Source organism: Ceratotherium simum, chromosome 21, assembly GCF_057802395.1.
Source record: "Ceratotherium simum simum isolate JZ-2026a chromosome 21, ASM5780239v1, whole genome shotgun sequence".
NCBI lineage: Eukaryota > Metazoa > Chordata > Mammalia > Perissodactyla > Rhinocerotidae > Ceratotherium > Ceratotherium simum.
In genome coordinates this window covers 13,121-152,382 of record NC_141920.1, presented here as the reverse complement: position 1 = coordinate 152,382, position 139,262 = coordinate 13,121, and the positions used below count along the sequence as shown (strand labels likewise).

At 54.7% G+C, this 139,262-nt stretch overlaps 2 protein-coding genes across 4 annotated transcripts; both read left to right on the top strand.

Moving 5' to 3' along the window:
- Nucleotides 1–19,769: 19,769 nt before the first annotated feature.
- On the top strand, nt 19,770–89,468 carry MYT1 (myelin transcription factor 1). The gene is made up of 23 exons (XM_014787257.2): nt 19,770–19,821; nt 41,979–42,079; nt 49,898–49,949; nt 50,989–51,019; nt 57,095–57,157; nt 57,831–58,072; nt 59,368–60,174; nt 62,229–62,363; nt 62,920–63,010; nt 64,058–64,171; nt 67,134–67,348; nt 68,724–68,848; nt 69,749–70,018; nt 72,770–72,924; nt 73,892–73,954; nt 74,070–74,138; nt 78,965–79,027; nt 79,373–79,456; nt 83,268–83,489; nt 84,941–85,032; nt 85,669–85,772; nt 88,096–88,239; nt 88,602–89,468. The coding sequence occupies exons 1-23, from the start codon at nt 19,797–19,799 to the stop codon at nt 88,740–88,742; spliced, it is 3,408 nt and encodes a 1,135-aa protein (XP_014642743.2). The 5' UTR covers nt 19,770–19,796; the 3' UTR covers nt 88,743–89,468.
- Nucleotides 89,469–106,797: 17,329 nt separating this feature from the next.
- On the top strand, nt 106,798–129,026 carry PCMTD2 (protein-L-isoaspartate (D-aspartate) O-methyltransferase domain containing 2). 3 transcript variants are annotated; one of them, XM_004430165.3, is made up of 6 exons: nt 106,798–106,910; nt 111,828–112,156; nt 115,817–115,919; nt 116,662–116,833; nt 122,328–122,451; nt 125,685–129,026. In XM_004430165.3, the coding sequence occupies exons 2-6, from the start codon at nt 111,850–111,852 to the stop codon at nt 126,062–126,064; spliced, it is 1,086 nt and encodes a 361-aa protein (XP_004430222.1). In that variant the 5' UTR covers nt 106,798–106,910; nt 111,828–111,849; the 3' UTR covers nt 126,065–129,026. The 3 variants fall into 3 exon arrangements, with proteins under 3 accessions (XP_004430222.1, XP_087301054.1, XP_087301055.1); XM_087444928.1 differs by lacking the exon at nt 106,798–106,910 and adding an exon at nt 107,383–107,641; XM_087444929.1 differs by lacking the exon at nt 106,798–106,910 and adding an exon at nt 107,657–109,787.
- The last annotated feature ends 10,236 nt before the right edge of the window (nt 129,027–139,262 follow it).

The following is a 139,262-nucleotide window of genomic DNA, read 5'->3' as shown; positions in this document are numbered from 1 at the left end:
GTCCAAGTACCCAGGGTCATCCGAATCCCCCAGGGTCACCGGAATCCCCTAGGGTCATCCGAGTCTCCCAGGGCCATCCGAAACCCCCAGGGTCATCCGTGTCCCCCAGGGTCGTCCGAATCTCCCAGGGTCATCGGCAGCACCCAGCAGCAAGAAGATAGGGTCATTGAAGATGTACCTGTCATGACAAAAAAGTGGACCTGGGTGTTCCTCGGCAGAAAAACACAGAGGTGTGGCTTACTCATTCCGTGTAATACCACACAGGCTAAAATCAGCCAGATCAACTCTGATTCACCTCAGAAATAATGTGGAGCGCTCATAGCAAGTTGCAAAGGGTTTTTTCTGTGTGATCACATTAATGTAATCTGCAAAGAATGTGATGTGCTGTTCTTGGATGTGTGTGTAGGTGGTACAACTATGAAAACATGCAGGGAGATGATGCAAACCAATTTCAGAGATGCTCCCTCAGGGAAGGATGGTGAAGGCCTGAGTGTTTACTACCGTCTGTTTGAACATTTTCATGCTTAAAAATTAAAAAAAACAAAAAAAGCTTATGAGGGATGGAGTGAAGAGGTATCATGCTGAAGGAAGTTCACCTCTGGTGTGGGGAGTGAGCAGGAGGTGGTGGGGTGGGCGGAGGGAGGACTTTGAGTGTTCCGGCAGGATTTTGTAGGGGAACAGCTGAAGAGAAGGGAAAGAGTCCAGGGCAGAGGCATCTGGGGAGAGCTGAGGAGGGGCCGGGGGCCAGGCAGGCTCAGTTTCTGGCCTCAAGGAGGCTGGTGCTGAGCAGGTGACAATGAGTCAGAATGGCACTTCTGGGAACCTGGAGCTCAGGTGAGGACACATGTCTGCAGCAGAATCTGGGCAGTGGAGGCCACGTGTGGCCCAGGGAGGGGTCAGTCCTCTCCATCCAGGCTTTGGGGGTCAAGTACTGGGTCAGGATAGGGTTGGGCATAGAGATATGGGATGGAGAGGGCTGGAGATCTGCAGAGTGAGCCCTTGGAAGCTGAGAGCATACTTAATTATGTGCCCTACAGAAGGCAGCTCATGACGTACACAGAGTATTAAAGGTTGGCTCCATCATGGAGAGCTATTTCCTGTGGCTCAACAAGTTTATAATAAACACAGCTAAACTTTTATTTGTGGCACAGCTGCTAATTGCGCCATGAACATGTTTTCGTCAAGTGATTGCTGTTTACCCCTTTGCCAATCAGCTCATTATCCAGCCACCTCTCTCTGTGCTCCCAATATTCCCACTTCCCCAATCCTGCTGTTTGTAATGACTCCCCACAGCCGGCCTCCAGGACCACCAGCTCTAAGGCTGTGCCCAGCCCCCTCCTGGTGGGGCTCCCCTCCTCTGCAGCTTGCTCAAGCCCTGCTCTGTCCTGCTGTCCCTGCTCTGAGTCAGGGCTCCCCCGACCGTTGAGGCCCCGCGTGACGGCCCTGCTGACCTGTCCTGACTGCCTTTCCTTCTCTGGCTCCCGAACCTCACAGCCCCCAGGACAAGCCTCACCTTGCCTCTCTCCCTGCCTTTCTCACAGCCCCCAGGGCAAGCCTCACCTTGCCTCTCTCCCTGCCTTTCTCACAGCCCCTCAGCTTGCCTGGAAGTCTCCCCACCCATCTCTCTGTGAGACCAAGAATTGCATAAAACTGAAATCTGCTTCCTTAAGCAGCCATGTTCCTAATGCTCAAGTCCTGCTCCTTGTTTGTGGGTGTTCAGCCCCATCTCCCCAGGAGGTGCCTCATAGAGTGCTGAGGGAGGTCTCAGATCTGCTCACACCTTCATTCAGTTCTTTATTCAACTTCCTGTGAACCACCTTCTGTATACTGGGTGTGGCGTGAACCCTTCTCCCAGGCTGGCCCCTCAGGAGCTCTCGTCCCCTCCTTCCCATGTCCCCTCTGCAGGCTGCCCCCAGAGTGAGCCCATGTGGAGCTGAAGCAAAGTGGAGCCTGAGCTGGTAGATCCTCTGGGTGAGACCCCTCACTCTGACTTCTCACCCGGCACTCAGACACTGTGGTACCTGCCCCTGGGCCTTGGTTTCTGAACTCTCCGAGAGTGACTGAGTCATCTTCTGGGTGGCATTTCTGGAGTCCTCTCCAGACCCCCTCAGTACAGAGAAATTGGCTGAGCACTTTCTGTGGGCAGAGCCTCCCAAAATATTCCTCTGAGGGCTTCCCCTCCATGCTGGACTCCATGCTCTAGCCGTGTTGTGAGGCCAAGCTTGGGAGGAAGACATATTTGCATTGGAGCCTCTCGGGAGGAAAGGGAGAGAGCATTCTCATCCCACTATCCCTTCATTTTTTAGAGCAAACATTGTTAGAGCCACTGTGATGGGTCGGGAGTGTCCAGACTGACGTTGGCTGGTAGGAAAGGATACCAGGCGTTCACTCAGGGAGAAAGAGAGAGACACAAGGGCCTGGAGATTCGTGGGTGGTGCACAGTGGGATACTGTGGGGAGACCCCAGGCTTTGGATCTGTGTTGTGCTTAAGCTGATCAGAATCATGATCCCTGGGCCAGACCCATGGCTTAGCGGTTAAGTGCGCGTGCTCCGCTGCTGGCGGCCCGGGTTTGGATCCCGGGCTCGCACCGACGCACCGCTTCTCTGGCCATGCTGAGGCCACGTCCCACATACAGCAACGAGAAGGATGTGCAGCTATGACATACAACTATCTATGGGGCTTTGGGGGAAAAAATAAATAAATAAAAATTAAAAAAAAAAAAAAAAGAATCATGATCCCTGTCCCTATAGGAGCCGGCGGGAATGGGGACAGCAGAGAGACCACAGAACCAGAAGCCAGAGTCAACAGGGCTGTGGTGGACCCCTGTTCCACAGTGACACCTTGTGGCTGTGACTGGAGCAGCTTCTCTCCACCTGGTTCAGGGACGGGACTGGCCCTCTTGGACTGAGTGAGCCCCCAGCTGTTCTGGACAACCAAGGATGCACGTTAGAGGAGTGGGCTTATCGTAGGCTTTGTGCTTATAGAAGATTTGGACGCTTGCACATTAGCTGGAGAAAGAAAAGCCCACGCCTCTGTTGGTATCCTGAGCTGGTAAAGGGTCATTCATGCCCACTCCCCTTCCCTAGCGTTTCCTGGTTCCCTCTTTTGGGGTCTAGGGGAGGATGTGGCCCAGGCCTGCATTCCAGCTCTCCTAGTTGTGTGGGGGAACACATCTGTCATAACTGCACTGAAGTGTGGCAGGTGCACAGAGGGCTGTGGGAGTCTGGGGGGCCCCAGGACCCCTGTGCTCAGCTCTGGGCCTGGTACTGTGGGGACTGATGCTTGTTGAGTGTATCAGTGGACCAGCAGGCTGGGCTGCCTGCAGCCCAGGGGCCTGGTGGGGCGCCTCAGACCCGCTTGTGGATTCTGCCCGTATAAGGGAGACTGGGGCCCTGTCCCACCCACAGTCAGCCCTGCCTGTGTCCTGTCCTGGGCCTGGATATGCCCTGGGTTTGAGTCTGGTCCCTTCTCCCTGTGTGCACCAGCCCCAACTCCAAGTCTGACAGGGTCCTCGTGTTAGGCCTGGGTTCAGGAGACAAAGAGCTGCCCTGGCTGAGCCTCTGAGCAGCTGAGGGGCTTCAGCCTGCGCTGGGGGATGGGCTGCTGACTTCTCAGACAGCACCCTCTCCTTCCTTCGTCCCCCCGGACTCTGTTTTCAATCAGTTCAATTAGTACAACTTTAAAGCAATTAGGGAGAACTAGTGCTAGGCTGTGCAGAGACGCACTCGCACCCCCACCTGCCCCGTCCCCTCTTGTCCCCCAGCCTGGCTGGTCCTGCTTCTCCTGGAGATCCACTCTGGACACACCTCTCCAGGGCCTGCGGAGGGGAGGGTTGGCAGCCCAGGGGAGAGACCCAGAGACACAGGGCCTGAGACAGGAATGGAGTGGGATGGGTGGGTGGGGGGGACAAGGAAATGATAATCCACATCTCTCGAGACCCTGAGCCTAGGCTTGCAGAGGAGACAAAGTGAGGAGCTGGTTAGGAGCTCAGCCCCTGAGCCAAGGTGCACATTCAGAGCCCTGACCCTAGCTGGCACCTCCTCTCTGCGCCTCCCCTCCCTCCCCCTCCCCTCCCTCTTCTCCCCCCTCCCTCCCCTCTCCCTGTTGTCCTGTCCCCCATTCCCCTTCCTCCTCTCTCCTTGCCCTCCTTCTCCCCTCCCCCTTCTCTCTCCTCTTCCCTCCCTCCCTGCCCCCCTGCCTCCCTCTCACGGATCTCCCTGACCCCCCTTGCCCGGAGGAGGAGGAGGATTAAATCCCTGCCCTCAGGGTGTTGAGGGCACTGGGTGAGTTTGTCTGTGACATTCCTGCTCATGACAGCTACTCCCACTTCTGTGGTCTCTGGGGAGAGGGAAAGAGTCTGCAGCAGTTTTCTGGGGTTGGAGAAATGTGCCAGCCTCTGCCCCACTCTGGGGCACCCTTTGCCCTCTGCTGTGGGATGGGGATCTGTGCCTTAGAAGGAAGCCTCTGCACTCTGCACACCAGGGTGAGTGGGTGCCCAGCCCTGGGGCCCTGCATGTGGCAAAGGCTTTCTGAGCCAGCTCTAGAGCCACTTGGAGGAGCTGACCCCTCTGTGCTGCAGACCCCCTCATTGGAGGCCTGGGCCCCTCCTCCAAGCCAGTGGATGGAGGCGGGAGCAAGGCAGGTGCAGGGCCCGACTGTGCAGACAGAGCCCTTTGTGTTGGGACCCACCCACCCCTCCCCAAGCCTTCCGGCCCTGCCCCTCCCCACTCCCCCAGCCTCTCAAAGAAGGCCTGTTCTAGGAGCCTCCTCTGGGAGGCCCCCCACCAGCGCAACCTCCCTCAGATGTGTGTGTGTTGGGGGCGTCAGCAGTCCTACCAATGTCCATCCTTTCTTCCTTCATCTACACTGATCTGAAACTCTGAGCAGGCCTTGAGCTAGGCGCCGCGTAGGACAGACCCATGCTGCCCCTCATCTTCTCCCTGAGGAGTGGGATGCTGGACACATGATGACACAATTACTTGTGCAATTCCATCTGTGATCAGGGCTGCCAGGAGGAGGGGACTAGGGGCCCAGAGAATTCCAAGGACACTCTGACCTAATCTGGAAGCTTCCCAGAGAGGGCTTAGCAGGAGGATCCAGGGAAGGAGCTGGGAGGACAAAGCCTGGGAGGTGGGAGGGAGCAAACCTGAATGTGGCTGAGCTCAGAGGAGGAAGGGGCAGGCTGAGGCCTGAAGGGGGTCCTGCGGGCAGGTGGAGGCCTGTGTCTTTATCCTGAAGCGATGGGGCTGACAGGGTGGTGCTGCTGTCAGGTGGGTGTAGGGAGGTGCTGGGCAAGCCCCACCTGTTCTCCAGCCAAGGAAGGGGCATGCCTGACTCCACAGGGATACTTCTCATGCCCTCGCATGTCATGGGGGCCAGGCCAGGCAGGCAGACACAGTTCCCTGCAGACAGCTGAAATGGTCTGAGATGGGCTCTGGAGGTGTTTGCATCTTGACAGAAGATGAAGGGGACCAGCCTGCCCCCACTCCCATAGGTGTTAAATTGACACCTATGTCCAGCCATCCCTGTCCTGCTCTGGCTGTTCATACTCACGCCCCCCGGCAGCCTTCACTGGAATCCATTGCGCTTGGCCTGAGCACATGCAGGTATCCATGCCTTGTGTTGCCACTGAGCAGGTGTGTGCGCCCGGGGAGTCCCCCAAGGAAGCGATGCTGAGGGGTACAAGGCAGTGAGCTCCAGACTTGGGGATCTCACAACCCAGTAAAATTCCCTTAGAAACCGTGGAACCACCCACACAGCTGCTGTGAACTGCGAACTCATGTCACCGTCTGTTCAAAACAGCAAGTGTGTTAGATGCCCCCCACCTGGAAGGGCATCATCTCAAATTCAAGGTAACGCTTCATGTTGGAGACATTTCACTTCATCAAAACCTCCCTTCTGACCTTGTGTGCAGGTACCTGGAGTTGAGGATGTTCGGTAGAGAGAGACTGCCTCCTGTCCCCTGCTCCCAGCTCCACAGAGGGCTTCTGCACACACACAGGACGAGAGCAGAGGAAGATGGAGGGACCTCAAGGTTGCTTAATGGCCGGGATGTTTCCTCCCTGGTGCTTGCTGTTCCCATTATGAGTTTTCACTTCCTAATGATGCAATTTCCAACATAATAAACCTGCATGCAGGATAACTGAAAAACTACCAAAGAGAGGCCGGAAGATGAAGGCTTTTTTTTTTTTTTTTTTAAAGATTTTATTTATTTTATTTTTCCCCCCAAAGCCCCAGTGGATAGTTGTATGTTGTAGCTGCACATCCTTCTAGTTGCTGTATGCGGGACTCGGCCTCAGGATGAACGGAGAAGTGGTGCCTCGATGCGCACCCGGGATCCGAACCCGGGCCACCAGCATCGCAGAGCGCGCACTTAACCACCAAGCCACAGGGCCGGCCCATGGAAGATGAAGGCTTTGAATCATCATCTGCAGAAGGCAAACAGCTGCAGGCAGCTTGTGGCTGAGCCTGTGGACACCCCGCAGGCTCAGGTTTGAGGGAGTCAGCCAGCAGGCACTGGCAGGAATTCACACAGGCCATGCTGGGGGCCGGGCAGCGAGCAGCCTGAGCAAAGCAGACCAGATGCCTGCAGTGGGAGAGACACGAATAGAGGCACGCACGTGCACACGAAGATGGGTGCAGTGAGGGGACCACACGCAGAGCAGAGGGCTCTAACCAACTGGCCAAGGGGTCCAGCAGGCCTCTAAAGGAGCTGAGGCCTTGAGATGCAGCCTGTTCCCTCGGCGGTGGGCAATTGGGGAGTGTCTCCACTGTGGCCAGTGTGTGCAAAGGCCTGTGGGAGCGGGAGGCCCAGGAAGCCATGGTCTAGGGGACACGCATGGCCCGCCTCAAGGAAGGCCTGAGGGGGGGAATGTAGGGCAATGTGATGGGCCTGGGTTGAGAGGGAAGTAGACCTCAATGGGGGTGGGTGGGGAGGGCTGGACCTTGGCCTGTATCCAGGTGCACACTCACTAGACGGCACCTGATGGAGGCTGGTCCACATGCGGCCCTCTTGTAGGTGTGGGGCCAGATCTGTAGCTCTTGTGCTTTCTCCAGCTCCACTCCCTTCATGGGGGCAGGAATGGTGTTGTGCACACATTTGTGATTGCACTCACAGACATGTATGCACACTCACGTGTGCGCACGTAGATGTGCATATGTGTAAACACATGGATGTGCAATTCACACATGCAGAGACATGCACATACAGACACACATACACAGATGTGGACACACAGACCCACACAACAGGCAGGCATGCACACACACAGGCACACAAATGTGCGTGTACACTTGTACAAGACGTGCACACACAGGCAACCACAGGTGCGCACACATAGTGCACGTGCAGACGTACACACAGAACACACACAAACAGCCCCTCTGCTTCTGCCACCTGCTGTCACTTCTCCCCATCTGTGGGTTCTCGCTGCGAGACAGCGGAGTGCAGGGACAGGAGTGTGCTCTCTTGAGGCAGAAGCCCTGGGTTCAGCTCTTGGCTCTCTTCTCTGGGCCTTAGCTTTCTGGTCTGTGGCCTGGGGAGACTGGAATTTTGCTCACAGGCTGCTGGAGGGACTCAGTGAACTGGCAAGGCAAGGGATTGCACTGGCTGCCGGGAGCTGCTGTCAAGGATGGTCATTATTCTTGCAAGACCAGGGGCCTGCCACCCTCTGTCTATGCTCTGGGACCCAGGATGGGGTGGATGGGCTCCTGGCCCTGAGAGGGGGAGGGGCTCTTTTTGTTACAGGGGTGTTGCAGGGGTTCATGGGCTGGCAGGTGACACTTCCCCCAGTGAGTGGCAAGACTGGGCTCAGCCTCATGTGGAGCATGGTCCCTAATGCTCCCTCTCGTGCTGTCCTCCCTGGAGCCAGGCCCGTGGTGGGCCAACCCCCCACAGACCCCACACAGTCCAGGAGACTTTTGGGAGACCCTCTGGTCAAAAGGCCAAGTGGCTGAGCAGGGTGGGGTCGGGATTATGGTTAGGGTCAGGAGGCTCCCAGGGCACTGAGAACTTTCGCCTCTGAACCTGCGTCGAGGACAAAATCTGCTAACCTGTGAGGTCTGGCTGGGGCTGGGGCCCCCCCCTACTCTTGGATGGGCTCTGGGAGCCTCCCCATAGCACTGTCCTCTCGCCCTGCAGGGTGGTGAGCCGGAGGCCACCCTGGGGTCAGCCCGGCAGTCAGTGCTGAAGGGTCCTGCTGCACGGATGAGCGAGGCACTGTCCACGCCCTGGCCTGGCCTGGCCTCCCGGCTCTGCACCCTGAGAGCTTGGAGTGGGCAGGACTTGCTGATCAGGGGGACCGAGGGGAGGACACCCCAAGCAGTGCCCCCGTTTCTGACCATAGGAACATGGCTTCGGCCTTTTCTGCCACGTTCTTGCCTGCTGAGATGTGGTGACCGAGCGTGGGGGTCTGCAGACCTCCGGGGCAGCTGGGGACAGGTTGTGAGGGGCCCGGGCCACATGGTCTGAGGCTACAGAGGTTCCTCTTTCTGGTTGAGGCTTCCTCGCCCCTTCTCTTAGCTCCATGAGGGGCACAGAGACCCAGAGGACTCACAGCAACTCTCCCGAAGCAGGCGGCCTCTGCCCCTCGCTCTGGTCTTCATGTTCACTCAGTCAGAAAGCAGGGGACCACGTTCTTGGTGTGGGGGTGCCAGGGAATGTGCAGACCCTTCCCTAGGGGGTGCAGTGTGGAGAATGGGCAGGCCCTGCTCTGTGGGGGAGGGGGTGTCATGGGGAACGGTCTGGCCGATACATGTGTCCAGGGTCACCAGGGCTCAGGTGAGTGTGAGGATGAGAGAGCAGCATCTGGGGTGGTTGGACGGGTGTCGGGAAGGCCTCTCAGAGGAGGAGAGGGCCCGGGCGGCTATGGGGAGGGAGAGAGCCTCAGCAGGGGACTGCGAGGCAAGGACTGCGGCTGGGGCACGCAGAGAGAGAGCCACAGAGCCACAGCCGGACATCAGCGCCTTGGCCACGGTAGGACTGAGGGGTAAGGGTCTCTGGGGGCAGCCACTGGAGGGCCTGGGAGCAGCCACTGGAGCAGGACGTGAGGCGGTCTGCTCTGGGAGAACTCAGGAGACAGTTGAGCCGTTCAACCATTGTTTGTTGCTTCATTCGACACGTATTTCACAAGTGCCTTAGGGGTGCCAGAGCCCTCTGGGACTCGGGTCCTCCTGTGGAGCTCGCCTTTCAGCGGGCCAGAGATGACCACACACACACACCCAGGTTATTCCACGGTGCAGGGTGGTAAGTGCTGGGGACTTCAGGCTCGGGGCATCTGAGTTGCTCGGGTTGCTCAGAACCGGCCTTGTGGGGAAGTCGGAGCTCAGGAACACAGGGGAAGAGGCTGGGGTAGCTGCTGGGGCGGGCGGGCACGGCAGGCCCTCTGGTCCCCCAGGTGACAAGGCCTGGGCTAAGGACGAGTCCAGAATTGGCTTTGGAGCCGAGACAAGAGGATGACACATGAGGTGCTGCGCCTGCCCGGCCCCTCTGTCCACAGGATGCTGATTGGCTGCCAGGAGCGTCCCACCCGTCGTCCTTCCGGGGGGAGTTGGAGACAGAGGTGGCAATTGCGACCTGAAAGCCCCAATTACAGATAAGTCTCCTCTGCCAGTTGGCCATTTGCCTTCTCCGTGGCCCTGGGAGAAATCAGCCTTCTGCAAACATCGGTGAGGAAGGCTCAGTAGCACAAAGGGACAGGACGGGAGCGGCAGGAGTTTGCAGGCGCCCTTGGTAACTTGGAGCCTCCTGCGGTGTTGGGAGGCTTCTTTGACCGAGAAGCTAGCAGCGGGCTATGTCCCATGCTTCTGGGTCCCCCTCAGAGTCAGCTGTGTGGGGTCCTTCTGTGCACTTTGATGTCCAGCTGAATCTCAGCCGCCTTGAATCTGACCCCAGGGCTTTGTGTGGTCTCAGGACTCTGCCAGCCCCACTTCTCACACACTGAGTGTGTGCAGTGTGGGCGCGAGTGTCTGTCCCAGGCTCTGGCGCTGCATGTGCTCTGTGTGACGCTGTGGGATGTCGGCAGGGTTTTTGAGCTCCCAACAAGTCCATCTTGGCTGATACAGGACGGGGCACTAGTGCCATGGCTCCGTTGTGGCCCAATTCCATGGACCCCAGAGAAGCCCTTTAACCTTTCTGAGCCCATAAGACAGATAGAAGCAGTCTTGCCTGAAACACAGTGACGACTCACTGTGCTGACTGTAAGCTAGTGCTACCACCATCTTGATCGTCATTATTGTTTTATGCAAACTCAGGCTGGTCCATGGCGATGTTCCCAAGGAAACTTCGAAGCTGTGTGAATGGATGGGCCAGCAGCTTCAAGTTCACACGGTGACTGATGTGCCAAGGTCCACTGCAAGCCCATAAGCGTCCTGTTCCTCAGCCACGGGGCTCCCATGCTCAGGGTGGGGGCTCACAGGCCCTCTTCCTATGATCCTACTTGTCCCTTCTCAGGTGGTGGTCTGTGGCCACCCTGAGCATGTGGATGTCACCCCAAGGTCACCAGTGCTCCCCTGAGCCATTCTCCTCCCCTGCTCTCCTCTCCAGCACCCTGCTCATGTCTGGTCCACTCAACCCTCCCCCTGGGCCCTCCACGGGATTTGCATACAGGTGCCCCTGCCTGGTGCAGCTGAAGGAGTGGGAGTGGGGCGAGCAGCCTGCGCTGGGAGGGCCAGCAGCACGGGAGCACAGGTGGTGGGACAATGGCCACTCGGAAAGTGGGTTTTGTTCCCCTGCTGCCTCCTCAGACCTGCTGCCTCGCTCCTGGACCAGTGGGAGGAGGTGGACTCTGGTCTTTGGGGCCTCTGGGGAGCCCTTGTTCGGCCATTAGCTCCCCCTGGAGTCTTGTCACCTTTAGTCACTGTCTGGGCCTCAGTTTCTTGTCTATAATTGGGGGAGTGGGAAGCATGGGGAACAGGCTGCAAGAGCTCATGTGAGGAGGAACTGAGGCCCTGTACCTGCTGGAGACGGGCTGCTGGGGTCCCTGCAGTGGCGGGAGGAGCCCTCGGCCCAGGCTGCACTTTCACAAAGGCCTCCCATGAAGACTTTCGGGGTTCCCTCCAGACGGGGCGGTGCTCAGCCAGGCAGGACGGTGAGGCTCGGCAGGTCCATCAACAGACCCCGATGTCGCTGTGTGGCTGGAGTGTTTTTATTAATCCAGCAATTGTATAGTGAGCAGTCCAACTGTAAAAAGCGTTGAATTTTAAAGTGTAAACGTTGGACACGCACCCAGATTTTTGCGATACTGCTCTGGTATTCTTTGCCGTCTGACAATGTGGGAGCCTTATGGATCAGAGGCATCCCACTCTCCTGATGTCCTCAAGTCCTGATTACCCACCTTGGTGAAGGTCGGGGAAGGTGCTGGGTCCTAGCACCCACCTCCCAGCCAGCTCTGGGCCCTCTTCTGGGAGCCTCTCCCACATCTCCTACCCCGACCTGTGTTCCCAGGGCCGGGGGTGGCCACGTTCTGTTGGCCTGCCCCTCTTTCCTTCCAGACTCAGGGGTGCCCGGCCTGTGGAGTTGAAGTTGATGTTGTCATCCAGGCCTCTGGCTGGGCACGGGGTTGCCTTGCCTGGATGTGTTCGGGGCTCTAGGTGTGTGTGTGTGGTGGGAGTCAGGTGGAGAGGGGCATGTAGGGTTCTGGGCTCCAGGGGCATTGTGGATTGTTATTCTGGTTGCCCCCAATGAGCCATGTCCCCTGTGTCCACACCCGGAGGTGGCCCCTCCCTCACGTGCTGATCTGCACCAGCAAATCTGATGCACCCATCCACCTACCCATCCCTCATCTGTGCATCCATCCATCCATCTATCCCTCCATCCGTGCACTCCTGGGTGGCAGGGTTAGGGCACGGAGAGGTCAGGGCTGTTGATGGGCTCATTGCAGCCTTACCAGCAGGTTCAGGGCTCTGGTGTGTATGTGCGTGTGTTTGTGAGTGTGGGGTAGGAGGACTACACAGGGGTTGAAAGGTTCCAAGCTGCTCTAACCTGTCAAGGCTGTGATATCTAGAGCTTGAATTGGGTTGGGGTCCAGGGGAAGGTGTGACCTTGGGGCCCTGGCAGAGCTGTTAGGCCTGGCCTGGTTCAGGCCCACTGGTGAGTTGGGCAGTCCTAGGCTGACCAGGCCCAAAGCCCTGGAGGCCCTGTGGTCAGTGTTCCCTGTAGTTGTCCTGGTGGACGTGTCTTTCAGGCACCTGCCCGAGGCCCCTCAGCCATCCCTGCTGCCCCCCGCCCTTCTGGCTTTGCTCATGTTCCCATCAGATGCCTCCTGCTCACTCCAGGGCTGGGACTAGGATGAGGCAGGTGGGGCTTCAACACCGCCCCCACGCTGGCCCCCCCATTCTCCCTTTGAAGTTAGAGTGGGACCCCTCCTCCCCCAGAGGCTTTCACTACCTGCACCCTGAGACCTTCCCCAGCCCTTCCTCCCTGAGGAAGGCACCACCGAGGCCTCTCTTTGTGGTGCAGAAGGCCCAGAAGGCTTTGGCTCAAGATGGTCCTGTGCTCCAGTCCCAGCTCTGTCCTGGGAGCTGTGGGCCCTTGGCCCTTCTGAGCCACGTCTGCAAGTCGGAAACAACACTGTTAGCCCTGCAGGGGGACTCCATGTGTGGAGGTGCATGACGCCTGGTGTAGATGGGATCTCTCCTGTTCATCTTCCCCAGGGACTGGAACCATGGGTCAAGTGACCAGTTGGGACAACCAGCCTGGCTTCCCTGGTGGGATTAGTGTGCTTGTGGGGATGACAGGAGAGCTGGCAGCAGGATCTGACCCCCGCTACCAGCTGTGTCAAGGCCTCCATCTGCCTTTTGCCACTTCTGGGCTCCGGGGCCCCAGCTGGGATGGGAGGGCCTTCACCCCAGGGCATGGTATGTGAGACTGGGGTCTGGCAAGGTCTCTCCCCTCACCCGTTACTTGCCCAGGGAGCTGTTCCCGTCACACCCAGAGTGTGCTTTGGCTCTGGGCTGGCTCTTGGTCTCCAATGCTGGGTGTGGCTGGAACCACCCAGGATCAGCATGTCCTGGGCTCCAGCCTGGGCATCTGGGAACTGAGTCTTGGGAGGGAGTGTTTCTCCTGACGTGGCCAGACTATTTGTTGTCCTCTGACCACGCCTGTGGCCAACCAGTGCCCACCAGCTCCACCAAGCTCTGTTCTTGCTGCTGTGGGGGCCAGATGTTCAGGCAAAGGTGTTTCCCTCCGGGGGCTCTGCTGGGGGGCTCCCCTCCGCATGAGCCTGTCTTGACATTTGTGGGCTGTGCTCTCGTGGCCGCTAATAAGCAGATGCCACCAGCCTGGCCTGCCATGGCAACCGCCTGAGGACTTACTCTCCGTCCAGGCTCCTGGGTGGCATTATCTCTGAGGCCATCTGTTCTGGGAGCAGAATTCTAAAGCCATTTAAATAGAACCTTGAGCAGGGCAAAGTACCGAGCCCTCTGTCCCCCATGCGTGTGTGCACACCCACATGCAAGCACACAAAACACACGCAAGCATGTGCACACACACACACACACACAAACAGGCACATGCACACGCACAAGCAGATGAGGTGTGACCCCTGCAGGGTGCAAGGCCGTGGAGAGCACAGAATCAGGGGAAGCTTCTACTGGTGCTCACGTCTCCCTGGGGGCAGCTGCTGTCCCCGTGCACATTCTGGGGGCCCTGGCAGCCTGTTGCTAGCCTTCAAAGCCCGTCAGTCTCCCTCTCTACTTTCCTCACTCTATCTGAGACCCTCTGGTCTCTGCCTCCATCTCTCCTTTGTCACCATACCGACTCCTTTCCTGCCTGTTTGTGTCCGTCTCCGTGTCCTGTTCCCTTGACCCCGGTCTCCGGCCCCTCTCATCACGGTCTCTCTTGTGCTGGTCTTTTCTCGGGCTCCCTCCTTGCTCTTACTGGTCAGCTGCTCTCCCTTCCTCTTGCCTGCTCTGTCCTGGCAGGGCCAGCCCTGAGGAGGCTTCCAGTCCCTGTCACCATCCAGGATGAGCCTAGAGCAGTCAGCAGGGTAGTGGCTCCCACACTCCTCCATCTGGACCTTTCCCCGCCCTGCTCCCCTTTTCCTCCATCATGTACCCCAAGAAGGTCCTGTCAGGGGTGGAGGGGAGGCTAACTGACACAGTTTAGAGCTTTGTGGACTCTACATACCCGAGAGGAGCAAACACTCACTCTCTGATCCCCTCACCCTCTGATCCTCTCACTCTCTGGGCCCCTCACTCTCTGATCCCCTCACCATCTGGGCCCCTCACCCTCTGATCCCCTCACCCTCTGGGCCCCTCATCATCTGATCCCCTCACTCTCTGATCCCCTCACCCTCTGATCCCCTCACTGTCTGGGCCCCTCACTCTCTGGGCCCCTCACCCTCTGATCCCCTCACCCTCTGGGCCCCTCACCCTCTGGGCCCCTCACCCTCTGATCCCCTCACTATCTGGGCCCCTCATCTTCTGGGCCCCTCACCCTCTGATCCTCTCACCTTCTGGGCCCCTCACCTTCTGGGCCCCTCACCCTCTGATCCTCTCACCTTCTGGGCCCCTCACTCTCTGATCCCCTCACCCTCTGGGCCTCTCACCATCTGGGCCCTTCACTCTCTGGGCCCCTCACCCTCTGATCCCCTCACCGTCTGGGCCCCTCACCCTCTGATACCCTCACTCTCTGGGCCCCTGACCTTCTGATCCCCTCACCCTCTGGGTCCCTGACCCTCTGATCCCCTCACCGTCTGGGCCCCTCACCTTCCAGGCCCCTCACCATCTGGGCCCCTCACCCTCTGGGCCCCTGACCCTCTGATCCCCTCACCCTCTGCGCCCTTGACCCTCTGATCCCCTCACTCTCTGGGTCCCTGGCCCTCTGATCCCCTTACCGTCTGGGCCCCTCACCCTCCGGGCCCCTCACCATCTGGGCCCCTCACTCTCTGGGCCCCTCACCCTCTGATCCCCTCGCTCTCTGGCCCCTCAATCTCTGACACCCTCATCTCTGATCCCCTCACTCTCTGATCCCCTCACTCTGTGGCCCCTCACTCTCTGATCCCCTCACTCTCTGATCCCCTCACTCTCTGGGTCCTCACTCTCTGATCCCCTCACTCTCTGATCCCCTCACTCTCTGATTCCCCCACTCTCTGGGCCCTCACTCTCTGATGCTCTCACTCTCTGATCCCCTAATTTCTGGACCTCTCACTCTCTGATCCCCTGCAGTCTCTGATCCCCTCACTCTCTGATCCCCTCACTCTCTGATCCCCCCACTCTCTGATCCCCTCACTCTCTGATCCCCTCACTCTCTGGGCCCTCACTCTCTGATCCCCTCACATCTGGGCCCTCACTCTGATGCCCTCACTCTCTGATGCCCTCACTCTCTGATCCCTTCATCTCTGATCCCCTCACTCTCTGATCCCCTCATCTCTGGGCCCCTCACTCTCTGATCTCCTCATCTCTGATCCCCTCACTCTCTGATGCCCTCACTCTCTGATCCCCTCATCTCTGATCTCCTCACCCTCTGGCCCCTCACTCTCTGATCCTCTCATCTCTGGGCCCCTCACTCTCTGATGCCCTCACTCTCTGGCCCCTCACTCTGTGGCCCCTCACTCTCTGATCCCCTCAATCTCTGATCCACTCACTCCCTGAGTCCCTCGCTCTCTGATCCACTCACTCCCTGAGTCCATCGCTCTCCTTGCCTTTCACCCTGGGGAGGCAGCACCCTGATACCAGCTGCATGGGCTGGGATTGCAATTGTCTCTGTGATATTTCCAGATTTTCGTGGTGACCCGGATGCAGGCATTACCCTTCCTGGTGCTGCCCCTTGACCTGAGTTATTCCTCGTCTGCTGAGAGCTGCCCAGAGAGCCCAGGAATGTTGGGCTCCCGCCTCCACCCAGAGCCTGAGGTCCGGGAGACATGGGTCCTTGGATTGTCTTCTGCTCTGCTTTTCCATCTGCTCAGAGCCGTGGCTGGTGGACACTCACCCTGTCCCATCCCCACAGGATGGCCACATCCCATGTGCTGTCCCTGTTCTGCCTCTGAGCAGCACGCGGAGGCTTGAGTTATCACTTCGGGGCCCCTCTGGCCTTTGGAGGATGAGGGAAGGGGCGGTGTCCCAGCCTCGGTGCTGTAGACCGTGCTCTGGGAGGACCTGGGGAGGCCCGGGTAGTGGCAGAGTGGGTGAGGGAGACCGAGGGGCGGCTCTGAGGGCCTTCTTGGGTGCAATCTGGGCGGGGCTCTAACTAAAGCCACCGGAAACTGTGCCAGCCTGAACTGCCATGGCCATGATGCTGCAGTGCCCCCAGGACAGGCCCAGCAGGGCAGACCCCGTGCTAGCTGTTTCTTGAGCGGTCAGGCTGAGAGCCGGCGCCTGTTTGAGTCTCAAGTGGGAACATAGCTGTGACACGTGGTGTCCTGAGGGGTGGGGTGCCCTGGCTCTGGTCAAGGGGAGGGAGGTCCCCTGGCCACATAGAGCCCCTGAGAGAGACTGGGCTGACCGCCGCCCTCGACAGCGAGAGCCACAGCCTACAGACAGGGAGCTCTCCCAGGTCGGCTGTGGCCAGAGGCAGATGCTCCTCAAACTCTAAGGGGCCAGCACGTCACCGGGGGGACTTGTTAGAATGGGCCTGGGCCTCTTGTGCTGCTCCTGCTGGTCCCTGAGCATACTGCAGCGGGAGTGGAGAGCCTTGCAGATCCCCTGCAGCCCCTTAGGCCTTCAGAGCACGTGGACTCTGAACTTGTCCAGGTGCTTTGTCCTGGACGGATCGTGAAGCCATTTGGTTTTGTTAAAGGAAACACACGAGCATTTCTAGATTCCCCCATTGTTACTTTAAATAATCAATCTTAATTCAAAGAAGACATTTTCCCCAAGGTTAGGGAGCCCCGATCAGGTAGAATGAGGTGGAACTGCTAACTGCAGGCCCCTGGGGTCTCTGGTGCTGGAGGGAGACTTTGGGCTTCCTGGGGGTCTCCGAGGTATGGAGGCCAGGGGGTGTGAGTGATGGCAACCGACAGCCACGACTCAGCACCAGCCACCCGTGTGGGCCCTGTCTGGGGGTACACAAGGAAGGTGCCCCAGTTGCCCTCATTTTGTAGATGAGGAAACTGAGTCACAGAAGAGTTGGATAGCTCACCCAAGGTCACTTATCCGTAAGCACATCAGTCACTGCAGACAAGGAGTGACAGACCCAAAGGGAGTCTCCCACCCTGCTCCAGCAGCGTCTGTGGCCACTTTCTCTCACTTTGCTTCTGCTCTGCCCTCATATTTGCCCGTTTTCCCCCTATCTATCCCTGTTTGCCCATCTTTCCCTGCCCCTCATTCTCCCCTGCCCCCCACCTGCCCCTGTTCCCTCATCTGCCCCTGTTCCCCCATCTGCCCTGTTGCCCATCAGCCCCTGTTCCCTCATCTACCCTGTTCCCTCAACTGCCCTGTTCCCCATCTGCCCCTGTTCCCTCATCTGCCCCCATTCCCACATCTGCCCCCATTCCCCATCTGCCCCGTTCCCCATCTGCCCCTGTTCCCTCATCTGACCCTGTTCCCTCATCTGACCCTGTTCCCCTCTGCCCCTGTTCCCTCATCTGCCCCCGTTCCCCATCTACCCCTGTTCCCTCATCTACCCTGTTCCCTCAACTGCCCTGTTCCCCATCTGCCCCTGTTCCCTCATCTGCCCACGTTCCCCCATCTGCCCCTGTTCCCCATCTGCCCCTGTTGCCCATCTGCCCTGTTGCCCATCTGCCCCTGTTCCCTCATCTGCCCCTGTTCCCCATCTGCCCCTGTTCCCCCGTCTGCCCCTGTTCTCCGTCTGCCCCGTTCCCCATCTGCCCCCGTTCCCTCATCTGCCCCGTTCCCCATCTGCCCCCGTTCCCCATCTGCCCCCGTTCCCCATCTGCCCCTGTTCCCTCATCTGCCCCTGTTCCCCCATCCGCCCCTGTTCCCCATCTGCCCCTGTCCCCACTCTCCCCACACCCTTACTAGCCTGTCAGCACACTCCCCCCTCCATCCTGCTATCCTCTGAGCAGATGACTCACCTTTTATTTCCAGCCTGATCTTGGCCCTGAGCCTCAGACTGGAACCCACGTCCTGAGGACACAGAGCTGTTCCCACAAGCCTGCTCTCCCCGAGTCTCCCCCTCTCTGTAAGTGCACTGTTCCCATCCAATGGCTCCGGCTGCAACCTGGAGTCCCACATGGCCCTCACTGTGCCCCAAACCCGCCACCAGACCCTCAGCAGCCCGGCCCTTCCTCCAGCCCGAGTTCCATTCTGGGCACACTTTTCTTTGGACCCCCCGCCTGTCCATTTCCCACCCCAGCTTCCCCCACTGGGGGCCTCACTGCAGACGTGGAGACATTCAACTGTTTGCTGGCAGTCATGGGGCTGTGAGGGGACTGGGGATGGCCCAGGCTCTGGCCAGATCTGCCTCCTCCTGGCTCCAGGACAGTGAAGCCTGACCCTCCACACCTGTCCCTCCGACTTGCACGGTGTCTGGGGTGCCTGGCACTCCCCGCTGGCCTGAGTGGATGCTCCTCATCACCCTCCAGCTACACTCAGAGGTCAGTCTGTGAGGACAGGAACTGGCAGTTCCTTTTCTTAACCCCACCACCCCAGGGGCCAGCTTTGAGGCCTTCTGCCCTAGAGGAATGTTCCAGAAGGGGCCTTCGGCCTCATCTGCCCCCTCCCACCTCCCAGGGGTCCATCTTTGGGCCCTTTCACAGCCTGAGAGAGCCCCGCCCAGCCTTGTCTCCCAGGCCCCCCGTTGAAGCAGTGAATATAGGATTCTGTTGTGGGCCTTAGCTGCTGCAGGCTGCACCCAGGCCTCTACCTGTTGGGCTCAGACACTTGCACACAGGCAGGTGAGCACCCAGAGCTGAGGAGGGGATGGAGACCTCCCCAGGAGGGCACACCTGAGTTGCCTCAGTGCTGAGTGGGAGCTTCTTCCAGCTTCACGGGAAGCCAGGTGGAGGCTAAGAGTGTCCAGCCAGGTCTTGCAATGGCTAAGCTCTGTTGCTCCAAAGGGCCCTGAAGGGCAGCCAAGGGTCATGGACATGGGGTGAGGCGGGAGGAATCATCCCAGAAAGACCTCCCTGACTCCCCACCGCACCCAAGTTTCTCCCCTGCCCCCTCGAGGCCCTCCCCTCCTAACCCTCCACCCCTGAGGGAGTTGGTTCCTGGTCCTCCCTTCACCTGCCCCCCACCAAGGCTTCCTGCCTGGGTGGTGGGGAGTCTATAGTTCAGGGGCCACAGGGCCTGCCCCTCCTCAGCCAATGATTGTGTTGGGCAGAGGCCAAGGCTCCGCAGACCTGATCCCACCCCACCCCATCCTCACTAGTCTCCCATCAGGTTTCTGGCCTGACTTGGTCTGGGGTGAAGCAGGGAGAGAAGAAAAGTGGGAGGGGGAAGGGGGAAGGGGGAGGAGAATGGGGGAGGGGCGGAGGAGGGAGAAAGTTGAGGAGGGGGATTGGGGGGAGGAGGAAGGTGAGGAGGGAAGGGAGGAAAGAGGAAGAGGAAGGGGAACGTGGGGGAGGGGGAAGGGGTGGGCAGGGGAGGGGAAGCCTCTCCGGGAAAGGCCCCTCCCCTCCCTCACTTATTAGTCCGTTAGTGTGGGGAGCTGTGTCTTTGCTCCCCCCACCTGCAGGCGGGGCTCATTGTCTGGGGCCTGGGGCCCATTGTGTAGGGAAGAGAGCCTCATTGGCAGGGCATCAGTTTGTGATCATCTGCTCCCTGGCCCCGATTGGCTGGATGAGAGGGGGACTCCCCAGGGCCTGGGGACACAGAAGTTTGTACAGCAACTTTTTCCAGCATGAAGTGACTGTGTGTCCAGGCTTCGGAGTGGAGGTGTGCCCGCCCAGCCAGGATGACACTCTGCGGGACCTTCCTGGGTGCGTACCTCCCCCCAGCCCTGCGCATCCCTCCCTGGGCCTGTTCACATGTTTTTGCCAAGATGCCAAAGGGATTAATTAGCTATGTGTCCCCATCAGCTCTCAATGCTCTTTTCTGGGCAGCCAGAAAGGAGGTGACAGACACATGCTCCCTCCTGAGCAAGGCCAGAGCCCTGGAAAGTGGCCCGATGCCTCCCCTTCTAGCTGATCATGTGGCTTGCAGAACCCTGGCAAGGTTGCCCTGTCTGTGGGCTTGCCTCCGAAGGTTGGAGGTGGGAGGGCAGCAGGCAGGAGTGTGTGTCCAGGTGCAGGGGCTACGAGGCTCTGGGGAAGGTGGGGTGGAGAGAAGGCATGAGTGCCCCTCACGTCTTTGTGTGTGTGACCGAGATGTCCACCTGGGACTTACTGTAGTAAAGGAGCTTTGGCTGGAGCACTGATGCTTATGTTCCTATCACATGCAAAGTTACTCCGTGTGTGTGTGTGTGTGTGTGTGTGTGTGAAACATTAACACAGTGTTAGAGCAAGAGCTAGTATGTGAGCTCCACAAAAATCTCCCAAATGTGTGTGTTTGTGGATATAAGTGTGTTCACACAGTGTCAAAGGTTTGGGTGTGTTTGACGTCTCAGCATGAAACAGTCTCACAATGTGGCCCAGAGTGTGTGTGTGCGTGTGTGCATGTGTGTGTATGAGAGAAGCTCGCAACTCAGCGAGTGTGAGACAGGCACACAAAGTCAGCCCAGGGTGTTGGTAAGAGTGGCTCTCGGTTTTGTTTGCTCCATCTGCCAGAGTCTGCCTGGGGCAGCACCCCCCTCGCCCTCAGCTGTTCGTATACAATATTAATGCTGACCATCTCGGCTCGCACACAACGGCCCTAATTGTCGTCTGCAGCTTTAAGGCGGGCGCCCATCTGCAGGGACCTTTCAGAGGAAACAAGGAAACCCTCGCCCCCAGCTGGTCACCAGAGAGGGCGGCGCCAATCACAGAGGCAGAAAGTGTAGACCAAAGTTACTTGAAAGAGTTTTTATGAAGCAAATGAACTGACACTGGGAATGTCTGTGTGCAGATTTGCACAAGTAATTGCACTTTATTTGAAATGATCTTACCAGCTAAGTGAGCATTAAGCCTGCTTCCCCCAGCTCCCACAAAGCACTTCCTCAGCAAGTGCTGCAGCCTCAAGTTTGGTTTTGCAAATCTCCCCTTTTCTCCCCGTGTGGAGTTCGAGGACCCTCCAGTTAGACAGAGATTGTTTTCCTGTGGATCTTCCTAAACTTAAAAGTCTCATGCGACTTCCCCACAGATTTTTATGAAATAAAGCTTAAAGGAACAACGTGCTTCATGCTTAATTATAGAAAAGAAAATATTTTATGATTTAAAAAACTCCTGACAGGTCCTCACTCCATGTGAGAAAGTTCTCTGTTATACCTTGCTGTTGTCACTTACAAGCAGGGGCGGGAGGCGTGTCTGGAACTAACTGCCTCTCCCAGCCTGGAGTTCAGTCACTGCTGCTGAATGCGGGTCCTGGCTCAGAGTGTGTGAGGAGAACAAAGCCCGGCTCTGGGGGAGGGGGAGCTGTCCAAAGTGCTGATCAACCCAGGCGCGTCCGCCGCCCCTCTGCTCAGGCTGAAGGAAGCCGCCAAACCTCAGCAACTTGCCGGCAAAGTCTTGTACTTGCTCCTGTCCTGTAACTCCTCCTTGGTTCTCTTGGTGGAGTCAGCTAAAGATTCTGAACCTTATTCATCAAAACTCATCTTCTGAAGCAGCTCAGTGGGAGCTCCCAGGGCTTCTCTCTAGGTTCTTGGAACAGATTTGAAGTTTCTGAGCACGTTCCGAATGCAAGCCCTGAGCAGCCTCAGGTGGAGTCCAGAGGCCCGTTCCTGACCACCAGAGCTGCCCACCTCAGGAAGCCGTGCTCATCCAGGGAGGAGGTGTGAGATACTGCAAGACTTAGGTTTGCTCAAACAGAATTTCGGTTACCTGAAAAACTAATTATGCTGCACCAGGTCTTTTTGTGGCACATTTTGACCTCTCCCTGTTGTTACGTCTGTTTGTTGTTGTTCCCTAAGTTTGACTGTTACACGTATGAATGAAATACCTCCATGAAACACTGAACGTTGCTGGGAAATACGGCTGATTCAGCACCGGCCCCCGCTTTGATCCCATCTTCATCAAGGAACAATGGCGAGCAGGACTGCCTGAGCCTGCAGACTGCCGATAAGAGTTTAATAGAATTTCTGAATGCCAAAGGTTTGGGATGTAAAATATCCCAGCACTCACAGTGTGTCCAGAGGAGGCAGAAAATGGCTTTTCAGGAGAGCTCTCAACTGAACATGTCCGTCTATGCTAACAGATATGAGCTATGGAAGAATAAAAACAATGTTAGGCAGGCAACGTAGGAGCCTCAAACTATTCTCATTTGGCTAATTAATATTTCATCCTCGGCTTGACCAGTGAAGGCTTACGTTTATTTTCTTTTGCTCAATCTAAAAGATTGCCCTGAGTACCTTCTGTGTTTTATTTGTTGAGAATAATGATGTGTGCTTGAGAACTGAGCAGACTTGCTTCAGGATGAAGCTGGTTGGTTTACGCGTAATGTGAAGCAGCACTGCATGTGAGAAATAATTGCTCATGGAAGAGTTTTAGATGATTTTTAAAGCATGCTGTCTTAGAGAAAGCTTAATGTTTTAGTTCTGTCTCATTCGTGCTTTTGGTGACCTCAGACCTTTAGCGCTAATTAAGTTGGGGTCTTTGTGTTCCTGCATAACCCACTAAGAAATGATACTGACTGTCTGTTGAAATCCCTGTGTTGAACTTCTGAGCCATGAATTTTACTGGCTCTCACGCTGGCCGGTGACAGTCCATTCTTTGCAGGTGTCTGAAATTCAGTTTGTGTCGTGTTTCACAGTACAGTTTCTAACAACCTGATTATGATAATGGACAATTATTTGCCTGATTTATCAGTAAGAAAAGGGAATTTGGATAGTAAGCAAGAATACCTTGACTCTCGGGTACTTTTACCGAGGAAATTTCTACATTTATCCCTGAATGTGGAAAAAAATCACAACCTGACAGATGAGAAAGCAGACAATTGGGTTGCTTAAAGAGTGGGTGGACACTTCTATTGTGTGTGATATGGATTTTTCTCCTCTTGATTTTCATTGGATAGCTCCTTGCAGGCAGTTTGAAAAAGACTCAAAAAGATAGAGCAGAGAACTTGAGTGGTGTGCTTCCCTCTGGCTGAGATAAACTTAGTGGTTTTAAGACGTAGTGTACTCGTGTCTCAGGGAGTACCTAAGCTCTCTTTGAGAGAGTTTTATTATTTTAAAACTTAAAACAAAAAGAAAACAAGTGATGAAAGAAAAGTATCTTTTCCTGATCCATTCTTTGTGTGCGCGACTTTATTTTTTGGTCCGTGGCCCTTAGTACCTTTTACGCACTTAAAAAACTGCATATCTGTTTAAGTCACTGATCCTTGAATATGCAGATGAGCCAATATGTAACCCTCTTGGTTCATCTGAGTAATAAATTCTGCAGTCCGTTCTTTATGATGGTAGGTCATATTCCTAACCACCAATAAATATTGTAAAGTACTTTCGCTGCAGCCATGCTAACCCAGGGCATCTGTCATTCCGGTTGCTGCTATTAGGAATTATTGGACTGAACCACTGGTGGAGAAAGCAGAGGGGGGTGAGCATGGCAGTTGTGACGCTCTCTGCCCTTTTGTGTGTTTTGCATTAAAAAACCCCAGTCATGCTGCATATTAATTATGAATCAGTGTGGGCAAATGCAGGCATCTTCTGCTGGCTGAGGCTTGGAGCAGGAGACAGGGGCTCTGCCAGCCTGGGCACCTCTCACTCCCCAAGTCAGCAGATCCATCTCTCTGATGCTATACTGTAAATTTATTTCACCTCGGAGAGTAAACAGATATATTGGAGCCCCAAGGGTTCATGGGTAGCGTATTTACAAAGGAGCCTCTCCGCCAGCCCGTGCCACTGCTGCTAATGAGAGCGGTCATTAAGTAAATGAGACGTCGCCTTTAGCTGGCTTAGGAGTTCGCACACTAAGGGGAGAAGATATTTAATTGAAACCCGCACACAGGCTTCCCCACATGTGACCGCTGTCAGGGAGGCAGCTGCCTTCCCTCTCCTTCCCATCCACCCTGCACCCCCCCATGTAAATTTCATGATTGCTTTCCGTGATGTCATTTTGAAAGAGGACAGACAATAGCTGTGGGGAAAGGTAAGTCAATGTTATGTTCTTTCGCTGACAAAGGCAGATATCCTGTACGTGGCTTTTCCCCTTGGACAGAGACAGGGAGAGGGCGCGCGAGCGGAGTTAATTTCTAAGATGAAGGCTTTCTTTGCAGGAAAAGCAGGTCTGGGAATGGTTTTCTAAAGCTGCTCTGTTGGTCCGAGGCTTTCTTCTCCTCCTGGGTCTGCCCATGGCTGTTTTCCTTCTCTCTCTCTGTCCCTCCCTGGCTTGCTCATGCGCCCGGCCTCTCTGAGAGTCTAGTGGACACCTTGTGTGTCTGACAGAAAAGACATTGTGAGGGACCTTGTATCAAGACGAGAAACTTTATGTGCATTTCTGGAAGAGGAACGCAGATCCATCTGCAGCCGTGGGACCCAGCTGCTACGTGCCCGAGGAAAACGCTGGTGCCTTAAGCAGAAGACCTCTCTGGAGCGAGAACTCAGAGTTGGGGTACCGTGTGTGTGACCCCCCCACCCAAGACACCAAGTAGAGATGGTCATGTGAGCATTCTGTCTTTGCGTGTCACGTATTGCCATACTTAAGAAACAACACCTAGGGTGCTTGTGTCTGTGGGATAGACGCACAGAACTGAACAGTGGCTGTTCCTCTCGGCTCCTTTTCTTGCATGTGGTGGGGTTCATGAGTGCTGTTGTTTATGGTGTTAGCGTAACCGCATTTGCCTATTTAAAACTAAAATTTAGGTTGGCCAAGAGGTTGGCGTGAGCTTTGAGCAGTGTGATGCCGTTGCCTGTGGGGTAACGTGTGCTGCGGCCGTGGACTTTGTTCTGTCTGTTGGGTTTTCTCTCTTCTTTGTGAATCCAGAAAGTAAACAAACCCACAGCGGCTCTTGTGTGTGGTGTGGTGGGCCTTCACCGTGAGCATCCCACCTGCTTTTTCTGAGTCACTAGGGCTTTCTTGTCTCAGCACCACCTTTGCATCAGGGGACATCATTGGCTGGTAAAGTTGGGCATTTAATTTCTGAAACAAAACATCTGAGAGGTGGGTCTGGAAGTGGGGTGCGGGCTCACTCTTGGGCCATCAGACTGTGTCACAATAATGGCGGTAATGACAGCGATTATCATCATTATCCTTTTGGGAGAGGGAGATGGGAGAGGGATTTTGCCCTCGCGGCTTAAAAATCAGAGAAACTTGAGAACATTTCTGAGGCTAGTGGCTGAATGAACAAAAGGCAGGAGGGGTATTGGGGCATACCTGGAGGGGGTGAGCCCTCAGCCGTGGTGTGATAGGGCGTGCTTGGACCCTGCCTCCTTAGGACTCTGGCAAAGCCTGCCTTGCCCTTGCTCTGGCCTGGGGGGGTGTAGGTTGTCCTCGCCTAGGGCTAGGAGGGCGATGGGGAGAGGCCCAGTCTCCTCGCCACCAGGGCTCCCTTCGCATTGGTCTGTGGCTGTGATTATCACCCCCTTCCATATGGCCCCGTTAATTAATGGTAAACAAAAGAGTCAGAGAGCAAGGATTGGAGTTTTGTGGTGCCAGCGGGGAGGGTATCACCAACAGGGCAGGACCGAACCGTGCAGAGGAGGCCAGGTCAGTGCTTAGAGAGGTTTGTTTACGAAGAGGAGGCAGCTTCAGGAACGCTTCTGTCCTGTGGATCTGGAGACTTAGGCCCCTACAGGATCCCCTGTCCCCTGGGCACCTGGGTGGCACCGGATCTCACAACGGCATTGGTGAAGAGTTGGATGTGGAGGCCCTTCCATCCTGGAATGGCCTGGGCTCTGACCCCCTTGGATCACAACATGGGCCTGGGAGCTCACCCAGGGCAGGGGGCTGCTTCTGTCTAAAGAGTAACCCAGGGGAACTGTGTGACCCTCAGGTGTTGCCCACAGGTGTGGAGGCAGCCCCCAATATTCGGAGCCAATGCTCTGGCCCTCTTGGAAGATTCTGGCAAAGGCAGCAGTCACCCATTGCCCCGAACGCTCCTGGTGCCTGAGAGAAAAGAATCTGCTCTGAGATGACCCCATGCAGTGGGCAAAAACTTTGGGGCTCCTGGGGTGAGGGTCACAGCAGCTTTTCCTGGGAAGCCCTGTCAGTGCCCAGAGGCATCAGGGAGAGGTCGGCAGAGGGTGTGCTGGCACGGGTGTGCTCAGAGGGCACCCTCTGAGGGCACCCCAGGCAGCGGACCCACAACTGTGCCGCTCTGGTTGGAGCCTGGCCTGTCCTCCTCGCCCTGAGCGCTGTGGCCATGGGGGTGCTCTCCCTCGTGCGACCCAGAGCTCAGACCTCTCTGCTCTGGGCCCCGCTGTCCTCCTCTGGCCTGGGGTCACTGAATGTGCCCATGAGGACGTGGGTGACTCTGTGAGCACGTGGGTGGGGGCAGAGGGGATCGCGCCAACTCTGGTTGAGGAGATGGGGGCGTGCGTGCAGCAGAGCTGAGCTGACCCCCCTCCTGGTGGTGCCCACGCCTGGGCATGGCTGCACAGTTTGGAATGCTGGCTTGCCTGGACCAGCATGGGGCAGAGACAGCAGGGCAAGGTGCCTGCAGACTGACAACGTGGCAAAGAGGTACCCCTGGGCCTCCCACAGCTGCCCCGATGGCGGGGGGCAGGCTGGTGGGGGCCGAGCTCCTTCTGGGTGGACTTGGAGCAAGAGGCACATCTGCTGTGGTGAGGAGGGAGTGGGCACGGGGCCCCTCACCCCCTCCTGGGAGGGGAGGATGGGACCAGGAGAGACTAGAATACCGTGATCAGCTCTGGCCCAGAGTGGACGGGGAGGCAGGGCACTGGCCCAGCTGGCAGGGCCGCGGGGTGGCGGCCAGGCAGGGGGGGCGCCGGTAGTCAGCTGATCCTTGTCAGGCAGGGCCCTGGGCGGCCAGTCAGACTTGCCCTTTACCCAGACCCGCACCGGTGCCGGCCTGGAAGTCTCGTCCCAGATCCCTTTTCTTGGCTTTTATCCTGAGGAAAGCTGTCAGGAGAGCTGAAAGGGGTGCTTGGCTGGGGGTCCCCTGCAGCTCCCCCAGCTCCTAGATCCTCCTCTGCTCTTTCCTTGTGAACTCACTCATGAATAAACCAAAAGTTGGTTATCTACAAATATAATTTTGACAGGAATTTTGTGGTGTGAGTTTACAGGAAAATGATCTTCGGGAGCCTGCATCATTAGATTAGTCAGCCTGAAAAATGCTGTGTTTCCCAGAAAGGATGAGAGCAGCTGCCACTGGGGCTGCCCCCCGTGGCCTTTCTGCTCTCTGAGGACCCAGGGCCTGTCCTCTCTTGGGACCCCCTCACTGGGGGCAGCCCGCTGTCCAGCCCAGGGTGCTTCCTGGGGTCTGTAGGGGGGATGTCTTGAGGTTCTCAGCATATTTTCTGTCTTTCATGGACAGCTGAATTTCCCCAAATATTGCTTAAAAGAAACCTCAAAACAAAATGGGAGAGAGATGTCTTTCGCGTGACTTAAAATGCTTTTGCTCTCAGGCTCCATCCAGCTTGCTTTAGAGAGAATGGATTAATAAACACTTGCAAGTGGGAAGCACAGGGTGCAGTCAGCTTCTTTTTTATCTTCAGTGTCACTGGCGCTGAGCCGGACCAGTTCAAGCTCTTTCCCCCTTCAGTTGGCTCCTGCAGGGAGGAGCACATGAGCTTTTCTTTTTTTTTTTTTTGTGAAGAAGATCAGCCCTGAGCTAACATCCATGCTAATCCTCCACTTTTTGCTGAGGAAGACCGGCTCTGAGCTAACATCTATTGCCAATCCTCCTCCTTTTTTTCCCCAAAGCCCCAGTAGATAGTTCTATGTCATAGCTGCACATCCTTCTAGTTGCTGTATGTGGGACGCGGCCTCAGCATGGCTGGAGAAGCGGTGCATTGGTACGCGCCCGGGATCCGAACCCAGGCCGCCAGTAGCAGAGCACGCACACTTAATCGCTAAGCCACGGGGCCCGCCCAGGTGAGCTTTTTTTGTGAGAAGATTTTCTTACCCATCTCTTCATCCCTTTTTCATTTTTAAATTTGCACTTAAAAATGCAATGTTATTTTAATCAGATGGCATGGACATTTTAGTCTGCCCCAGCCAGGCTGTGTCAGGACGGCGCCTGCGCGGAGGGTGTGCATGGGACAGGTCCTTGAAGGAGTGGCATGTGCGGCGGTCCTGCTTTGGTCAGGGTGGCTGGGCAGGTGCAAGTGCGAATGTGCGATCTAGATGTGGGGAGGAGAAGCGGACTCACCATATGGGCCAAGCTGCTGACAGACGAGCCTGCCGGGCCCCCACCTCACCCTTACGCCTGGCTTCACACCTTGATCGTGCTCAACATCAGTTTGAGGGCTCAGGCAGAAGCCATCTGGGTCCTCTCTTCTTTTCTTATTTTGTGGCCTAAAAACTACACATTAGAAGAGCAGCATGAGCAGGAGGGTCCCTGGAGTTCCAGGGCCAGTGGGCTCCTTTCACCTGCAGCCCACAGGTCCTCCAGGACCCGGGCTGACCTGGCCCTGCCTGGGAGGGAGGAGGGTCCCAAGTTCTCTCCGCTGGCACGGGAACATGGAGGCGTTGTGCTCCTGGCGCCTGCTTTAGAAGGTCCTAGAGGGTCCCTGCGGCTCCCAGGCCTCAAACCAACAGCAGCAAACAACTCAGGTGTGACGCCCCAGGTCTCGGTGAGCCAGACCCACAGCTTCAAGGGCCCCCAAGGCACCTCCCTCATTTCCCTGTGCATCTGGCTGAGTTGACTTCAGTCTTTACACCTACAGGGTTTATTGAACTCTGAAAATAAAACAGCTTTATCAGTCATCCTCTGTGGGCAGCCCAAGTGGTTCCAACTGAAGGTGCTGCCTGTTCTCCACGAGGCGTCTCATAGACTTAGAGCCTCGCCTGTGACATAAATAGGGTGCTTGGGGACAAGGGCCCTCCTAGCCCTGGGTTTCCCGGGACAGTAACTGTTCTAGGGCCTCCCAGAATCCGTGGTTCAAAAGCGGCCTACTCACCCACCAGACTGCTAAAGTGAACAATTAATTGGTTTGTTAATCATCAGTTTGCACGTGGAACTGTGTAATTTCTCACACATTCTACACTTACCAAAGTTTTGTTTAGGCAAAAACAGGGATTTGAAGTTGGGAGGGCTTACCAAGTTTGACACCGTTTTCATTGAGACTGGGCCATCATCTATAAAATGGGACCAGAAATATGGCTGGGGTCGTGAGGGGCAAACAGACACGTTTGACACTGTTATTTCAACCCCTGTGCCTGGGGTGTGATGGCCCATTTAATTCCCATTAATATGCCCTGTGGGTGGACACTGCTATTGCCCCGTTTTACAGACAGGGCGCTGAGGCTGGAGGCCAATTAGCTTCCCAGGGAGAGGTGCAGCCTGGATATGAAAGGCTTCCAGAGGACCCTCCCTTCATGGCCCCCCAGCCCTGCCCAGGCCCATTGCCCAGCCCCATGCCCAGCAGCCCAGACAGCCCGGGATGTTGTCCTCAGACCGCAGTCTGAACTCTCTTGCAGCTCTCTCATCACACTGCATCGGCCTCATGGGTGTCCCTGCTTGCCTTTGAGGAGAGGCTGCAGGCCATCAGGTCTGGGGCCCGCCTGGCAGGGAGGCACCCAGGGTTTGGTTCTGGTATAGACCCATGTGCGGGCCCGAGGTGCCCTTATAAACGCAGGGCTCCGAGTTTTCAGTGCTGGGCCAGACGTCTCCACGGATGGTTCTAAATTTTGGTTTTGATGTAAGAGGGAAAATTGAGGTGGGACGAAAAGCTACTTAAACACTCAATTGAGGAGTTTTCTGTTTTGAATTTTCCCTTGACCATCTGCTCCTTCTTGGGGGTGAGCTCTGCCTTCTGGTGGGTCGAGACCAGTCACCGGGACAGAAAGCCCTGCTGTGGTATCCAGACTAGAGTGGTGCCTCTTGTTACTCTTTAACGGTCTGATTTGTTTCGGCTAGATTATTTAGATTTTTGTGTAATCTCATTTATTTCCATGGAGTCCACGCCCCCGCCCCAGCCGTAGGTGGCTTCTTGGGGTCTCATTTTGCACGAAAGCAGGTTAGCTGTGAGGGTCTCCTCCCCCAACACACACAAACCAGTGATTTTCACAATTGGAGAGAGTTGTGAAGACCTGTGAGCTTGCCGCCTTCTCTCGTCTAGTGGTTCTGATGCTTCCTGGAAATGTCACTGAGGCCATCAGAGAAGCCCATAGAGACCCCGAAGTCCTGAAGTTGGGGGTATCCTTCCTCAGTGCATGACCCCAAAGGGAGAAGAAAGGCATCTCAGGAAGCCCTGTAGCCTCCTCAAAGGCTGCTGGAGCATGTCGTGAGGACTCTGGCTTTGCTAGTCCAGCTGCAAATCACGCATCCTGCTTCTAAGTTCAGAACCTGCTGCTGTGTGTGGGGTTCCCTTCCTGTCCCAGGGTCTGAGCTCTCGTGCTGGGCTTGCAGCCTGCACCTCTGTCATCTAGAGGACCCCAAATGGGCTCTGATAGGACAGTCAGAGTCGACGCTTCTGTGATGCAGGACGCATTCCCAGAGAGCACTCTGACGCTGTCAGGATCTCATGAGTCAGCGCAGGGGGCGTGACATCTGGGACCTGGTGGAGCTCTGCCCACCCCGCCCGGCCCCGCCCCTCCTGCCCGAGTCACTCAGGCCGGCCACTGCTCTGTGTGAGCAGCTCTTCTCTGCAGTGCTGGCTGAACACAGTGCATCCAGACTGGGGGCCACACATATGCACCCCCCAATATTTCTAAGCCTAAAAGGCAGTAGAGTGGGTTGTTGCTGGACAGTGGTAGGAGGCCCACAGGTGGGTTCTCCCCACCCCAGAAGATCAGCCGTCACGGGGTGGGGGTGTGGGAGTGCACTCTGATCCTGGAGCTGCAGCTACAGTTCAGCTTTCTGGGGAGCAGCTGCCTGAGGTCAGGAGCCTGCGGCTGCTCTTCTCCGTCCCACAGGAACAGGAAGGCTTCCATTTCTTGGAGCTGGAGGGGGTGGGGGTGGGAGAAGGGAAACCGGGCCTTGTCAAAGGCATTGCGGCGGCCGGAGAGCCCTCTCCTTTCTGAACTGGACATGAGCAAGAGCACGGACAGACCCTAAAGGGAGATTTGAGCAGCTTAGTTTTATTCTTTTTATGCAAAAGAGAGTCTGTTCTAGTCGGGTTACCTTCAAGAGCCTAAACAAAATGTGGTTTCAAGGAAGAAGGAAGTGTCCATTTCTCCTCTCCCTGGGCTGGGCAGTTCTGCTCCCGCAGAATTCCAGAGAAGGCCCCTCCCAATCCAGGGAGGCCAATGTGCCCTCTGAAGGCTCCAGAGGCTTACAAGGAGGGTGCCTGAAAACTAGCCTGTGGGTTCCTGACCTGTTGGAGGAGGCCTGTGCCATCCCTTCCTGTTCCTTTGTTTTCCTCTGTGCACCCCCTTCTGCACCCCAGGATTGAGACAGGCAACTCAGGGTGTACCTGGTCTGTAAAGTGTCTCTGACTGTGGCTCAGCGAGGCAGGCCCGTGGGTCAGCCTGGCCATCCACCACCCTCCTTTCCTGAGCACCTGCGGTGACCCAGGCTCTGGGCCTTGGGGGGCAGCAGACGCGGACACAGATGATGGGGGAGAGGGTCCTGCGGGGGAATTGCGGGGGCCGGCTGTGGGCCGGCACAGGTGATAGAGTGGACCCCTTCCATGGCTCCTTCCCTGGCCTGTGGCCTGACTTGGTCAGTGGGGCGGGTCGGGGGAGTGGGAGGGAGACTCACACCTCAATGCCTTCTGCACACATGGTAGCCGCATCCATTTCCCTCAGGCTCCTCCCCTGGCTTCTCCTAGCCTCCTGTTCTTATCTTTCTTGTTGGCCTGGGGGGGGGGCTGGGAGGACTCAGGGCTCTGGGGAGCTGCCTCCCCCTGGCTCCTCCTCTGAGTGGAGCACATGTGCCTCTGAGATCTTGGAGTGTCCTGGGGTCTCACAGCCCGGATGGAGGTCGAGATTGAGGTCACTAGTGTTGACCCCCAGTGTTGAACTCCAGTTGGGGTGAAACGTTCTCGCAGGAGTCCCGTGTGCATCCGCGTGGAGCAAGCAGTGCGTGCTGAGCGGTTTGCTGGTGCCGCTGTGTTTCCGGCACCTGCCTGGGTGCTGGAGGCCTGGCCCGGGGACTCTGAGACAGAAGCAGCTCGACACTATTGTGCCTTTCCCAGGACACTCCGGCCTGCCCTGGGGCTGAGCTCCCGCATCCAGAGACCCTCCCTCCCTTACTGGCAGGCTCGATGACAGGCCGCCCGGAGAGCATGTCCTGTGATTTGGTTTGGAAAGTCATTATTACTGCCGAGCAGTTTAGCTGTTGTTTTTACAGCGTTGGTAAGGTTAAAAGAAATAATAATAATAATACGAGAAAGACTCAGCTACAGTAACTGCCTGCAGCACGCTATTTGCATTTTTAAGGAAACACTTCGAGACAGCCTAGGTGAAAGGTCACTATTTGCATATAAATGGAAAAGAAAGTGTATGATGCTGGAAGTTACATCTGTATTATTTTCTCAGCAGTGAGCTGCTGTTGGAGAGATTAAGGGACATGGCTGCATTTGGCTTTTATTGAACAGAGAAAGTACCAGCGAGGCTGATTTAGAAGCAAAATAATGAGAGAAATGTGCAAAGCTGTAGAATTGCCAACTCCCTCTACCCCCACCCCTCTCTCCTCTCATTTTCACCTAAACTCAGCAAAAGCAGGTCTGTCTTTGCTCCACTCAGCAGGTCTTCACTTTACTTCTCTCTGAATTCCAGCTAAAAAAAAAAAAAACAGACAGAAAAAGAGCAAAACTTGCCCTCACTTTCCTCTCAGCCCTGTTTGCATTTCCCGCCAAAAGCTGGTCCATTGAGTGGAACGCCCATGCTGCCTTGAGACCCCCAAAACCCAAGAACAGAGACCCCCACTGCAGCTCGGCTCTTCCAGGGCAGGGAGCCAAGAAGGGGGCCCGGGGGCCAAGAGAAAAGCCGCCCAGGTTTGGGACCTCTGGGGTGCTGCAGGAAAATTGTAGGAGGGACGTGGGGGGTCTCGAGGGTGCCGCACTTTCCTTGCAGCCCCTGCTTGGGACCCGCAGTGTCCACGGCACAGGCACCACCTCCTTTTGGATTTTCAGGGCTGTCAGACTCTCCCAAGGGCCCGTCCTGCCCTGGCTGTCCCTGAACTTTCCAGGAGGCCCCTGGAGGGAGCCTTGGCCCAGGACGTGTTAGCTATTGTGTGCTTCACTTCGAGGAACAGTCCTGGTACTGTGGAGGGTGGAGAGGTGCAGCTGGAGGGGCCTGGGGACCCCCGGGTCCCGGCTTCAAGCTCTCCTCACAGAGGCCTCCACTGACCACCCGTTACTGAAATCACACCCCCATGCCCCGTTATTTTTAAAAATATTTTTTGAAACAATCTCAAACTCACAGAAACAGGACAAAGCTGTTTTTCCTGAACCACTTGAGAGTACGTACGCTTGTCAAGTCTATGCCCGTCACCCAGAACACTTGTCTGTGTGTTTCCGACAAAGAAGACCCTCTCCTCCAGACTCCCCTCACCGGCGTGGTCCTCCAGCCCTCAGGCGGCTTCAGACTTCTCCAGCTCCTCCAAGGACGGGCTCAGAACCACGTGGCCTCTTGGTTGTCTTCGTTGGTCATGACCTTCATCCTTTTGAAGAGCACTGGTCAGTTTTTTGTAGAACGCCCCTCAATTTGGGTTTGTCAGCGTCCCTGTGGTTGGGCTGGGGTTGTGTGAAGACCAAGTCTGTGGCTTTTCTCCCTGCGTCCTCACACGGATCCTCTGACCACTGGTTAGACAGTGCTACCCAGCATCTCTCACTGCCGTAGCGACGCTCTTTTCCCCTTTGCAATTCATCAGTATTTAGGGGGAAGGCACTTTGAAACTATGGAAATACCTCATTCGTCATTAAACTACCAATTTATTCATTTTTATTGATATCTGTATGGACTCATGATGTAGTTTATCCAGTGGATTATAATCACTATTTTGATGCTCAGTGTGTCCCTGCTGGCCAGTGGAAGCCCACAAAGCTGGCTTCCGAGTCCCAACGCATCTCCATTGCTCTTGGGGTGTTTCCTTGCTCACTCCAGGCTCCGGCTTTCCCTGCCCCGGGCCTGGAGCCAACCCCCAGGCACTGGCTCCTTTAGTTCCGGGAAATTATTTTTTATTATTTAATTCATGCTTTTCCTCCCACTTTCTTGGTTCCTCTACCTGGAACTCTAGAGTCACTGCTAGGTCTGACTCAGTTTTTCCTCCTTGTCCCCCATCTCTTTGTTTTTTTGTTGACTTTTCTAGTACATTTCTTCAACTCTATCTCCCAACTCTTCCATTGGATTTTTCATTTTGGTTTTATATTTTATTTCCAAATTGGGGAAGGCAGATGTGACGGTATTAAGCCTTCCCAAATAATTCCCACACCAATCTCCACCTCCCAACACTGCCTGGACCAGGCCACGTCTGCTCTGTCCAGCTGTCACTGGTCCTGTCCCTGCTCCTGCTCCTGGCCGTCGTCCACACTGTGGATCGAGGGAGCTTCCTAAGAGTCGTATTTGTTCGTCCAGTGCAGGCTCCTGGTGCGTTCCCCCGAGGCTCTGGCCCCCAGGTCTAGGGAATGTCCCGGGAACAGGCGTCCGGGGTGAGGACCTCACTGTGAACTTGATGGGATGCTCCTAGACCTCCTTCTGCAGCCCGTGGGAGCTGTGTGACAGGGTGTGGGCCTGTGTGCCCTCTGAGGGCCTTGTCTTCCAACCTCTGGGAGCGTGGTCCTGACTTCAGAGCTTCAGGGTCAGAAGCTGTCTGGGTCCAAAGGGTGGACTTCTGGGCTGTGGTCTCCCCAACTGTCTACTGTGACCTGTGGTCAGTTTTGTGTGGGCCTTAAATTGTTTCCACGCTTTTATTCTAACCCTTTTGTTCCTGCCTTTCTGGGCTTTGCCTTAAACCTGAGCAGCAGCAAGGAGGGAATGGATGAAAGTTGTGGTGAAAAATAGGAAAAACATTTTTCCTTTTAAATGGCAAGAGACATTTATACTCAATTCTAGGGCCCAGCTTTTCAATGGGTATATTCAGTTTATGGCTTTGAAGTGGAGAGGAATAGAGAGGAGGAGGAACCTGCTTTGCCAAAATTCCACTCCACATAAGGACTAATGAATGCTGGGGAGGCTTGCCCCCGCCAGACCCTGTGGCAGGTGTGGCTGGAGCATCCGGGGCGTGGCAGCCCAGGGACGCACACGCACAGGCAGGACATTGAGCCGTACGGTTGGTTTGTTATGGGAGGGGGGAGATTGGCTGCAACCCTGGGCTCGGCAATCAGCTGCTGACACATCTCGATGAGCAGAGGTGAGAGCTGGGTCTGTGCTGTTCTGGGTCGTGACACCAGAAGCAGTTGTCTTCTTTTGGCCTGGGTTGGCCCAGCTGCCGTGGCGGGGGGGCTGGGGGGTGAAGTCTGAGGTGCCTCACTCTGCCCTCCACGGCCCACATCACTGCCATGACCCATCCTCCTGCTGCACCCCTGGGCCCAGCCCTCCCTGGCCCCCAGGATAAGGAGAGATGGGGAGTCCAGGCCGGACCAGGACACAGGCTCACAGAACCCTGGTTGGGACAACAAAAGGCAACCCGTGTGGACCTTCTTCCATATGCAAGAGTCCCCAGAGGTGGCCTCACTGACCGGCCACAGGCTTCCGGGCCAGTGACCCACACATCATGGCAGGAGGCAGTCCGTCTCTTGTCTGGCAGCTCCTGGGTCAGAAGATTATTTTTGATGTGAGCGTCCACTCGATGGCTCTTCTAAAGCTCCAGAGCACACCGGACCCTCCTCCCGCTGGACGGCCCCTGACGCCGACCCTGCGCTCCAGTCCCCTCCCTGACCTGGTGTGAGGCTGGAATACCTGCCTCCCTTGTCACCCTCCAGGTTCACTCCCCGGGGCTGAGCAGGACCCTGCACGGGGTGTCCGCCCTGAGCAGGCCTCTGCCCTCTGTAGAGTTGGTCACCACATGTCTGGCCCTGAGCCTGGGTGAGTGAGAGCTCCAGCGGGGAGGCCGGGCACCGAGGTGGTGTCCTTGAGACTGTCCCGCTCAGCTCCTTGTGTGTGCCGTGGACTTTTAGAGAACAGCTGTATTGAAACAGAGTTTACAGGTCATATGATCCCCCCGTTAGAAGCGTGCAGTTCGGGCCGCCTCCATGGCTTAGCTGTTAAGTGCACGCGCTCCCCTACTGGCGGCCCGAGTTCGGATCCCTGGCACGCACCGATGCACCGCTTCTCCGGCCATGCTGAGGCCGCATCCCACATACAGCAACCAGAAGGATGTGCAACTATGACATACAACTATCTACTAGGGCTTTGGGGAAGAAAAAAAAAAAAGGAGGGGGATTGGCAATAGATGTTAGCTCAGAGCCGGTCTTCCTCAGCAAAAAGAGGAGGATTAGCACGGATGTTAGCTCAGGGCTGATCTCCCTCACCAAAAAAAAAAAAAAAAAAAAAAGCTGACTAAAAAAAAAAAAAAAGAAGCATGCAGTTCAGGGGTCTCAGTGTATTCCTAGAGTTGTGCATATGTCACCACAATTTCATTTCAAGACATTTTCATCGCTCACAAAGAAACCCCGTGCCCATTAATAGTCGGTCCCCATTTGCACCTCTCCCCCAGCCCCCAGCAACCACGAATCTACTTTCTGTCTCTATGGATTTACCATTTCTGGACATTCCATAACTATGGAACTGTACAATATGTGGTCTTTCTCGTCTGACTTCTTTCACAGAGCAGGATGTTTTTGAGGTTCACCCACATTGTACCATGTGCGAGCACTTTAATCCTTTTATTGCCAAATACCATTTAGTCGTATTTCTATCATCCACTCAGCAGTTGATGGACATTTGGGTTGTTTCCACTTTTTGGCTAGTATGAATAAAGCTGCCGTAAATAGTTGTGTACAAGGCTTTGTGTGGACATCTGTTTTCATTTCTCTTGGTCTATACCTAGGAGTGGAATCCTTGGGTCATATGGTGACTCTACGTTTAATATTTTGAGGAATGCCAGATTGTTTTCCAAAGTAATTGTGCTATTTCACATTTCCATCAGCAATGTGTGAGGATTCCATTTCTGCATATTCTCTCCAACACTTGTTATTGTCTGTTTTTTAAAAAAAATTATAGCCCTCTCAGTGGGTGTGGAGTGGTGTCTCGTTGTGGTTTTCATTTGTGTTTCCCTGATGACTAGATTTTGAGCATCTTTTCACGAGTATATTGACCATTTGTATGTTGTCTTTGGAGAAATGTCTATTCAAACCCTTTGCCCATTTTAAAATGGGTTTATTTGTTTTATTATGGAGTTTTAAGAGTTCTTTAGGTATTTTGAATACAAGTCCCTTATCAGATATATGATTTGCAAATATTTTCTCCCAGTCTATGGGTTGTCTTTTCAACTTATTGATCGTGTTATTTGACTTACAAAAGTTTTAAACTTTAAGACCAATTTATCCATTTTTTCTTTTATTGCTTGAGCTTTTGGTTTCATATCTAAGAAACCATTGCCTAACTCAAAGTCAGGAAGATTTACTCCTATGTTTTCTAAGAGTTTTAGCTCTTACATTTAGATCTGTGATCCAGTGTGGGTTAATTTTTATGGTGTGAGAGGGGTTCAACTTCATTGTTTTGGCTATTCTGTGTTACTTGAATTGCCTTATGAATTTTACAATCAGTTTTTCAATTTTTGAAAACAAAACAAAACAGCTGGAGAGGTCATAAAATGGTCAGATTCTGGCAAGATTCAGAAAATAACAGTGGCAGGATTTGGGACCCAGGACAGTCCCCAGTGTTCATGCTCGAGGAGCTGATAGCTGAGAGGGGAGAGGAAAAGCTGAGTCCTGCAGGAAGCAGATGTTATGATCAGGGATGGGAGTCAGAAGAGGAGGCGGTGGGATGGCCCGGGGAGCAGAAGGAGACTACGTGGGCTATGGAAGAGAGGCTCACATGCAGAGGGAGGTGGGGAGTGTCCACCACACGGAGGGAGAAAATGTGTAGTGGTGCATGATGAGGATGTGAGGTGGACGTTGCTGGTGACCCTTCAAGGACCGCTTTTTGGTGGAGGGCTGTAGGTGGAGGCCAGTTGGAGTGGAGAGTGAAGAACACAGTTAGCAAGTTTGAGTCCCTTAAGAAATGCAGGTATGAAGTGGGTAGAGATGGAGAGGTAGCGGGGCTGGGGTGTGGAGTCCAGACGGATTGTATTTTTTAAACTTGAACTCCTCAAGCTTGTTGAAGAGTTGAAAAGCCCCAGGAAGGGTCCAGTTGAGAGGGAGCGAAATATTCGAGAGGAATATGAGATATTGTTGGTATTTCTGGGAACTTTTAATCGGTGCTGGGAAGGAGGAGATATCAAGCCCAGATGGAAAGGTTGGCTTGGCAGGGATGCAAGATCCCTCCCTATGCTGGTGACAGAGTAGGGGACAGGCGGCATGAGGCTGGGGGCTGACGTGTCCCACTGAGTGGTGAGCGTCTCTGCTAGGTGTGGGAGCATGGGAGAGCCAAGACGTGGGCTCCCTCCGTGTGAAGCCCCTTCCCTGTTTGCATGCTGTCTGGGGGGCAGATAGTAGGAGCTCCCGGCTCAAAGGCAGCCAATGGCCACCAGAGACACAACACCTAGTGAGGCTCAGAAAACATTTGACTTCCCACAGTTACTCTCCCCCTCAGCCTTCCTGTCATTTGTTCTTATTTCGAGGTGGTGGGGAAGGCCTGGCACCGAGGAAGAGGTCGGGCTGTCAGTGCTGGGGCAGGGCTGGGTTCAGGGTGGTCTAGGAACCCTCCAGGAGGATATAGCCTTCTGCGTGGGGCCCTCCAGGAAGTGGGGTTGGAAGTGGCCACAGACACCTGTGTCAGGAGGGAGAAGCGTGTGCTATCTGCGGGCCGGGGGCCCCAGGTGGGCCAGCGGGGTCCCTCTGGGATGCCCGCGGGGGAGCACTGCGGGAGGGGTGAGTACTCTGGCTCCAGGCCTATGTGCTGCAGTTTCACAAGAGATGTTGCGTCCCAGGCCCAGCTGGGCTGGTCGCGGGTCTGCAGGGACGCTGAGCTGGAGAAAGTGGCATCAATCGCAGAGGGGCGGGCGGGCTGTGGCCTGGGTCAGGGCTCTGGCCCAGGGAGGAGGCCGCCAGTTGATCTCCCAGGAGACTCCTCACTCCAAGGACGTGCGTGCATCTGCCAACAGGCCCTGGGTGCTTTTCTGAGCTTGTCTGCCCTCCAGAGTCCCGTAAACGTGAGTTTGGGGCCTCTGTGAGGACAGGCGCTGGGGCATTGGAGCAGGCAGGGTGCGCAGTACAGGGGCCCTAGGAGAGGTCACAGCCAGTGCCGCCGTCCTCGCCACCTGCTCCCAAGTGGCTTCTTTGCTATTTGTGTCCGTCTATGAGCAGGGACTCAGATGAACCCATTAGAGACCTAAGAACCCAAAGAAAGGGTGAGTGTTGAGGAAAACCTCTTCCTCCCTTCGGATTCCTGGTCCTAAAGGCAGCGACATCTTCACGTGTTCACTGTGCACCAGCCGCCGAGAGGGCACTTTTCACACACGTTCCAAACCTCTGAATGGCTCTTTCCTCCCACTTCGTGGATGAAGAAGGTGACTCGCAGGTCAGGTGCGGGAGCAGGAGCCAGAGCTGCTCTGCCCCGCCCTACCCCCGCCGCTGCTGAGTGTCCACAGGCAGCGTGACTTATGGAGGGGCTTCTTCATGGGACGCCCCTCATGTTTCTGTGCAGGGCCTTCCTTTGGCCTGGGGACTCTGCCTTAGTTGTGGCATGTGGGGGCTTCACGTGCTTCCTCTGTGCAAGCCGGGGTGCTGGCTGCTTCGTGTGTCCAGACAGGAGGGGTCTTGTCTGCAGTGGGGCCTGGCCACATGCAGGTCTCAGCTGGAGACCAAGAGGGTCCCTCAGTTGTTTCCCAGCGAAGGAGAAGCACTGGTGAGCTTTACTGGGCTTCTAGTAGTGGCTATAGTTTGCTACCAAAAAATTCCCAAGAAAAGGAAGGGATTGTTTCACGGTAGAGCCAGGTCCTGTGAATGAGACCCTGGTCTTGGGGGTGTGCCTTCTTTAGCTTCACTCTGCAGGAGCCAAAGTCATTGCCAGGGCATGGCTCTGCTCTCTTGCGCAGAGGAGGCGGTAGCGGCTGTTTAGAGGGAGCGACGCTGGAGCAGATGTTCTTAAGGCCTCAGTGCTTTGCCTGAACAGGTGTGGGGCTTTGGGGGTCAGAGCTGACCTTCGAGACTTCACTTCCGGACGCCCCAGGGCAGGTGAGCGTGGAGAAGCACCTGGGAGCCAGTTACCTCCCATCAAACAAAAGCAGAGGTCCCTCTGCAGAGACTTGCGCAGTTCTCCTCTGCTGGGCCTCTCAGGGAAGCCAGAGAGACCTGGGGCAGAAGGAGCGCAGGGGAGTCACACTGGGCGGGAGCCGAGAGGGAGGGAACAGCCCTGCTCGCAGCACAGACCTGGGACCTCGTGTCCTTCCCTCCAGCTGTCAGCAGACGTGCCCCAGTTACTGCACACGTTTATATGGGTGACCGTGACAAGAAATTCTGTTGAGCCTTGCAGATCAGCCCAGCGCGCAGGTCTCCGCAGCGTCTTCTCTCCTGGGAGGTGCGTGGGGAAAGTGAACCCCATGTGCTTTGTGGCCCAGGTCTCACGGCTTCCACCCTCACCATTGTAGATGCAAGAAGAACTCTCACCCCGTCTTCGAGTGTGAAACACATCACGTGGCCAGCATGGTTCTTGTGGATTCACCTCCTGAATTTCCTCTCTTCCATCCCCACGAGGCAAGGCTATCTGCTTCCTCTTCCCCTGTCATGCACTTTGAAGCATCCTCCTTGTGGGTTCAGGGCTCTGGGCGACTCCCAAATGCTACCCCCACTTTCCTGTCATAGGTTTGGTAATTTGAATACCCAGTGGGTGGGCCTGGTCCCACTTAGAGCATGCTAATGACCATTGGGGACAGGGGTGGGAGGGGCGGCACACTCACACCTCTCTAGTCGAGGCCAGACCTCACAGGGGTCCCCCGCAGGTGACCCATAGCTCAGTGAGGGGGAGGCACACAGTAGGTGCCAAATCCTGCTGGTTTTATCCATTCCTTTGAAGACCTTGCATTAGGCCGTCTCCTTGACAACCAATCTGCTTCCCTCTGTGTTTGTGCTCCTGGAGGTCACAGGAGGCCCTTAATGGGATTGAGGCATTTCCAGACAAGAGGACGCTGTGGCCAGAGCTGCCTGAGGCAGGAGTGGTGGAATTCTAGAAAAACAGCATTTAGGGACGCACCTCAGAATCGTGAGGTGAAGAAAGATAACGGGTACCACAGCAGTGTGCCCGACCTGCTTTCAGCAGAGTCCAGACTCACTTCCAGGGAGGAGCAGAGAGCAGAGGGCAGGGAAATGCATTTCCTGTTTTTATTGTTGGTTACCTTCCTTTGAAACGCTGCAGTTGGAGAAAGCTGGTTGTCATAGAAACAGGGAGTGCTGTGCAGGGAATAGGTACACGATGCATTTCTTTGTCATGTCCAGCTGATGCCTTGGGCCTCTGCTTCGAAGTGTGAATTTATGGAAGGAATTAAATATTAACTGGAGGCATCGCCCTGGAGAGAGGCAGAGACATGGGGAGAGGAAGGATGCCAGGAACCGGAGCAAAGGGAGGCAAAGCATTAGACCTTGTCTGACTGGACCAGCCCCCTGGCTGGAGTGGCCGAGCTGGTGGAGCACCACACCCATAAAGCATCCGCCAGAGCTGGAACGATGGTGCAGGAGCGCAGGGACTGGAAGCCTCTGAGGAGTGTCCCAATCAGAGTGGCTTTCCTCAGAGAGCTCTTGTCTCTCGTCCCCGGAGCAGCCACGGGGCCGTGACCTTAACGCGTCTTTCTGGGGGAAGGGGGACTGTATAAACGCCGTGTGAAAGAGCGGCCCGAGTTCCTCGATTTCTCCCCTGAGCTAGAACAGAGGGCGTTCATGATCTTTGCTTTTTCTGATCCTCAGAAAATGAGTTCCGGGGCGAGCTGCTGAGCCAGAGGTGGACACACGGAGACAAGGCCAACAGCTGCAGGACCTCGAGACTCCTCCTGGGCAGACACGGCAAGGTGAGGCGCTCAGAGGGCAGCCTCGCCCTGGCCCAGCTCTGGGCAGAGGTTCTCACCCCCAGAGAGCGACTTTGAGAGCACAGAGGTGACTTTGCTCCGGTCACCACCAGTCCAGCTCAGGCAAAGGATATTGGGGGCAGGAACATCAGTGACCCGGCCACTGTAAGATCAAGGGGAGAACAGTGACAGAACACTGTAAAAATCTCACCTCCGCCCAGGTCCCTGCTCTGAGGTCCAATCACACCCGGGCTCCCTAACATCCTCAGTAACTGCCCTCTATCCTCCCTGCTGTTAGCTTGGCAGGCTGAGCGTCCCTGATAGACATTGCTGCAGGAGTCCATGAGGTCTGCTGACTTTGTTGATTTCCGTCTGCCGGAGTGGCGGCAGATGGGGCTTGCCCTGCTCACCTCTGCCTAGAACTTGCTGATGGAGGTGACCCCAGGAGTGCTCCCAAACCCAGGATATCACAGGCCCTTACAGCCACGCCAAGGCTTTCATTCTAGAACTTCCCATGGCGTGCCCTGGGGTCTGGTGACCCTCAGAGATGGAAGTGGAGGTGACAGCAGGCTTGATGGGCATCCCTTCCCAGATCCCAGATTCTGATCTCTCATTCTCTTGACATGTAGACTCTCTCCATCAAGGATCCAAGCCATGACCTGGGGCACAGCCACCAAGGAGTGAAGTCCCAGGGCGTGGACGGAAGGGCTACGAAGTCTTAGGCGGCAGCCTCATTTGAGGGTGCTTATACTTTACTCTTGCAGCCCAACATTCTTCTATTGAGTCTGGTGACTAGAATGTACATTTTAGGGGGTCTGTTACAGAGCCTCGTTAAGCACTCATTGTGCTTTTGTTCCTGTGGGACGATCAGTGCTTTGCCGAGCCCTGTTGCAGCGTGAGGCAAAAGGAAAAGTCAGTGATTCCGATCCTGTCTTTCTTTAAATTTTTGGTATTTTTGTTCCTCATGGATTTTTTGCGTTAATTTTGATGTTTTAAAATATTACATTAAACTATTATTTATCTTGATCACTGAGGTTTTGCTTCCCCCTTAAATTTGTACCTGGGCAAATACCTCACTCTCCTCACCCCATCCCAGCCCTGGGCATACAAAGAGATCATGTGACTGAAAAAGTTACTTGATTTGAGGTCAGGGGCTCTGGGTGATGCGTATCCACAATTGTTGGAGCATATGAGGGACGGTAGAAGTGTTGCTGTCTCCCTGTGGTTCAGGCACGACAAGCTCAGAGAGTGCGAGACCTGCCACGAACAAGCATGATGGCCCACACTCAGGTGGTCCCGCAGCATCGGCTGTTTCACAACTGCTCCATTAGAGTCATTTTCCTCTAGTTTGGGCAGGTAGGGCCTGAGTTACTGTTCTGAGCAGAGACGCTAAGATGAAGAGTGGGCCGAGAAGGAGAGAGGATGTGCCTGTGAAAGGGTCAATTTCTAGGACTGTGGGGCTAGCAGGTGGCACTTTCTGACTGAGGAGCCTGAGAAGGCCACAGTGCAGGGGGAGCGGTGGTCACGGGAGAGCAGAGAATCAGCCAGCGACGAGGGGACTGGCCCTAGACAGGGGGTGGGTGAGGCGAGGAGCTCAGAGCCTGGGCAGCAGTGGGAGCAGAGGAGGCCTGTGTAGAGGTGGTCATTGCCTGCCTCTGGTTCAGCCTCTGAGTTCAGCACTAGGCATGTAGACAGCTGAGAGGTGGGTTTGGGAGGGGCTGTTAGAAAAGGTTGGTGGTTGTATTTTTGGAGGCATCGCTGGGCATTGTGCTTTTTTTTTTTTTAACTTAAGGAGAAAAGAGGTCGTCATTGATGGTAGCTCCTTAAACCTCTTCTTGACCTTGAAGAATGAAACATTTGGGCCCCGAGTAACATAATATTCAATGGATGAGCAGAGCTATGCAATCTGGAGAAGGTTGGTTGCCTGGACGTTTAGCCTTCTTCCTGCTACCCCGAGTGGATGCTCCTGACCAGGGAGGGAGGTACCACTAGGCGTGGCCTTGCTGACCTGCCTCAGTTGGTGTAGCTAGATTTCTACCCCTGGGTAGGTAGGTAGAAATTCCATTTATGTTGGAGTTTTAAACAGATGGACCCAGACATGGTTGCTATATCGGGGTGTCTATTTTGTAGCTATAATTTTTAATTTGGGGGTTGGAGTGAGCCACAATTGCGTGCTTAGAGCTGTCAGGAGAACCCCTCCCAAGACATGTGTTAAATAATGCTCCATGGGGTGTCCTCTCTACAACCCAGCGAGAAGGTTGGTCTATTCAGCTGCCGGTGGGTTGAATAATGGGTGGAATGTCAGGAGAATTTCAGACACACAGTGGGACATCCCCTAAGAGGGGACAGAGCTGTCACTGCAAGGACCCTTCTCGCTGTGATGCAGTGCAGGGTGTCAGGGGGTGCAGGGGTGTGGGCATGTGGTTTAGCCTCAGAGATCAGAGAATGGAAAGCAGGATGTGTGCTGAGGGGTCCTGAGGTAGCAGAACTTTTACATCTTTGAAGCAGAAGTCTGCTCTTCGGGCTGATCCCTGATCCGGCATGCAGGTACATGCTCAAAAGAAAGGGAAGCCGGAAAGGTTGTGCAGAAAATGGGACCGGGGATGGGGGGCTCTGAAGAAGTCCACTGGAATGTGTGGTGAGGAGAGGGAGCAAGGAACATACGTGAATGCTGCTCTTAAGTTCTTAAGTGGAACTTCTCCCCGTGGTGGGAACATGGATCTGCCATGGCTCTGCTGCAAGGGCCTCACAGCAGTGGTATGCGAGTTGCTTTGCCCTCCGCTGTGCACAAGTAAGAGACTAAAACAAGCCCAGACCATCGCCCATCCTCCACCCCTTTCCTCCCCTAGAGAAAGGGGAGTCTGGGCAGGTGCTGTCGGAGCCAATGGGGCAGGCAACGGCCGGTTTTCTGCCACCTCCTGTTATGTCCCTTTGCCCTTCCTTCTAGGCAGGGCTGCCTGTGGTCTCCTGGGAGTCAGCAGATGCTCCCCCCACTTCGTCAAGGTCTTCCAGGAGGAAAGTACCTCGACCCTCCCATAGGGACACTGTAATCCGTCTAATCTTGTGGATTTAAAACATTGTCCTAAGTCCATTCTAATTCTCCAGTTTTGCTAACTGTTGGAATGCATTCTAAATAAAATGAAACACTAACCTGTCTCCTCCTCCAGCCCAGGGCCGGGGGTGAATGTCCCCCGTGGTCTCAGGGGCCTGGAACCCCCGCACAGCTTGAGGCTCCGGGCTCTGCTGAGCCCCTTCTCCAGCTCCTGGATCTCAGAGATGTTCCTGTCTGTTCCCATTTGTCTGTCCGTCCATTCTTACGTAATATGTGTATATTCTTACATAATACGAGCAGTGAATGAGGCCATGGCAGCTGGCTTTCTGCAGGAGAGACAATGACTTCAGAAACATGAACGAGATCGAGATGTGGACCATGAGGGAAATGAGCAGGCACAGGGTGGAGGGTGAGAGAGAGGGGTGGGAAGAGGGAGGGCACAGGCCTGACTGTTGAGAGGTGCTGGCCACCCAAGGATGATCCTTGCTCCCCGGGTCTGGAGCACCTCCCACCCTGAGGCCATTCTCCCTAAACGTACTCAAGTCTGATCTGCCAAGCCTCCCCACCCCCACCCAGGCTCACGAGTCCGAGCAGCATCCTCCCTCTTGAGCCTCCCCTACACACTTCCCTGGAGGGGGAGGGCGCTGAGGCTGGTGCTACTCGGGCCAGGACACCCTGCAGGGGCAGGGGAGGCAGGGTGAGGTCTGAGGCTGCTCAGGGCCAGGCTTTAGCACGGATTCTGTTCTTTGTCCAGCCCTTAGACATCCGTGCAGAAGGTCGGGAACACGGCTTAGGGTGCAGAGGAGGGAAGCTCTTTAGCCGTGAAGGCCGAGGAAGAACCAAGAACAAAAGAGAGTGAAAGAGACAGAGACAGAGAGACAAAGACAGAGAGTCAGAGAGAGACACAGAGAGAGAGAGATGGAGAAAGAGAGAGAAATAAAGAGAGACATAGAAAGAGAGAGAGAGAGAGAGAGAATCAGAGAGACAGAAAGAGACAGAGATAGAGACAGAGACAGGGAGAGTGGGGATGAGTGAGTGAGCAAGGAAGAGAAAGCTGGGGGGGAGCAGCACCTCCAGAGGCCACCATAGACATCTGTGAACTTGGGTTGGGGGCAGATCTGGCCTCTGGGAGTAGAGGTCAAGATGGGCACAAAGCCTGTTGGGTCTCGGACACCTCATGAGAAACCTCTGGACATTGAGAGAGAGGGCCCAGCATCTCTGCTTGGTCACTGGCTGTGTGTCTGTGTTCTGAGTGCATCTCCCGTTACCACAGCCCAGTCCAGGTGAATCTGTGGACTTCCAGGCTGCTGACTGCCTTTGCTCTTTTGGTCCCCGAGTTGGTAAATGTCCACCTCAGGGAACCATTTTGCAAGGGTGCTGTGCAGACCGATCTGAAAAGGGGCTGGTCTTCGCAGCATGTCATTGTGAGAACTGTTTTGTTTAAAAAGAGCTTATGTGATTAATTTTGACTTTACTAAAAAATAGAGAACAGAACAAAGTAGTAACACCCTCTTGCGTGAGATCACCATTACGTGACAGTAATAAAGCAAGTTAAATGGAAGGATGCAGAGACACTTCTGTCTGGTTAATAGATGTGGCAAAACAGGATGCATTTGCCTTTGTAAATTTTTTTCCTTCACATAGTTTCCTATTGAAGACAGAAGTACTGAAATATTAATCAGAGCGAAGAGACGGTTTAAGGAGCGCAGGGAAGCTGTGAGCAGAATGAAGTTGGCATTACAGAAACAGTGCAGATGATGTTCTCGAGAGAGCTCGCTGGCTCACAGTGGGAGTGGGGATTGAGTGGGCTGTGACGAGGGGGCCTGTTCACCCTCAAGGTGAGAGGCCATTTAGTTTTCTGTGGGCTGTGCAAAAATAGGGGCTTGACTGGTTTGTGCTTGGAACAATTGAAAGGTTTTTAAAAATAAGTCAGTGAAAACTTGGGAAGTGTCTCATTGTCTTTGCATCAGTGAGTGGCCTCTGTTTGTGTGGTGGGGGACAGAAAGGGGGGGTAGAAGGCCCTGGGTAGCTGCCAGCAAGCCAGGCTTCGTGAGCCCAGTGGTGCTGGGCTGCCACGGGCACTGGTTCTCCATCCACAACGTGGAGCACCGATGTCGAGGGCATGAGGACAGCAGAGAACCCACCTCTGAAGAGCTTTGAGCCCCACAAGAAGGAAAACGATGCAGATCAAGCAGAGCTGGTTTTATCACAGCTTCGCCCAGATGCTTCTGAGGCAGCCACCACTGCTGGTTTCAGACAGCTCAGAAGTCAGTTTCCCTGCTTCCTTGTTGATGTCCCAAGTCATCCGGCTCTTACAAATTCATTCTCGTGTTAAAGAGCTTACCCTAGGTCAATTTTTCCCCTTTCAAAATCAAAGCTACATGTGCTGAAGAGAACTTCTCACTTATTGACCATTTGATGCAGATAAATTGCAAATGGAAATGGCAAAATGAATGCCACAGCTGTTAGCTTCATCAACGGGAGCTCGCAGTTTGCAAGCAGCACCCATTACACATCCCTGCAACCCTCTCTATTCTCTGCTCTTTGAATAATTTATCTGCAGGAAATCCAAATTGCCAAGGCACGCTTTAACCTAGCAGAATGCTTGCCAATTTCCTTGGGAAAACTGACAAAAAAAAAAAAAAAAAAAAAAGAGGCCGTAGATTGCATCTCAGCTGAAAGCAGGCGCCAGCAATCAGACACATTAGCTCCATTGTGCGGCTGCATCGGAAGGCACTGGGCCCGGGCTCAGCGCAGACGACATTTGAAGGCTCATAAATGTAATGAAGTCCCTTTGACACCTGCTCCTCTCTCTCTCTCTTTTAAATGTGAGCCATTGGTCCATGGGGAACCTCTGCTTTAAAAATAGAAATTATAGTAATTGTCTTCTGTGCTATTGGAAGGCCGTAATAAACGCCCGGCTCGTAGCACGTGGCTCTGCAGCCTGGAGTAGAGAGGTTGCGTAAATTACTCCAGGTTTTGATTTTTCTTCCGTAACAAATCCCATAAATCACTATATGTTAGTGCTGCCCACGAGGGAGATTTGCTTTGCAAATTTCATCTTTCCAGTTGGGGGAATTCTTTTTTTTCTCTTCCTGGGCGGTAACTTAGACACTTGTCTCCTTCTGGCTTTGGGGTACTGAAGCCTGCTTCTGCTGCCCTTCGTTCCTTTCTCCAGCTACTTGCCCACTGTCGGCGTTCCCTTTGACAGCCTCAGCTGTGGCCTGGATCAGGTGGAATTTCTCCCTACCTTCCTGACCATGGGGACAGGTGGTGAGCCCTGGCTTTCCTGGGGCCTCCTGGGGCACGTGGGGTGCACCCCCCCACCTGGCCTCTCTCCCTTGGAGACTCGGAGCACATTGTGGTTCCCACTGACCTCCTACCTCCTAGTCACCTGCCTGCTTGGATTTGTCGGGTGTGACACAGGTCGAGGATACTGTGTGATGACCTGTAGCTCCTGGGGGCATCTCCCCTGCCCTGGGCCTGTCTGTGACCCTTGTCCACAGGCTTCACTCTCCTGGGGGCTCTCCCTTGACTCCTTCGCAGGACAGTGCGGGCAGCATCCCCTGTGAAGGTTGGTCAGGGCAGGGAATGTAGGTGGGGGTGGGGCACTGAAGCGCTCAGGTGGGGTGGCCAGAGGACCTGTGGGGTCTGGACTGTACAGGGGGCCTCATTCCCCTCAGGAGGCTCCACTCACCCTCTCCTGGGAGAAGCAACATCCCCGGAAGGGTGGCCTATGGGTCGGGTTCAGATGACCCCTTGGCCTGCATTCCTGCCTTAGCCTGGCTCTCACCAGAGACTGCCTCCTGCCTTGGGAGCCGTGCCGTCCAGCACAGCAGCCACAGGCACTCGGCACATGGCTGGTCAAAGTCAGACGTGCTGAGTCCAGGAGACATGTGGGGTTTCTAAGAGCACAAAACAAAACCCCATTCATAATTTTTCATATTGATTACTGCTGAAATGATAATGTTTTGGATAGATTGGGCTAAGTAAAGTTTAGTATTAAAATTAACTTTACCTGTTTCTTTTTACATTTATAACGTGGCTATTGGACAGTTTAAAATGACGTGCATGACTTGCACTCTATCTACCGGGCAGTGGTGCCCTGGAGGCCCCCCTGCATCTAGAACACACACGGTGGGTGTCCAGTCCCACGTTGGGGACGGTCTGGTCCCTGAGCTCAGGCCGCCTCTCCTCGGGCTCTTCCTGGGACAGCACTGGTAGAAATTGAAGCTATCTGTCTCTGGATGCTTCATGGAGGCCCGCTGGGGTCCCAGCCACCTGTTTCTAACAGGACCACCTTGGTGTGTTGGGGGCACTAACTCCCACAGGAAGCCGGGATCTGGGGCACGTCGTGGGCGACCTGTCCTAGAGCCTTAGCACCTGCCAGCCCGGTGAGCAGCAGGGGGCGCTCCTCAGTCTCACCAGGAGACCCCGTGTTATGAAACCCCAACGTTACTGATGATCTGGTAGATGGGGCACCGCGCCTGCAGTTTCCTCCTCCGGTGCCAACTTGGGGCCAGCAGGAGGGCCGGGAGCGGGAGATGGGGACTCATCCTGGGGCTGGTGGTCTCCACTCTGATGTACCTCCCCCTTGCTGCTCCTGGTCCCAGGCATCTCAGACCCTGTGAGCCTATTCCTTGTCATTCTGTGTCAGGGATTCACCTTTATCTTCAAAGCTTGATCCAGCAAATGTCTGGACGTCCTCGCACAGCGCTTGAGGTTGGTTCTGTGCTGTTTTCCCATTAACATAGTAGTTGTTTTTGCAGATGAGCTTAGAAAGCGAGGATAAGCGAGCTCGGACGCGATCCAAGGCCCGAGGTGAGTGCCGCCCTCCCCTGGCTGGGGCTGGCCTGGGCAGTCCAAGGCTCGGCTCTGGCCAAGAGTCCTGGGTCCTAAAGCTATAAATGCCACTTTCCCCAACAAGTTTCCACCGGGAACAGAACCCCCTGCAGTGCTCAGGCCCTGGGACCAACCTCCCCTGTGCTGAGCACCTGGGCTCTAAGGCGTCTGGTGGCCTCAGGCTTCTTCAGCCTCAGGGTGCATGACAGGGCTGCTGAGGGGCCTTTGGCCCAGACAAACCTGCCTGGGGTGTAGACAAAGAGGCAGACACAGTTCCAGAGTAGGGGAAGCAAAGTTCAGTTAGAGGATCGGTCTATTTGGAAATGAAAGGCTGCCAGCCTTCCATCACCAGGCTCTTTGCCTCCCAGGACGTCTATCTTGGTGCTGGCAGGGACCGGGAGGTTGTTGGGTTGAACTGGCAGGGGGTGAGGAGAGAGGGGCCAACGCCCTGCTTGGTCTGCAAGGACGGAGCCCAGCCCTTTGGCCAGCCTCGCCTCCCTGACCCTCAGGGCACACACCGGGCAAGGGCGACGTTCCTGTGCGTGGGTGGCCCTCACAGTGGGGCAAGGAGCACTGAGCTTCTCAGACGTGTGACCCAGTCAGACCCCTGCATGTTTTTGCCCCCAGTGGCCCCATCACTGAGGGACCAGCCACTGGGCCCATCTGTTCTCCTCTCCAACCAGCTTTATCTGTGGGGTCATGTTTCCAGCCAGAAGCCAACTTCCACCTATAATTAGAGAAAGAGATACTGGCCTGGCCCTGAGGGCCCAGGGAGTCTGCCGCCAGTGGGCGTCTGTCCCACTCTGCAAAACCGCCAGCTCCTCGTGGAAAGGGTCTGGTGTGAGCATCGCAGGAGACAGCTCACTCCATTAGACCCTGGAGGACACTCTAGGAGGTCAGGAAAAGATGGAGTTCAGTTCTCACTGGGATTGCCTCGAGTTTCACTCTATCTGTGCTGTTAGGGCAATGTGCCTTTTCTATTCTAACTCCCACGTGTTTCTCTGTTTCTTTCACCCAGCTCCCCCAGAGCCTGCAGGTGCCGACCTCAGGTAAGAAAGGCTTCCTGCTAGTGCCGAGCATTGCACCTGCCTGTGACCCTGGGCATCCTAAATGTCCCACACTGGGCACTTCCAACTGGCGAACTGCACCCCGCCCAAGCCCCTGCGTGCCCTAATGAGGCCCGCTTTCTCCTTACCGTGTGTCTAGCTGTCTTTGCCCTGCCTCTGCCCTCTCCTACCTCTGTCCTGGCCCCACCACGCAGCCGGCCTCTTGAGAGAGGCACAGCCGTGCTCACACCTGGTTGCCACCAGGACCTGACTGTCACCATGGGCCCCAGCCAGCAATACGGGGCTGTATTAGTGGGCTCTCACCAATGCTTCTGGGTCTGATGGTCTGCGGCACCGTGCAGCCAGAGGTGAGGGCACAGGCTGTTCCGTGTCCTGAGTCGTCCACTGACTCAAGATGCAGACGGTGGTTTTGTGTGTTGGCGGTCTTGCAGCGGCTGAGCTCAGGGACTTTCCAAATTCCAGGTCCTGTCTCACAGGGGCTGAGCGCCCCGGGGAGGAGGGAGGATAGCCCGCTGCAGCGATTTGCTGGTTCAAGCAGGAGGGGCCAGGCTCTCCTTCCGGGAGGTCAACTTGCCCTTGCCGGCTGGCTTCTGTCCTGGGATTGGGCAAAGCCTTTGTGTGTGGGGGAAGGCCAGAGAGAAAGCCGCTCTGATGCCTATGTGTCGAGGCTGTCCTAACATTGCCCCACACAGCCTCCGGCTTGCTCAGAGCTCTGATGAGTGGCGTCCAGTGACCAGCAAAGAAAACCGCTCCTCGTTCCCCCCTTTGCTGAGGAGGGGTAGTGCCGATGCATTCTGGCTCAAAACACGGGAGGAGAAAGGGAGGTGGTGCTTGTCAAGGGTCCACAATGTGCCGGGTGGGCACTGGGTGCCCCATTTAATTTTCACGAATTCCCTGTGAGACGGGGCTGGACTTGAACAGGCTGAGACAACCTGCCCGAGGTTCGTCCTTGGAGAGGTGAAGGGGCTCCGAGCCCACCCTCCTTCCCCATAGCAGCTCTGGTGCTGAGTACACCGCGGTGCAGCACCCAAGACAGCAGATAGGTATATCGGTAAGATGCTCCGCCCACGCCGAGGAGTCAGAGGTGACAATCTTGACTCGACGGAAGTTTCCATGAGCTCCCAGACTCCTGGATGGAGGCAAATACAACATTCTAGTTACTGAGGGTCGATGCTATTCTTTCTCTGCTCCCTCTGCCACCAGCCTAGCACAGCTTTCTCCATGTAATTGCATGGTTCCAGGCCATTGGCTGCTTCTTAATTCTTAGGGGTAAAGATTCTCACTGAACCCGAACAAATCTGGGGCTGGAACTGCCTTATTCTTCACCAGATAGTTGTTGAATGGATGGCTTTTGCCAATGAGGAAAACAGGAGGACCTCAAAGTGTCCCAGCGTACCTCCAATCTTTGAGACTGTAACTTGGAGACGGAAGGGGAAGGGACCTGGGAGGCAGGCTGGATGCTCAGAGCCCCATGCATGTGGCAAGCTCTGCAATGGCTGCACAGTACAGTCTTGATCTCAGAGATTCTCATGGAAGTACTGCCTGGTGGTATTATTATCCCGTTGTGAAATGGGGAAACTGAGGCTCAGAGAGTTAAAGTTTATCTAACCAGAAGAGCTGAATCATATGATCTACTGCCCAAAGCCCAGTCCTGGGTCACAGGTGGGACGGGTGAGTGTGGAATGGCAGCCAAACCAGGCCCCTGTGGGCTCCACAGAGCATGCTTTCCCTGAGCACTTGGGTCAGCTGCCTGCAGGGGAGGTACGCTCTGACCGGCTGGACCACTGGAAAGGATGCCTTGCAATACTCAGAGGGGCCAGAGAGCACAGGGTGAAGAGAAGGCTTCCCCTGGGCCATGTGGCATTCACCTGGGGATATCTTGGGGACAATGAGAGGGAGGAGGCTGGCACAGGACTCAAGGAAGCTCCAGTTTCTTGTAACAGCAATTAATTTTGGCAACAGATGAATTTATGGAGGAAGTTGGAAAGCAAACCCAAAGGACTAGGCGTTCTCCTGCAACTTTGAAACAGTGGAAGCAGAGATGACTTTCAAAATAGACTTGTTCTGGGCCGGCCCGGTGGTTTAGCGGTTAAGTGCGCGCGCTCCGCTACTGGCGTCCCGGGTTCGGATCCCGGGCACGCACCGACGCACTGCTTCTCCGGCCATGCTGAGGCCGCGTCCCACATACAGCAACTAGAAGGATGTGCAACTATGACATACAACTATCTACTGGGGCTTTGGGGAAAAAAAAAAAAGGAGGAGGATTGGCAATAGATGTTAGCTCAGGGACCGGTCTTCCTCAGCAAAAAAAATAAAAGAGGAGGATTAGCATGGATGTTAGCTCAGGGCTGACTTCCTCACAAAAAAAAAAAAAAAAAAAAAAAAAAAAGACTTGTTCTGAAATATTCTCAGAGGGGCCCCGGCCAGTGTAAGTGGGGGATTATGAGAGCATCTGGATTTTGTCCACCTTCATTTCTCCTGTAGTCTCAACCTATTTAGTCAGTAATTTACTTAGTGAGACTCTTAAACTTTTTTAGTGGAGAAACTAAGGGCGAATGCATTGACATTTAATGTTCTAGCAACAACACCTTCACCAATTCTTCAAGTTTTTGAGGATCGATGCTTAGAGTAAGATGGAACAGACTGTGTCAAACAATCGCACGTGTTCTGCATGGAAGGTGCTGTTTATTCCTGGTTCACGACCGCGTGTTTTCCACAGGCGACATGTGGGGATGTGACCTGTGGTGTGCTTGTGGCTCACACTCTGTGACTGTGCACGTCGGCTGCCTGGGGCACACTTACACTCAGGAACGGGCAGATACTGCAAGCCAGGACTTCTTCCCCTTCCAGGACACCACAGGCCGAGGACAGACAAGCAGACGAGACCCCTGTCCTGGTGGGGCTCACACTGTGGGCGCCAGCACAGGGAGAGTGACCCACAGAGAGAACTCTTCTGTGGTCTGGAGAGGACGTTGGATGAACTCCTGCGGAATCACTGGAAGGGGGGCCGAGCTACAGTGCAGCTCTGTGGTGCAGGATTCACTCTGCGGAAGAAGGGCTTACATCTCATTGTCCCAGAGCCCCACGGCCCATCCGCCGCCGCAGCTTGTCCGTTCCCCAGCTCAAGCGGAGCTTCCAGGAAGCCACTTATCCTCGGGGCGGCGGAGGGCCGTGTTCCGAGGTGAGCTGAGGAGAGGATCGACCTGGAAGACGCAGGACACTTGACTGCCTTCGCCCACCTCCGGAGCCCATTTGGAGTTTCACCGTGCCCTGAATTTAGCACTGAGGGCCGGAGACAAAACAAACAGATCTGGTGGGTTTTCCCTTTGCGCCAGTGAAGAAGTGACAGACACATCCACTGTGTTTTAGTCTGGGCCCCTCTGCTGTCACACAGCCTCATGGTGGCCCTGCTAGGGGTGTTGGTTAGGTGGCAGGGGGCACCCTTCCTCTGTAGACGGAAGTGGCCGGACCCCTTTCGGAGCGGGAACGTCTTCGGGGCCAACTCCAAGTTCTGGGAGAGACACCACTCTGCCACACCTGCATCCTGGTTCTCTCCCAGCCCGTCCATCCTCACCAGAGGGCCTTGTCCATGAGCCACTGGCCAGCTCCCACCTAGGGGACGAATGAGAGTGGGGGGTCCTCTACCTGCCTCCAGGAAGCCGGAGGGAAGCCAGTCCCTTCCAGGGCCGCAGCTGAAGCGTGGGGCTTCAGTTTCTCCCAGCCTCGGTCTGGGCTTCCTGTGACACCTGTCGCTCATATCTGGCCCCTCAGAGTGGTCACCAGGGCCCTGCTCAGTGTGGGCTGTGAGCAGGCCCTCTGAGAGCCTGCTGCCCATCTCCCTGTGTCTGCTCCACGCAGGGAGCCATGCCGGGGGTCCAGGGTGCAGGCTTGGCTGGGCCTGCCTCTTCCCTTGCACTGAGGAGGGCCTCCAGGGGCCTGCTGCTTCCTCACGCTTCCCCCGGCCCCGAGTACATGGAGGGCGTCAGTGAACCCCGTGCTGGGGTGCTCGTGGGGGAAGCTGTGTGAGCCACGAGGCACAGGTTGCCGGCACTGCAGCCTCTGGGGCCTTGGCCGCTGTCACGTCTCCTCCTCCGGATGCTCCCTTGGCTGCCATGTGGGGAGCAGGGGTCTGAGGGTTTCCAGCTTCCTCTCCCAGAGTGACCCTCACCAGCTCCACACACATAGGCTCACTGCCTGTTCTGCTGCCCTCTGAGGCTGGGGCTGGGGGCGTCACTGGCACCCCCCGCACTCCCCTCCCCCCACCACCGGGCTGGAGGCCAGGACTCTTCTGAACTGGTGGGCGGAGGTGTGGCTTGGAGCAGGTGCCGTGTTCAGGGGCAGTGCCGGTGCCCCATAGGCCTCCACGGCAGCTGTCACCTAATTGCCTGATTACCTCAGTGATTAATCAACTAATTGGGACCTTAGCTTCAGATCTCCAATAACAAGGAGCTTTTGTGAAAAGTCTCAAAGCTAGCTCTTGAGAGAGAAAGCAAGGGTGGGCCATAGATTTTAGAACAAACAGGCCGGGAGCAGCGGCAACTCCTCTCTGTCGGGGAAGGAAACTCCCAGTAAACATGGCCCGTCCTCCCTTCCCCCTTCCTCCCTCTCTCCTTTCCTTTCTTCTTTCAAACACAATGGAAATCAGCATGAGACTGAGACCAGCCACCACGGAGGGCTGCAGGGCGTGTCCCAACCAGAGGCCCTGAGCTCGGGGCGTGGAGCTCTGCCTCTGCAGCCTGCTCTTCCTCCCTGACTGGTCAGTGAGTGTGGCCTGCGTGACCAGTTGGGCCCCACAGTCATCTGCCGTCAGGCCCTTGATCAATCAAATTAGAAACCATTGGGGGTGTCTGGGCAGAGGTCGAGGGGGGTGCCCCTTTCTGGGTCCCAGGAGCCTCTAGGTCGGTGGGCCTGCACCATCCATCCTTCACAGCCTCTGGGAAGCATGATCTGAGGTGGGGAGCTCAGACCCCATTACACTGATCCTGTTAAAAACAAGGTCTTCCCATCGTCGACGGGGGACCATGGGCGACGTCTTCCCAGGAGGAGCTCCGGCCCCTGCCTCTGGGAGACCTCTGACAGGTCTTCCATCTTGCCGGCTGTCAGTTTGCTGTTCCGTAAAATGGAGTGAGGGCAGCTCCTTGCAATTCTTGGTCTGTGGATGTGCCCAACAGCCTGCAGGACCCTGGCCTCACACGCCACACAGGCCCCTTGCTGCCCTGGGGAGCCGACTCCTGGGGAGGCAGATTGGGTGGCGTGGTCCGCGCCCATGGTCAGAGGTTTCTAGAGCTTTCCATGGTTTGTTTCTAAGGTGAGACAGATGATGGTGGGGGGTGAGGTGCTTCTGGGGTCTTGCCTCTGTCCCCATGCCAGCCCCGGGGTGGGAGCTGCAAGAAACCCTGTGTCGCCCCCACCGAGGTCTCACAGGCATCTCCTGGGTCACGAGTCCTCTTGGCTTTACCCACACCAGCTCGCAGGTTCTGGAGTGGGGTGTTCACTGCCATGTTGCACCTGCCTCCAGCTGGAGACCTGTGGCTCCGGCCTGTCTGGCGTGTTTGCACAGTTGTTCTTACTTGGCGGTGCTGGCTCGTTTGCCAGAGGAAAGGCTGCAGGTCTCAAAGCACCGGATCCGGCCATGGGGACCCCAGGGTTTGTGCTTTGCTCTTGGGCCAGCCTCAGACGCTGGTTCTGAGGCACCTCAGAGGGTCCTGTTTCCCAGCTCCCTGGAAGCCTGGTGGCAGTTTACCTGCAGAGGGAAAGACTTATTCTGGGAAAAAGGAAGCCGTCCAGGAGATGCCGACATTGGAAGTCTTGATCTCATACATACAAATCTTTAATTAAACACACTTATAAAATTGTAATGAGCCATTCATTTATTTAAATGGAGTGAGTTATTTCATTAATTTTTAGCAAACTGCAAGCCGCCATTCTGAGACACACTGTTTGGAGACAATCTTCTGCTCTCCAGGGTGAGGGAATGGGGTGGGCCGAGACCTGGACCTTTTCCCCAGGCCAGGTGGGGCCTGACTCCAGAGTGATGGCTCCTGCTTGTCTCCCCAGCTGCCCTACCCCAGGATGCACGGGCTTGGGACACATCCGGGGCAAGTACTCCAGGCACCGCAGGTAAGGAGGCCTGCGGGCCCTCACCGAGGCCCCTGGGAAAGAGGTTGGGCTGCTGGGGTGTTGGAGCCCCTTTCCCACTTGGGCCCTTTCATGGATCTAGAACGTTCCATCTCTGCCTGAGGCTGCCGAGCTGCAGTGTCCTCCCACTCGGCCCTGTTAACTGTGTGGGAGAGCTCAGAGCAGACCTGGTGCACGCTGGGGTGATCAGAGTGAGCTGCCACCCAGTTGTCACTGCTATCCCCCCACGGGGTCAGCCCGACCTCAGGTGCCCACCACTGCACTGCCAGGTTCATAGCGTGGATGAGGGTGTGAGGGTCTGGAGTGGAGAAGGAAGGCCCCGGGCACTGCTTGGTGGGAGGAAGCGGCTGGTCTGACGAGGGCCAGGCCACCACAGAGGGAGCCACTCCATGTGGACGGCCGCATTGAAGTTAGGTCTTCCAGAGAAGCAGGAAATGCAATTTAAAGCACAATCAGGAGCTTTTTAATGTGGACAATTAGTGTAAGTTTTAAACACATCAGCCTCCCAGTCATGAGTTTGGGGCTTCAGCTGAGGGATGGCGATGAGCTGCAAAGAGAAACTTTCACCAGGGAAAGTGGCTGCAGAGGGTGAATAGCGGAAGGGAGGACCCGGGGGTTGACTGACAGGGCGGCCCAACACGGCTTCTTCCCCCAGTTTGCAGAGCTGCCCTCTGGCCAAGAAGAGGAAGCTGGAGGGTGCCGAGGCCGAGCACCTGGTGTCCAAGCGGAAGTCACACCCGCTGAAGCTGGCTCTGGATGAGGGCTATGGCGTGGACAGCGACGGCAGCGAGGACGCCGAGGTGAAGGGGGCCTCTGTGTCGGATGAATCGGAAGGAACTCTGGAGGAGGACGAGGCGTCAGAACAGGAGGACATTCACCGCCCTGAGCCAGCTGAAGGTGCTTTGTTGCTCTTTCTCCTCGAATAAAGGGTGCTTAGTGTGGCCTGGAGTCACGCAGCCTGGGGATGGGGGGGCCATCCGAGCGAGTGAAAGGGCCGCGAGAAAGCCCTTCCTGAGAACAAGGCCGGCCTGTCCTGATGTTTGCTGGGGCTTCCTGGAGAGGAGCTGGTGCAGAGTGTGGGGGCCCGTGGGGGCGTCTGTGTGAACACTGTGTGTGACTGTGGACGTGTGTCTGGTGCGTGTGAGAGACAGTGGGCAGATGGACATGGGCCGTGTCTGTGTGTAGGAGCCTTGGACAGACCCTGCCCCACTTGGCCCTTGGGAGAGCCGCCTGGGGGCAGGGGTGAGGTTGTGTGGGGGTGCCCGGGAAGCCAGGAAGGGGGACTCAGGGGATCTCCTTGCTTGCTCCTTCTTCCCTGTGGGGCTGTCCAGGACTGGCTGGGTCCACGCACCCAGGTCTTGGCAAACGCTGGTGTGAAGGTGGCCCTAGGCCCTGGAGAGAAGCATTTGTGTCCCCCAAGAGCCCTGGCAGACTGTAGAGTCCTGAGGGTGGGAATGAGGCCCGAGGTACAAACTCCCCAACTCCCCCAAGCTCCTGGTGTCTTCTGACCTTGCAAGACCTGAGATGGATTTTTATTTTATTATGGAGCGAATCCAGGGAGGGTCCTCACACCCGCCTCACTCCTGGGGCTCTGGCTGTGCCTGAAGTGGTGCACAGCCCGTGGACTCCAGGCAGAAGGGACTAACTCGCCTGCTTTCTCACAAAGGAGGGCATTGGAGTTTGGGCATCAGCCCTGGCTCACTCCCTCCTGGAGTGAGTGTCCTTGGCGATGATCCCACAGGGTCTGCGTGTGGTGAGTGCCCACTAGATCTTAGTCATGGTGGTAAAAGGATTTAAATTTGGGTCCTTTAAATATATAAATTTGTTTACTGCTTTTCAATTATGAAACAATTATTCAAAATCTGATGTATTCTTTAAGCTCCATTTTATGAAATGCAGGTTTACCTCATTTGAGAAAGTACCCATAATGGGGAGGATGTTAATCAAAAATATCAGAGTAATTCTCAGCTTCAAAAATACAGTAGCGGGTACTCTATCCACCGCCTAAAATAAGTTCACTGTGCTCTCCAGATGTGGGCAGAAGAGCTGACACAGACCACCCAACCCAGTCCCCATTTCCCCTGTTTCATGCTCCCCAGGCTGCAGTGGGGCAGGTGGAGGGGATCAGAGGCCTGGAGACCTGTCCTCTTCCCCATGTGCTCCTCCCACATGGCGTTTCTGACTTTGTGCAGGAGGGAGTCCTGTCAAGTCTCATTTCGGATCCAACCCCGTCAGCAGCTCTACCAGCTCCTCCAAGGGCAGCTACAGCAGCTATCAGGAAATCATTGCTACTTCTCTCCTAAACTTGGGCCAAATAGCTGAAGAGACCCTGGTCAGGGAGGACTTGGGCCAGGTGGCCAAGCCAGGCCCCAGCATCATGCACCTGGTTCAGGAGGAGGCTGAGGAAGGAGCTACCAGCGATGAGGGGGAAAAGGACGTCTTTATCCAGCCAGAGGACGTGGAGGAAATCATTGAAGTCACCAGCGAACGCTCCCAGGAGCTGTGCCCCCTGTCCCTGGAGGGTGTGGCCAGTGAGGAGTCCTGCCAGCAGAAGGTCGCCCTGGGTAATGAGGAGGAAGAGGAGGAGGAGGAGGAAGAGGAGGAGGAGGAGGAGGACGAGGAGGACGAGGAGGAGGATGAGGAGGAGGGGGAGGAGACTGCTCCTGAGGAGATCTGCCAGGAGGGTGTGCCCCAAGCCCCCACCCAGAAGGCCTCCAAGCCTGAGTACTCGGTCATAGTGGAGGTGCGCTCAGACGATGGCAGGGATGAGGACTCGCGTTCCCAGAAGTCCGCGGTCACAGACGAGTCGGAGATGTACGACATGATGACCCGTGGGAACCTGGGCCTCCTTGAGCAGGCCATTGCCCTGAAGGCCGAGCAAGTGCGAGCCGTCTGCGAACCAGGCTGCCTGTCTGCCGAGCAGGGCCAGCTGGGCCCCGCTGAGCCAGGGAAGGCGGCAAGGCCTTTGGATGCCACAAGGAAGAACTACTGCAGCAAAGGTAGAATCGGGGCCACACTCACTCTCCTCCCTCCTGGGGACGGAGGCCCTTACAGCGGGGAGGGGGCAGCGGACAGATGCAGATAAGGGGCAAATGCACACACCACACAGAATGTGGACACTGAGGAAATGGGCTCACACTGAACACCTAGGGTAATCCCGAGAGAGACATAGCTGAGGCACGAGGTGGGAGGAGGAGGAGGTGTGAGGGTATGTAACTGGCCCCAGAGCCTCAGCAACAGTGTGGGGGATGCACCTGGGTCATGGAGAGACACAGAAATGAGCCAGACCCTGGGGGACCCACTTGGGTGCTGGAGAGACACAGACTCGGGCCAGACTCTGGGGAGTCCCACCTGGGTCCTGGAGAGACACAGATACGGGCCAGACCCTGGGGAACCCACCTGGGTCATGGAGAGATACAGACAAGGGCCAGACTCTGAGAGGACCCACCTGGGTCCTGGAGAGACACAGACACGGGCCAGACCCTGGGGGACCCACCTGGGTCATGGAGAGACTTGAGCGAGCTGTGTCTCTGGGTGCCCCCCAGCTGGTAGGTAGGTGGGGACACCAGGCACAGAATTTCTGGGAATACTCTCTTGTATCAGATAAGATCAGGGGCAGATACTGAGGGACATAGCTGAGGGAACACAGATTATTTCAACCTGGAGGACAGCTTTCGAGGGGATACCCTTTCAGGACGGCACCAACTTAGGGGACAGCTGTTTGGGGACTAAGATTTGGGCCAGCACAGGCCTTGAGGAGATGCGGACACAAGGAAACCCAGGAGATGTTGACACAGGCTCAGGACAGGTGCCAGGGCCTGTGTTAGGGTATCAGTCTGGGGGTGGCAGGCCTGGGGCCCACAGGCCAGTGCAGACATTGGTGGGACACTGTTGGGGACTCGTGGGGAATACAGAATGACAGCCCCATGCCCAGATTTGGGACTCTGACCTGTGGGACAGACATTGGGGGATCCAGACACAGGGTGTCCTGCCTTAAGGGATACAGTTGAGGGCATGGACCTAGGGGACAGTGTCTCAGGGTGAGGCAGGTGGCTGAGCAGGAGCACCGAGAAGTGCCAAGCAGGCCACGTGCTATGGGAGAGACAGTGGGACTGGTTTTAGGGACTGACACTGAGGCACACACAGTGCAAGCCCGGGGCAGAGGCCGGGCAGCCAGGGGAGCAAGCTCAGGAAGCAGATGTTGGGGAGGGACTTGCAAGCCCCTCAAGACGCCCCTGCCTGCCCCGTTGGGTGACAGTCCACCTTTCTGCCCATTTGAACTCAGAGAGGCAGAGCTGGGGTCCTGCCCTTCAGAGCCCCCAGGGGGCCCTTCCCTATCCCAGTGGGAGTTCTGAGCCTGGCTTTGTGACTTCTGCGCACTTGAAAGGGGACGGTTTCTCCAGGAGTTTCTCCGGGACATCGGCTATGCTCTGGGGGTTATCCATGTCCTGACAGGCTTTCCCTGCTGGCCCTACACGCAACAGTGACTTCTCTGGGCCCGCAGAGACTAGACGAGGTCAGTAACTGTTATTTGGGTTTAAATTTCTGCCCAGGCATTTATTTGTCATGTGGCTGTGGTAAGTCACTTAACTTTGTCCTCCTTGTTTTGTCAAATCAAAAGGACATGTCCTGGCAGGGGCCTTGTCGCATACCTTCACCTCTTTATGCAGAGGCTGGACCTCGAGGTGTGGGAGCTCGTGGAGGTGTGGCCCCCACACCAAAGCCTGTGGGCCTCACGTGGTGTCGGCAGGAGAGAGGAAAGAAGGCGCCAGCCGCCATCATGTTGTCCTCTTTAAAACGCTGCACGTCCTGCTCTTTGGGGGAGTTTGGGCAGTCTCAGGGCTCTTGCACGCAGACAGCTGGGGTGGACCAGTTTCTCTAGGGTCTCCTCGTTGTCCAGCCCCTGGTCCCTCTCGGGCTCTTGGGCAGCCTGGCCACTCTCCTCTCTGGAGAGGCAGGGTGAAGGATCATGAGCTGCTCTGTCCCCCTCCCTGCTCACCACCCACCGCCCACTTCCTGGCTACCCTCTAACTGCTGCGTCTTGTGTGTTTAGATCCCTCAAGAGCTGAGAAGCGTGAGATCAAGTGTCCCACACCGGGCTGTGATGGCACTGGCCATGTCACTGGGTTGTACCCTCACCACCGCAGCCTGTCCGGCTGCCCCCACAAGGACAGGATCCCCCCGGAGAGTGAGTACCTCTGCATAGCTCAGGCCATCTCTGGAGTTTGGATGGTGTCCCCACGGAGGAGTGGCCAGCCAGGGCCCTGTCCCTTTGGATTGGCACTGTCCAGATGCCCAAACTTGAGCCCTATGAAGCTGGGGACATGGAGCATGCCCAGTTATCCACCTTGAGATGGCAGGCTGGGTCAGGGTCCCCAGAAGACTGCCACAGACACGGGCACGTGAGGGGGGAGACTGAGTCAGCCAGCTAGGGGGGTCCCCGCCTGTGCTCTGATGGCTCAGGTGGAGAGCCTGAGCTCTCCCTACTTCCGGGCTAGAGGCGGTAATTGTGAACATTAAGTTTAGAGGAGTGAATCACAGAACAACTAGAGGTTTTAAAGCCGAGTTGGTTTCTTCCCCAAGGATGCAGGGGCCCCTGTGGCAGGGGAGGTGCCTTGACCAGGCTGAGGCTTGGGGCTGGAGCTGCCCTGGCCCCCACCCCTATAAAGCTGCAGCCTTCAACCAGGGCTCCTGCATCCTCCTTGGCCATGCTCACCGTCTCTGCCTCCCTGGTTCTCTGACAGTCTTGGCCATGCACGAGAACGTGTTGAAGTGCCCCACTCCCGGCTGTACGGGCCAGGGCCATGTGAACAGCAACCGCAACACGCACAGAAGGTACTTGGCTGAGCGGGGCATGCTGAGGGCCATGGGGGGGTCGTGTAGGGGTGGGCCGGGCCTGCTGTGTGTGCCCGGCCTGGGACAGGGCTCAGGCCTGCCACATCCCTCTGTGTGCTGCCGCTCGGGGCGGGTGCAAGGTCAGGGCAGACCTTTGAGGGGAGCAGAGTGGCACCAGGAAGTGTGGTCACCTGGTGGTGTTGCCACCTGAGCCACTGCGAGTGGGGGTCCTGAGACACCAGAGGGCAGCTGGTGGAGTGGACATGTGCTGCGCAAAGGCCTATTGCCTATGGTGAGAACCGTGGAGACCTCGTCCCGCCAATAGCTGGGGAACCTCTGCACACCAGCTCTTGCTCGTGGCAGAACCTCAGCAGTCCATGCCCGAGCTCTGGGCTGCTCTGTGGTGTGCTGAGACCCCGCAGAAGCGGGTGGGTGGCCGTGGCCGCATGGATGTGCCCGTGCTCCAGCGGCACACACTCAGCTGATAGGGCTGCCGGAGCTTCCGAGGGGAAGACGCTGGGCTGCTGAGCACTGCTGTGATCACGCCACCTCCAAGGAGCCCTGCCTGACAGACGAGGCTGCGCCTGCAGCATCTCAGGCTGGGTGCTTTCCTAGGTAGGGCCTGAGCCCTCCTGGTGTGACCTGGTAGTCCATGTCCTCCAGGGTCGGCACCCAGGTGATGGCCCGCGGGGCCCTGGGCTTCCCCGAGGTGGCTGATGGTACCTGAGCTGGAGACAGGTCCAGAATGCGATCTGGTTGGTGGTGAGTGAGCAGAGGGAGGGGAGGGGCAGGCCTATCACCCAGACCCACCAGAGGAGGCACCTTTGCTCAGAGCTTTGAAAGCCTTTAAGATGAATTTCGTCCTCATGTGTCATTGGCTTAGAATTTTCCTCCAATGGAAGCCGACAGAGCAGCCTGTACTTGGAGGGTCGGGGACAGACCTGGAGAGACCGCCTCCCCGGCTCCCGCGGGTGCCTGCTGGCCTTCCGGGTCTGAGGGGCAGGGCCCGCAGGAGAGTGCCCAGCCGCCCCCTTGTCCTTTCTCTAGTTTGTCCGGGTGTCCTATTGCTGCTGCTGAAAAATTAGCCAAAGCTCATGAAAAGCAACAGCCACAGCCGGGAGATCCTTCCAAGAATAGCTCCCATTCAGATCGGATCCTCAGGTGAGTGAAAGGAGCCGCACTGAAGGGGCTGCCTCCCGAAATGCCCCAGGGGCCCTGCAGTCTCCCCGGGGCTGCACGCGCCCGTGCTCGTGTTCGTGCTGGTGCATGTGCGCGTGTGCTGAGGCGTGGAGTTGCCCACGGGGCCTCCCAGGGGCAGAGCCAGAGGGCGGCTTTGGGGGCACACAGGACAGAGTCTCGTCTGAGACAGAGAACTCTCCTGCGTCCGCCAGTGCCTTGGCTGTGGCACAGACATCCGCACGCTGCCCTGCCTTGCTCTCCTGCGAGTGTCTTGTCTCACCACTTGAGGTTGTTCAGGGGTTCATTCGTGGCGGTGCTGGTCCTGTCTGGAGACAGCAGACCGCATCAGCTGAGGGTTACTGCTGTCCAGGACACACGGGGAGCTGCTCTTCCCTGGCTGTCGTGCCTCCGCCTCCCTCACTCCGGGGATGGGCCCTAAACCCAGGGAGAGGAGCGGGTGTGGGCGGTGCCCTCCACAGGGCTGCCTCCTGATGGCCCCTGAGGTTCTGAGACAGCAGTAGGCGTGCGCGTGCTTGGGTGCATGTGTGTGAGTGTGTGTGCACGTGTGCATGCATGTGTGTGCATCTACCTGTGTGGACATGACTCATCACAGAATCCATCTACTTAGCATCCCTCCATCCACGTGGCCTCTGAAGTGGGTGCCACAAATAAGGCCAGAGCCTCAAGAACTTGCCCAAGGCCATGCTCACCAGGGTGGGGGGGGGGCTGGGGGGGAGCTGGCATTGGCGCCCTGCCAGCCTGGCTTCAGAGTCTTGTTCCTGACCACAGTTCTTCGCCCGGGGGACCGCTTCCCTGGGGCACACGACACCCGCCGTGCTGGGGGACACCCCCGCCCTCTCCTTTCCCCACCTGCTGTCCTCCCTCAGTGGACACCCTGCTCTTGGTTTCTTTGAGGAGCTGGAACGCCCACAGATCTTCCTCCTCCCCAGTCCTCCAGACCTCCGTTCCACGTCTGCCTCCCGAAGGACAGTGTGGGAGACCAGGGCTGCTGTACCCTGCATGAGCCCAGTGCCTGGTGGTCACGAACACGGGCGATGGCCTCCCACCGCCTGCCCCCTTTCAGGCCCCTCCCATCCCTTCCCTGGCATGGCCTGGGAGTCTCAGCCAGAGGGACTTGGCCACCCGCCTTGGCCTGCTCTGAGGGTCCCATGCGAGGCGTCTCTGGGTGGGGAAGGGGCCTCACCCTCCTGCACTGGGACACACTCGCAGTCCCATCCATGGGGCGCCTTCAGCTCTGCACGTCCAGTTGGCTTCTTTCCACCAGCTGGCCCTCATGATGGTTGAAGCTGCTTCCTTCCTCCGTCTTATTCCCGTTCCTGCCAGCTTCCTGTCAGTTACTAATTCGGTCCTTTTCCTGCCTGGATCTAAGTCACTGACAAAATGTCAAACCACCAGGCTGGTGAGGCCCGGTGAGGCCAGGGTGGGGGCCAAACAGGCTCCAAACTCAGAGGCTGCACCTCCAGGAACTTGGACCTCAGTTCATTTGCCTGTAAAAGTGGGACAACAACATTATCTTGTCGACTTCAAGCTTCTTCTCGTGAGGCTGCAAGGAGGTGGCGCGATTTTCCTCCCTGGCCCTTGGTGAGGAGCCCAGAGTGGGAGTGACTGTGGCCAACATGCAAGAGCCTTCCGTGCAGGCTCTGTCCCTTCTATGAGGCCACGTTTCTGGGTGTTGGACCCAGGGGTGCAGGGAAAATCCTTGCAAAGCTTTGCTGGAATTGTGGGCACTAAGTCTGTGCTGCTGGCTGAAGGCCTGGCTGAGGAAGCCGTCCAAACATGGTACAGATGTGACGTTTAGGATTCGTTCTTCCCCTGAGTGCTCTCCAGCAGCTTCTTCAGATGTCACTGGGCCAGGGTCCAGCCAGGCCCTCCCACCTTTCTTGGGCAAGGAAAACGTGCCCACATTCTGGTGGTGTCCCGTTTCCCAAGGCCCTTCTGAGCCGTGCAGGGTCTTTTTGTCCCCAGGCTCCTGTTTCAGGCCACACTCAAGTTCTTACAGCGCCCAGCATGTTAGAGGTCCTCACCATTGGCCTCTTCCTAATTTCGCCGACCCACCCTTTCCAGACTGAAGTCATTGCTTAGTGCAGAGACAGGAGCAAAGAGAGCTGGGGAGGCGGGGGTGGTTCTCCCAGCCTCCTTCTCTCTTTTCCTTCTCTCTGAGTGGACTGGTACAGGAGCCCCTCTGCACCCTGTGTGGTTGGTACGGCTGGTCTTCCTGCCCTTGCTCCTGCGCTGTCTCGACCAATGTCTTCACGCCATCCCTTACGCATTTAGAAATCTGAACTTTTCCAAGAGCTTCAATAACAATGAACTGAATGCTCACAGTGGCCTTTCCATCCCTGTCCTTAACCCTTCCAGCAGTCCCCCAGGGGCCATCTCAATGACTTGAAGCAGAAGACAGTGGAGGGCTAAGACCTGCCCTGGTGAAGAGCGGAGCTGGCCTGCCCTGAGGCTGATGCTCAGAAACACAGCCACATCCCCTCCAGATGCCCCGACTCCCTCCCCACTGGGGGTTCTGTTTTTCTGCCGCTAGAATTCTGCCTGTGGTGGCTGGCCGCCATCCTAGGGAGGCTCCTGTCAGGCTCCCTGCTGAGGGCTCTCGCTCATTGTGACTGAGCTCTTTGACACCTGCTCTCCTAAGTTCAGAGGGAAGGTCTCAGGCCCTCCCTCCTCTGGCTAATGCTGTCTGCAAGGGACATGCCGTCATTTCTTTAAGGTTCCTATTGCTTCCTCCTTGCAGGCAGCTCTTCCTCACATAGATCAGGCCCTCAGCACCCTTTATGGTGGGACCTGGGGGAGGGTCTCTGTCCACACTGGGCTCTGAGGGGTCCCTGTCCAGGCCGTGGGGTAGGGCACTGGGGATGGGTGGCACGTGGTCCCTGGTCCTGTCCTCATGGTTCTGCACCTCTATCCTGCACCTCAGGCCCATGTGCTTTGTGAAGCAGCTCGAGGTCCCTCCATATGGAAGCTACCGGCCTAGTGTGGCCCCTACCACGCCCAGAGCCAACCTGGCCAAGGAGCTGGAGAAGTTCTCCAAGGTCACCTTCGATTACGCAAGTTTTGATGCTCAGGTTTTTGGCAAACGCATGCTTGCCCCAAAGATTCAGACCAGCGAAACCTCACCTAAAGCCTTTAAATGTAAGTTGGGGAGAACCATTCCTGGGAGGTAGAGGGTTTGGAGGGCGATGGAAGAGGGATCCCTCGTCCAGGAGCATGTAGGGAATCTGTACCCTGGGGGGCTGATTGGACTCGGCCGGGACGCAGGCCTGGACCCTAGCTGCCCCGGTGTCCACCGTGCTGGCTTTCTTGGGGTCTGCATCTCGCCCATGTGCCGCCTCCATGTTCACCATCGAACTTGGGGCATCTCCTCACTATTTGTGAGACAGAACCAAGGTCCTTTATGGCGTGCATGTCCAAAGGCTTAAGAATAACTTTTCTGACCTGGTCCACCAGAGAAGCCCTCTGCCCTTCTGCGCGGGGACCACCTTGCTGGAGACTGTTGTTTGTGGTATTAGCGACACATTTGCTGAGTACTTGCACTAACAAACCTCCTTCTTACAAACTTTCGAGAACAATCCTTCCTGTCTTTTTTGGTCACTTATTGCACTAATTTGTGGGTCGCAAGCCCTTTAGCCCTGGAAGTGCATATGAAATGGAAAAGCAGTCCCCATGTGCACATGAGATTGGAACTGGCACCTCCTGGTGGATGTTCTCAGTCCCCAAATGCGGCAGTGATGAGTTACCTACGTGTTAGTGATAACAATACCGATGGACACAATTACCGCGGGAGCGCCAACGCCTCTCCCATGTGTTAGGGCTGAGCCTTCAGGCTTCACACACAGGCACCCACTGACACTACAGCACCCACAAGGAGCTTCCGTGTATCCGGAAGTGTGCTGGGGTGCCATGATTACTCAGAGATACCACACCTGAGAGTAATGGTATGGCTACAGCACAGTTACTAGAAAAGACAACATTTTGTGCCTTCACTTGTCATGTTTATTTGAACAATATGCGACTTTATTAAAGCAGTGACTATTCTGGGGACACCAGACATCTGATTTTGAGATGCTGTGACAGAATTTTCCTACTTGGGTGCTATTCCAAACATTCTTCCTATTTACAGAATTCTTTAGTCTTTCAATAAGCATTTACCAATAGACAGCTTGTTTTGGTTTGAAATATCAGGGATGCTGGAATGTCTGGAGGGTTTTGCTTTTTCTGCCCAAATTTTGGTCAAGCCAGAAATAGCCTCCTCAGTGCCCGACCAGAGGGCAAGTAGGAGTGGGGAGTGTGGGCCCCTGTGAGTGGGTCGAATGACCCAGGCCCAAGCCCACCTTTCACGTAGCGGTGCCCAGTGCACTCCCAGCCGTCCCAGAGTCCCTGATGTGCTGCGTGGCCGCCTCATGTTCAAGTTGTGTATCAGCCTGGTCTTGTTCCCTTTTTGCAGCCAAACCTTTCCCAAAGGCCTCTTCCCCCAGGCACAGCCCCTGCACTTCATCCTCTTCCACAGGCTTTGACTACGCCCACGACGCTGAGGCTGCGCACATGGCCGCCACTGCCATCCTGAACCTCTCCACCCGCTGCTGGGAAATGCCTGAGAACCTCAGCACGAAGCCACAGGACCTGCCCAGCAAGGTTAGTCCCCTGTAAGGAGCCCCTTCTGAGGCAAAGACGGATGGGTGGCATTTACAGTCAGAATCACATGCCCCTGCACGAAATGTGCTCAGGAACACCCAGTGTCTGCTCGGTAGTTATCATTCTTATCTTTCCTCCCTCCTGGCCATGGCCCCGATGACCAGAGAGGTTGGAAGAGTTCCCCTGAGAGCTCTGTGTGCTGTGCCTAAGGGGGAAAACATGTGTTCCCTCGCATTTGCCTGAGCCTGAGGGTGGCACACACGCGGGTTCCCTCGTGTTTCCCTGAGTCTGAGGGTGGTGCACACGTGTGTTCCCTCGTGTGTCCATGAGTCTGAGGGTCATGCATATGCCTGTTGCTTCGTGTTTGCCTGAGTCTGAGGGTGGCGCACATGCACGTTCCCTCGTGTTTCCCTGAGTCTGAGGGTCGCGCACACGTGTGTTCCCTTGTGTTTGCCTGAGCCTGAGGGTGGCGCACATGCACTTCCGTCATGTTTTCCTGAGTCTGAGGGTCGTGCACATGTGTGTTCCCTTGTGTATGCCTGAGTCTGAGGGTCGCGCACACGTGTGTTCCCTCGTGTTTGCCTGAGTCTGAGAGTGGCGCACACGTGTGTTCCCTCGTGTTTCTCTGAGTCTTGGGTTATTCTCACCTGACCATGCTCACTGCCTTCTCTGGGGTCTGGTGTTGTGGTGTTGGGAGACTCGAGGGAGAGTGGAGTCTCCTGGGTGAGCCCGAGGAGACGGGCAGGACTGCTTCTCCTGGGAGGCCCTTCTGTTCCTGTTTGGCTCTGCGTCCTTCCACGGGAGCCACAGTGGCGGGCATTCTGTAACGCTGAATTCCTGCACCAGAAGGCACACATGGAAGGGGTGGAGTCACTACAGATTTCACCTTTGCAATGGCAGGCGGTAGACATTGAGGTGGACGAAAATGGAACCCTGGACTTGAGCATGCACAAACACCGCAAGCGAGAGAGCGCCTTCCCCAGCAGCAGCAGCAGCAGCAGCAGCCCGGGCATGAAGTCTCCCGATGCCTCCCAGCGCCAGAGCAGCGCCAGCGCCCCCAGCAGCTCCATGACCTCACCCCAGTCCAGCCAGGCCTCCCGCCAGGATGAGTGGGACCGGCCGCTGGACTACACCAAGCCCAGCCGCCAGCGAGAGGAGGAGCCTGAGGAGGTGGGTGCCGGGGCTGAGCGGTGGGTCAGTGCTCCTGCTTCTCCAGGCAGGGCCTCTGGGGGTCTGGTCCCTTCCCACGCAGGGCTCTGCACCCTCCGGGCAGCTAGGACTCAGCTGGCCCTCCTGGAGGGGTTTTCACCCTTTTGCCATGCTGTGGCTTCAGCTTCTCAGCTCCACAGACACGGCGGTCAGCAGAGTGTGGGCCCTCGGAAAGCACGGGGAGAAAGGCTTCTTTCAGGTCCCACGGGGGGATTTGGGGACAACTCTGAATTCCTTGGTTTTGTGGGCATCCCATCAACCTGCTGTCCAGACAGGGAGACCTTGGGCTCCAGCAGCTACCCCTCGTGACTGTCCCCAGTACACTCCAGGCCTCCTGGCTCCTTGGACAGAGGCAGGAGAAAATTCCAGGCCCCGGGAGCCCGGTGGTGGGCAGAGGTCTGAGTCTCAAGACGAGCATCGCCTGGTAAAGAGCAACAAGCCGGGCGTCTGTGCTGGAGCTGTGGTCAGGGGACGGTGAAACATTCCCTTTCCAATCATTCCACCCACTTGAGATGACTGAGGGCTTTTCCCCAAAGAGAGGTGTGTGTCCGGAAGATCAAGGCCAGCTCTGAGGGCAGCACAGGCTCCGGGCAGCCTCCACATACTGCAGGTCCCTCCCCTCTCCCTTCTTTCTCCCAGCCGGCCCCCAGGAGGCCGGGTGTGGGCAACAGTGGGGCAGGGCCCCCAGGAGGGCAGGTGTGGGCGACAGTGGCGCCAGGTCCCCAGGAGCGTGGGGCCGTGTCCTTGTGGAGGAGGAGGTTCCTCCTGGGAGCCAGGCTCCCTATACACTTCGCATGCACCCCCATTTTACAGAAGAGCAGACTGGGCCCCGGGCTGAAGTCACTGGGCTCAGTGAGCCCCAGACAAGGGGCACCTCTTAGATGGAGCCTAGTGGAGGGAGGCTGGCCTGAGACATGTCTACAGGGCTGCGCAGGCGCTTTTCTCCCTGCTTAGGGGGAGCCCAGTCTGAGGCCGGGGGGCCCTCCTGTGTGGGGCCCCAGTGTAGGGTCTCCACGTCTGCTCTCGTCCTCGTTCCATTCCTGCTCCCAGGACTGAGCCACATCCCCTTCCTTGCCTGGCGACCTCGCTGCCAGCACGGGACTGTCTGCCCCCTCCCCTTCCCTCCCCTTGGTCCCTCCCTTGGCTCCTTCCCTGCCCCTTTCCTTGACGCCCCAACCCCGGCTGGTCTCCCCAGGACGCTTTGCCCCTCCCCTTCTCCCTTCACATTCCCCATCAGCATCCTCCTCCCCTCCCAGGACTGTCACCGTCCTCTGTGGGGTGACCCAGGTCTCAGAGACCCACTGAAGCCTGCCCAAGCTCTGCCCCGAAATCAAGAGTCCATTCTCCAGACAGAAGCCTTGGCCTAACCCCAGACCCTTCCCCTCCTACAGCCCCCTCTCCTAGGCACGGGCACCCCACGTCCTTCTGGGTCACCCCCAGAAATGCCTTCTGAATCAGGCCATCCTGATCCCTCTCCCACGGCCTGGACGCCCTACTCAGACCCTCCTTCCAGCTCTGCCCGAGGCTCCTTGACCCATCCTGGGTAAGGCTGCCACCCCCACTCTTCAGCCTCACCTCCCACCCCCGCCTCAACAACAGCCCCTTCTCACTGTCCCCAGGACACCCCAGGCCCCAGTGTCCATGGGCCTCACTCTGGAGCAGCCTTCTCCTTTTTGCTGCCGGGAAGCCCCCATTTATCCTGAAGACTCAGCTTGAGTTGAGGAGCTTCGTCTGACTTGCTCGGGCGAGTGAGTCACCTTCCTCGTGCCTTGTTCAACAGCAGTAACAGGAGCAGCAATGGCGATACCCACAGTGCTGACCAGAGTCGCTGCCCGTTGTGGGGAGCCATGTCTGCCGGGCGCGTGCCTCAGGGGTGCTTCCTCATTCGATCCCCAGAAGTCCTGTGAGGGGCTGCTATTTTCTCAAGCTTCAAGGTGTGGCACCTGGGCCCCAAGAGGTTGATCAACTTGCCTGGGACACACGGCAAGTCCCTGTGCGGGGGTCTGAACTGCGAACCACCCCACGGGGTAACTGCTGCAGCTGCAGGCTGACCTGCAGGGCGTTGACCTTCCTGACTCTGTGGCTCCCCACCCTCTGTGGCAGGGACAGTCCTAGATCACCCCTTGTCCACAGCACCCTGCCCTCAGCTGGTGACTGAACACCTCCAGACCCAGTATTCGAGTTCAAAGCACTTATTAAGTGCCCGCTGTGGTCAAGGCGTCATGCTGGGACGGGGTGAAGGGCCAGACAGTCGCAAAGTCACTGTGATTGTTGTTATCACACTTTGTATGTCATTATTCTCATCGTGCCGTCTCATCATCATAGCATCTCAACAAACCCTTATTTAGTGCCCGCTGTCTGCTGAGCGCCACTCCCAGCTCTGGAGGAGCTGCACTGTGTGCTCTTGTGTTCAGAAGGTGGCCAGTGGTGTTAGGTGGAGGTGACCACAGGCCCGAGGCCGTGGAGGGCATCAGGAGCCTCGTTCCTGAGGCAGCTCAGGAGCTCTGGCCGAGGTGGGGGAGCACCCAGCCCCTCAGGGGTGCTGTCTTCTATGTCTGGGGGGAGTAGGTCTTCCTCTCTCATCCAGAAGAAAGGAGACTCCAGAAAATGCCTCTGCAGACACGGTTCTGAAGGGTCCCTCTCCCTCAGCCCCCGGGTCGGGCACCCGGCCCCCGCCAGCGGTTAAAACATCTCCCTGCTGGTTTTTTGCAGTCAGAGCCAGCAGCCCATTCTTTTGCTTCTTCTGAAGCAGATGACCAGGAAGTGTCGGAAGAGAATTTTGAGGAGCGGAAGTACCCCGGGGATGTTACGCTGACCAACTTTAAGCTGAAGTTTCTCTCCAAGGACATAAAGAAGGAGCTGCTCACGTAAGTTGCCACTTTGGCTGACAGGCCTCCTCGGAGAATCTCGACGTCTGGAAAGGAGCTTGTCCTGGTTGGAGCCCGTAGTGACCGGATCTGCTCAGTCTGGGGCCTTCCCCTTGCCCTGGCCTGGCTCTGACTGTCCTCCTGGCCTGACTGCCTTGGAGAGGAGGTTGGGTGTCCTTCACTAGAACCCTCTTGAGCCAGGCAATGGGTGACAGGTTTCCCATCATCTCTGTACCACGCTGGGCTTGAACACAGTGCTCTGAAGTGATTAGGAACAAGGAAGAGCCTGTGTTCTGGTCCACAGAGCAGGAAGAAGGCTGAAGGGAGCTGCCCTCTCCTGAGCCACAGCTGTCTGCCCTGGCTTCCAGCGCCCAGGCCTGATGTGTGCTCTGCCTTGGGACTAGGCACCTCAGCCCTGGCAGCCTGGCTGTCCCCTTTGAGCTGGTCCTCGCAGAGTTTAACCAGATGTCATGGGAAGGCAGGGAAGCTGCTGGTAGATGTGAGCCATCCCACCGCCTTTGGTCAACCCTCATTGAGGGGGACTGCGAGAGGCCACACCTGGCAACTCTCACTCTGTGCTCAGTTTGTTCCTGGAGTTCCTCTTCTCCTTGCCCTGAACCCCACTAGTTTCCTCCTACCCTGTAGCTGGCTCTCCCTAGGAACTCCCTGCCTCCATGTTCATGGGCACACACATGTGCACGCACACACACGTGCTTCAGAGGCGTCCCAACTTCAAGTGGAACCTTAATTTGGTTCTTTTTTCCTCCTTGATTAAGGTGTGTGGGAGAAACTTGCAGTCCAAGAGGCGAGGGCTGTGCTCTGAGGACTGAGGGGGAGGAGCTGCCCCTTGGCCCGTGGCTAAGTCGGGAGCAGGTGCCAGCCGCCCTCCTTGAGGAGGCTCAGCTTGGGGGCAGGCCTGGTTGGGGTGCCTTGCTCTCTGTTCTGACGTTCTTTTTCCTTTGTCCAGCTGTCCCACCCCCGGCTGTGACGGCAGTGGCCACATCACCGGGAACTATGCCTCCCACCGCAGGTTCGTCCCCCACTCGGGTCCAGCCTGACCTGGGTGCTGCGTGGTGGGTCTTCCTCCTCTCCTCCTCTGCTCCCCCTCTTTGGCTTACCCCGATGTCCCATCTCTTCTCTTTCAGCCTCTCTGGTTGCCCTCTTGCTGACAAGAGCCTCAGAAACCTCATGGCTGCCCATTCTGCTGACCTCAAGTATGTCTGCCTTCCTGGCCTCCCATCTCTTGGGCAACTCCCTTGCTCTGCTCTCTCCTTCTATGGCTACAGCCAAAGTCGGCCTCCTCCAGGGCTCCAGCCCCAGGCTGGCCCCGCCCTGCGGGATGGGGCAGAGAAGCAGGGCCATGGAGGGGCCAATTCTGCTTGTCTGGGGCCGCCACTGCTGCTGCCTGTGTCTCCCTGCTCTGAATGCTGCTGTGTGCCTATCTTCTCGGGCAGGGGCTGCTGTAGGCTCCTGTGCTGCCCTCAGCCCTGCCGGCCGGCATCTCCAAGGGCTGAGGGCCAGGAGGACCCACTCCAGCTCCTGGCGGCCCAGCTCCTCCTCTCTCTCTCCTGAGGACCCCGATAGGCTGCCTGGGCCTGCTGCCCTCACTGCCCTTGAGATCTGAGAGAAGCCCAGAACTGGCCTTACAAGGCTTGGAAGCCTTGCCACGGCTCAGCAGGCCGCAGGCTGTGCAGCTCTTGCTAAATGAACTGGATGTTGATGATGAAAGAGAAAACTCTTTGCCCTTCCTTCTCCTACAGTCCCTTCCAGCTGCTTCTGTCTTGGCCTCCGGTGCCCCCCGACGACGTGCCTCTCCTCTGTGCTCACCCCTCCCCTTTGCTGAGCACCCCCTCTTTCTGCTTCTGCTCCTCACTGCCCGTAACACATGGACAGGGAAGGCCCTGTGGGCACCAGCTAGCCTGCTTGACTGTCCTGCTCAAATGAGATGCGCCCAGAGGTTTCCCAGGTGTCAGTGTTTCTGGGGCTGGAGTTGGGGACTGTCATCGCCTTTGGTCTTCATGCTTTCACTTGAGATGTGACATTGCAGCTGGTGTGACCTTGAGCTGTGCAGCTGTCGTCCTGGGATCCCAGGCTGAGCTGAGGCTGAGGAAGGAGGTCCCACTCTTGTCCTCTCAGGTCACCCCTCTTCAGGGGTGTTCCTCTCTTCCTCAAGCCTCTGTGGCAGGAAGCCTTGAATCCAGGCCAAATTTCCCTGACTTGTTCTGTTCTGGGGCCAGAGTGGAGCCGGGGCCCTGGTGCCTCTAAGGCGAGGAGCTGTTGTTGGTGACAGCTTCCAGGGGCCTGAGTGGATTTAGAAACAAGGCAGAGAGCTCTAGATCTCCCGGAGTGCCCCCGTCCTGCCAGCCTTGCCCTTGTAGCTCTCCGGAGGCCCGTCAGGTCCCAGCAGTCAGGAGAAGCGTGTCATTGCCTGTTGTCACCAATAGGGCCTTCGGTTCCTGTAGATGAGGCTGGGCCGGGTTCACCACCGGAATAGTCTTTCTGGGAGTTAACAGCTTTAACGTAAGCGTTTTCTGAGGCTCAGCTCATCGTGGCAGATTCCATGTTCACTCATTCCTTCCTGGTGTCCAGCCCCAGAAATCCACAGGAAACCCTCAGTCCTGCAGGCCCGGGAGCTTCCTCCCCAACCTCCGTCCCTCCGTCCCTCCTCTCTCCTCTCACCATCTTTCTCCTCTTCGTTCGTCCTGTTCTCTTTTCCAGTTCCCCTTGCTTTTCTAACTATGATTGGTTCTCAGGGTTCTCCGGTTTGAGGGGCATTAGCGCTCTAGATGTGACCACCTGTGCTTGGTAGCTCTTTCTTCCTGCAGAGCAGATGCTCAGGGAAGGAAAACATGGGCCCCGTCTGAGTCTGGAAACAGCCGTTGGGGAGGGTTGGCGCCCTTCTAAGACTAAGTGCCTGTGAAGAGCTTTACCCAAAACTCGTGTGGAAATAGCAACAGAAAGTGTTCCGTGTATGAAACGCGTCACTCACCAGCCTCAGCGAGGTCTGGGAAGGTGGCCGAGGTGCCCCAACGCCCTCTGAAGCACTTCTCTCCCCTCGAGGGTCTTTCCGTGGGATCCCACGCCTTGCCTCCTTCAGGCCACAGTGTGGGCTTGGGATGGATGTGGGCCAGCTCCACCCTGTTCCCCCTGTGTCCACGCTCCCCTCCCTCCTGTCTGGTGGACATCTGGCGTGGGCTGCTCCTGACCAGCCTTGTGGCAGCAACGGGCAAAGGTGACCCACTCCCAAGGGGGCAGAGACACCTCTGCCACTGCCTAGCAAGTGAGACACCCTCCCTGTCAACACCTGGTGCAGTGACGGTCCCAGACGATGTGTTTTTGTTCTAGTCGAGTCCCAAGGACTCTTCCCGTCCATGTCCCAGTGTGATCAGGGGACATGCTGCTTTGGGCTGCTCATGCCCCTCGGTGCACGAGGAGTCGGAGGGCAGCCACACACCCTGCAAGGACGTGACGGGGGGACCTCTGGATAGGGCGAGGGACAGCCCACCACCTGGGACAGGGATGGGGCTCAGAGGCGAGAACTGGTGTGCACCACCAAGCTGTAGTGAGTCCCTTAGACATGGCATTCTTCCACCTGCTCAGACAGTGCGCTCAGAAGCAGATGGTGGGAGGGTTCCTGCAGCTGACCCTGTGGGTCTCTGGGGCCACAAGAGTGGCTGACGCTGCCGGCACCTGCTTCTCTAGCACATGGACACCATCCTCTCTTGGACACAACTCTCAGGAAAAGCCATTGAATCGGGCCTCAGCAAGGAGTGCGGGACGGCCCCACCTGCCTGGAGCAGGTGTGCCTCGATAGGACCCCTGGGGGCGCCGGTCCCACCTGTGCTGGGGCCTGGCGGGAACTGCCCCCATGTGCGTGTTGTTGCTGAGTCGCCTTCTCCCCCCTCCCCAGACTCACTCACAGACAGCATCCGGGGCTGCACCTTGTGGGGTGTTACCCACAGTCCAGAGTGGCACTTGGGCACTCGACGGCTAGGGCTGCTAGGGGCCGTGGTGTCCTGGCCACTGCCTGCAGTGCTGAGCCTCTGAGTTCTGTCACACGTTTCCCTGAAGCTGAGAAGGAGCAGAGCCCCGGAAGGCCGCCTAAGCGGCTGCAAACCCGGGAGGGAGAAGCGTGTCCTCACTCTGTACTTGGCCCCCCAGAGCAGGAACAGCTTGGCCACTACTATCTTGGCCACAGGAGCGTTCGGCAGGGCACCCTGAGCTGAGGAAGAGGCAGTGGGGCGCCAGGGGGGCCTTGGCCTCAACACAGAGAGCTGTGTGAGGGACACCCTGCGGTGCCCGAAGGACCCGGTGCCCACAGCACAGTCCCGAGGGGCCATCCCAAGCAGCTTGCACCCTGGACCTCGGACAATGCAGAAACACAAAGCACCAGAGTAGGAGTGTGGCAGCAGTTTAGGGTTTGTTTGAAAGGGTGAAGCCTACCCAAATGGTGGTGGTGAGTGGTTTCTATTAAAATGCAAAAACCTCCTTGTACCAGGCATGTGTGGGTTGAAATGTGATCACAGATGACTGGGGCAGGAGCCATCATAACTTCAATGGGGCTCGAATTACCCCAAAACCCGACAGGAGGGTGATTTGACCAGTTGGCCTGCTGACAGGCCAGGGAGGCGTTTGATGTGTGGCCCCCGGGGCAGGGATGAGGAGGGTGCCTTGAGAAAGTCCAGGGGCTGGAGAAGGAACTGGGCAGGGAGGGGCGAGAGGAGACCCCTGGGCATCGAGCCCTCCAGTTGCTGTGCCGGCCTCAGGGTTTCTCTGATGGGGAATGGGCAGTGTCGGCCTGCGGGGGTCTGAGCAGAGGCCCAGAGGCTGCGGGGGGTTCTTTGGCTGTGTTGGCTTCCTCTGTTCTGCCCCCAACGCCAGACGCAGCGTGTGACGGTGAAGGAGGACACTGAGGAAGGGCCTCGTGCACAGCACAGGGACCTGAGCACCACAGAGCCCTCTGTTGATAGAGAGGCAAGGACCTGTGTCCCGTTCCAGCTGGCGTTAGTCCCCACGACCCTCTTGGGGTCACTTTTGTACTAAGGAACGGCTTCGGCTCTCATGATTCTCTGTGTGGATGAAACCAGAAATGGCAGATGAGCGCTCTGTGAATAGCAGGCTCTCCAGATGCAACCCTGCCAGGTCCCGCAGGGTTGGAGCCGTGCCCTCACGAGGGACAAGGTGCGAAGCCACACGCCTGCTCAGGAGGAGGCTTCCCAAGGATCCACTTGCGGAATCAGGCGCACCTCCCCACGCGGACACCAGCAGGAACTCACTCCCTTTTCCTTGGTGGACATTCAGGGAAAAATAACTTAAGAAAACTCACGCTCGTATAGTAAAGTGAAATTTTTACCTTCTATGTGATGTGCTCACCAAACATTCTGGGTGCATAAAGTGGGCCTTTTGTGTTCTGTGTCTCCCCTCCTTACCCTGGCCAGTGCCTGCCACCCCTCCAAAGCCCCCTGCTGTGCAAATTCTGCACTCACTAAGTAAGAATCATGCTCCGACGTGACCAGCGCTGGGGATGGCATGTCGTGGGTGCCCAGTCGACATCTGTTCATTTGCTCTTAACGGTGGCAACCCTCCATGAGCACAAGCCCTCTTCCCCCTCATGAGAGCAAGCCCTCTTTCCCCTCTGTGAGCACAAGCCCTCTTCCTCCCAGAAGCATCAAGGAAGATGAACTTGTCTTAGGGGTTAGGTTTGCCTTTCTGAGTGATCATGTTTAAAGTTAAGGCCCATGTGTGTTCTGGAACCTTCTAGTCCAGTCTAGAACCTTGCAGAAGGCCAAGGTGGGAGTCCATCATCCCTGCAGTGGTGACGTGCTCTCCTCTTGGCCTTCCTGGGCCCCCTTAGGGAGACTGGGTGTCAAAGTTCTGAAGCCCAGAGGTGGTGGCAGCAGGCTGGCCGGACACACCGCCGTTTGTAAGTCCTCAGCGCTGGGGAGGTGGGTGGGCCCACAGAGGAGCTGAGCAGGGAGGGCATCTTTCTGTGGCCAAGTGTCTTCACTGGCTCTGGTCCCAGCTCCTCTGTTCTCCGCAGGTGCCCCACACCTGGCTGTGACGGCTCTGGCCACATAACGGGGAACTACGCATCGCACCGGAGGTGAGCCTGCCATGCCCTGGGGTGCCAGGCTGGCAGTGGTGGGGGGTTTCTTCCTTAGATGAAGTTGTAAAACTCCAAATAAGACATTAATGCTGCTGGCAATTAAAGCCTGTTTCATCTCTTTAATCTGAATTGTTGACGTTCCTGGAGCCTGCTCAGGCTTCCTCCTGCAGCCAGAGCTTGGGGCTCATAGTGACGCTTCCTGTCCGTGGCCCTACTGCCTGGTAGAGCGCTCGCTGGCAAAAGGTTCCTTGGGATCTTCCGGGCTGTTGATCACAGAACTTGGGAGGAGGTGAGGCAGGTGGGTGTGAACTACTGCAGCAATTTTTCCTCTTTCAAAACTAGCTTGTCAGGCTGCCCTCGTGCCAAGAAAAGTGGAGCCAAGGTGACGCCCACGAAGGACGACAAGGAAGACCCTGAGCTGATGAAGTAAGTCAGGGTCCTGCTGGCCCCTTTGCTCCTTTACAGAATTGGGATTTTCCTGTATTTCATATTTTTAAGAAGTTCCTTCTAGATTCCATTTTCATTAATATGGCTGATCAATGACAATACCCATTTTTACAGAAGTTCTCATACCATGCATGTGGACACCTATGAAGGCACGAGCCACTTGCATTGTACTGACGGCACAGACACTGGCCCCTGTCTGGGCTTCTTAGGTCTGGAGGTGTTTGATGGGCCTGGGAGAAGCAAAACGCCCTGCTGCCTGTGCCCCTGGGGGTCCTGGGTGCTCATGGGCCTTGCAGTCTGCACTTTTTTGGTCTGGGGGGAAAGGTCAAGGAAGAGAGGATGATTAGAAAGACGACGAATTTTCAAACCGTGTGTGTCTGCGTCCCACACACCTGCATGCTCACACACCTTCGCAGACAGCTGGTGTGGAGTGAGGGACCCCAGGAGGGTCACCCTGAACTGGGACCTCGACACTGCTGTGAGAAGGAGAGACCTTCTGGGCTTTAAGTGATCGAAGTCCCTGAAACCCTCTACTGACCTTCTCACTGAGGAGGCCTGACATGTTATCAGGGGGCTTTGCATGAACTCTGACCCTGTGTGTGCTCCACTCTGTGGGGGCTTGTTGCAAGCTTATCCTTCCAGAAGGGAACTTGCCCCCTGACTCCCCACTTGCAGGTGGGGGCAAGGCTCTGCCACAGGTGTAAACAGGGTGACCCACTGTCCAATGTGCTCTGGAGTTTCAGAGCTGACACTGGGCAAAGCTGGCAGTGGTCCCCTTGGCAGGTGAGGAGTGGAAGGGAACGGCTCTGGCTGCCTCATGGGGCTGGCTTGGTCAGGGCGAGCCTGGCAGGTCCACAGGAAGCAGGTGTGCCTGACTGTGTTACCTGTGGGCCAGGAACAGCCAGACACTCACCCCTGCAGAGGGAGCCACCTGACCTGAGATGCGGGCGCTCTCCTTGGAGCTCACCCAGCTGCACACATACATCTGCTCAGCCATGGAGGAGGAGCTTATTTGACCAACATCACCCCCTTCAAAGGGGACAGCCCCACCAGCTGTTTGGTGTAATAAGGCTGTGGCTTATTTAATTTTTACAATGAAACTGTAAAGAATGCTAAATCAAAAATGCAAAGTACGTAGTTGTTGGTCTCGTGAATGCTACCTACAAATGCTAGGGTAGATAAAGAGTATTTTTCCTTCTGAGAATCCAGGAATTTGCCTGTGATCAAATAAATGCAATGCTATTATGAATTTAGTAAGGATCCTGCTGGTAGGGATATTATAAGTGAATTGTGCTGCATTTGCAAATGATTAAAAACAAGATCAGCAATTTTCAAGTTAACTGGGAAAAATGGTTTTCCTCTTCCTAATGTGCTGTCAACTCTGCTTTTTAAAGAACAAGATTTCTGCAGCCAAGTGGAGAATGTGACTTTTAGAAACAGTTCAGCATTTACAGGATGGGTGAAGTTCCTAATGTCTCCATGGCAAGGAGGGGAGACTGCCGACTTAGTGGCTCCATTTTATAATCCCTCTTCCCTAGCCATAAACTTTCACCATATTTATAATTGACTAGCGTCTTGAAACAAGTGCAGACTGCAGCAGAAACTTTAATAGGTGTGTCAGGTCCTGCTGTGTGATGGGATTTTGTTAGCATGCACTAGCTGTGATTTTGGAAGGGCTGATGGAAGTAGTATTTCCTTTTATGACGTCGTGTATCTGCACTGCTTGAGATTAAGTCATGTCAGCACTTTGTGGTAAATCCCTGTGGCCACAACTAAATAACTGGCAATAAAAGTCTGCAGAGGTTCCAGCACTGGGGTCGGGAGCTGAATGCCCCTTGCCCGTGGAGAGGCCCCTAGCTGTCCCCAGCCATGCTGGCATCTGACAAAAAGACGTGCCTCTGACTGGGGTCCCAGCAGCATGTTGCCCCTGCACCCCACCACAAGCTTGCCTGGGGAGCACAGAAGCTGCCCGACATGGCGCCCCACACAGGCCCTAACGCGAGGTCACCTGGCAGCTCTGCAGATCTGGACCTGGGTGTGGAGGGAAAGAAGCAGTGTTACCTGCTTGAAATACTCACTACGATGTAATTCCAGGGAAACACCAGCAGCCCCTCCTGATGAGGAGGGTTAGGGCTTTGCAAAGAAAGTGGCAAGAGAGAGTTTAGAGTCAACTGTGTGTTGTAACTGTGAAGACCTGCCTCCCGTTTGTCCTTTTGATCTTGTGATGTCAGGCCTCACAGGCACCTTGGGGTGCCCGGCCCAGGTGTCTCTTGGGCCCCTCAGCTGGGAGGTGTCCAGTTTTGGGGGCAGACCCAGAATGGAACGTCCCCCAGGCCCTGCAACGGCCCCGGCAGTGTCTCCACTCTGGGCTGGTGGCTGAGATGAGCTTGGACAGGCTCAGTGCACATCCCACACATCTGGGGCCCACATGCGGGGACGAGTAAGAGAGGAAAGAGAGCCAATGGAGAGGAACAAGTGAGGACGGTCTCGGCTGAGGAGGCTGGTAAAGTGTCCGCAATGGCTGCCTCTGAGATGAGGCCAGAGTGTGGGGGCAATGAGTCTGGGTCAGCCTTGCTATTGTGCAGTGCAGCCCCGTCCCCCCACGCCCCCACCACAGCAGGAGACCCTGGAATGACCTTTGCCCTCCTGTGGGCTTCCTGCCTCTGACTTCTCTGAACCCTAGGGACCTCTCTGCAAAGTGGGGCGATGTGTCCCCTCTTGGGGTCCTGTGTGTTTGCTAGGTCTGCAGCACATAGAAAGCAGGTGACAAATGGCAAGCTAGAGGAGTCTCTTTTGTTGGAGGGAGAAGACTAAGAACTTGCAGATGGAGGATCCTGTCCTTGGTCAGGTGTCTGTTCCCAGCTGATCTAGACCTTAGATCGCAGGATCCTGAGACGTCGGTGCTCAGAAGGCGCTGCAGGGAGCTCCTGGTCCAGGTCCCCCCCAAGGAAGTCCCAACCCTCTGCGTTGTCCTGTTTTCTATGCCGTGGAACGGATTCCCACGGCAGTGTGAGGGGACATCATTCTGAATCTTTCTTGTTATCTCACCTGTCCCTGGGTGTTCATTATTTCCATAAGGGGTTCTTTCTCCTTCACACCCTGAACAAAGGAGAATGCTGTTCTAAGCCGGCCTCAGGCAGGAATGGTTGTGGAGTGTCTGAGTCAGTCTTTCCCACACGAGCTATGGGGCCTTGTGTTCTTTCTTCCAGAACACATGTTTCAGATGTGGCAAAGCTGGGACATCCATGGGCATCGTGCCATGATCAGCCTCTGGGAAGCTGTGGGGTGATGGGGCCTCTGCTATCCCTGAGCTGCCTGGCTTAGGGTGCACTTGTAACCCCCTGTGACCCCACAGGTGCCCCGGGTCCCGTGTTTGGTGCAAGGCCCCACCCAGCAAGTGGCCTCTGGGTGGTCTCAGCCGACACCTTAATTCCACATTGCTGCGGTGATGCAGAAGTGACACTGGCAGCAAGGTCTAGGTGTGGGCCCAGAGGTCCAGCCCCGGGGACCGGGGGGGTCATGGCTGCTGAGGGACAGGGAGAGAAGGAGCTACTGACCCTCCAGCTGTGCAGGGGACGTGAAGCTGAGGCTGGAGAGGGAACATGGTGCCTGCTGCCTTCACCTCGGGTCAAGAAGGCCCAGGTTCTTCTCTGAGGCTCCAGGACTCGCTCCACCAGTGGAAATTTATTCAGGAGCCCCCAGCGGATCTCAGCATCTGGCTCGGGAGAGTCTCGGGGCTTCTCCTCCCACCTCTGGCACCCCTGTGCTCACCTCTGACCTCTGTGCCCAGGTGCCCAGTTCCTGGCTGCGTGGGGCTCGGTCACATCAGTGGAAAATATGCCTCTCACAGAAGTGCGTCTGGCTGCCCGCTGGCCGCCCGGAGACAGAAAGAGGGTTCCCTCAACGGCTCGTCATTTTCCTGGAAGTCGCTGAAGAACGAGGGGCCCACCTGCCCCACTCCGGGCTGTGATGGCTCTGGCCACGCCAACGGGAGCTTCCTCACCCATCGGAGGTAACCGTCTCTGCACGCCCTGCCTCCCTGTGCCTCCAGTAGGGACCGAAGCTTTGGGGCTGTAGGCAAGGCCCCCCGGGGGGCCAGACTAGGGCTCAGGTGCCACCTGTAGCTTCTGGAGGCCCAGCTTGGAGCCGACTGAGAAGCCATAGAAAGCCTGTTGGTACCAGATGGTACCTGATGGTGCCTGTGACATGTGTCGCCCCATGTGTCTACTGTCAAAAATTCCTTCCCCATCCCGATGGAGGCCCTCCGGTGTGAGTGAGCAGAGCCCGTGTCTGGTGTGTGCGTCCTTGTAACAGGCTGCCGGCTTCTCACGAAAAGCTTCGTCTGCCACGCCTCAAGCCCTGCCCCTCCTCCGGGGCCTTTTCTTTGAACCTTGGGCCCAGGCCTCTGCCCACTTTGCAAGGGACCTGGTCACAAGACCCCTCCCTGCCTGGGCATTGGGCCCGGGCAGTGCTGACCGGCTCTCCCTTGCCCCCCAGCACCTGCCCCAGGGCTGGGGGGCCTTGCCTCGCCAGTCCTCCTCTTTGTGCTGGGCAGCCAGGGCGATGGCTGAGGTGCACAGGCTCACCGCCTGGTCCCGTCAGAAACCATCCTTTTTTTTTGCCCTTGTCTCTCTACCTACGCGATTCATTAACTCATTCATTCCACAAGCCTCTACAGCGAGTCCGCCAAGTACCGGGCTCTAGAGATAGAGTGAGAACAAGAGAGACAATGGCCCTCCTGGAGTTGACGTGGGCGGGGTGGCCGGGGAGACAGGCTGCAGACACACAAATGAGCGAAATCCCTGGTATGGCAGAGGAGATAGCAGCAGGGGGTGGTGAGGAAGGCCTCTCTGAGGAGGCGTGAGGAGCTTCCCCATACCCAAACCTTCAGGGCCCCGGCCCGAGCCAGGAACAGCCTGGGCTGCTGGACAAGGAGTGAGGGAGCCGGGGGGCTGAGCCAGGGAGCAGGGGGCAAAAGGAGATGAGCTAAAAAGTTGCACACCAGGATCCTACCAGGCTGGCAGCCGGCAAGGATTTGGCTTTCACTGTGATGTGTGACCTCAGACTGGCCCCTGGTGTGTGACCTTGGATGGCCTGTGGTGTGTGACCTTGGATGGCCTGTGGTGTGTGACCTTGGATGGTCTGTGGTGTGTAACCTTGGATGGCCTGTGGTGTGTGACCTTGGATGGCCTGTGGCGTGTGACCTCGGACTGGCCTATGGTGTGTGACCTTGGACTGGCCTGTGGTGTGGGACCTCGGACTGGCCTGTGGCGTGTGACCTCGGACTGGCCTGTGGCGTGTGACCTCGGACTGGCCTGTGGTGTGTGACCTCGGACTGGCCTGTGGCGTGTAACCTTGGACTGGCCTGTGGTGTGACCTCAGAGTGCCTGTGGTGTATGACCTTGGCGTGGCCTGTGGTGTGTGACCTTAGACTGGATCTTGATGTGTGACCTTTGCTTCCAGCTTGTCTGGCTGTCCTAGAGCGACCTTTGCTGGGAAGAAGGGAAAGCTCTCAGGGGACGAGGTTCTCAGCACAAAGTTCAAGACGAGTGACGGTAAGGATGCCCCTCCTGTAGTCCCTGCGTGGGATCTTGGTCACCTGGGTGAGTGAGCAGGACTGGTGACAAGGGGCTGAGGCAGGCAAAGGCCCTCCTGGAGTGAGCCATGGTGGAGACAGACCCCTTGAGCTGAGCCAGTGGGTGTCCTGACCTTGGCTGTGAACCCCTGGGCTCCGGGCCCTTGAGTGGCTGTGCCTGCTCTGACCTGGGCCTTGTTGAGTGTTGGCATCAGAGAACCTGCCGGTAGAACAGTAAGCCATGTTCTCAGGGTTTGTGGAGTTGTGAACTCACTTAAACTCAACGAAGAGGGAAGCTGAGGAAATTCAGCATCATCTGGAAAAACTTCCATTTTTATCTTAGCAATTAATACCTGCCAAAGAGGTGTACACTCTCCGACCTACTGGCCAGAGCCAGGAGGCAAACAGACACACAACTAGTAGTCTCCAAGACCGATTTTGCCAGCATGAAATGTGGGTTATGAGCTGCCCACTGAGGGAGCTCAGAACCAGGCTGGGTGCCTCCGCTTGGAAAGGGGTCCCTAGGTCCGTCTAGAAAGCAGGCCTCTGCCCCACCCCCACTTGCTGGCCTGGGCTTGAGGCCAAGAGCCATGACCGAAGTTTCTCTCTGGGGCAGTGCTGGAGAATGATGAGGAGATCAAGCAGCTGAACCAGGAGATTCGCGACCTGAACGAGTCCAACTCGGAGATGGAGGCCGCCATGGTGCAGCTGCAGTCTCAGGTCGGTGGTGCTGCCCCTACCCAATGGCTCCCCGGTGTCATGCCCCCGCCCTCCCAACTCCAGAAAGTCCTTCTGTGCAGTAGGAAGAGCCGAGCCTCATCGAAGTCACTGTTGGGCTGAGCCCATGGTGCAGTGTTCAGGGACGCTCCGAATATGCTCCGCCCGCCAGCGTTGGTAGTTCCACCAGCGTTAGGGGTCCTGCAGTGCTGGCGGCTGGGGGTCCCGTCAGGGCGAGTGGTCCTTTAGTGTTACTAGTCCTGTCAGCAGGACTGTGTGGGTCAGTTGAATCCAGAGTGTGGGTTCTAAGAGTTGGGCCGGAGCCAGGTTCCACCCCAGCCCTGCCACACACCGGCTAAGTGACCTGGCGAACTTCTTAACCAATCTGCACTTCACTGGTAGAACGGAGATAATAATAGGAATCTACTCCTTGCTGTTGTAAGATGAGTGTGTTTCTATGAGGAAAGCAATTAGCACGAGTGTCTGACCCAGAAAGAGCTGCTGTTGCTGAGTGACAGATTACAAATTACTCTAAATGTATGCACCACAGCTCTCTGATTTCCCCCAAATGAACGTTTGTAATCAGAAAAAAAAGCAGTAAAGGTCTTATTTTGAAAAGAAGACCATGCCTCGCCCTTGGCTGCTGAGTAGGGGCTGGAGCAGAGCTGGCGGCGCAGACGGAGAGGCCACACATAGCCGTGTGCCCTGCGGCTGGAGGGACAGAGGGACAAGGCGGGACCAGGCCCTGCAGGACATGAGTGCAGAGAGGATGGGGGGGAAGATGGTGAGGCCCCTTTCTGGAGGCTGCAGTGTGACATGTTGGAGCCCCACGTGGCTTGGGCTGCTCCTTCCTCCTGGCAAACAAGCTTCTGCACTACCCTCCTGTCACTCAGAAGCCTGTGTGAAAACAGCATCAGCACGTGGCGTCAGGAAGGATTTTCCCTCTGCCGTGCAGCGTCTTCTCTAGGTTCACAGGCAGTAGAAGCAGAGAAGGAATGCCGGGGCTGTCTCTGGGCACTGAGACACATCGCTGTGTTGCTGTCTCCCTCTGTCCCTCCCTGCTCCTTTGCTTCTCAAAGTCCAAGGACCCTCCAGTGTCAGTACCCTTGGGGCGGCACCTCTAATTTCTCTTTATTTGACAATGCCCACCTTTTTAAAAACAGATTATTCACGAGCATCCTTTTGAAAGGACTCGGAGCCCCCTTCCCCTGGAGGGAGTTTTCAATTGTGTGCTCTGCAGAAGGGCTCAGGAGAAGAGAAGGCCAGCCCCTGACCCTACTCAAACCTTTTAAAGCCAAAGGCTTGTCACCAGGTGAAGAAACTGTGATGCTCCCCAGCCAGAGGTCACAGAGCCATGTGGTTGGAGGAAAGCACTCAATTCCGTCCACAGCCTCCTAAAAGGCCGCTCACCACCCTGCATCTAGGGGACGGCTTGGTGTGTCACACAGTGTGTCAGTTTGCCTCTGCCCCAAGTCTCCTTTAACGTGAGTCAGGCATGGGGCTGCCCTCCCAGGCCTTTCTTCTCCAGGCCAGGCTCCGGGCAGGTGCCCCGCCTTCCCCACCCTGGCCGTGAACCTCTGCACAGGGTTACACTGACCCTGAGACTCACCTTGTGGCCTGAGCCGCCCAGGGCCGTCAGTTCTGTTGTCACCGTCCGTTGGGATTCCAGCGTGGAACCCTGAGAGCCCCCTTGGGAGAAACTTCTGGGCTTTTGACCAGGATTCCCTCCTGGTGCCCTGTTGAGTCTGGAGGAGGAGAAGCGTTTGTGCTGGAAATCCCTGGGCATTCTCCGGGTGCGCTGGAGAAGTCGTGGGCTGGCTCCACTCAGCCACGAGTTGCAGAGGGGGATGCGGTTGCCTGCTCTTCTTGCCTTCCACAGCTTTAGTGAGGCCCTTTGTTGGTCTTTCTGGTGGTGGAAAACCCAAAGGCAGCCCGACCCCCTACAAGGTGGGTGCAGTCTTCCCATTACAGACAAGGAATAGGAAGCATGGAGGAACAGTGGTGGGCCAAGATCTGAGCCCAGGGTGCTTTAGAGCTGTGCTCCTCCCCAGCCCTGTAGGACAGATGTGGCACAGAAAGCCATGGCCCCACACAGCTCCTGGCTCAGTCTCCACGTCCCCTCCTCCATCCAGGGACCAGGGCACTGCCAGCCCTTCACTTGTGGCAGGGACCCCCAGGGAGGCAGGGTCTCTGCCTCTTCACCCTTTCCTGGACAGATGTGAGACGTGGCCCAGTGAACGTGCCCAGTGCACTCCCAGGAGGACGCGAGGGAGACGGTCGATGGGCCCCCATTTCAGGAGGCATTTCCCTTCTCTGTCTGGTGCAGATCTCTTCCATGGAGAAGAGCCTGAAGAACATCGAGGAGGAGAACAAGCTCATTGAGGAGCAGAACGAAGCCCTGTTTCTGGAGCTGTCAGGCCTGAGCCAGGCCCTCATCCAAAGTCTCGCCAATATCCGCCTTCCGCACATGGTAAGCAGGATGCGGCCCTGCAGGCCCCGCAGGCCCTGCAGCTGAGCTGGTGGCTGCCGCCCAGTGCTCTGGTCGGAGCAAGGAGGGCAGGGCATCCCTCTGCCTCTGCGGTCCTGATGGGAGGGCCCCGACCCTGGGGTTCTGCTGCTGGCCACTGCAGCTCTAGCTCTCCTGGATAGCTTATGAATCTGCAGCAGAACGCTCATGGTTGTTTCAGCCCAAGGGTGGAGCAGCCAGCGCTGTCCTCGGTGGTTGTGGGTGTGGGGAGATGCACTGGATGCTCCCCCATTGATTTCCTTTGCTTCTGAAAACCATGGGGCCCACTGCACAGACGGGGCTTGTAAACTGGTTATGTTCTCCAGGAGCCAATATGTGAACAGAATTTTGATGCCTACGTGAGCACCCTCACCGACATGTACTCCAACCAGGAGAGCTACCAGAACCCCGAGAACAAGGACCTCCTGGAGAGCATCAAGCAGGCCGTGAGGGACATCCAGGTCTAGGCCTCCTTGTTTGAGAAGCTGCCCTGCTGATCCCAGGTGCCTGGGCACCCCAGCTTGGCTCTGTTGTTTACCTCCCTCTCCTGCCCTCCCAGTGGAGAGTCCCAGACTCCAGTGGCTTCTGGCGGGCAGCTGGGGCAGCATCAGGTGGTTTATCCAACAGGGTGCCTGGAAATCAGTGTCTCCCGTGATGCGATGCGCTTGCCAGGCCAGAGGCCTCGACCACCCCTCTCGAGTGCAGGGCGGGGCATGAAGTATTACAAAGTGATTTATTTTTGTTTTCTGAAAGAAATCTGAGGAGCAGCTCGAAGTCTCCAGCGGAAGCTCATGGACAAGGTTCTCAGGGAAGTTTTGGAGTTTGCAACCACAGTATTCGTCTGTCAGGCGGGGAGGGCAGCAGCGGGCACAGGTGGGTGGTGCGTGTGAGGGTGTCAGCCTGGAGCACGCGCCCAGGGGCGTGCGTCTGCTCGTGAGGCCAATGTGGCAAGTGTGTTTTCTGTTTCCATTTAATTCAGTTTTGTGTTAAGGACGGAATAACGCGCTGTTCTGGAGGCTAAGTTAGGAAGAGGCCTGCAGCCCAGTGTCAGCTCCAGGAGTCTCCCTGGGACGCCCCGAGAGTCAGCGCCGGTTACACATCACAGCCCACATGTCTGGGGCGGCCGGCCCCCCACACCTGCATAGACACGTGCAGCTTGGGGTCACCCTCCCTACTGGGGCTGTGGCCTTTACACCCAGGTTTGGGTCAGGGCCAGGGCCTCTGGCTCTCTGTGTGTCTACCCAGGCCCATGACCTGTCACTGCCTAATTACTCGGGTCATGGCTGACCTTGACCGAGGCGGGGGCAGCGTTAGCGAGGTCAGGGGATACATTTCTAATTGGAGACCATCAAGGTTTTACTTCTTTTTAGATCCGTTCAAGATGCAAAAAAAGGTAAATTTTAATTTAATGTGTTAAAAACACAATGTTCCTAACATGTAAATAGAGTCCAGATCGATTGTGACTGCAATTCCAAGTTAGTATTTAAAAGTAGAGAAATTGCACTTCCTGGAAGAAATAAAAAAGTAGTTAGTTTATTCTGTAAATTATTTAATTTTGTCAAGATGTAAGTATTTATATTCACAACCTCTTATGTTAACGTTTGTTATTTATTTAACATTTTTATTTATTAATTTTATACTATTTCAACTAGACCCCATACCGGGACACCATGAGAGGGAAATAAATGAAATCAAAGCAAAATGAAGTATTCGACTATGAGATAGGCCACACACAAAAAAATCATGCTATAACTTCTAGTTATAATTTTGACATGACCAAGTTATTTTTTATATATTTTATTTATTCTTTTAATAATGGAGTTTTTAAAAAGTATTTTGTAACTGAGGCATTTTGGTAATTTGGGAATGTTTTTGCCTTGGTCCAATGGAAAGAGAGACTTTTTGGTTTTCTGTATCCCTTTCGGTTCCTTCTGTTTTAGGCACGGACGACAGCAAGTGGAGCTCTGTGTTTGTTGTTTATTTAAGTGCAGCACAGAGGTTTGTGGTCTGGCGTGTCCCTCGTGTCGTGTCTGCGTGCCCGTTCTTGATGGCTGCGTCGTGTCGCTGTGAGGGAGTGCAGGCTGCACCGAGCAGTCGCCTGCTCACAGGCTCCCTGTTCCTCTGACAGCTCTGATACTGTGACCCTCCTTCCTCAGGAAACGCATTGAACCCACAGCACAGCACTTCTGGGTGTTTGCAGGGTGATTTCCTAATAAAAGTCCACTCTGACTGTGAGTGGGAGCCGTGTCTGTTCTGAGAGCTCTGATGAGTCCCCTTTGCGGGTACAGACCTCACTCACCTTCCTGGGCAGCAGGTGGGTGGGTGGACTCTTCCTTCTCAGGTCTCTCCCTGATCCCACATGTGGAACCCACACCTCCTTTGTGGAATTACCCTTCCCCTGAAGTATGGTTCTAGAAGTCTAAGTCATTGTGCTCCGCCCCTTCCCGCATGACCAGGCACGTGCAAATCAGTTCTCTCTTAGGGTCAGGGAGAAGAAGTCTCCCTGCTGGGGTCGTTAGATTGGGGGTTATGGAATGGGGGATGCCCCAGGCCATCTGTCCTGGATACGGGAGGAAGCCATCTGCAGTAGGAGAGAGTGGTGATATTCTGGAGGGAGGCAGAGCTGAGAAATGGAGAGAGAAAGGTGGAGGTGGGGGAGGAGGAAGAGAGAGCTCTCTGATGCCCTTTTCAGAGCTCCTGGATTCAGCTAGATCTGAAGGCAATCCACCCTTGCACTTCCCAGTTATGTGAGACGACAACAAATTCTTGGGTTTTTTTGTTTTTTGCTTAAGCTTGTGTGCTTGGCTTTTTCGCCTTGCAGTGGCACCTCACCATTTCACACTGTTGTGTCAGGTGGGGCTCTAGCTCTCCCAGGGTGAGACTTGAGGCTTCCAGTCACATTCAACCTGAACTGTCAACACATTTTGACCTCCCTGGGAATCTGGCCCTGGAGACCAATCTGGAGCTCCCATCTGACACATGAACAAAGGAAAATTCTTAAAAATTTTGGGCCTGATTTCCAACTCTCATTTGAGTCAGACAAGGTCTAGGATGCCTGGGGGCTTTTGGTGTGTCTAGAGGGCTCCAGCTGCTAGCTGTGGGGACCTAGAGCAGGTGGCAGCACACACAAGCGGGTTGTGCAGAACATTTGCCGAGAGGGGTCCCCTTTGCTGAGGCCCCACTGGGGATGGGGGACCCATCCACATCAGCACACAGATGCTGGGGTGTGGGCAAGATGGATTTTGAAGTGTCACCTCTGCTAGTTGAGATGACATCATTCGGGGGCATGAGAGTTGGCTAGGGAGCTGGGGGCTGGGAGTGGAGGGGGTGCTGCCTGAGGCCCCTGCCCTAGCTGCCTTGTGGCAGGTGACCAGCAGAGGCCAGGACTGTGAAGGAAGGAGACGCCCATGGAGTGACTTGCCATGTCCGTCCCCATGTGAGATGTCCCCATGGTGCCGGGTATCTTAGTCTTGCCTCCGCCGTTGGCCAGTGGTCTTTGCCTCTTTCCCTTCTGAGGGTTCATCTGGCTTGTCATCCTTCCTGACACTGAAACATCACACTTCAGGGGAGCCTGGTCTACCCACACCGATTAAACTAGAGCCTCTCCCTAATGCCACATGGCATGGCCTCAGGACTTATTTTCAAGGCCTCCAGATAACTCCAAGGAGCAGCAATGTTGAGAAGCACTGATGCTTGAGAAGGCGAATAGTTAGGTGCTCGCAGATGCTGGTCTTCAGTTCTGCTTCTTCGTTAGTGAGCTCTGCAGGGAACTGATGATGTTCATCTGCCTGTGGGCTCTGTGGAGCTCCTGGTTGGTCTGAAGAACCACGAAAACCACATGGGTGGGAAGAGGGCTCCAGAGGTCAGCGTCACGCTGCAGGTGGGTTTGTGGTGGCGGGGGGTGTGGGGAGGCAGAGGGGCTTTGGAAGGTGGGGACGGGGGTGCGGGTGAGGGGATCCCTCCATGAGCTGTATCTCAGCAGAGACCTCTGCTCCTGGTCGGGGGACTGGTGGGCGACAGAGGAGAGAGCAGCTCTGGGTCATAGATCGGTTCCAAACCGAGTCTCTGCCTGGCCCTGGGCATGGGCTTCAGCCAGGGTGGACTTGGCCTTGTCCTCAGCAGCTGCTCAGGCCCAAGGCGCCAAGGGCATGCCCCTAGAGTGTGAGCGGCCCCTGCAGAGGGTGACCTGCTGTGGAGTCTCGGAAGACCTTTCAGGGAGGCAATGTTTGGGATGTGGATGGTGGAATGGAGGGGAAGGGAATTTCTGGAGAGGGAACAGCATGGACACAGAACACTGGTGTGGAGGACCCCTGATGTTGAAGAACCACAAGCACTAAAGAGGCTGTTTTGATCCTATAAGACCTTTGGGTTTTCCAAACTGCTCCCTGACTCCAGGTTTCCGGGAGGTACTAGGGAGCCTGGCCTCGGGGTTCTGGGTCCTCAGCATCTTTCCAACAGGAGCACTTGGCTTCCATCCACCATGATATCCTGGGCTTCTGAGGGTTTGTCTACTGTGGGGTCAGCAGACCTGGGCTCGAATGTGGCTCTGCGCTCACTAGCTGGTGACCGTGGGTAGGTGCTGTGGGAAGAGGATGGCGCAGCAGCCCCTCCAGCTTTGAGAAGGTGCAGCATGCAGCCATTCCCACGGTGTTAGAAGGCTGCATGGTCCCACAGTTTGATGAGGACATTAGCTATTTTCCCCCAGGAAGATGCTCCCACCCCCTGCTTGGAGGGTCTGCCTTGGCCAACAACCCCTGGGGGCTTAGGGGAGGAGGCTCCTGGCATTGTAGACATAGGGTCTCTTAGGACTTATTTTTGGTACGGGAACCCTTCCGCAGCTAGGCCTTCTCTCCTGGCCTGCAGACCTTCTTTTACACTCTCCAGAGAATAAAACTCAAGGCTTTATCCAGAGGAGGGGAGCGTTCCCTGGCTCTCAGAGTCGGGGCAGGGCTCAGGGGGTCTTCCAGCTTCTGAAACACACTTCTTACCTTGTTTCAGGCCCCTCTCCCATTTCCAGCGGAAACTGAGTCTACCAGTTCCGGGAGGTTCTGGGGTGTGGACTGCCTTGGTTCTGAGCTTCCTACACTCTGGCTAGAATTCAGGTTTTGGGTCAGCTGAGTCCTTCATTGCACATCTGTGTTTTCTGGCTTTTAAATTGCATTGTTGTCTCCTCTTCCATCTCCCCATCCCTTGCAATTTACACCTTAAAAGCTCTCATGTTAGCCAGGTTTTGAGAGGGTGCCAAAGTAGATAGGGGTGTACACCTGCCCTCCTTACCTAGATGCACAGGTAACGCCCCAAGTAGATGAGCACCTGACCCCTGAAGATGGGAAGCTGGCTCAGTGCTGCGCTGACGCCCTCCATGATTGGCGCTACTTTCTCCCATTAACCACCACGCTCCCTAAAGCTATTGGCTCCACACAAGCTGTTACAGCTACAGGTGTGAAGGGTTTCCTGTCAGCTGATTTTGACCTTGCACTACAGGTCAGCAACTCTCCGGGTGTTACAGGCTCTGCCTTTCTCTTTGCTCTTCCTTGAAATAAGGAGGTGGAAGGTTGCCTTCTCCAATAGAGCCCCAGTACCCACCTCGCCAAATGCCAATCAGGTTAGAACACACAGGGGGCCTTACCACAGGCCTAGGTGATCCATGATTGTGGGTGTCCCGCCAACGCTGGGCAGCTGGCCCTTGGGAAAGCCACCCACTGCCCTCATTGCACCCCAGTCCCACCTCCCCCGCTCCCCACTGTCCTTGCCTCTCCTTTTCCTCTCAGTGTCTACAGTATGCAGGACTCTCCTCTTCCAGCACCTTCTATGGCTCCCTCCTCCCCTCCCCCACTGGGCCCTCTTCCCACCTGCCTGTGCCAACCTGTCGTCTCCCCCAGCCCCTTCCTAGTTTCTGCCCCACACTGCACCTGCCCCTGTGGATACTGTCACCTTGCACGCTCCTCGAGGCTGCCCCAGCCCACATCCTGGCCTCTCTCTTTCCCTTCCCCATTGTTCCTACAGCTCACGTCTGCCACGTGCAGAGAATTCCCACACCGTTCCCTAAGCCTGCCTCTCCCAGTTCTAGCACCTTCTGGGTCTCCACATGAATGTCCCACAGGCCACAGGACACGCACCCAGGTGACCACAACAGCCCACTGGCTGCTCCCAGCCTGATGCTCCCTGGCACCAGCAAGGCACCAGCCCTCATCAGCTCCCCATCCTGACTTACCCAGCTGAAGGGCTCCTGGCCACATGCGAGCTACAAGAGGGGCCACAACTGCCTGTCATTCCATGAGAATGTGGATGCCACCATGGCACACCAACCTGGTGGTGGGTGCCCCCAGAGGGGGCTGCCCGTGGGTGCCCCCCAACAATGGGAGTATGACGTTGAGCAAGAACAGATGGCTCTTTGGTTCACATGTGGAGCTGTGCAGGGATGCACCTATGATGGCACCAGCCGTTCCCGGGACACCACAGGGGACTGTGTGGACACGGTGACTCCTGAGCTTCAAGGGATCCCTTCACACTAACTGAGGTGTCTTCTTGGGCTAGTTTGGCACCTGAGGGCTGGTCACAGGCCTGGCAGCTTCTTGAGCCAGGGTAGGTCTTGGGGGGCGTAGCTGGAGCCCCACAGAGTTGGAGGAGCTTGTACAGCCTCAGCCCTGTAAGCTGTCCCTGAGCACCCCCCACTTCCAGAATGAACGGCCTGGTGGGAGGGGTGGGGGAGCCCCCGGGGCAGGATGTTGAGGAGGAAAGCGCAGCCGCTTCCCCAGCACGCTGCGAGCGAACACCCCTCATTGGACCCACTCATGTCTGCTCATAGGGCCCTTCTGCCAAGTCATACACACTTCCGCCTGTTTTTTCACACAGTGTCAAACATGTTTTCCTTGTCTTTAATGCTGTCATGGCTCTCTCTGCAGAGGTCGTCAAAACGGCAGAGGAGAAACCTGGTACTGTTTATGACGAAAGATGGTGAGGAGTCCACCCAAGGCCCCCTGGCCGTGTCGTGAAGACCAAGCAGAAGCACTTGCAAGTCCCACACCATACCCCCCAGGGCCACTGCCTGAGACTCCCAACTAAACGTCAATAATTTGAGACCCCATCAGGCGCCAAACCTAGAGGGGCTCAGTCACAGCCGAGTCACCCCACATACAGCTCTACCTGGCTCCGCCCTGACAGGTGCAGGAGACAGGTAATGACAGGTGATTCCTAAGTGACGCTGAGCCCTTTGGACTTGTACAGGCCCCTCCACCCCTCAGTCACTGTGGTGCAGGCACCAGGATTGTCCCATCATACAGACGAGGAGGCTGAGGCCCAGGAGGCTGCTCAGGGTCACACAGAGGGTGGGCTATGCAGCCAGGATTTGCCTCCAGGCTTCTGGTCCCTGAGGTCTGCCTTCCTCCAGAAGAGGAAGGGGGGTGCCGGCTCAGCAGGACCCCAGTGGGCATCAAGGAGCCAGAGGAGAAGGAGTTGCCATGGTCCCCAGGCCAGCGGGAGGGGCAGGAGACCCCAGGAGGAACCCCCCCTACCCCGCCCCGGGCACAGCACGGAGAGACAGGTCCTGCCTCAGGCTTGGGAGAGTTGGCCAGCAGACACCATTGTCTCCCGGGGTGCTCTGACCATTCCCCAGGGGAGGTGGGAGACCCTGGAGTCTCCTTGAGGCCGAGGCAGAATCCCCAGCATTCCCCTGCCCCCTCCTGCCTGTGGGCTGAGCAGCATGTCCCCAGACCTGTGGCACGTGCTGCTTGGGTCCTTGATGTGAGGGGTCCCTGTGACTGGCTCTCTCCTGGACTGCCTGGAGCCTGTGCCGTAGCAGGAGGCATGAGAGGAGGCAACGGTGAGTTCTGGGTAAAGGAGCCTGTGGATGTGTAGGTAGGAGGTGGGAATGGCCTGTGTGGGTGTCTCTGCCAAAGGGTTAGGGTCAGGTGGGTGGGACTGCAGATGGCTCCAAATGTGAACCCCTCCTGGGAGCAGGTGCTGAGTGACCACAGGTGTGGGAAGCTCCATTTATAAACACAGCAGTGTCCAGGGCAAAGCACACAGCACAGCACTCTTGGGAAGGGCTCCCCTACCCGACCCCATAAGAGACAAGTCCTTGGGGAGGTTCATCAGCATGGGGTCCCCAAGGCTGACACTGGTGGGCCAAGGGGCCACACTGCCCCTCCTGACCAGGGGCTTCTGCCTTCCCTGTGCACTCTGTCCCTGCAGGGCCCCCTCCTTGCCCCCATCAGCTGGGCTGGGCTGCCTGGTACCCTTCCATCCACCCAGCACACCAAGAACCTGGCTGCAGAGTGCTAAGGCCCGGGGCCTTCTGGGAAGGGGGACTCGACCTGGCTTGGGGTCTTGGCTCCTGTGACAGAGAGGGTGCTCACTTGGGGCTCTGCTGACCGGTGGGTGGGGGACAGGAGCCTTGAACCTTTTCAGAATGAGTCCATTCACCCTGTGCAGCCAGCTCTATGGTCTGCTGGCCTCACCTGGGGCAGGCCAGTCTGTGGACAGTTACCGAGGCCGTTACTGCCACCCAGGTGTGCATCCCCCCCAGCAACAGCAGCAGGTTGTGCCAAGAGCAGTGGTTAGGTGGGGGCAGAGGTCATCCAGGCTGAGACCCTGGTGTGGGTGGGGACAGAGGTGCCTGGGAAGTGGGCCCGAAGTGATATGTGGACCCTGGTGACAATGAAGTCACCTTGGCTAGGTGCAGCCCACGGGTGGGAGCCACATCTGGCAGGAGCCACAAGAGTTGTGAAGTCCCCAGACCTGCTTGGAGCCTTGAGCGAGAGACTCAGCCTAACCTTCCCTGACAGGCGGCTCCACGGTGAACTGGACCCAGCACCCACCTCATGGTCCCTCCTTCTAGGGAGCTGAGCCCTCAAGAGAAAAGCAATCAGTGGCTTCTGGTTTGTAAATAACATCAATTTAAGATGTAAAGAAGTGGCTACAAAGAGAGAGTATTTGTCTCCTTTCACCTTGAGCTAATACAGATTGTGCCCTTTTTTCAGAATGAGAAGAGAAGGCCGACTACAGACCAGAGTGTCTGCTGTGTGGCCTGAGGTGCCTGGACGCCCCACTTAGCAATGTGGGAGGAGCCAGGCAGGAGCTGGCTTCTGTGTGCCCAGGACAAAGGGGGTGTCGTGACCAACCAACCGAAGGCCCCACGCCATGCAGGGAGCCTGAGGCTGCTGCTCCTTGGTTTGGCTTCCAGGTCTATGCTGCTCCACGCCATCCGACAGGAAGAGGGTGGACCAGCCACATACCATACATTATTTTCTTTCCGGATCTTTCTAGATAGGCTTCACTTCACTGTGAGCTGAGGGTGGTGGCAGGCACTGGGCAGGCCAGATCATCTGTCAGAGTGGCCTTGGGGCGGGGGGGGGGGGCTGAGAGCCTGGTGAACCAGCTGGCCCCCACAGGCCCCTCTCCAGGTGGTGCGTGGTGCAGATTCACTGTCACTGGAGCCTGCCAGGTTTCCCATAGGGTGGCCAGGCTTTTCCAAGATTCCCTTTCTAGACTCCTAAAGGCAGTTTCTTCTGATGCACACATTTTCAGTCAGAAGCAGAAAGGAGTCAGACACGGTCCTTGCAAAGGGACCACATCCTCCAGAACGTTCCTGATCATTCTGGAGCCACCACCACACTTGTACCCTCCCTGGAGGGCCCTCCACACTTGTGCTATTTCCAGAGGATATGACTGCTGCCCAGCCCCATCTCATGTGCTGACCCTGGTGGGGAGGGCACGTTCTGCGTGATTCCCGCCGAGGTCAGCTGACAGAGGGCCTGGAAGCAGGTCTGGGATCACTACGAGACAGACCCCAAGCACATTTCCTTCTTGCAGTGCTGAGTCTGTGGGGCCTTTTTGGGGTCCAGAACCCTTTGAAATTGTTTGTGAAATTACGTGTGTATGTGCAGAGGCAGGTTTTTATCCTGGTCCATAGCCCTCCTCACGTTCTTGAGCACACTGGGGAGACTTCCCAGCTCACAGTCCCCAAGTGTCCTGTGAATACAACACTCAGAGTGGCCATGGGCCAAGGACCCTAGTTTGCACTGACTAGGCCCTGGGTAAGTTGACTCTCTGAGCCGCAACACAGAGGGCATATCAGAACACGGGCATATGAAGAAGAACTGAGACATGTGCATTTACTGCGGTAGGGACCACACCATTCTGAAACATCCGGACGCCCTCACCCCCACCAGCTCAGGGTCCCTGGGAAGCTGCCTTGGAGCTGTAAGTGGCAGGGGGTCATGATGGTGGTGGTCTGCTCCAGGCCTCAAGGCCCACCCCATGCCCACAGAGCTCTGCCCTATGTGCCATCCACACCCCCAGTTGTGCCGGAAGTGCCTGGGGGCAGCTTTCTTTCTTTCTTTTTTTTTTTTTGGTGAGGAAGATCAGCCCTGCGCTAACATCCATGCTAATCCTCCTATTTTTGCTGAGGAAGACCGGCTCTGAGCTAACATCTATTGCCAATCCTCCTCCTTTTTGTTCCCCAAAGCCCCAGTAGATAGTTGTACGTCATAGTTGCACATCCTTCTAGTTGCTGTATGTGGGACGCGGCCTCAGCATGGCCGGAGAACCGGTGCGTCGGTGCGCACCCAGGATCCAAACCCGGGCCACCAGTAGCGGAGCGTGCACACCCAACCGCTAAGCCACTGGGCCAGCCCCCGGGGGTAGCTTTCAACAGTCTCGTGTGCCCCTGGGTGGCCAGTGGTGTGGGGAGAGGGGCTGATGCTGCTTCCCTGTGTGTTGGAGCCCTAGGTCAGGACTGGTGACCTTCAAACATTGTTCAAGCATTTAAATCCTTTAAATGGAATGTTGCGTGGAGCCCCTGCACTGCTCTGGCTGAGGTTGAGGGTCAGAATTGGTGTGGCCTCAGGGAGATGCCCAGCACCTTTGGGCAGGCCTAGATGGACCGTTCCTGTCAGATAGTCTCTGGTTCCCCCCTCGCTAGCCAAGCACAGAGCCTTGGAGACCCCATGGGGAGAGTCAGCCAAGCACAGGACACATGCTCTGTAGGGTAGGGGGATCTGTAGGGTTGGGGGAGGGCTCAGCAAGTGTTTCCGGATGGGGTGGCCGCCAGGTCTGAGGGATGGCACACAGACAGGAGTGAGGGATGCTGGGCGAGCTCCCCCTTGTGAGGGCTCTGCAGTAGCACAGGTGGCAGTGCTCTGGGTTTGACTCTGGGCCCTTCTCACTCCTGGGAACCTTGAGCAGGTCACTTCCAGCCTCTGTGTCTCATTTTCCTTCTTTATAAAGGGTCCACAGCACACGCTGCTGACAAGGGGAGAGAGGGAGAGAGCGGGGAGCCCAGGCCTGGCCTGGAGTCATTGGGGATGTCTGGGTAGGTGCTGGGACAGGGCAGGGGCCTCCACACCACATCCCAGTGCTGGGCCACCCCAGAGGATCCCACTTTGAGCTGGCCTCTCCCTGTGCCTGATGCCCTGCTGGCCATGTAAAGCCGTCTGCAGGGTCTCACTGCAGGCCCAGGTCACGCACCACCCCTGACACATGGAGAACATCCTTGACCCCTCTCCCCTTCCCTGCACCTCCCCGTCTGTATCAGCCACGCTCCCAGCTCTGCAATCTGCCCCTGGTGGGCTGCCAGCCACCTGGTGTCTGACCACTGCTGCCAGCCAGCCCTGAGTTTAGAGGTGCCACCAGGCCCCTCCTGTCTGCACCAAGTCTGGCTGCCACCCACCTGGTGCCTGTAGAGTGACCACATCTGCTGCTGCCACCTCCACTAGCCACTGGTCTGGTCCACCGACAGCTGCAGTCAGAAGTTCTGGAATTTTCTCAGACTGGCCCCACTTCTCCTAGGCTGCTACCCACTCATGTTCTTCCCTCAAGCTTTTCCTGTCACAAGTCACAAGAGGTCATGAGGAGTGGCTGAGGGGCTGGTGAAGGGGGAAGAGACCCTGGGACCTACATCCTAAGAAACGTGGATGTCAGCTCCTCGGGGTACTTCCACCCCAGTGTCCTGCGGACAGACCCTTGGACCCTGGTCTGACACCACTTCTTCGTAAGGACCCTGTATTAGGGTTCTCCAGAGAAACAGAACCAATAGGATATATCTATTGCCTCCATATATATATGTATCTTTCTCTCCATACACATATATATGTGTATGGAGAGAGAGAGAGAGAGAGACAGAGAGAGACAGAGAGAGAGGGTGATTTTGATTTTTTAAGAAATTGGCTCATGCGATTATGGGGGTAAGTCTGAAATCTGCAGGAAGGCCGGCAGGCTGGAGACCTGGAAGGGTTGATGTTGCAGTCTTGCATCCAAAGGCCATCTGGAGAAGAATTCCTTTTTCCTGGGGAATCTCAGTCTTTGCTCTTAGGGCCTCAACTGCCTAGATGAGGCCCACCCACATTGTGGAGGGTAATTTGCTTTACTCAAAGTTTATTGATTTAAATGTTCATTGTATCTACAAAACACCCTCACAGCAACGTCTAAACCGGTGTTTGACCAAACATTTGGGCACCATAGCCTACCAAGTGGACACATAAAATTAACTATCACAGACCCTTTCCCTGTGCCCATGCATTGCTAACTTTTATGAGTGTAGTTTAAGATGAGAAATTATTTTTAAGAATCCCTTCCAAATCATTTTATGTATATGAATATATTTGAATTCGCCAATATTTTCAGATCAACATCAAACTGCAGTCACCTGTGTAGCACGAACAGCAGAGAAGCCTTGATGCACGTCTGAAAGCTGTGGTTAATTCCATACTCTGTCTACAAATGGGTTAAAATGAGGAAGGACTAATTTTTTTTCTCTTTTCGGAGGACCTAGTTTGGATCCTCTCGACACAACAGCTGTGCAGTGGCGACACCTTGTGGTAAATCTCACATCTCATCATGGCCGTGGCCCCAGCTGCTGGGATGTGAACCCCTCCTGGCTGATTTCACAGGTGGGCCAGAGGCAGGAGAGAAGGTCTAGTTGTAATGCCACTCATGGGGATGCTGCCCCTGCCTTGTCCCCCATCCACCAGGTGGTGTTCGATGCATCTGTGGGCAAGAATCTCACTCAGAGGTCCAGGACACCAAGAATGGACATGAGACTTTCCCCCTTCCACTGGATGAGATGTCAGAAAGGGCTGGCAGGGAAGGGGGCTGAGAGTGTGGAGCAGCTGTATAGGGACTCCCGTCCACTCGTTCTTCCACTTCCTCTGCAAAAGGGACTGAGCAGGGCTTGGGCAGCGCTTCTGGCCTGCCATGGGGGGACAGCCCCCGGCATATCATCATCAGGGCATGTTTTCCTGACTCTGCTTCCTCTCCCCAGGCCAGGCCTTTGATCAGTAGCCCTGATTCACCTCCCTGACCACAGTCTGGTGTTTAGAAATGGAGCTCCTCCTTAAAAACAGGATTCTTTGTGTAAAACTCTTAGAGGATGAAACATATTTTAATTATTGTAATTGCAAAAGCATACTTGCCAATAGTAAAAACAGTCAGACGATACTGCAGTAAATAAAGTAAGAAGTGGTGTTCTTAGCCAGGGTTGAGGCACACTAAGAAAATTATCTTATATATTTACCCACATAGTTAGCATTTCCAGTGCTCTTCATTCTTTTATATAGATCTATATTTCTATTTGGTATCATTTGCTTTCTGCCTGAAAACCTCCCTTGTATGGATATGCTGCTGCTTTCAGCTTTTGTATGTCTGAAACAACTCTTTATTTCAATTTTTAAAAAATTAATAGACTTTATTTTTGAGAGCAGTTTTAGGTTTACAGAAAAATTGAGGAGATAGTGCAGAGTTCCCCCTCTCTCCCCAGCACACAGTTTCCCCTATTATTAACATCTTGCATTAGTGTGGTACGTTGTTACAATTGATGTACCAATATTGACACATTATTAATTAAAAAGTCCATAGTTTACACCAGGGTTCATTCCTGATGTACATTCTGTAGGTTTTGACAATGCATGTGTCATGTATCCACCATTATGTATCACACGGAATAGTTTCACTGCCCTGAAAGTCCTCTGTGTTCCACTTATTTGTCCCTCTCTCTCCCCTACCCTCATCCCTGACAGCCACTAATCTTAGATCTACTCTTTCTACAGTTTTGCCTTTCCCAAAATGTCATATTGTTGGAATCATACAGTATGTAGCCTTTTCAGACTGGTTTCTTTCATTTAGCAATAAACATATAAGGTTCCTTCGTGTCTTTTTACGGCTTGATAGCTCAATTCTTTTTATCAGATTTACAGTCCATTGTCTGAATATACCACAGTTTGTATGCCTATTTCACCTATTAAAGGACATCTTAGTTGCTTCCAAATTTTGGCAATTACAAACAAAGCTGCTATAAACATCTGTCTGCAGGTTTTTTGTGTGGACATAGTTTTCATGTCATTTGGGTAAATACCAAGGAGTGCAACTGCTGGATCGTATGGTAAGAGTCTATGTAGTTTTGTAAGAAACCACCAAACTGTCTTCCAGAGTGACTGTACTATTTTGCATTCCTACTGGCAGTGAATGAGAGTTCCTGTTGCTCCACATCCTCACCAGCATTTGGTGTTCTCAGTGTTCTGGATTTTGGCCATTCTAATAGGTGTGTACGGTATTTCATTGGTGTTTTCTTTGCATTTCCCTGACGACATGAGATGTGGAGCATCTTTTCGTATGCTTACTTGCCATTTGTATATCTTCTTGCTGAGACACCTGTCCAGGGCATTGTGAGTTGTTTTGTTTTTTTCATTGTTGAGTTTTAAGAGTTCTTTGTATATTTTGAATACAAGTCTTTTATCAGATAAGTGTTTTGTGAATATTTTCTCTCAATCTGTGGCTTGCCTTTTCATTCTCTTGACAGTGTCTTTCACAGACGGAAAAAATTTAAATTTAATGAAATCCACCTTACCAATTTTTTCCTTAATGAATCATGTGTTTGATGTTGTATGTAAAACAACATTGCCAAGTCCAAGGTTACCTAGATTTTCTTCGATGTTATCTTCTAGAACTTTTGTGTGAAAATGGAGAGGTTTGTGTCTAGATTCATTTTTGTACATGTGGATCTCCAGTTGTTCCAGTACCATTTGTTGAAAAGACTACCCTTTCTCCATTGAATTGATTTGCTCCTTTGTCAAAGAACAGTTGCCTATATTTATGTGGGTCTATTTCTGGGCTCTCTATTCTGTTCCATTGATCTATTTGTCTGTCTTTCACCAATACCACGCTGTCTTGATTACTGGAACTTTATAGTAAATCTTGAAATTAGGTGGTGTCAGTCCTCCAACTTTGTTCTTCTGCTTCACCATTGTGTTGGCTTTTCTGTGTCTTTTCCCCCTCCATATAAACTTTAGAATCAGTTTGTTGATATCCACAAATAACTTGCTAGGATTTAATTGAAATTGCATTGAATCTACAGATAAAGTTGGGAATATCTGTCAATTTATTTAGATCTTTGATTTCTTTCATCAGAGGTTTGTAGTTTTCTCATAGATCTTATACTTTTTTGGTTAGATTTATACCTAAGTATTTCATTTTTTTGGTACTGATGTAAGCAGTGTTGTGTTTTTAATTTCAAATTCCAATTGTTCATCGCTGGTATATAGGAAAGCTTTGATTTTTGAATTTTAACTTTGTATCCTGCAACCTTGTTAAAATTGACTATTAGTTCCAGGAGTTTATTTACTTATTTTTTATAGATTCTTGGGTATATGCTGTATAGACAATCTTGTCATCTGTGAACAAAGAGTTTTTTTTTTTTTTTTATTTTTTGTGAGGAAGATCAGCCCTGAGCTAACATCCATGCTAATCCTCCTCTTTTTGCTGAGGAAGACCGGCTCTGAGCTAACATCTATTGCCAATCCTCCTCCTTTTTTTCCCCCCAAATCCCCAGTAGATAGTTGTACGTCATAGTTGCACATCCCTCTAGTTGCTGTATGAACAAAGAGTTTTATTTCTTCCTTCCAAATATGTATACCTTCCCCCCTCCCTTTTCATATCTTATTGGATTAGCCAGATCTTCTAGTACAATCTTGAATGGGAGTAGTGAGAAAGAACATCCTTGCCTTATTCCTGATCTTGTGGGAAAGCATATAGCTTCTCACCATTAAGTATGATGTTAGCTGTGGCCTTTTTGTAGATGTTTATCAAGTTGAGAAAGTTCCCCTCTATTCCTAGTTTGCTGAGAGTTTTTATCATGAATAGGAGCTGGATGTTGTCAAATGCTTTTTTTGCATCTATTGATAAGATTATATGATTTTTTTCTTTAGCCTGTTGATGTGATGATGGATTTCACTGATTGATTTTTGAATGTCGAACTAGCTTGGCACACCTGGAATAAATCCCACTTGACTGTGGTATGTAATTCTTTTTATGTATTGTTGGATTCAATTTGTTAATATTTTGTTGAGGAGTTTTGCATCTATGTTTATGAGTGATATTGGTTTATACTTTCCCTTTTTTGTAATGTCTTTGTCTGGTTTTGGTATTAGGGCTGGAGGTTTATCAATTTTACCATTATTTTCAGAGAACCAGCTGTTGGTTTCATTAATTTTCCTTATTGATTTCTTGTTTTCAGTTTCATTGATTTCTGCTCTAATTTTTATTATTTCTTTTCTTCTGTTCATTTTGGATTTAATTTGCTCTTTGTTGTGTCGGTACCCCCCTAGTGATGGTGATGCTCTAGGCTAGGAATGCCTGAGGCACTTTCCAGGGCCTGTACTACTTGCAGTAAGCCCCACAAACATTCCCTCCCACCCCACTACTGGGGCCAGTGTTGTGGCTGGGCCGGCCCTCGTGGTTCTTATTATGATCGCAGGATGCACTTTAGCAAAAACCATGAGGGAACTCTGAGGAACAAGACTTACTACTCACAAGTCCTGGAGGGTCCCTGGTGTATCCAAGGGCCACACAGTGAGGTCTTTGGGCAGGGGGCGACCTGCGCTTATTAGGGTCTGAGGATGGGATGTCTGGGTTTCCTGGGGTCACTCATTACTGGCAAACTTGAATCATAAGGGCAGGAACTACGACATGGAGACTGGAGGCAGGGTCACTCAAGTGCTCAGTTATCTTGGTCGCCAGGGTTTTCTGAAACGGGACCTTCATGGGTGTGGGAGGGGCTAGTTAGTCTCAACTGATTGATTTTTCTCCTCATTATGAATTGTATTTTCCTCCTTCTTTGTATGCCTGACAATTTTAGATTGGAAGCCAGACATCGTGAATTTTACCTTATTGAGTGTTATATTTTGTATTCTTACAAATATTCCTGAGCTTTGTTCTGGGACACAGTTACTAGGAAGCAGTTTCAAGTCCTTCTTTGACTTGTTTAGTGGGGTCTGAGCAGTAACCAGTGTGGGCTAATTATCTTCACTACCAAGGCAAGATCCTTCTGTGTGCTCCACCCAGTGTCCCGTGAACCAAGAGGTTTCCCAGTCTTTGTGTCAACTGGGATGTCTCCAGTTGCCATCATGGAGACTCCTATGCAAACCAGCCAGACAAGAAGAAACACTGGTTCTCGGCTCACTTTGCGGGGAGCTTAGACCAGGTCCCTCCGACCGCGCGGAGAGGAGAAGGTCTGTGCAGGCGCAGGGGTGGTGATACCGGCTCAAGACAAGGTTGACGTGAGGGAAACCATACTGTAGAAGAGAAACCCTGTTGTAACTTTGAATGACCTCCGACTAACTAGCCCAGCTGGATCTGCACCCTCCAGGAGATCTAACTGCTCTGTAGATTTTACCACCCCTGCTTGTGCATGTACCTCCCAGCTGCGATAAGAGGATAACTATGTTCTTTTGAGTTCCTTAGGAATGTGATAACTCCTGAAGAGAGAGTCTGTGCTGATAGCCATCATCAGTGAAAACTGAAAGATCTGGTGTGGCCACTCCCAGTCTATAACACCCTGGGGTCAACATTCCTAACCCTCTCCCCTGTAACTCAATGGCCTATACAACTGCTGTAAGATCTTCTGCCTCCTGAAGATGGCTCTTTGAGACGTGACACGGCCACCTTCCCTCTTGCTAGCAAGCTGTAATAAAAAGTCCTTTTTCTCCTACCTCCTTGCGTCTTGACTATTGGTATGTCTTGTGGCGGCCAGACGAACCCCCTTTTTGGGCAGTAACAGTGGGAGGTGGCGACGGGCTCTGCCTCCTCGGCCGGCAGGGGTTCCTCCCATTCTGCTCTCTGCACAGGGCTGCCTCCTTCTTGTCTCCCCGGAGATCCCGAGATCTTAGCTCGGATGTCTCTTCCGTGGTCCCCAAGCCACCACCGCAGTTCAGTCCGTCAGTCACCCCGTGTTTTCACTCCCTCCTCCCCTGTCAGCCCCTCCCTGGAATGTCATTTCCAGAGAAGGGGCCCTTCTTGGCCGGCTCACAGCCAAGTACTGGCTCGCGGTGAGGCCCAGACGTAACAATTCTCACCTGCGGCTGCCCTTTGACCCCCCCCCCCGCCCCCGCATTCCCCGCAGAGTGCGATCAGCGGTCCGGCCCGCAGGACTTGGGCAGAGAGCGCGGGCGGGGCCCAGCCACGGCACCGTTGCCGCTTTAAGCTCCGGGCCATGGCGCACGCGTAGTGGGAGCCGTCGCGCACGCAGGCGCAGTGGGGTGGCGGGTGTTTACGGCGGCGGAGGTCGGAGCGGAGCGGTGGCGACGGGCGAGGGGCAAGGAGCTGCAGGCCGGGTAGTGCTCGACCCCGCGCCGGCCAAGCCCTAGGTAGAGCTGCCGCCCTCCGCCCCGTGCTCCTCACCAGCTGCCCCCATACCCCGCGGGCGCCCCCTCCCCAGGGGCCGTCCCTTCCCTCGCGGTGTCCTCCCCTCCCCTCCTCCGGGGCCGTCCTCTCCCCTCCCTCCCGGGTGTCCTCCCTTCCCCTCCCCCGGGCCGTCCTCTTCTCTCCCCCGCGGGCGTCCCCTCTCCTGGGGCCGTCCTCCCCCCTCCTCTCCGCTGGCGTCCCCTCCCCCGGGGCCGTCCTCTCCCTCCCCACTGGCGTCCCCTCCTCCCTCCCCCTCCCCTCCTTCCCCCTCCCTCTCCCGTCCCCCTCCTCCTCCCCTCCCCCACCCCGGTCTCCCCGTGTCCTCCCATCTCTCCCTTCTCCTGTGTTCCCTCCGCGTCTTCACCCCATCTTTCCCCTACCCACCGCGTCCAGTCCCCTTGTCGCCCCCGCGGCATCTCCCCCATCGCGGAAGTCTGTCTCCCTTCCTCCCCTCTCCTGTCCCCTTCCCCGGAGGGGAGTCTCGGGCTGCGCCCAGCGGTTTGCCCGCCGGCGCTTGGGTATGGGGGTCCCGAGGTCTGCCCCCTCACTGGTGCCTGCACCCTTGGATCTACTTAACTCTCAGATGCGCAACTAGTCTCTAACTTACTAAGTGGGAAAGGTTTGCAGTTAGTCCTAAGGCAAGTCAGGAGTCATCAAGATTTAACACAGATTCTACCTTGGACCTTTATGGAAGGTGACAAAGTCTATTTAAAAACAGTTGCCCCCCCCCCCCAAGTTTTGGGGCTACTAAGAATTGGTGCAGAGCGCTGGGACTGGACTGGAGGAGTGGTTGGGGAAGGAAAACTTGCCCGGGCTTGGTGTCTGTGTTTTGTTTGTTTTTGCAAAGGGATGTGGCTCTCAAGTTGATGTTTGCTCCAGCATCAAACCTCAGAAGAGTCGTCTCAGTCGCTGCCTCCGCCCTTTACTCGTGTGCCTGTATGCATTTTCTTTGTTCTTTTTGGCAAAGCAGTGGCTGAAGTAAGCAACTCCGCACTGCGTGTTGAATAGACTGTCATTCAAGAACTAGTGAAGTCAGGTTCCTATAAACAGCTCAGAACTTGTGGCAGTGCTTGGGGGAAATAGAGACATACACTCGGGGAGAGAGGGAGTCTCAGAGGTGATGGGGTTCAGCTCCTGGACCAAGCCCTGGTTGTACCTGTCTGGGGACATCCCTGGGGTTGGGGGACTCCATGTTCTGAGAACGTGTCTGTTTGCAACTCCAGTTGTCAGAAAGCTTTTCTGTGTGTTTAGTATAAACTGTCTCCACCCAACAAGTGTTCCATTGGTCTGGCATTATCAGGCCCGTGAACAGTGTATACATGGCAGCCTTTCAAGTATTTTGAAAATATCCCTTTGCATTCCTTGTAAGAGTTCTGGGTTTCAAGATAAGAAGTCTCAGTTTCTTCCATTATTCTGCGGAAGGAGTGGTTTTGGGTCCGCCCCAGCTCATCTTCCACGTGAATTACTTTGTCCATATTCTTGAGAAGTGACATTCAGGTTGGAGCATGGCCCTCCATGTATAATCTGACAAACCCAGCGTAGACTGGAATGGTGACCCCCATTATCACAGCTTCATGTTGTCTTGACCCGGCCATAGTCACAGCTTCATTAGCTGTCAATCATGAGACCTTTCCATGGCTGCTGCTGCCCAGCCATCTTCCTCACTGCACCCTGGCAGTCAGTTTTGGAAGGAGGTTGTCCTGTTAGGCTGTGATCAGTTACTGTGAGTAGTGAATTATATTAAGGATTGCAAAGTATAATCAATCAAGTGCAGCGTCCAAACAATGATCTGCCATTGCTTTGAAAAATTGGATTTGATGGGATTATAGATCTAGGTTTGGTTTGGCGAGGGTAACTTTGAACCTGTTATTGGCGTTTTTGGTGGCATGACTGAGCACATCGGTGGTCAGTACTAAGCAGTGGTTGTTTCCAGTGTGAGGTAGTGTTAGATTACCAGGCAAAGTTAATATGTGTTAGACCCTGCAGATGGTCACATGCATCCTAGCAGTGGCAACAGATAGGGTTACCCCATAGTTATTTAGTCTGTCATTTGGGACAAAGATGATCAATGTGTTATATGGTAAAGAATGTTGCTCCCTTGAGAATTTTTAAAAGCTGCATTTGCTGTTGGGTAAAGAAAATAGGCCTTTGGCCAGATAGTCCTGTGTTTGAATTCCAGCCTTCTCCTCACACGTTGGTGTGTGATCATGAGCAAAATGACTGCTCTGTCCAAATTTGCCTCATAATGTTGTGAAGCCAAAATGAAGTTGTGACTGGCAGGTGGTGCCGGTAAAAAGGTTGTAGCTATTTTTGCAAAAAGCTAGCCTTTGCATGTGTCATAAACTTTCAAAGTGAGGCAAAGTGGAAAGTAAGTGGAAGGTACTCAGTAGAAAATGAAACGTGTCCAGTATCAAGTTTGTGTCTGCCTTCTGAAGATAGAATGATGGTATTGAGATGGAAGGACAGAACATTGTATACAGGCTTCTGGGGGAAGAGATGGCTTTCAGATCCACCGTGGAATATAGATACGTGGTTGTAGGCTTTTTCCTAAATAGATGGTGAGGCAGCCAAACACAACTCCACTTTTAACCAGTGACCCAAATTTTAAGATGACTGTCCTAGACCAGGGATGTAGATTTGAGCGTCAGAACTACGTGGCTTATCCAAGATTAAACTTGACCTCATTAGTGCTTTTTCCCACCCAGCTAAATTAACTGTCCATGGACCATAATCTCACAAGGACTTTGAAACAACAACTTAAAATGGGAGTGAAAATTGAATAATTGGACCATCCTAGTGATTTGAAAAGCCTATTCAGCTCTAAGATCTTGATGATGAAGGTGAATTGTTCCAACCGTAAAACAAAAGAGCGTTTGTGTTAAGCCCCACCTTTTGTCACTGGGCCGGCTGGCTGTGTTTTCCAGCATCTTGTTAGGCATCGCAAAACAATTTGTGAGCTAACACATGAAGTAGAGTTCAAAGCAAGAAGGGATTTATTTGCAAAGCGGAAGTACACTCCAAGAGAGGGAGCGGGCTGGCTCGACGTGAGCGACTGCCCTGGGGTTTGAGTAATTTTTAGGTTATACAGGTTGTGGAGGGGTGGAGGAGGGGATTGAAGGGAGTCTGTCCAGTTGGCTTGTTGCCGCCTCCGTCATGTCCGGAGGGGGGGTTTTTCCCATTAGATGGTCTTGGCGGAACTGTTGTGGATTCTGTCAGCCGCAAGGGGGGTCAAAACCGCAGTGTAAGTTGATTATGACTTAAACATAATGAGGATGAGGTCAGGGCGCAGCAGGTGGAAGCCAGCTCTGTGCCTGTCGGGCTGCAAAACAGGATGTTGTGAGTGTTGAAGGGGGGCCCTCCGAGGAGGCTTCTTTTGTGGTTTGTCAGCTTTTATCCCTTCCCCTGCTCATGTCTGACTTACTACCTGCCTACAACACTGTCACATGTGTTGTGTACTTGTAAGAATCTGAAGATTAATCCGTGTGGTTGTTGATTTTCATTCCTGCGAAAACCTCTTCCACCACAATTGCCAGTTGTGTACATGGGTGTGTGTATGGAATCCCCCCCAGTGTTTCTTTATGATTTTCCTTCTGCTGTTAGAAATCCAGAGGTTTGTGAGGGGGAAAGCAAGTATAAACTTTGTAATAATAAAATTATAATAGGTTATTGTGGAAGTTGTTAAGATTGAAAAAATGTGTCAGTGTTTGTGAGACTTTGTGTTTTCTTTTTTCCTAACAATTTATATCAGATGTTTTGTAAAACATTAGCATTTTATGTGAAATAAAACCATTATTTTGAAAAAGTTACATGGGGTAAGTATAAAATTGGAAAAGATGTTTATAGTTTTGGAAGAGTAAGACCTCTACAGATGAAAGCATTTTCTCTATGAATTAGATGAAGGCACATTGTATTTTGGTGTTGGCTTAGAGGGGCACACATGCTTTTACTTTTTCTTCTTGAAGGCAGTTAGGAAGAAGGTAAGAAATGTACTTTTTATCTTAAAGAGCTGGAAGGGTTGCTAGGGTACACTTGGAAAGGGTGTGTGAGTTCCAGTGGCAGCTCCTCCTACTCCTAAGCCTTAGCCTTGAAACAGAGTTTCTCTTTGTAACAATAAGGTGTTTGTAGTAGTATGTTTTGTTGGGGAACAGTTTTGTTGATACTGTTTTTGCTTGAAATTTGTATATCGAATATTCAAATCAAGAGATTGAATGGATTGCTTGACTTGATATTTGTAGGTATGTGGGGGCATAGAGTTGCCAGATAAAATACAGGACACCGGTTAAATTTGAATTTCACATAACGAACAATTTTTTAGTATTTTTTGTTTACTGAATTTCATTTTTTATGCTTTTAAAGTTTTATTTGCAAAAAAAGATCTGTAGCACTTGAAATATTCAAAGAGAAGTTGATATTAGAATGATTTTTTAGACATATCTGCTCTTTTTTCGTGTTTACATTCAATGATTTTGCCATTGGATATGTCCCTGTTAAGGCAGATCTGTATTCAAGATAATTTTAGTCCTAAATACTTGACTTTCTAGATTGATGACTTTTAGTAGTGTTGAATTCATACTTTAATGATGTTTTTAAGTTGTGAAATATGTTTTAGGTATCTCAAGTTCTTTTGAATTCAGTCGATATTATAAATTACAAATTTACTTCTGGATGGATATAATTGAATTTCAGATTTAACTAGAGTTCTTTTCCTTCTGAATCTGGCATCCTTGGGGGTGAGTTGGGGTGGGTGGGTGTTGGCAAAATACATTCCATCTGTGGTATTTTCAGAATTCAGAATTTGAAATTGGTTTGGATGTAGAACTTCTATTGTTCTGCTCTTACCTTTCGTAGGGATAGCTCTGTTTACAAATTTCTGATTGCAGTGTTGCCTGCGTGACCGTGAAGATGGGAGGTGCCGTGAGTGCCGGGGAAGACAACGATGAGCTGATAGACAACCTGAAGGAAGCACAGTACATCCGCACGGAATTGGTAGAGCAGGCTTTCCGGGCTATCGATCGCGCAGATTATTATCTTGAAGAATTTAAAGAAAATGCTTATAAAGACTTGGCGTGGAAGCATGGCAACATCCACCTCTCGGCCCCATGCATCTACTCCGAGGTGATGGAAGCCCTGGACCTGCAGCCCGGGCTCTCGTTCTTGAACCTGGGCAGTGGCACTGGCTACCTCAGCTCCATGGTGGGGCTCATTCTAGGTGAATCTGGAGAGAGCTTGGGAGAAGAGTCTGCTGGCAGTATTTCCTTTGTAGGGACCGTGGCCACCTGCCCTTGGCCTTCCCAGCAGTTACGTGGTGGTGGTAGACATAGTTACTGGGTAGGCTGGTACAGGGAGAGCCCTGAGTTTTCTGGAAGGACCCCTCCTGTTCCCTATCCCTTCCCACCTGCACCTCCACTGTCTGTTCAGCACACCCTCCCTCTAGACAATGGAGGACTTAGAGAGTTGTGTAAGTCTGGGCTTTCTGGGCTATTTCTTGATTAATACAGTCACTCAGCCTGCCTGTCACTCTGTCTCTAAACTGAGAATAATTAACTTTTAAGTCCTCTGGGAGTTAAAGTTCTTCCAAGCAGTTTTTGTTGTTTTAATACTAAAAGAGTAATACCTGTAAGTTGTTTATTAAATTTCAGGGATGGGAGGGATTTCACAAGTTATCTTATTTGAAGCCCTTTAGCCTATTTTCCCAGACAAATAAGTTGTGAGACTGTACATGGGAATCAGCCATTTTTAATGTTGAAACAACAGTATCAGATAACTGGGGATTTGTTTAATTCCTGCTTTGCGTAAAATGTGGTGGTGGGGGAAAGGCCTGTGTTGTTCCTCTGAGGGAGGTGCAAGGGTTTGCGGAGGAGTGAGGGGCCGCGCTGTGCAGTAAGGTTGCTCTGAAGAGGAAGCAGGGGGGCTGCCCTCTGCTGAGTTGGTGGTGGCAGAGCACAGGCGCTGCATGTCTGTACGTTCTGATGTCGGAACTGACAGGATTTGCTAAATATCAAGAATGCCCCCCAAGTTTTTGGCTTAAGTATCTTGACATTGTTATTAAATTAGAGTATGATTCTGAATGTTGGAGATTTCAAGTGATAACGGTTTACAAGTCATGTACAAATTGTTAGCATGTACATCTCGACGTCGTTTCTTTATAGTTGTTAACAGCCACTTTGGAAAGTCTTAGCACTAACAGTTGATTTTTGTGGATATGGAATGAAATTTTTGGTTTCTTTATAAGTTCATATACTTCGGAATTTGGTGAAGTTTTGAGACTCATCATTTGACTTCAGGCTGTAAATTGCTACCCTCAAATTTTTAAATGTGTAGGTTTTTTTCTTTTTTTAAGCCAAATGCTTTTTGAACTTGACTTGTCTTGGATTGAGACTGCTTTTCAAAGAGAGCCCAGATTATTTGTCAATCTGGAATTAGTGATTTGTAATTCCCCCCATAGGAGCTGAAAGTTTGGAGGAGCTAAGGATAAAGTGGTATTTGTGGGGAGAGGGGGATGGATTATCAAACGGACTACATTGGAAATACTATAAAAAAGAACCGAGATGCTTTGGAAAAGATGACTTACAGTAAGCCTGAAGTGACCTGTTGTGCTCGGCGTTCCCTGGCAGTTATAAAAACACAGTTTACAGTCTGATGTTGTTGCTTCTCTTTTCTGAGGCCCCTGTTTACTGGGAATTTCCTTAGATGTCGGGGGAGGAGAGAGCTGAAGGAAGGAGAGCTGTGTTTCCGGCTGTAATGGACACTGCATGCTGCTTAGATGTATTTGAAGGAGATGACTTGAGAGTTTGCTTCCACGGATGGATGTCTTGGATCTGCAGGGAGAAGGCTGTGGCGCGCTGGACCAGTGTCTCTGTCTCAATGCCGTTATCTCCTGGGCCACCCGCTCCAGTTTATTCACCCTTAATGCTGCTTCGTGCAAATCACTCCAGAGGTGAAAACCTTGTTGGGCTCCCAGTGTCTGCAGGTGTGAGGTGTGAAGTCCTTTATCGGACACAGAGGTCCTTACTCTGACCCCGGCTGCCTTTCTGCTGGCCCTGAACTTGATCCCTTTTCGGCCACGTTCCTGTGCTCGTTGTGTGGGCTCTCCTCCTCCGCTGAAGGCTCTCCTTTCTGTCGTTCTCATCAGCAGGGGGAGATAACAACACCTGCTTCAGAGATGGTGACTCATAAGCTCACCCAGTTGAAGTGCTCTGTGAGTGCTCTGGGAGCTGCTTGCCTGGTGTCCTCTCGGATCCACCTTCAGCACCGTGTCCTTGGTGCTGTTGTCCTGATCTCCTATGTCCTCCCTCCCCCTTTAGACATCTTTGGGGTGGTCGGGAGATCTGTCTTACTACTCTATTTGGTAGTACTCTGTCTGGTATTACTCTTCTTGGGAATAGGAACTATGTTCTATATCTAGTATTAGAATTAACTGCTTAATAGGTATTTGATAAAAAGTGAGGGGCTAATGAAAATATGATGAGTGGGAAAATAAGAGCCTGTTTTCTTGGTCTCTGGCACAGTGCTCCTGTGCCAGAGAGCAGTGGGAATTGAAGTTAGTGACTTGGCAGAGGGTCTTGAAATTGGAATAATTTGGATTTGAGTTATTATTATTATTTATTCCAATTGGAATAATTTGTAAATAGTGATAGCGTGACTTGTCAAGTAGGGTGTGTTTTGATGAGAGAATGTTTTAGCAGCAGCTCTGTGTATGAAAGATGTTGAGAGAAGAGAGCATCAGGTGAGTTGTCCAAGTGGAGGACAGGGGAGCCTTGGCCTGAGGTGCTGGCTGTTGTGTTAGGAAGGGACCAGATAAACCTCAGTGGCAAAATGCAAAGATGTGGCCCCACAGATGGTTGCTTATTTACCAGTATTTCTGTTGGACTGTAGGGTTGAGTGTTATACTGTGACTTTAGTTTGTATGTCTATTAAATACAGTCCTACAGGCCCTGTTGATTTTCACATGCATATATAAAAAAAGTGGGGTTTAACTCACCTATAGTAAATGAACAAGTGGTTGGTCATTGGTGTTCAGTGGAGGTTGGTTAATTTTTACACGTGTCCACCTCCCTGTGTGCCACCCAGAATAAGAGGCGGAGTAGAATCAGCGCCCCACAGGCTTTCCTGCCCTGCCCTCAGAAAGAGGACCCACCCCCTCCAGAAAGTGAGCACTGTTCTATTCTCCGTCAGCACAGATGAGAATCACCTGTTTTGATCTTTGTATAGAGGATTCCCACAACATGGAGATTCACCTAAGCCATTTGTGTCAGTAATTCTCACCCAGACTTAACCTAGAGCAGCTTTATACAGAGGGAGCGCTTTCATCATTAAGTGGGCTCCTAACTTTTCTCACAGCTTTATTTCCAATTACTGATAAATTTCCTTTGATATAAAAAATGTTTCATTGTGACTGGGATTATAGTTTTAATGATGATTATAACCTATTTTGTGAGGATTATTAAAATGCCCACATCGGAGTGTTTGGGTAGACCTTTTATGGAAAACAGGCCTCTGTCCAGTTTCATTTGCAAATACATGTTTCTTCTTCAGTTCATTAGTAAGACCTTGAAATCTTGGTTTCAGACCTTGGCTTTTTTATATTTTCAAATGATTCTATTAAAAGTTTGAGAGGGAGGGCCAGGCTTTGGAAAGCTGTGGAGTCGGAAATGTCATAGAGATGAGTGTTTAAGCTGTGGTTAACAGAGGCTCCCCTGCATACTTAAAGATTGGCTTGGGTGATTTAGGCCCAGTAATGTGGTAAGATTTCAAAAACTCGTGAATTTTGTAATTATACATGCTAAATCATACGCATCACAATTGATAAAATAGAAATAAAGAGTACGAGTTGTTGCCCTGGTTCTAAAGGTTTTCTTAAACCTTTTAGGTCCTTTTGGTGTGAACCATGGGGTGGAGCTGCACTCGGATGTGATCGAGTACGCGAAGCAGAAGCTGGACTTCTTCATCAGGACCAGCGACAGCTTTGACAAGTGAGGCCCAGTACCGTCCACTGGGTCGGGGTGTGAATTACGACTTAGGCTTTTGATGAGATGGAAGGAAATCAGCTTATTAGTGTTCATGTACCAGCAAGCATGGTTGAACTGTGGCAGGAGAATCAGTGGTGTATATGTTTCTGTTCTAATTATTTTTTAAATATCTTGTGTTTTTAGGGGCTTTAAGTTTTTTTAACTATTATAGCTAAGTAAAGGTAATTTTTCACCAATATAATAAGAGAAGGAAATAGACTGTTCGTTTTGCTCAAATTTCCTGTTTCCAATAGAGACCACATTTTATCACCTAATTATTTCTAAAAGAGAATGGTTGCATTTGTCTTTAAACAGTATATATAAGTAGCTATTGCCATTTTTAAATAAGGCATTCTTATTTAAGGGATTAACGTTTCTAGAAAAACCTCATTTTTAGTAGATCTTGAGTAAGATAATGAGTTACAAAAACAGCGAAGACAGTGATGATGGGAGCTTGGATGATTTTAAGCTTGGATCATGCTTATGATATTCACTTTTATAATATTTTGTTTGGAGTTTCTAGGGTTCTATTTATTCATAGTATAATTCTTTTTGGAAGTCTGGCTTCCAGCTTCTGGCTCTGTAAATTGTATTACATTGCTGTGGGATTTTACAGTGAAAAACAGCCTGTGGTTAGCATAGATTTACTATATAGACATGTTACAGTGTGATATATTTAGTTATGGAAAACATTTTTTACTTTTAGGTTTGACTTCTGTGAACCTTCCTTTGTTACTGGCAATTGCCTGGAAATTTCTCCAGATTGTTCTCAGTATGATCGGGTGTACTGTGGGGCTGGTGTGCAGAAAGAGCATGAAGAGTACATGAAGAATCTTCTCAAAGTAGGGGGGATCCTTGTCATGCCGCTGGAAGAGAAGGTCAGATTCCCTTCTTAACCGATATTTTTGCACTCTTAACTATTTTCCAAGGTCTATTCCAGGAAGTTTACATGTATTTTCCCTTGTAACCCTCGTAACACCTCCCTCCATTCCACAAATGAGGAAACAGGCAGGGACAGGTCATAAAGCCAGCCTGGTGGCCAGGTCCTGACTCAGGCTGGCATCCGGGAGCATGCGCTGAGAGCGCTTCACCTTACCGACCTCCCTTCCCTCTCCTCCTCCTCCCCCTTCTCCACTGCTATTCTCTTATGCTGGTTCTATTAGAATTATAACATATCAAAATTATTACAGGAATTGTATTCTAATTATTAGTCTAATTGTCAAATTCCATGATGACAAGTATTTTACAGGAATTCCTTGCTTAGTAGGAATCTTGTCCAAGTCTGCTATTTGGCCACACATGTTTCTGTATGTTTTAGATATTGTGTTTCATTGGGAAAAACAGATTGTAATAAATGAGCAGATTAATCAGACATGAGTTGGTCATCAAGAAGGATGTCTCAGTCATGAACAACTAGGAAAAACAGAAATGATAAAAATTAGGAGATTGTGTATTTTTGTGCAATTTTCTGCAATTTTTAAATGTTAGCATTTAATTTGTTTTGTTAGAAAGGTAATCATTTATTTTAGAAAATCCAGAAGATATGAACATTAAAAACTGCTCACAGTCCCTACTCTAATGATGTTAGCGTGTGATTCTGGAGTACTTTCTCTTAGTTTGTACTACTTTCTCCAAAAGGTTATTGTACGTGTGGTTTAGCACTTATAATGTTTTACTTAAAAGAGTTCCTGAATGTAATTTTAAGTCATTTAATGTTCCCCATCATCACTTTTAGTGCTTACGTAGTAGTCTGTTATCTAGCTTCTGTAACTGGACATTAGGCTGTGTGTAGTTTTTCAGTTACTTGTTATTATATAAAAACTTCAGTGAATATCTCTAATTAAAAACATTTTTATCCATAAATATTTCAGTATGTAACTGGAAAAGATAAGGGCTCTGTTTTTTAAAACATCATCACAAAACCATTATCAACCTGAAAAATTAATAGTAATTTCTTAATATCTTCACATGTCCAACTAGGGTCCAAATTTTCCTTATTGTCTCAAAATTTGTTTTAATAGTTTGTTTGAATGAGACTCCATTTAAGGTTTATGTATTGTGTTTGGTTGATATATCTCCTGTTTTTTAATCTATAAATTATCCTGCTTCTTTACCTTTTCCTTGCAATTTATTTGTTGAAGAAATCAGATTGTCTTACAGATTTTCCTGCAGCCTGGATTTGGCGATTACTTGTCTCTAGGGTCATGCTTTACATGCTCTTCTCTCTGTAATTGGTATCCCTATAACTTGGTAGTTGGATCTAAAGACTTGAGTAGGTTCCAGTTTGATTTATTTTGGGGGTGGAGAGAGCGTGCAAGAGTACTTACCAGGTGTTACAGTCTGCTTCCCTATGTGGCAGGTGTGACGGTGTGCTTCCCTATGTGGCAGGTGTGACGGTGTGCTTCCCTCTGTGGCAGATGTGACAGTGTGCTTCCCTATGTGTTAGATGTGGCAGTGTGTTTCTCTATGTGGCAGGTGTGACGGTGTGCTTCCCTATGTCAGCGCATCCTATTTCCTGTCTCTTGTTTTCTGATACAAGCAGTGTGATTGTATCAGAATGGATTAGGTCCTGATCCATTCTTTCATTGGGGGCTGCAGAATCATACATTCTGATGCCGTCATTTCTCTTCCTGTAGTAGCTGGAGTACTTAGATAAAGAGAAACACCCTCGTTAGTTACTTGGTTGCCCTGAGGTATACTTTATAAGGAGAGGCAGGGTAAATTCTGATTCTTAACCTTTGTTTATCAGTTTTCTCAATAATCTTGTTCTCTAGCAATCTGCCAAAGGTGGTAACCAGTGACGTTTTGTTTGTTTTTTAGTATCAGTATGAATTCGTGGATTGAAACTTACTTAATATTTTAACCCTTGTGTGATCCTTATTGAAGTTCAGATTGTCCTGTCTTGGCCTGTGGGTGCCTTTCCAGCTTGGCTCTTGGGCTCTGATAGAATCTCAGTAGTCTTTGATAACTTTGTTGCTTTCTGGTATGAAAAGATGTTCCAGACTCATTTTGTATATATTTTTTTTTTACCACAAGCTTGGAATTAACCATTTTTGAGGATCCTTGTTCATTTTCAATTCAATGAGAATTGGGTGTTTAGAGACCATAGTTGGGGCCTTTGGGATAATCTTTGATACTGGGTTTTTTCATTGGACCTGTAGAGCTGGGAAGTTCACACACACACGTGCACGCACACACCCATGTGTGTTTTGTTTTGTTTTGGTTTTTTGTAGATAAAATACACAATGAATTCATATTGATACTTCCAACTCAAAATCAGGACCAGAGGATTTTTCTGACCTCTTCAGTTTATTAGTAACACCTTTCTCTCATGCAAAAGTTCCTGGTCCCCAACCACCCAACTTATTATTTATCCACAATACATAGTATCACTAACAATCTGATTTCTGAAAGTTCAAGATTTTTTTGTTGGGGAGGAGGGCTTTTTTGCCCTTATATTCCACTAGAGATGTACGAATTATCAAGTTTTAAAGTCACTGGGAAATAATGCTTCCCTGTGAGGTTATGCCACCAGCCTGACGCACAGCTCATATGTTTAATTTTCTTTCAGTTTTTAGGGACTGCCATTTTAGGTTTTATAAACTTTGTAAAATATTTACAAGATTCCAAAGTCTAAATAAGGATCACAGAATTTTCTTACATGTATGTCCCCTCTACTCTGTTTCCTTTGCCTGTGGGTAACCTTTTTTTGTTTGTTTGTTTTCAGTTTATTTTTTTATTTAAAAGTATATAAGCGGGGCTGGCCCCGTGGCGTAGCGGTTAAGTGTGCGCGCTCAGCTGCTAGCGGCCCGGGTTCGGATCCCTGGCGCACACTGAGGCACCGCTTGTCAGGCCACGTTGTGGTGGCGTCCCATATAAAGTGGAGGAAGAGGGCCGGCCCCGTGGCTTAGCGGTTAAGTGAGCGCGCTCCACTGCTGGCAACCCGGGTTCGGATCCCGGGCTCGCACCGACGCGCTGCTTTTCCGGCCATGCTGAGGCCGCGTCCCACATACAGCAACTAGAAGGATGTGCAGCTATGACACACAACTATCTACTGGGGCTTTGGGGGGAAAAAATAAATAAAAATAAAATCTTAAAAAAAAAAAAAAAAAAAGGTTACAAGCTTTTAAAAAAAAAAAAAAGAAAAAAAAGGGGGCCGGCCCAGTGGCGCAAGCGGTTAAAGTGCGCGCGCTCCGCTGTGGCGGCCCGGGGTTCACTGGTTCAGATCCCGGGCGCGCACCGACGCACTGCTTGGCAAGCCATGCTGTGGCGGCGTCCCATATAAAGTGGAGGAAGATGGGCACAGATGTTAGCCCAGGGCCGTCGTCCTCAGCAAAAAAAAAAAAGGAGGATTGGCGGATGTTAGCTCAGGGCTGATCTCCTCACAAAAAAAAAAAAAAAAAATAAAGTGGAGGAAGATAGGCACAGATGTTAGCCCAGGGCCAGTCTTCCTCAGCAAAAAGAGGAAGATTGGCATGGATGTTAGCTCAGGGCTGATCTTCCTCACAAGAAAATAAATTAATAAATAAAAGTTGCCAACTACTTAAAAAAAATAAAATAAAAGTATATAAGCAAACACATCTCTTCATAACCTTCCTTCAGTGGAGATTTGCCCACTTTTTTCCATTCCTTCCACCCATCCCAGATATGAATGAAATAGGAGTTGATGGTTTTAAGTTGTATACATCTTTTCTTGTTTAAGTATTTGATGTTCATTATAACTAGAAAGTCTTTTGTCCCTATTCTGTTTGTTTAAAAAATTTTATTAGTATATAATGATGTGATTTTTTGATGGGCATTTGGGTTCCTTCCAGCGTTTTGCTATTACAAACAGTGCTACTGTGAAGAAGCTATGCATATATCTTTTTGTGGATATTCTTCGTCTCAACCTTGATCTATATCCGTGATCTCCTCCAGGCGAGTCTCAGAGGCAGGAGTGCTTAGTCAGAGATTCTGTGTTCTCACTTTGCCAGCTGCCCTTTCACAGGCCATGCTCTCAGCAGCGTGGACGAGGAGCCCTTGCTGACAGTCCTGTCTGTTTCATTACTGCTGCTTTTAGTAGGTCGAAGTGTATGCTGTGTAGACCTCCCCATCTGTGCTCCTTTCTCACTCAGAGTATTGGTTTAAATATGGCTTTACGTATACAAATGATTTTAGAAATCTTTGTTGTATCACAAAAATGTGTTGGACTTTTTATTGGAATTGTGTTACATCTAGATTAATTTGAGGATTGTAGACTACTTTTCAATATTTCATTGCTCATTTGGAACATGAAATAGGGATTTATGGTTTTCTTTAAGGTTTCACACATCATTTATTGATTATATTTAAATATTTGATGCTCATTATAACTAGAAATTCTTTTAAAAAATGTTTTTGAAAAAAAAATTTGTGCTGGTATATAAGAATATGAGTAACTTGTCGATGTTTATCTAGTACATGGCTACTTAGTTGTTTTAGTTCTAAGATTCATGACATAGAGTCTTAGTTTTTAGAGGATTTGCTGGCTTGGATATTTTTAGACGAGAGAGCATATAATCTTAGCATGTCAGAGCTGACCAAAAATAGTCCTGTGACCTGTTGAGGCTGTTGGGAGACTGGCACAGAACACACAGGAGGGCCATGTCATCTGATCAGGTTCTTCTGGTGCCCCTAATACTGTGATTCATGAGAAATGTTTGGATGACCTACGCCGCAGTGTGCTAGCCACCTAACTCTACGTGTGTTGGGGGGTGACGTCACTGAGAAACTCATGGAAACCCTTCAGTGTACATCTCCGAAGAGTGAGGATGAGCTCCTGCATGTCCAGGATGGCGTGGTCATCTTTGAGGAAGTCACAGTGATTCTGGAGTGGTAGCTGTTGTTCCGTGCATGGTCATGAGTCCCCAGTTGTTGTAGGAAGATCTTTTTATAGTTCCCGTCCTCCAGAAACAACACCCAGGATTCAGTCTGGGTTGAAGCATTGAGGGTGGTTGTGTACGTCTTTGATAGCTTTTACTTTAGAACAGCCGCTCTCCTGACTTCTCCCCCAACATGGACTCTCTTGGAGAGCCCAAGAAAGTTGTCTCATCAGAGTCCCCATGTTCCTTATCTGATTGTTTCCTCTTGTTATCCTTTAACTTCCTCATGTATATTTCCTGTAAACAGAAGTTAGGTCTAGAGGCTTAAATATATTCAGGCTAAATGTATTTGCAAGATTGTTAATACGTTATGTGTACTTCATGTCACAGCACGTTAGGGGCTCATATTATCATGTTATTTCATTGTTAGTGTATCTGTTCTTTTTTAGATTATATATAGGAATGATTATATTTAAATATAAGCTACCAGTAGCTAAACCTTTTGAATATTCTCATTTTGTCTTTGGGATAGTTGACTAAGATAACGCGTACTGGTCCTTCTGCTTGGGAAACCAAAAAGATCCTGGCTGTTTCTTTTGCTCCTCTGATTCAGCCCTGCCACTCAGAGTCAGGAAAATCAAGACTTGTCCAGTTACGTAAGTACAAAGATCCTTGCTTATCTTTTAGATCTTTTTAGTCTCATTAGACTCTGAAGGGAAACTAAATTTGTAAGGAACTTTTTAATATTAAAGAGCATTTTTCCCTCCACTAAAACTTTAAAATTCTACAAGTGATTTTTAGGCATTTTAAAAATTATAATCTATTTTTAGCCTATTTTAGGTTATTTTAGCCTTCTTTTAAATCTGCAGAGAGCTATTGCTGGTCATGCCATTGAAAACAGAAGTACACATAAAAGGGAGTTAATTCTGTCATATGGAGAGGTCTTACAGAGAAAGCATGTTCGCCGAGCTAGAGGGCTCCTGCAGAGTCATGGGACGGACCCTCTGCTCCCTGGGGTGGCCTTGTGGGTGCACGTCCAGCTGGTCTGCTGGTGTGCGAGGGGGAGGCCTGCTGTGCAGCCTTCCCTGGCTCAGCCTGGCTTCACTCCTTCAGGATGGAGACCGAGCAAGGAGCTGACATCAGGGCCAGCATTCATCCAAATGTTGTTTTATAATTTAAACAAAAATTCACTCAGTAATGAGAATTGCGAATGATTTTATTTAAAATAAAATCATTCAGCATGCACTCTGCTTCATGATTATTTAGAAAATTTGGAAAACGCAAAAAAAAAAAAAAAAATAGGAAGGAAAAAGTAACTGTAATCCCACCACCCAAAGGTGATACATGTTGGCGAATTCATTCCAGAATTGTTTTCTAACTTATGAGGAGTCATTAATTGAATAGTGATGTTCTGCCGTGGTCTCTGCTAAGTGCAAGTCACGTGAAATACACGTGGTCCTTGAAAGGTGGTAACAGAGGGGCTGAGAGGGATCAGGGAGGGTCTGACAGAGGATGTGGCGTCTGGGCTTGGTCTTCAAGGGTGAGAAGACCTACCCTCAGGAGAGAAGAAAGAGAGGAAAACCGTTAGCAGAGGTAAGGAGACTTTCCACAGGCATGTTCCCTGGTGTGGTTGGAGTAAGGGTGTGGCAGAAACCAGACTGGTATGTAGGTCAGACTTGAGTTTATCACGTAGGCTGTGGGGAGCCATCAGATGCTTTAAATAAAAGTTGTGGGGGCCGGCCCCATGGCACGGCGGTGAAGTGTGCAAGCTCCACTGCGGCAGCCCGGGATTTGCAGGTTCGGATCGCGGGCGCGCACCGACGCACCGTTTGTTAAGCCATGCTGTGGTGGCATCCCATATAAAGTAGAAGAAGATGGGCATGGATGTTAGCCCAGGGCCAGTCTTCCTCGAGAAAAAAGGGGAGGATTGGCAGATGTTAGCTCAGGGCTGATCTTCCTCACAAAAATAAACACATACATACATACAGACAGACAAAAATAAAATAAAAGTTTTGGTGCCTCTGTGTTCTGGATCACCCTGGTGGTGGCGGAGGTGAGTTTGTCAAGTGCACGCTCCCTGAAAATGCCACCTGAACAAGTAAGCAAGCACTTGCTGAGGTTGGGGAGGGCACCACCTTCCAGAGACATAGCAGAGTTTTGGAAGGTGAGGGCACAGTTGGGGTATCTGTGAGGCTTTTTGAGGGTCTGGGTGAAGATAAATCTCTTGGTGTGAAGGTTTGATCAGGGCTGGATAAGAATCGTGACAATGTGGAACACACCCTTAGAGGTAGGTGTTGAGGCCAGGGCTTCAAAGCAAATGTTGGGTGATGAACAATCATGTGATGCTATTAGGGCTCCTGAAGTGAACAGTCCAGTTATTTGTAACTATCTTTTTGTGCCAGAGGTCATGTGGGTGTAGACATGTGCTGTGTGGGGTAGATGGGGTCAGCCTCAAAGTGGATGGACAGGTGACAGACTGCAGGCAGGAACCAGTTAGGAGGCTCTTGGGATTTTCCAGGCAAGAGATAAAGATTGAAATTAAGACACTGGCCTCTACAGTGGATAGGATTCAGGGGCCGGCACATAGGGCCTTTCTGAGGAAGGACGTGGGAGCCTGAGGTGTCCATCATCTGTTGTAGATGTGGGTCTGTGGATGGCTCAGGATGCTGGACAGGACTAGATTATAATGCTGGGAGCCATTGGCCAGTCTCTGTTATTTGAATCCATGGAATGGATGTCAAACCAAGGATTAATAGGCAAATGGAGAGGGGGAAATGGTAGAAATCAGAACCTTAGGGAACACCATCAGGCTGGGCGGGAGAGGAGTCAGAGACTCGGGCAGGGGACAGTCAACCGAGTTAGTTCCCCCAAGTGGCACCTCAGGGAGAGCTGGAGAGTCTAGAGCTGGCAGTCGGGAGGTGTGATGACCTCTGAAGAGTCGTTTCAGCAGTCATAGGGGCAACAGCCAGTAGAGCGAGGGAAGGAAAGATGACAGCATTCGAGCAGAAAGCCGTGACTGTGGTCTTCCGTAGCAGGGTAGGTGCTGGAGCCCGTCATCGAGGAGGGAAGGGTTGGTGTTAATAAAGCGGAGAAAGTGCTGAGAGCCTGGGGTGTGGGCGCTTTCCAGGGCTCTGATGAACAATGGACACTGCCAAGATTTTGTGCAGGCCTGTGATTGGGTAATAAATGCTGCAGCCAACTTGAGAGCCCTCCCCGTAGTGTAGGTGGTTGGCTTCTGGAGAAGTTAGGTACTAGAGGGAAAAAGTGATGCTGAGTTTCAGTTTAATATTTTAAACACGCAACCCTCAATTCCTTTCCCTTTGAGAAAAGCCGTTATATTGCCATGTGTGTATTGTTTGCATTAAATTGAACTTTATTTGCCAGATTTTATTTTTCCTTGGTGTGGTTTGAAGTTTTCTTCTTAAAAATGCTTTTCTCTGCATTAATAAAAAAGGAACAAATACTCAATTTGTAAAGTACTATGAAAATATTAAAATGGATAAAAGAATGTTGGAGCCCTATATTCACTGTATTACTACTGGATGAGAGAGAATACATAAATGAACACAATAAATAGAGTAATGAAACTGGCTGTCAAAGAAGCAGAAAGCAGTAATCCAGGTTTTTGTTCTGCCACTGATTGATTAGCCAAGCATTGTTTCTTCCTCTCCTTATCTAAGTTACAGGTTAGTGTATTATCTTTTGAAAAGTACCATGTGAATGCAAGTTAGAGCACTAATTGACATTTGCCTAGAATACATCATATTCTTGTAGTATATTTGTAAATATGCCAGTGAATGAAAATGTGAGGATGTTAGGATTTTCAGATGTTTAGGTTTTGTGTTGTTGTCACAGACGAGTTTGACATGTCTCATTCTTTGCATCGCAGCACCACTGGCAGTTCGCAGCCTCCAGGACCTGGCTCGCATCGCCATCCGGGGCACCATTAAAAAGATCATTCATCAAGAAACAGTGAGCAAAAGTGGAAATGGACTGAAGAACACTCCCAGGTTTAAACGGAGGAGAGTTCGCCACCGTCGAATGGAAACGATTGTCTTTTTGGACAAAGAGGTCTTTGCCAGTCGGATTTCCAACCCCTCTGATGACAATAGCTTGGAAGACTTGGAAGAGGAACGGCAGGACGAAGAGGAGAAAACCCTGCCTGAAACAAAGCCAGACCCCCCGGTGAACTTCCTACGAGAGAAGGTCCTGAGCCTCCCTCTGCCAGATCCCCTGAAATACTACTTGCTTTATTACAGAGAAAAATAAGTCTGTGGGAACAGGGAAAGGCAGCAGAGCCAACTGCTGAGCCCGATGTCTGCCTTTGAGGGTTGCCTGGAGCAGGTGTGATGGGCAAGGAAAGCCCTCTACTCTCTACGTTTCTTTTTCTAGTTTGTTTTCGATCGTCCTCTAGAATTTCTTTCAGTGCCGTGATTTCTTTATACATAATCTGACGAATGTAAAGTGTGTGGGAGAGAGTTTTCTCAGAAGGGAGAGAATCTCCTAGAGAAGGTGTTTGCTTTACCTCCCAGGAAACACTGAGGTCTGCACAAGGAGACTGCTTGTGGCTGTTTCTCACAGGGTACAGTCTGCGTTAAAGGTGAACACTGAAATTGAAGTGAACCTGTGTTTCTTGTGCAGTGTGAAACAAAGCACAAGTCTGTAGGTGTATGAAATCTTTTCTGGGTGTGATACACTGACGTCCAAGTTTGAATTTTACCATATCAACCTCTTAATTACTGGCCCTGAGTTTCACTAAACCTTTTAGTTTTCTAGAGGAGGGGAAACGTGATTGAGAAGCCCTCTCTTATTTTAAGGAAATTAATTAAATCTTATGTGAGTTGTCAATTGCAATTTTAAAAAGAAAAATTTTGATGAGGGAGGAGGAATGAAAGTAAGATGTCTTTCTGGAATTACGAAAGAATTCCGGGGAATCTTTTCCTGACACCTTCTGTTAACCTTTAAAAGAACCAATGTCAAAAAGAACCAATCGCTTAAAAGAATATCCTGAAGAATGAAGCAAGGGTTGTGTGCTACGTGATTTCTACCACAACGACAGGGGCGATTGTTGATCCACCCTTGGGTGCGGTAATGGGTGTCTAAGGTGTTGACGTGCTTGGTCCTCAGAGCAGGCGGAAAGTATTAAGACCTCAGGAAGTAGATTGGGAGTATGTTATAGATAGCCTCGGATTTTTTTTACTTCAGTTGGCTATTTTTCTGTAATCACATTAGAGTACTGAATCATAGATTTTATCTTTTATAATTCTGGAGAAAAAAATTTGTTAGTTTTGTAATTTTCTTAACAAATATATGTATTTTAGTAGCTCCATTGCATTAAAACAATTTAACTCACAGTGACCTGTGATGTTCTCCAGGTGTTGTATGTTGAGAGCTCTGTCTTTATCACGTTATGGGTCTAGAAGAAAAGGCAATCCTGGCAGTGAGATGGCATTTCTTATTCCAAAATGTTGCTTCTTTTCAGACTTTTTTTTTTTTACCCAAAGGAAAGAATAGTATAAGATATTAACAATAAACCCAAACTCAGAGGGCAGATGTAGGGTTACGCATCCAGAGTTCATGATGAGCCTCTTGGGAGTTGTGGGGTTCATTGTCTTTGTGGTTTTACCAGCTTAACTGAGTTCTGCTTTTTTTTTTTTTTTTCCCTTTTCTGCTTTTTTTAGTAACTGAATCACTTTTATCACAGGATGCTGTGTGTATGCATAGCTGGGAAAACGTATATTGCCCTAGATTTGTAAATTTAAGATATTGTAAAGAAGGTTACTTCATAGTTGTGTTTATCTGCCTTTTAACTCAAAGTTCAGCATCATTCTTTCAGAGAGAAACGCATGATTTATGTCCTTGCTAACATTTCATAGTTTGCAGATCCTTTTTGACATTATTCTAATTGGTATGTAGAGACCTCTGCAATACATGGACATTTTTGGATATAATATTAAATGATATCTGTGAAATCTGTTATATTAGGTGGCTTGACTAAATTTTTTTCCCTATATATATATTGTATATGGACTTCATGTTTTTTTAAACCACATTTGCCTTTATGCTAGATTGTAAAAACTTGTTATAATGCATAGGACGTGTTGTTCCCTATATATGTTAAACCTTTCCTAACATTTTGTATTTACCTGTTCTCAGTTTGTGATTTTTAAACCAGAATTTGGTTAAAAATATGTATAGGTATAATATATGTGAAATAGTTTGGTGTTTGTTAAAAATAAAGGAGAATTGCAACTGAGTTTTCCTGTGCTGGAGCACCTTGTACCAGAGTTCAGTATGGTACACTACTTTCTGTTTTCAGACAGAGGAGATGTGTATAGTCTGTTGTCTGAAGCTCTGTGTTGTAAACCACATGCGAGACCACTGTTGACTCGTACGTTTTGAGTAGACTGTATTTTTATGTGACTTTTGTCTTGAAAGTAGTGAAGCCATAGACCTGTGTAAAACAAATATCAAATTTATAAATATTAAGTATGTAGTGTAAAAGTCAACTGTGTATGTAAAAATACTTTTGCCAGTCTGGAACTTTCAGGGGATTAAAGCAAGAAATTTGAAACAAAGATTTTAATGAGCTGATGTACATGGGTAAATATTTTTTTTTATTGATTTTTTTTTTTTTTTTTTTTGAGGAACATCAGCCGTGAGCTAACATCCATGCCAATCCTCTTTTAGCTGAGAAAGACCGGCCCTGAGTTAATATCTATTGCCAATCCTCCTCCTCCTTTTTTTTCCCCCAAAGCCCCAGTAGATAGTTGTTTGTCATAGTTGCACATCCTTCTAGTTGCTGTATGTGGGACACGGCCTCAGCACGGCAGGACAAGCGGTGCGTTGGTGCACGCCCGAGATCCGAACCCGGGCCGCCAGCAGTGGAGCGGGAGCCCAACTGCTAAGCCATGGGGCTGGCCCCAATCCTCCTTTTTTTTTCTCTTTTTCTCCCCAAAGCCCCAGTAAATAGTTGTATGTCGTAGTTGCACATCCTTATAGTTGCTGTATGTGGGACGCGGCCTCAGCATGGCTGGACGAGGGGTGCGTCGGTGCGCGCCCAGGATCTGAACCTGGGCTGCCAGTAGTGGTGTACGAGCACTTAACTGCTAAGCCACGGGGCCGGCCCTTAGCCTTCTTAGCATGGCTTCTGTTTCCTGTGTGGGATTGAAATTCTTGACTATGTTTTTTCATAAAATCTTGAAAAATAAACTTTTCACCTTTATTAATAGGCACGTGTTTTCTGTATTTGTGTTATTGCTTATTTCTGTACCGTTCTAGTACAGTTATGGAAGGCACCTGAGGTTAGAGTACCCAAATAGAATAGTGGCTTCCTCTGACTACATGAAAGAATAGGTGTCTGAAGAGTGTCTGTGGTTAGTTTTTTGGCACAATTTTCCTGTATTGTGAAAATGCTAAATAAAAGATAATTGGGTAATGGCAACATGTGTTATGGGGCAGCAAGGGGTGAGGATGAGGGTTTAGGTTTATGGTTTAGAGTCAGGGTTGGGGTCAGGAGCCAGGGGCCAGGGCCAGGCCTAGGGTTTAAGATGGGGGTTTAGGGTCAGGGTCAGGATTTAGAGTTAGGGTTTAGGATCAGGGTCAGAGCCAGAGGTCAAGGTCAGAGGCAAAGGCCTAGGAGTCAGGGACAGAATCAGGGGTTAGGGTCAGGGTCAGGACTTCAGTTTTTGAGGTGTTATTGTAAATGGGTTTCCTTTTGTTTTTCATTTCAAATTCCGATTTTTCCTATACGTCATTGCTGATTGTTTTAGTGCATCTGGGCTGCTATAAAACACCATTTTGGTATTTTGGGTGGCTTATAAACAATAGAAATTTCTCAGTTCTGGAGGCTGGAAGTCTGAGATCCGGGTACCAGGATGGTAGGGGGAGGGTTCCCTTTCTGGTGGCTGGCTTCTCATATCCTCACATGGAGGGAAGGGGCTGGGGTCTCTCTTATAAGGGGACTAGTCCCATTCTTGAGGACTCCACCCTAACAACCTAATCACCTCCCAAAGGCCCCACGTTCTAACGCCATCACATTGGGCATTAGGATTCCAACGTGAATTTTGGGGCAACACAAACATTCAGATCAAGCACTGATACATAGAAAATCAAATTACTTTTGTATATTGACCCGCTACTTTGCTTTTTGTTGTGTGTCTTTTCTGATCAAGGCACAGGAGTGGTGGGCTCCATTTCATTTGGAATTTCCAAATTATGGCCCTGAATAATCATAACACTGAATTTCAGGGAGTCCCCGGACCTGCCCAGAGGGGACTAATCCGTCCCGCGGAGCCGTGGGCCCGGTGCGTCCTGCGCTGCGCCCCGGTGGACAGCAGGGGGCGCCCGAACCCCCTGCGCCGACCCGTGTGGAGCGCATGCGTATCCCGTCCGCGGACTCGGCCTCGCGTGCCGGTGAGGACGCGAGTGGCCAGCGGGACGTATTTGACAAAAGCATCCCTGCGTTAAGGCTTCGCACGCGTAGTACTTCTTCCAGATGCGGGTTGTTCCCGAGGAGATGTCCCCGCAGAGAAGAGAAAGGAGAAACCCTGAGACAATCTCCAGCTGTAGGTGCACCTGGGGACGGGCCAGTCCCACCGGCCACCAGGGCCAGCCGCCCGTGTCCTTGCTCTCATGAGGGTTGTGATGCTCCTTTTGTGTTACAGTGGTAACACAGTTGAAAAAAATATACTGACATGTTCAAAAGTAGGTGTATTAAAAATCGCAATATTAAGTTTAAATATATTATATATACCCAAACCAGAATTTATTAAAAGTGTACTGTCTGGCTTTAGTGGAAGTAAATTCATCAACAATTTTTTTTCTTTTGTTGAGATAGTCACAGTTTAATTGGCAACATGTTTGTAATGGGACATAAAATAATGTCTCAGTCCTAGTATCAGCCATTTCTTCAAGAGCCCTGGTTCCTTCTATTAGAGAATGGTATTAAAACTTACATGTGGGAACTAAATGTGCTCAGCTGACAATCCAAGGAAGTATATGCGTGTATTCCAACCTATGTACACACACCTCGTTGTAAAGATTTCTGTGGAACTGTCTGTGTCTGTATTTAGCTAAAGATGAGTTTATGCTGATGTCACCAACCTGCTGCATCTTCACATGGGTACTGCGACCTTCTCCCCTTGCTTATCCCTCACCTTCCCCTCCAACAGTGAGGAACCTGACTCCCACCATCTGTCGTTTATTTAACTCATTGCTCCATTCCGGATTACAGATATAGTGGCTTTAGAATTGCTAGCTACGACCCCCATGGTAAATTTTATAAAATAGACTCCACGTTTATGTACAGTACATTTTGCCTTTACTTTACAGATTCATTTCATTTCCAAAGATACTTAGGTCAGCACGTTTTGCCCCACCACCTACAGTGAGTTTTTTGATACATGTCTAATATAGTTAGATTCTTTGCCACATTCTGTTAGGGATAGGGATAGGCCGAGGTAAGGATCAGGGTCAGGGTGTAGGGTCAGGGTTGGGCTGGGGGTTGCGGTCAGGATCAGGGGTTAGGGTTAAGGGAGAAGGTGAGGGTGAGAGTTAGAGGTTAGGGTCAAGGTCAGGCTTCGGGTTAGGGATCAGGGTTAGGGTTTGGGTTCGGGTCCGGGTCAGGGTCAAGGTCAGGATCAGGGGTAGGAGTAGGGTCAGGGGTAGGGTCAGGAGTAGGGTCAGGTTAGTGAGGGTTAGGTAGGGATAGGTTAGGTGAGAGGTGGGGTAGGGTCAAAGTAGAGGTTAGGTTAGGTTAGGCTGGGGTTAGGTTAGGTTAGGTTAGGTTAGGCGCGTTAGGGTTAGGTTAGGTTAGGCTAGGTTTGGGCCCTGGTCTGCCCGGTTCGGCTAGGCTTGGCAGTGCAGGTTAGGCAGGGTTCAGGTCTGCCAGGTTAGGCTAGGCCCGGCCAGGGCTCGGCCAGGCCAGGCCGGCCCGGTTGGCCAGGCCCGGCCAGGTCTGCTAGGCCCGGTTAGGCCAGGGCCCGGCAGGGCCAGGCAGGGCTAGGCCCGGCCGGCCAGGCCCGCCAGGCCCGCCAGGCCCGGCCAGGCCTGGCCCGGCCAGGGCCCGGGCTTGGGGGCCTGGCCCGCCCGGCCAGGGGTTAGGCCAGGCCAGGCCAGGCCCGGCCCTGGCCCGGCCAGGCCAGGCCAGGTGCCAGGGCCCGGCCCGGCCCGGCCAGGCCAGGCCAGGCCAGGCCAGGCCCGGCCAGGCCCGGCCCGGCCCGGCCAGGCCCGGCCAGGCCAGGCCCGGCCTGGCCAGGCCAGGCCCGGCCAGGCCCGGCCCGGCCCGGCCAGGGCCCGGCCAGGCTAGGCCAGGCCCGGCCCGGCCAGGGCCAGGCCAGGCCCCGGCCAGGCCAGGGCCAGGCTAGGCCAGGCCAGGCCAGGCCAGGCCAGGCCAGGCCAGGCCCGGCCAGGCCCGGCCAGGGCCAGGTTAGGCCAGGCCAGGCCTGGCCAGGCCAGGCCCGGCCAGGCCCAGGCCCGGCCAGGGTTAGGCCCGGCCAGGCCAGGCCAGGCCTGGCCCGGCCAGGCCAGGCCAGGCCGGCCAGGCCCGGCCAGGCCAGGCCCGGCCAGGCCAGGCCAGGCCCGGCCCAGGCTAGGCCAGGCCAGGCCAGGCCGGCCAGGTTAGGCCAGGCCCGGCCAGGGCCCGGCCAGGCCAGGCCAGGCCAGGCCCGGCCAGGCCTCGGCCAGGGCCAGGCCCGGCCCGGCCAGGCCAGGCCCGGCCCGGCCAGGCCAGGCCCGGCCAGCCAGGCCAGGCCCGGCCAGGCCAGGCCCGGCCAGGCCAGGCCCAGGCCAGGCCAGGCCCGGCCAGGCTAGGCCAGGCCAGCCCGGCCAGGCTAGGCCAGGCCAGGCCCGGCCAGGTTAGGTTAGGTTAGGCCCAGGCCAGGCCTGCCAGGTTAGGTCTGCCCAGGCCAGGCCAGGCCCGGCCAGGCCAGGCCAGGCCCGGCCTAGGCCCAGGCCAGGCCCGGCCAGGCTAGGCCCGGCCAGGGCCTGGCCAGCAGGCCCGGCCAGGCCAGGCCAGGTTAGGCCCGGCCAGGCCCGCCCGGCCAGGCCCTGGCCAGGGTTCGGCCAGGCCCGGCCAGGCCAGGCCAGGCCAGGCCCGGGCCAGGCCAGGCCAGGCCAGGCCAGGCCGGCCCGGCCAGGGCCAGGCCAGGCCAGGCCCGGCCAGGCCAGGCCAGGCCAGGCCAGGCCCGGCCAGGCCAGGCCAGGCCAGGCCAGGCCAGGCCCGGCCCGGCCAGGGCGAGGCCAGGCTAGGCCCGCCAGGTTGTGCCAGGCCAGGCCAGGCCGGGGCCAGGCCAGGCCAGTGCCAGCCAGGGCCCAGGCGAGGCCGGCCAGCCAGGCCAGGCCAGGCCAGGCCTGGCCAGGGCCAGGCCAGCCAGCCTGGCAGGCCGGCCAGGCTAGGCCTGGCCGCCAGGCCCGGGTTTCGGCCAGGGTTCGGCCCGGCCCGGGCCCGGCCAGGGGTTCGGGCCAGGGCCTGGCCAGGGCCGGGCCCTGGCCCGGCCCGGGCCCGGGCCGGCAGCCTGGCCAGGGCCCGGCCCGGCCCTGGTTAGGCCTGGTTAGGCCCGGTTCGCCAGGCCTGGGCCGGCCCGGCCAGGCCAGGGCCCGGCCCAGGCCCGGCCCGGTCTGCCCGGCAGGCCTGGCCAGGTTAGCCCGGGCCCGGCCAAGCCAGGCCAGGTCCGGCCCGGCCAGGCCCTGGCTTGTGCCAGTTAGGCCCGGCCAGGCCAGGCCTGGGCCCGGCCCGGCCAGGCTGGGCCCGCCAGGGCCCGGCCCGGCCCGGCCCGGCCAGGCCCGGCCAGGCCTGGCCCGGCCCGGCCCGGCCCGGCCCGGCCAGGCCCAGGCCCGGCCAGGCCAGGCCCGGCCCGGCCCGGCCCGGCCAGGCCAGGCCAGGCCAGGCCCGGCCAGGGGCCAGGCAGGCCAGCCAGGCCAGGCCCGCCCTAGGCCAGGCCAGGCCAGGCTAGTGCCAGGCCAGGCCAGGCCAGGCCAGGCCAGGCCAGGCCAGGCCAGGCCAGGCCCAGGCCAGGCCAGGCTGTGCCAGGGGCCAGGCCAGGCCAGGCCAGGCCAGGCCAGGCCCGTGCCAGGCCAGGCCAAGGCCAGGCAGGCCTGTGCCAGGCCAGGCTGCGTGGCCAGGCCAGGCCAGGCTTGTGCTGTGCCAGTGCCGGCAGGCCAGGCCCGGCCCGGCCAGGCTGTGCTAGCCAGGCCAGGCAGGGCCTGGCCTGGCCGCGGCCCGGCCCAGGGCCAGGCCCGCCCGGCCAGGGCCAGGCCCGGCCCGGCCTGGCCTAGGCCTGGCCCGGCCAGGCCCTGGCCCGGCCAGGCCTGGCCAGGCCAGGCCCGGCCCGGCCCGGCCCGGGCCCGGGCAGTTCGGGCCAGGCAGGGCCTGCCCGGGCCAGGCCTGGCCCGGCCCGGCCAGGCCAGGGCCCGGCCCGGCCTGGCCAGGCCCGGCCTGGCCCGGCCAGGCCAGGGCCTGGCCAGGCCTGGCCAGGCCCGGCCAGCCAGGGCCAGGCCAGGCAGCCAGGCCAGGCCCGGCCCGGCAGGCTAGGCCAGGCGAAGCAGGCCCGGCCCGCAGGGGCCCTGGCCAGGCCAGGCCCAGGCCCGGCCAGGCCAGGCCCGGCCTGGCCAGGCCCGGCCCGGCCAGGGCCAGGCCAGGCCCGCCCGGCAGGCCAGGCCTCGGCCTGGCCAGGGCCCGGCCAGGCCTGCAGGCCCGGCCAGGCCCGGCCAGGCCAGGCCAGGCCCGGGCCAGGCCCGGCCCGCCAGGCAGGCCAGGCCCGGGCCTGGCCAGGCCCGGCCCGGCCAGCTGTGCCAGGCCAGGCCAGGGCCCGGCCCGGCCAGGCCAGGCCCTGCCAGGCCAGGCCAGGGCCCGGCCAGGGCCCAGGCCTAGGCCAGGGCCTGGCCCGGCCAGGTAGTTAGGCCCGGCAGGTTAGGCCTGCCCGCCCAGGCCAGGCCCGGCCAGGCTAGGCTAGGGCCAGGCTAGGGCCAGGCCCGGCCAGGCTCAAGCAGGCCTGTGCAGCCAGGCTAGGCCCAGGCCTAGGGCCAGGCCCGGCCAGGCAGGCTAGGCCAGGGTTAGGCCCAGGCAGGTTAGGCCAGGCCAGGGCTAGGCCAGGCCTCTCAAGCCAGGCTAGGCCCAGGCCAGGCCAGCAGTCCCGGCCCGGCAGGCCAGGCCAGGCCAGGCTAGGCCCGGCCCGCCAGGGCCCAGGCCAGGCCAGTCTAGCCAGGCCAGGCCCGGCCAGGGCTAGGCCCGGCCAGGCCAGGCCCGGCCCAGGCCAGGCCCGGCCAGGGCTAGGGGCCTGGGCCCGGCCTCGGCCAGGCCTGGCCAGGCCAGGCTAGGCCCGGCCCCGGCCAGGCCCGGGTCTGCCAGGCCAGCCAGGCAGCAGGCCAGGCCCGGTTGGCCAGGGCCTGGCCCGGCCCGGCCTAGGCCAGTCTGGCTTAGGCCCGGGCCTTAGGCCCAGGCCCGGCCAGGCAGTTAGGCCCGGTCTGGCCAGGCCCGGCCAGGCCAGGCCCGCAGTCGCCAGGGCCTGCCAGGTTAGGGTTAGGCCAGGGTTAGGCCCGGTTAGGCCCGGCCCGGTTGTGGCTAGGCCCTGGCCAGTTAGGTTCCCAAGGCAGGCCAGGCCTCGGGCCCTGGCCAGGCCCAGGCCCCAGCTAGGGCCCGGCCAGGCTCAGGCCCGGCCCGCCAGGCCCGGCTAGCAGTCTGCCAGGCCCAGGCCCGGCCCAGGGGCAGGCCAGGCCCGGCCAGGCCCGGCCCGGCCAGTTGGCCCGGCCAGGCCAGGCCCGGCCAGGCCAGGCCAGGCCCGGGCCAGGGCCAGGGCCCGGCCAGGCCTCGGCCCTGAAGCTCAGGCCAGGCCAGGCCAGGCCAGGCCAGGCCCGGCCAGGCCAGGCCCGGCCAGGCCCGGCCAGGCCCGGCCAGGCCAGGGCCAGGCCAGGCCAGGCCCGCCAGGCCCGGCCCTGCCAGGCAGAAGCCCGGCCAGGCCAGGCCCGGCCTGGCCAGGCTGGTTAGGCCTAGGCCCGGCCAGGCCTGCCTGGCCAGGGCTAGGCCAGGCCAGGCCAGGCCAGGCCCGGCCAGGCCAGCCGGTTAGGCCAGGCCAGGTTAGGCTAGGCCCAGGCCAGGTTAGGCCCGCCAGTTAGGCCAGGTTAGGCAGGCCAGGCCCGGCCAGGGTTAGGCAGCAGCCAGGTCCGGCCAGGGCCAGGCCTGGCCAGGCCAGGCCAGGCCCAGGCCAGGCCAGGCCAGGCCAGGCCAGGCCCGGCCAGGCTAGGCCCGGCCAGGCCAGGCCAGGCCAGGCCAGGCCAGGCCAGGCCAGGCCAGGCCAGGCCAGGCCAGGCCAGGCCAGGCCAGGCCCGGCCAGGCCAGGCCAGGCCAGGCCAGGCCAGGCCAGGCCAGGCCAGGCCAGGCCAGGCCAGGCCAGGCCAGGCCAGGCCAGGCCAGGCCAGGCCAGGCCAGCCAGGCCAGGCCAGGCCAGGCCAGGCCAGGCCAGGCCAGGCCAGGCCAGGCCAGGCCAGGCCAGGCCAGGCCAGGCCAGGCCAGGCCAGGCCAGGCCAGGCCAGGCCCGGCCAGGCCAGGCCCGGCCAGGCCTAGGCCAGGCCAGGCTGTGGCCTGGCCAGGCCCGGCCAGGCCAGGCTGTGCCAGGGCCTCGGCCAGGCCTGGCCAGGCCAGGCGAAGGCAGCCAGGTCTGGCAGCTAGGCCCGGCCAGGCCAGGCCAGGCCCAGGGCCAGGTTAGTGCCAGGCCAGGCCAGGCTGCCAGGCCCGGCCAGGCCCGGTTAGGCCAGGCCAGGCCAGGCCAGGCCAGGCCAGGCCAGGCCAGGCCAGGCCCGGCCAGGCCAGGCCAGGCCAGGCCCGGCCAGGGTTAGGCCCAGGGCCCAGGCCAGCCAGCAGGGTTAGGCCAGGCCCGGCCAGGGCCAGGCCAGGCCAGGCCCGGCCAGGCCCAGGCCAGGCCCAGGCCCGGCCAGGCTAGGCCTGGCCAGGCCAGCCAGGCCCGGGCCAGGCCAGGCCAGGCCAGGCCAGGCCAGGCCAGGCCAGGCCAGGCCAGGCCCGGCCAGGCCAGGCCAGGCCAGGCCTGGCCCAGGCCAGGCAAGGCCAGGGCCCGGCCAGTGGCCAGGCCCGGGCCAGGCCCGGCCAGTCCGGCCAAAGGGCCAGGCCAGGCCCAAGCAGGTCTGCCAGGCCAGGCCAGGCCAGGCCAGGCCAGGCCAGGCCAGGCCAGGCCAGGCCAGGCCAGGCCAGGCCAGGCCAGGCCAGGGCCAGGCCAGGCCAGGCCAGGTCCCAGGCCCAGGCCAGGCCGGCCAGGCCAGGCCAGGCCAGGCCAGGCCAGGCCAGGCCAGGCCAGGCCAGGCCAGGCCCGGCCAGGCCAGGCCAGGCCAGGCCAGGCCCGGCCAGGCCAGGCCAGGGCAGGCGGCCAGGCCCGCTCAGGCCCGGCCCGGCCAGGCTAGGCCCAGGCTAGCCAGGGCCCGGCCAGGCCAGGCCAGGCCAGGCCAGGCCAGGCCAGGCCAGGCCAGGCCAGGCCCAGGCCAGGCCAGGCCAGGCTGCCAGGCCAGGCCAGGCCAGGCCAGGGCCAGGCCAGGCCAGGGCCAGGCCAGGCCCGGCCAGGGCCAGGCCAGGCCAGGCCAGGCCAGGCCAGGCCAGGCCAGGCCCGGCCAGGCCAGGCCAGGCCAGGGCCAGGCCAGGCCAGGCCAGGCCAGGCCAGGCCAGGCCAGCTGTGCCAGGCCAGGCGGCCAGGCCAGGCCAGGCCAGGCCCGGCCAGGGCCAGCCAGGCTGTGCCAGGCCAGGCCCAGGCCAGGCCAGGCTAGCCAGGCCAGGCCAGGCCAGGCCAGGCTAGGCCAGGCTCGGCCAGGCCAGGCCTAGGCCCAGGCAGGCCAGGCCAGGGTTGTGCCAGGCCAGGCCTAGGCCCAGGCCCAGGCCAGGCCAGGCCAGGCCCGGCCAGGCCAGGCCAGGCCAGGCCAGCCCGGCCAGGCCAGGCCAGGCCAGGCCAGGCCAGGCCAGGCTCGGCCAGGCCAGGCCAGGCCCAGGCCAGGCTAGGCCTAGGCCAGGCCAGGGCCCGGCCAGGGCCAGGCCAGGCCAGGCCAGGCCAGGCTGTGCCAGGCCAGGCCAGGCCAGGCCAGGCCAGGCCAGGCCAGGCCAGGCCAGGCCAGGCCAGGCCAGGCCAGGCCAGGCCAGGCCAGGCCAGGCCAGGCCAGGCCAGGCCTGGCCAGGCCAGGCCAGGCCAGGCCAGGCCCGGCCAGGCCGGCCAGGCCAGGCCAGGCCCGGCCAGGGCCAGGCCTGGCAGCAGCCAGGCCAGCCAGGCCAGGCCAGGCCAGCCAGGCCAGGCCAGGCCAGGCCAGGCCAGGCCAGGCCAGGCCAGGCCAGGCCAGGCCAGGCCCAGGGCTAGGTTAGCCAGGCCAGGGCCAGGCCAGGCAGCCCGGCCAGGCTGGCCAGGGCCAGGCCAGGCCAGGCCAGGCCAGGCCCAGGCCAGGCCCAGGCTGTGCTAGGCCCAGGGCCAGGCCCGGCTGCCCAGGCTAGGCCCGGCCAGCTAGCCAGGCCCAGGCCAGGGCCAGGCTGTGCTAGGCCAGGCCAGGCCAGGCCAGGCTGTGCCAGGCCAGGCCAGGCCAGGCCAGGCCAGGCCAGGCCAGGCCAGGCTGTGCCAGGCCAGGCCAGGCCAGGCCAGGCCAGGCCAGGCCAGGCCAGGCCAGGCCAGGCCAGGCCAGGCCAGGCCAGGCCAGGCCAGGCCAGGCCAGGCCCGGCCAGGCCAGCCAGGCCAGGCCAGGCCAGGCCCGGCCAGGCCAGGCCAGGCCAGGCCAGGCCAGGGCCAGGCCAGGCCAGGCCAGGGCCCGGCCAGGCCAGGCCAGGGCCAGGCCAGGCCAGGCCAGGCCAGGCCAGGGCCAGGCCAGGCCAGGCCAGGCCAGGCTGTGCCAGGCCAGGCCAGGCCAGGCCAGGCCAGGCCAGGCCAGGCCAGGCCCGCCAGGCCAGGCCAGGCCAGGCCAGGCCAGGCCAGGCCCGGCCAGGCCAGGCCAGGCCAGGCCAGGCCAGGCCCGGCCAGGCCAGGCCAGGCCAGGCCAGGCCAGGCCAGGCCAGGCCAGGCCAGGCCAGGCCAGGGCCAGGCCAGGCCAGGCCAGGCCAGGCCAGGCCAGGCCAGGCCAGGCCAGGCCAGGCCAGGCCAGGCCAGGCCCAGGCCAGGCCAGCTAGGCCAGGCTAGGCCCGGCAGCCCTGGCCTAGGCTAGGCCCAGCTAGGCTAGGCCCGGCCAGGCCCGGCCCGGCCAGGTTAGGCCCGGCTAGGCCCGGGCTAGGCTAGGCAGGCCGGCCAGGCCAGGCCAGGCCTGTGCAGGCTCAGGCCAGGCCCGGCCAGGCCAGGCCAGGCCAGGCCAGGCCAGGCCAGGCCAGGCCTGGCCAGGCCAGGCCAGGCCAGGCCCGCCAGGGCCAGGCCAGGCCCAGGCCAGGCCCGGAAGCCAGGCCAGGCCAGGCCAGGCCAGGCCCGGCCAGGCCAGGCCAGGCCAGGCCAGGCCAGGCCAGGCCAGG

Coding starts and splice junctions, on each gene's coding strand:
- PCMTD2 (XM_004430165.3), top strand. CDS start 111,850: ATGGGAGGTGCCGTGAGTGCCGGGGAAGACAACGATGAGCTGATAGAC. Junction 112,157..115,816: donor CATGGTGGGGCTCATTCTAG/GTGAATCTGGAG, acceptor TAAACCTTTTAG/GTCCTTTTGGTGTGAACCAT. Junction 122,452..125,684: donor ATCAAGACTTGTCCAGTTAC/GTAAGTACAAAG, acceptor TTTGCATCGCAG/CACCACTGGCAGTTCGCAGC.
- MYT1 (XM_014787257.2), top strand. CDS start 19,797: ATGACACTCTGCGGGACCTTCCTGG. Junction 42,080..49,897: donor TCCTGGGCAGACACGGCAAG/GTGAGGCGCTCA, acceptor TTGTTTTTGCAG/ATGAGCTTAGAAAGCGAGGA. Junction 74,139..78,964: donor GCCCATTCTGCTGACCTCAA/GTATGTCTGCCT, acceptor TGTTCTCCGCAG/GTGCCCCACACCTGGCTGTG.